Source organism: Peromyscus maniculatus, chromosome 19 (assembly GCF_049852395.1).
Source record: "Peromyscus maniculatus bairdii isolate BWxNUB_F1_BW_parent chromosome 19, HU_Pman_BW_mat_3.1, whole genome shotgun sequence".
In the NCBI taxonomy this organism is placed as follows: domain Eukaryota; kingdom Metazoa; phylum Chordata; class Mammalia; order Rodentia; family Cricetidae; genus Peromyscus; species Peromyscus maniculatus.
This window is the reverse complement of record NC_134870.1, coordinates 49,522,025-49,644,107: the sequence shown is the minus strand read 5'-3', so window position 1 is coordinate 49,644,107 and position 122,083 is coordinate 49,522,025. Positions and strand designations below refer to the sequence as shown.

The following is a 122,083-nucleotide window of genomic DNA, read 5'->3' as shown; positions in this document are numbered from 1 at the left end:
GTATGGTGGGAGGTATTGCTTGGTCATTAATGCTGAGTCATGGGGATGGGGTTTTCCAAGTCTGTGGGCTAAGGGTCAGGCCAGGGGAAGGGCAGACTTTTGTAGGGTCTTTGGATCATGCTCAGTGAGCTATTGGAAAAAGCACAGTATGGTGGGAGGTATTGCTTGGTCATTAATGCTGAGTCATGGGGATGGGGTTTTCCAAGTCTGAGGGCTAAGGGTCAGGCCAGGGGCAAGGTGTTTTTCCCTTGGCCTGTTACTCTACACATTTCTCCTGCATTAAGTAACCACCTCTCACCCATACTATCGTAAGTAACCCCAATAAAACTCATTGGTTCACGAAGTTGGATTTGAATGGTATCTGTACTTTGGTCTACTTATCTGTGTGTTGCTTCTCTCTAGGAACACAACATCATTGGCACCCAAACAGGGACACCACAAAACCAAAGATGAGTTGGAGAGTGGTGAGTGCATAGTCCTTGCTTTGGGTAGCAAGGCATGCAACTGTGGCTGAAAAGTCTGAAGGGAGAGCATCTGTGGCGAACACTCTGGTACAGTTGTCTTTTCCTGTATGGCATGTGTTTTATGTGCCTTTGTGCTATGACAGCAGTTGCATGTTTCTTGCTAAAGATAGTGAGGCATGCAACTAAGGATGAGCCATCAAGATTAGGAGGGTCTGTGGGAGGAATCCCAGCGAGGCAGTCTTGATCTATGTGGTAGGGAGTAGCATGTCTGTTTGATGGGTGGAGGTGCATGATGTGAATAAGGAGCTTAAAAAAAACAGTTAAAGGTTTAGAGGAAATTTTGCAGGATCAAACTTGTCAGCAAGCAGCAGCAGAGGTTGCCTGGCCTCAGTTGTGTGTACTTAGAAATGCATCTGAGGCTGAGATGATGGCCAGGCAGGAACTTGTTTGTGTAAAGGGGCAACTGGAACAAGAAAGGGAAATTTGCTAGCATCCTCCACGTTAGCCTCGGATTTGACACGTTAGATAAATGAGAGGACTGAAGAGAGGTGGTAAAAGCGGTAGAGCTAGCCCTCAAGTCAGACCTGTATTAGAAAAAGAGGAAAATTCTGTGATCCCAAGGACAGATGAGGAACTTGACAGTGGTCCAGTACAAAACACCAGGGTGATCAGGAAATACTCAGCCCCTGAACTTCTGAAATCAGGGAAGACTTTTAAGCAAGAAATGAAAGAGCCTGTCACAGCCAGGCTTGTGAGGCAGGCAGTGGAATATGGGAGCAGATGGGATCGGTCTGCTACGGATACAGGAAAACTGGGTGATGCTTAATGCAAAATAAATAAATAAATAAATAAATAAATAAATAAATAAATAAATAAATAAATAAATAAATAACAAACTACCTAAAGGCAAAGGCTGCATAACCTATGATAATATGAGGGAAGTCAGTTCCTGATGGACTACCTTATTAGTGCCATTAGGGACACTCATTTATTTCCATTTGAAGTCCCTAAAAATGCCTGTGAATGGAAGATCATAGAAAATTAAAGACACTATTAAGGAAACTAGGAATGAAAGAAGCAGTGCTTGAACCACAGTCCACTGGGTCAAATAAAACTATGTTCACAGAGGATTTTGAAGCCCGCTACATAGATGTGACAATTATATAGCTGGTCTACTTGTGGGATTCCTAGCAGTGGGAGTGGGGCCTGTCCCTGACACAAAGGCAGGCTTTGGGGGAACCTATTCCTTGTACTGGGTTGCCTTACCAAGCCTTAATATGAGGGGAGGAGCTTAGTCCTACCTCAACTGATATGCCATGCCTTGTTGACACCCATGGGAGGCCCGCCTCTTTCTGAACAGAAACAGAGGAGTGGGCTGGGGGAGGGGCAGAGGAGAGGTAGTGGGAAGGAATGGGAGGAAAGGAGAAGGGAAAATTGTGGTCAGGATGTAAAATAAATGAATAAAATCAGTTGAAAAAAACATGATTGAGCAGGGATCTGGAGACAGTTACGGAAGGTACTTCACTGACTTTGCTGAGCCCTTTGGTGGGCCAAGGCCTCTGTAAAGTAGGGAAGGCTTTGACAGATCTCAGTAACTGAGACAGCTTGTAAATATTATCCATAAATTGAGAGAACAACCTAGAGGGGATAAAAAAAAAGATAAAACATAAAGGGATCTGTCTGGGTTACTTAAAGAAAAATGTGGTAAGACTTGAGTTGAGCTGAAAGAAGATCAAAGTCAAACTATGTGCTAAGGAGCTCCTAGAAGGCTTAAAGCCTGAGGGCAGTTTACTAAAGACATCCATGATAAAACGACACAGGTTAAGACAATCATGCCTGTCACCGTTGTGGTAATTATCTCCCCAGACTAAGGAGGGTACATTTCCTTCCAGCAGAAGGTTATGCTAGGAAATGGTTTGCCTATCCAGGGAACGGTGAGCAGAGAGGCAACAGCTATGGTTACCGCCATGGTCCCAACTTAGGGTCACTCTGACTCAGGGAGCCAGCAGGGACAAGCAGGGAAGAGAGCAGGGCTAAGCTAACCTTTGGCCCTGAATAGCTTTGAGCAGATTAAGTCAGGCCCACTGAGTTTATCAGGGGTGGAGAAATGTAGGGAGGCTCCAAAAAGAGCCAAGATATAAAAATGTAATGGCTCAGAAAAAGCGACTGAGGGTGACAGGCAGTTAATTGAGTTAGTGCCTCCTATCCATGCTTTGTAGCCAACCTTGACCTGTGAGAAACCAATTAATACAAATAAATGGAACCTTTCCAAGCTGTTTTGGACTTTGCTTGTGTCTAACTTCAGTATCCTTTTAGTTGTGAATCACTGGAGTCACCTGACGCTTGCTGAGGATAGATAGATTTTCAGAGTACCTCACCAAGATTAGCTTTGTAACCCCACTGCTTGTTATGGGATCATGATTGGGATGTTGCTTTGTCCTGATCATCCTCTAAGAAAGGCTTTTTGTATAGATAAGATGATGCTAACTTCGGAGTGTTTTACAAATTTAAAAAGGCTGGCCGGGCGGTGCTGGCGCACAACTTTAATCCCAGTACTTGAGAGGCAGAGCCAGGCAGATCTCTGTGAGTTTGAGGCCAGTCTGGTCTACAGAGCAAGATCCAGCACAGGTACCAAAACAACACAGAGAAACCCTGTCTCAAAAACAGCAACAACAACAACAACAACAACAAATTTTTAAAAAGCCATTGGAGGAAAAAACAGGTGCAATGGTACTTCCCCCTACCTTATAACCCTACTGGGGTGGGTTAATTAAAAAATATTCCCAAAGGTGTCCTACATGGGTGAAAAAGGACACTCCTAAAGGCCATAAGGTTATTAAATAAAAACCTCGTGCTAGTGGTGGGCTACATTCCTGTAAGCTGTTGGTAGGAAAGTCCCTGAAGACCTGCAAACCATAAAGGCTACTGATACTGCTGTTGGTTGCACACACAACTAGAAGATAGGGCTCTGTCGCTAAAGACATTACATGCACATGCCGTAACTACATGGCATGCAGACATTAAGTTGCGACTGAACTGGAAACACCCACCATGCTGGCTGGCTTGCTTTCAGAATGCCAGAAGGGGCTAAGGAGACGACTACTGGTGGGCAACGGCCACCAACACTCTTGCTTGGCTATGGACCCTATATGCTAAAGTATCAACCTGCCAGGCAGGATGTGCCTGCTTGCACATTAGTGACTCAGTTATCTTACCATGGGCAAAACCACCACCTTTCTGCATGGACTTAAGGCCCACTCCATAAGAAGGAGTTCGCATCTGGTACTGTGAGCCAGGGCAAAAACCTGTGGATGAAAAGCTCATAGGTCCCAATGGAAAAACACCTTCTATTGTTTTTACTAGATGGATGCGATGTGCCTGTCAAATGCTTCCTAAACATAATGTGTTTACCCTCCTAGGTCACCCACCTTTTTTGTGAGCCTCAACTCATAACCATTGGTAATGCTCTGGAGAACAAGTGACTGATTGTGACTACACTGTGATGCTGTACTCACCCCCTCCAAGGCTCGGGATCATTACAAAAGAGGGACAATTATATATATGCATGCTAGAAAAAGAGGTGGAATGGTGTGTAACAGTTTCCTTCAAGACTGAAACATATCCAGCAGGGAAGTTCCTTAAACATGATGGTAAACAACTCAAATAGCTTTAGAAAGTCCCTAAAACAGATCAGATTCACCAGGCCCCTCCCTGCCAGAGTAAACAATCAAAGCTAGAGAAAAAAAAAAGACTCTCAGGCAAGTTAAGCTGGCAAGAAAACTCTGAGGCCAGACCAGCTGCCTGGAAGAAGCAGAAACCAGCTGCCAGGAAGGGGTTTAGACAAAACTCACTTGGAAAAGACACTTTCCAACCTGTTGAGTGGCCTTCAGGCTGTGCGGTGGGCTCCACATTCTCAGCTTTGTGAGCTGTCACCCATGCTGGGTAAGCTTTGGTGATGCAGCTGTCTTTGGGTCATTTATTCTATAAGTCGTCCCTCACCCTTACTCCTGTAACCCCAATAAAACTTATTGATTCACCAAGTTGGGTTTGGTGGTATTGGTACTTTGGTCTGTTATGGGTTCCCTGTGTGTATGTATGTGTGTGTGTATGTGTGTGTATGTGTATGTGTGTGTGAGCTTGTGTGTGTGTGTATGTGTATATGTGTGTGTATGTGTGTGTGTGTATGTGTATGTGTGTGTGAGTATGTGTATGTGTGTATGTGTGTGTGTGTGTATGTGTGTGTGTGTGTGTGTGTGTGTGGTGTGTGTTGGGTCTCCTCAGGAAAAGTTTTGTCACACAAAACTGCTGGATCAGTAAAGCTTCCAGAGGCTCAGTAGATCAGTTTTAGGAATTCCCAGGGCATCTACTCCAAAATAATCCCTTTTTGCTTTGTCCATACACATTTTCTAGTAGTCCTTATGCTACATTTAGGTCACTCCCCTCCCTATGCTAACACACATGGAAAACAATAAGCAGGCATTGTATTTCTGCATCTGATTTACTTGTTTGACATGGTGACTTCTAGTTCCATCCTATTACATGAATATGACATGATTTCATTCCCCTAGGACTTTAAAAAGAAATGCAGTCCATACCCATGAATATTGTTTTGGTTCATTTTTCAAGTAATGCAAAAGCTCTCTGGCTTTGTGGGGGATCTAGATCAAAAGTATGAGCTATCTAGAGTGTTTTGTGGTCTCCACTACACCTTTGTACCCGAAGTTTTGTTTTCATAATATGTGTGGGAGATATTTCCAAAATTAGTACACAGAAAGCCACTAAACTTTAATAGCACTTTAAATGTATTATAATTTATTGAAATAGCCCTCTTAGTATCTAGCAATACTGTTGTATTATGTAAACTCCTAAATTAATGGCCTGTTAAATATTTCTGCCAATAGAAGTCTAGGTAAATTTGTTGAATAAAGTCCCAGAAATGAGATTGCTGGTTGAACGATATGTTTTCTTACAGTGTTGATTATGGTGGTGTGCTGGCTAGTTTTATGTCAACTTGGCACAAGCTACAGTCACCTGAGAGGAGAAAAATGACTCCATAAGATCTGGCTGGAGGGCATTTGATGTGGGAGTGCTCAGCCCATTGTGGGTGGTGGCGCCATCACTTAGCTGGTGTTCCTGGATGGACTATAAGAAAGTATAGAACCTGGTGGTTCTATAAGAAAGTAGGCTGAGGAAGCCATGAGAGCAAGCCAGTAAGCAGCACCTCTCCATGGCCTCTGCATCAGCTCCTGCCCTGTTTGAGTTTCTGTCCTGACTTCCTTCAATGATAAACAGTGTTGTGGAAGGCTAAGCCAAACTAATACTTTCCTCCCAGAGTTACTTCAGTCACGGTCTTCCATCACAGCCATAGAAACCCTGACTAGGACAAGTGGTTTGAAAGAGAAATGCACTCCACAGGCTCTGTACATTTGTTTCCCAGATGGCGGAGATGCCTGGGAGGTTTAGGCGATGAAACCTTGCTGGGGGAATTACATCACTGGGTCTGTCTGCCACTTCGGTTTGCCCTCTGTCCTCTGCCTGCCTTTGAAGATGTGACCTCTCAGTCTCCTGATCCTCCCACCACGCCTGCCTCTTGCTGTTGTGCCTTCCTGCCATGATAGACTCTCTTGGACTATAAGCGAAAGTGATTTTTTTCTTCCTAAAGTTGGCTTAGTCATGGTGACTTATCACAGCAACACCAAAGTAACCAATACAATAGGCATAGCTAAACTGACTTCCATTTGATTATAAAGTTATGAACTATGGGCAATGCACAAAAAAACAAAACAAAACAAAAAAACCCCTCAATTTCTCCATTTCCTTGCCGACTGTTGAATTCTTTTTTCCAATCTGGTAAGAGTTGAAGCAAAAAGTATTTCATGAGTTCCTGTAACTATGAAAAGCTCAATGTTTTTTATACATTTAAGGAATTATTTTCTTTCAATTTTATGTGTTTATGTCTTGTGTCCATTTTCTTTTATGTTTTTGACACTTTGTTTAATAAAATGCAAAAGCCACTTTTTTAAAAAGTTACCCGAGATGTGGAGAGATATGTCTGTAATTCTAGCACGTTGAAGACTGAGGCTAAGAAATTTCCAGGAATACAAGGTCAGCCTAGGTCACATACTGAGAACCAGTATGTGCTCATATCACCCAGGATATTATATACTTTACTATCCTTACGAATATATATATATATATATATATATATATATATATACATACATACATACATATATACTGTACTAGTAACATCCTGCTTTAACAGCTTGCATTTGGACACTATACTTTCACTTCTCTCCCACATGATATACTTTCAACGTTACAAGTATACCTACTTAAATTGTGTCTCTGTTACAACAGCTTAATGACAGCTATTTTTTAATGCTTGTGTCTTTTAAAGTCTATACTGGAAGTGAAAGTAACTTGTCTATCACCATTTTATAATGTCATCTTATAGAGTTATGTTTCCCCCTGAATTCTGTGCTGTTGTGTGTTCTCGAGGCATCCCTTAACTGGAAGAACTTCTCTTAGAAGACGGGTCTAACAGGGATGAAATTCCTTAGATACTGTTTGACTAAGAAAGTATTCCACTTTCGCTGCTGCTGCTGCCGAGGGACACATTTGCCCAGTAGGGTGCTCTTGTTGGAAACTTTTCTGTCAGCCTTTTCAATACACCATCCCCCTTCCTTTCGGCCTGCAGTTTCTGCTAAATCGTAAGTCTGCTCACAGTCTTCAATAGTAGTGTCCTGACTTAACTTGACAAGACACACGTATTGAAACTAGCTGTCATTGAGCTGTATTTAAGTAGGTATACACTGGAGCATTGAAAGCATATCATGGAGAGAGAAATGGAAGTGTAGGGTGTCTGAACGCAAACAGTTAAAGCAGGGCGCCATGGCTTCAGATAGTTCCCTTGTAAGTCACTTTACCCCCGATGCTTCCAAAATTCTTTGTCTGACCTTTGACAATTTAATGGGCACATGATCCAGCGCATCTCTTTTATGTCCTTGGGGCTTCCTGGCTCTGGATGCTGATTTCTTTCAGTGTTTGGCTGGCTTTCAGACATCATTTACTTAACTGAACTTTCTATCTCCTTTCCCTTCTTACAGAGCTCCCATAGCACAGATGGTTGGCTTTGCAGGAGCTTCACTCATTGGTCTTTGGATGATGGTTTAATCACTCGACTTTGAGTTCCCAAAACCTTTCTTCTGGCTGATTTAGTTTGCTGCTGAAACTGCTGAGTGTTAAACACATTTAACTGTTACTTTGTTCTCTGGCATTCCAATTGGACCTTCCCCCTCCAAAAAAACAAAACAAAACAAAAAACCAAACAAACTATAGACCCTTCCTGCTGTCAGAAACAGGTAAATTACAAGCCAGTGCCCCAGACTGCAGCTAGCAAACATAAACAGCTAAATCGGTGGCCATGCATGTCTACCCAAGAAGAAGCTGTAGGCCTGCTCTTCTCCTTGCGCCAAGCCAGAAAGTTTGAGAGGTAGGTAAAAATGTGGTTTAGAGTAAAGAAGCAGGATACAATACAAGACTAAGCACAATTGAGAATTCTAGAGCTATTGTCACAAAGAAATATTTACAAGACACTGAGCACTGGATTCCACAAATCTGGTAAAGCCCAGAAGCACACATTTTAAAAATTGCAAAAATGGTTTGTTCCACCCTCTAGTTTTGAGAAACATCTGGTATTTGTTGAAGGCAGGGCCTGAAGATGATAAAGATTTCAGTTGTTCTTGAAATTACAAGAAGGAAGCGCTATTGCTCTTCACCAGGTCAGATGTGCTACTGAAGTCACTCAAGACTTCAGCCATGTCACCGCATGGCTAAAGTGTGAGATGGTGTCGTTAGCAGCTGCACAGTTGGGCCTGACCTCTAAAAGAGTTAGAGTCCCACAGTTTACAGAGGGAGGTGGCGGTTTCTCTAAACCAAGAAGCGTGTGTTCTGAGTAAGGAAAGCTTTGCAAGTTCATAACATAAACTCCACAGACAGTTTTAAGACTACATTTTAATGCTGCTCTTTAATCTGCCAGTGATGATATTTGCCAGGGCTGCTTAGCAAGGAGGCTGGAGTCATGGCACTACAACTCCTCACTGGTGAAATAGTCGCACTTGTGACAAGCTTTCAAAGAAGCAGTGTGTGTGCACGCGCACGCGTGCATGCTCCATGTGTCTGTGAATGTGTGGGTGGGTGCACGCATGCGCATATGTGATCACATGTCAATTTGTGGATATTAAAGGGTGTTTATGTATATACAAGTCAGTGGAGGCCTAAAGACAACTTTGGGTGTTGCAACTTAGGAGATGTTATGTGTTATAGCTCTGAGGGGTCCCCACTGGAGAGTTACAGCTCTGGGGGGGAAGCGGGGAGTGGAGGTTTCCCCAGTGAAAGTGTTACAGCTCTAAAGGAAAAGGTACTTTGGCAAGGTATCTTTGGGATCCAAGGAATACCACCAAGTCACAATGCACAATAAACCTCACACAAGAGATTTATTGAGAAAGACACACGAGAGGGTGGTTGCCTCTGGTCAGGTAAGAAGCAACATGAAACTGAGCAGGGCAGCAGAATACAGGCGTAGATAGGGTTTCTTGGTGGAGTTGTTTTCCAAGGTGGAGATTTCCAGGGTTGGGATTGGTAAGATTTCAAGCCGAGCTCAGAGATTGGTGGGATTTCATGCTCGGAATTGGTGGGTTTTGGTAAGTTTCCAAACGTGGAAGTGAGCTCAGACCTCTTGCCCTACATTCCACTCTGTATTTTTTTTATTTTTTTATTTTTATTTTGGATACATTGCTTTCTCTGTAGGCCTAGGCTGTCCTGGAACTCACTCTGTAGACCAGGCTAGCCTTGAATTCAAATAAATCTGCCTGCAAGCCGGGAGGTGGCGGCGCATGCCTTTAATCCCAGCACTCGGGAGGCAGAGCCAGGAGGATTGCTTTGAGTTCGAGGCCAGCCTGGGCTACCAAGTGAGCTCCAGGAAAGGCGCAAAACTACGCAGAGAAACCCTGTCTTGAAAAACCAAAAAAAAAAAAAAAAGAAAGAAAGAAAGAAAAAAAAAAAGAAATCTGCCTGCTTCTTCCTCCTGAGTATTGTTACTAAAGGTGTTCCATACCACCCCAGGCTCCACTCTTGATGTTTGAAGTAGGGTCTCTCATTGGCATAGAGGCTCTAGGCTGGCTAGCCTGCCCTCCACCTCTCCAGTGCTGGGACTGCAAACACTGTCACCACCCCTGGCTTGTTCACATGAGTTCTGGGAATTGGGCCCATCCTTCCTGCTGAGAGGCAGGCAGGCACTTCCCTGACTAAGCAATCTCACCCGCCCAGAAGCAGCGTCTTGAATGTTTAAATTACATTAAATTACATTAAAAATTTGATTTAAAATTTTAGTTAAAATTGAGGAGAATTAAATGAGAAGGGTGCCTTTCTTCAAGTTGATGCTGATAGTTACTACTCATTTAAAAATCATATCTTAAAAACTCATCCCATTGGTGTTCTTAATTCTTGAATATGTCAAAATCTGATGAATCTATGGGTAAGTAAAATACATTGAGAAAATTAATGACAAACTAAAAGTAATGTCTTAAAATTATTTCCTATAATGTCACTTACTCAACTTCTTGTATTTTCCCTAAGGAAACTGATGCCCTTTGATAATGGTATTGAAGACATAATGTGCACCTTAAACAGTTATAAAATTCAAACAGTACAAAAGGCTTAAAGTAAGAGAGTAAAATTTCTCCTCTCAAATCAAATATAATTATATATAATATATATGTAAAAATATTCATCACTAAAAGTATAAGATCAATTTAATGTAAAGCAACACAGCTTCCTTTCTTAATTCCTATTCTAACTGTATAGAAGTTCAAGATGTGTAGACTTTGGGTCTGGTTAATTTTAGTGTGTGATATTTTTATTTATTTGCAAGGATTTTTTAAATAATAAAGTTTATAAAATAAAAACTCTTCTCTTCTCAACTAATATTATACTAGCTTTTCATTTAACTAATATTTTTGAAATTTTCTTTCCAAATGTTTGCATTGTCAATGTATTTTTTAAAAAATTGTACCTCAGTAGGCATTTGTGCCAATCAGCTTTCACTACTATAACAAAATACCTGGGACAAATCAACTTAAAGGAGCAAAATTTTATTTTGGGCTTATTGTTCCTGGGGGTTTAGTTTACTAGAACAGTGGTCAACTGACTCTTGCTTTTGGGCCTGTTGCTAGGCAGAAGCCCATGGCAGGGAGTATGCCCTAGAGTAAATGTTTTTTTTTTTTTTTTTTTTTTTTTTTTTTTTTTTTTTGGTTTTTCGAGACAGGGTTTCTCTGTGTAGCTTTGCGCCTTTCCTGGAGCTCACTTGGTAGCCCAGGCTGGCCTCGAACTCACAGAGATCCGCCTGCCTCTGCCTCCCGAGTGCTGGGATTAAAGGCGTGCGCCACCACCGCCCGGCCGAGTAAATGTTTTTATGTCCTAGCAGCTGAGAAGCAAAGAAAGAGATGAAGAGGCAAGAGTCTAACTTAAGACTCCAAAAGCCTAACCCCAAAGACCCAACTTCCTTCTGTTTCAACCACCTTCTAGAGGTTTCACAGTTTTTCACTACAAGCTTCAGGTTGCACCATGAACATATGAACCTTTGAGGGATAATTAATATCTAAACCTAACAATATCACTCAATGCCATGTTAGCCTATTAATTGTTCTTTATAACTCCATGAAGCCCAAGTAAGTATGAATTCTATCAATATTTGTACAATTGTATCCCATTTGAGGTTATCTACAATATTCAAAGTTATTAATAATGCCATCCCAAACTAAAGGGACTGAGACAATAATTCTGACCCATTACCATTTTCTTTTAGCCTTAGAAATAAAATTTCTGAGTCAGTGTTTCACATGCATTGAAAGGTCCATAGACGTTAACCTTGAGAAGGTGGCAGCCATTTTGGCTCCCACTCACGGTGCCTGTAAAGCCGTGCTTTTCAATTTGTAGTAATGGGAATACAGTTCATTCTTATTTTACATTCTTTGAAATTGTTGACAGTTTTCAGATATATTCTCCAATGTGTTATCTGCATCTGTATTCATCAGATTTCTCATTCTTATGCTAGTTGACAGTTCGTTCCATGTACATTAATGGTAAACTGACAAACCATTATAAATTTTGTTTTAGATAGTTATAGGCCAATTTTAAATTGAGAGAAATGAAAATTTTCTTTACAGCTACCTCAATATGTGCCTTTCCAAAAACTTCATTTCTTACTTACTGAAGAGAGGAGTTTCCTTTTAGCATATTTTACATTTGCCTAAAACAAACAAACAAACAAACAAACAAACAAACAAACAAACCCACGTTAGCATTTTCTACAGGCAAAGCTTCCTGGCCGTTTCTAAGGTTCCATAGCTAAGACACACTCCACTTTCATTTCAAGAACACTTTTACTGGGTGTAGAGTTCTGGTTTGATGTTTAGAGAGTTTAAAATACAATGCTTTTCCATCTTCGTCTGGGCTTCTTTATTTTGATAAATCAGACATATTTTGACTATTATTATTTCATGTGGCCAGTATAATTAATTTGTTGAGATATTTTCATGTTGCCTAGCATCCAGTAATTTGGTAACTAGTAGAGAGTTGAAATCACTAGATACTAGATTCCTCTCCTCCTCCCCCTCTACCCTCTCTCATAAAAATATCCATCTATATCTATATAGTAAGACTTGTATTTACATTCACAACCCATCTCTATATATTAAGACATATTTACATTCACAATCCATCTCTATATATTAAGGCTTATATTTACATTCACAATGGCAGTCTTCTGAGACACTTTTCTGAAAGTATGTGTTTATGCAGTATAACTGTGAATAATGTCAATGAAATTATCTACTCATACACTATAAAGATGGGTTCTATTTATTTTCTCCTAGTGCTTAGCTCTTTAAAAATGTTAGCCCTTCTTGGGTCTTGCTTTTGTCCATTCATGTAGTGTTGGTTCCCATTGCCTTCCTCAATCAGGAATGAGATTGTCTGCTCATGGCCGTTTCCCACCAGCAGAGGGAATGCAGAAGCGTCTGATGTAACTTTCATCATTTACTGTCCTGATTCCACCCAGCTCCACCTCGGTTTCCACGTGTGATTACTGCATAATTGGCTTCTCTTGTCTTTGAAGTATTTCAACCGTGTAAGGCCATTTCCTTTTTCCCCACTGTTTCTTTGAGCACACAATCTCATCTGCTGTGTTTTCCAGCAGCTTCGTACAAAGCTCTACCCACTTGTGACACTTTCTATCCCTACCCCCATTTCTAGAATGCATTGTTCTCTTCCAAATATTTGCCCGTAACATCTACGGATGTGGCAAATTTCAGTAACAGTACAGAGTGCTATAAAAATGCATTGTTTACTGTCTCGGTTCAGTCTCCCTGGCTTTTAAGGAGTTAGAAATTAGCAGAAACATGCTAACATATTTCTAATTCTTAAAGGACAAGTACAAACTGCAAAGCACATATCCCAAGCAAAATCTTAATAGTAAATATAATACTGTTGTGAACATTAATAGAGGCTTATACATTCATTTAACATTTTTTTGGGGGGGGGGTTCAAAACAGGGTTTCTCAGTATAGTTTTGGTGCCTTTCCTGGATGTCACTCTGTAGACCAGGCTGGCCTCGAATTCACAGAGTGCTGGGATTAAAGGCATGTACCACCACCACCCAGCTCACTTAACATTTTTAATAAAGGAAATGCATCCATTTTCTTTTATTATCACTATACAGGATTTCTTAGATGACATAAATAGGCAAATTTTCTTTTGGAGAGCTAGGTTAACAGGTTCAGGGCCATCTATCTAGTTGGACCCTATTCTACTTCTTAGTCTTGTTTTATAAGACCTTATAACTTAATGGGTTTTCTGTTGTTACTACAAAATGCCTGAAGTTGGGTGGGTACTTACACAAAAAAGGTATTTATTTGGCTGACAGTTTGAGAGGCTGAAAGTTATAGATCACATGGATGTATCTGTTTGGCTTCTAGTGAGGACCCCTTAGGCTGTAGCCTACTATGAAGAAGCAGTGACAACAGAAAGAGGCGTGTTCAGGAGAAGCCAAGCACAGCTACTCACTCTCTCAAGAATGACCTGGAGTCTGAGGGAACTATAAATTCTTACTAATCCTTTCCAAGGGTGGCCACCACAGTAACTGAAATCTTTTCCACCAGACCCTGCCTCTGAAACATTGTCACCTCAACATTGTACCCTGGAAGCCAAGTGTCTAGCACAGGCAGCTTGGAGGATAAGGCCACACTCAAGCCTCAACCAGTCCTTGCCACTTCCCTATGGATGATACTTCACCTCACCGATATGGTGATATTTTATTTGTATTCAAATGTTATTTGTATGTTAATAAATAAAGTTGCCCGGGGGTCAGAGCTATTAGCAAGCCATAGGAAAGCAGGGCAGTGGTGACATATGTTTGTAATCCCAGCACTTGGTAGGCAGAGTTAGGTAAGTCTCTGTGTGTTCAGGGCTACAGCCAGTATTGGATACACATGCCTTTAATCTCAATACCAATCATAGAAAACCTGGAGGTCTATACAGACCGGCCATGATGAGGCAGTCATGTGGTTGGGTTTACAACCAATGAGAAGGCAGAACAGAAACACTATAAAAAGACAGACACACAGGAAGTGGTTCTGATTCGGAGAGGTAGGACCACTGCAGGAGGAAGGGTAAGGTTTTAGCTCTTAGCTCTGACCTCTTGGCTTTCTTCTTTGCATTGGTTCTGTGTTTCTTATTTAATAAGACGGTTGGTTACATCTACACACTGAGGGACATTTTGTGGTTCTAGGTTAAAGGCAACACTGTCTCGGAATGCTCCCCCGCTTGCAGCCAACTCACTGTTCCCCACACTGTCCATGGCACCCCGTGTTTCAGGTAACTCCTCACATTCCTGTTCAGACTGGCTGCTCTGTCTCTGATCTTGGTGGCAATTCCAGGGTTCTGCTCTAGCCCAGCTCTTCTGTGTATCACTCTTGTTGTGTTCCCTATGGATCTTTGAAAATGTATTGCTAGTCTTCTTCCATTTCTACAGCTGACCAACAGTTCTAAGGATGTGGGCTCACCTGTTTCCCTGTTCTGTCCTTTTACATCTCCACATTTGTTTGTCTCTTTAGTGTGTGTTTAGGAGAAAGGAGATATGAGTACATGTATTGTCAGGTTCCTTTTGTTGGAGTTTAAAATTAAAATCAACACAACAAAGACCCAAATTAATGTACTAGAGAGATGGCCCTGTGGATAAGAGCACAGCCTGTTCTTCCAAAAGACTGGGATTCTAGCACCCACATGGCATCTCACAACTCTGGGAAATCTGATGTCCTCTTCTAGGCTCTGTGGGCAGCAGGCACAAACATGGTACACAGATATACATGCAGTCAAAACACCCTCAAACATACAATTAAAATAAAAAAAAATTGAAACACCCAAATCACATATTATTAAAGGTGGTTTTATTGAGTAACAAGTTAGAACACATAAAAATAAACTGATTAAAAGTTTTACTATCCATTTAAAATTAGATTCTTTACATATTAGAAAGTATTTTAAGTGATTGTTAACTACTTACATATTATTTAAAATCTTCAATATTAAGGCAAGTATTTAGTTATGTACTGAGTCTTCTAATTTAAAAAAATGAGCTGAAATTTATATGAGATGAAGCCAATTGAAACCTTATTAAACTCAAGGAACTTTTGTCTGTGAAGGGAATGTGGTACAAACTGAACTCTACTTCCCCATCTCTGCTTCAGAGTAAAACACCACATTGCCTGCAGTCCAAGAGTCGTGTGGTAACACTATGGCCTGTTTGGTTTTACTTCCCAAATGTATCCAGAAACACTGTACTTTGAATTGTGACCATACGCTATGCTGTAGGCTGCTTTCTGGGGATCCTGGACAGGGGCTGTGAGCAGCACCCCCCCATCAGTCACATGACCATAGGATGAACATCTCATCTCTCATGGCTCACTGTGCTGGGATATATGGATCTTGAGAGCTTAGGTATATCAAATTCATTCTTTGTGTATAATATTTCCAACTCATGATTGATTTATGAAAGGAACTCTCCCTTTCATAAATAAAAAATAAAAAAGTTTTTTTTTTCATAAAAAAACTCTGGTGGTCAATCAAAGATCATGTGTCTTCCTTCATCTTTCCCAGGAAGGCATTGAAGTCCCATAAAAATAGTCTTAAAGTTTAAGCTCCTCTAAGATTATCTGATTATAAATTTCTTTGGTCAGTGGAACATAAGCTTTTTTCAAGGTATCCATAAAGTAAAGCGGGTCAGAAATCTTCAGTGGATGAAATCCTTCTTCCACCAATTGTACCTTCTGCAGCTTGAAAGTCCCTGTTGTCTCCATTTTATCCTAGGAAACAGTTACAGATGTGAGTGGGACAAGTTATTAGTATTCATGGTAGCTACGATGTATGATTACAATGTTTAACAACGTAAGCCATATCTCCTTATCATGTGTTATATCCAATTAACTTCTTTATAGTTAGTATTGATGTAACACTGGCAATGAAACACTTTCATTCATCTGTGAACTTTATTGAAATATTAGTTTATTGAATATATAATTATTAATATAATCAATAAACTAAGCATGTTTGAAATACATATCCTACCTCATATCAAGACCAAAGCAAGATTATGAATGTATAATGTTGTAATAAGAGAGTTCTAAAAGACAAAATTTATGATACAAGTTTTCTCAGAAGGTTCTGGTAATTTGTGTCTCTGGAGTGGAAGGAAAGGAAAAAGTTAGTTTTAGTTTAGCCACATTGAGTCCTGTCACATTTAAAAATGTTTATTATGAGCAAAACTACCATGTTAGGAATGTGACTTAGATTTTTCACAAAGCACTTGTTTAATTCATGTGGTCAGAAGTAAGTTTTAGTTCTGTATTTTCTCAGATTACTTATTACTATAATTAATTTGTTACATATTTCTGTGAGACAGGGTCTCGCTATGTAGTCCTTCCTAGCCTTAAGCTCACTGTGGAGACCAGGTTGGCTTCAAACTCAAAGAGAGCCGCCTGCGTCTGTCTCTGCCCCTCGAGCGCTAGGATTAAAGGTGTGTGCCACCAAGTCCTGCTGCATACAGTTTTGAGATCTGAGCATGATGCTTTAAATGATAGGCTTTTTGTTAGTTGTAGCAAATGAAATATTAATCATAACTGTAATCGCCAATGTTCTGTTTGGAAAATTAATGATATTAAAAGATTTTTCTAAATGCTTGTGATGCTGACCTAGTTACTAGAATAATGCAATGCTAAAATATGGCTTCTGCTTCTGTGAGTAAATTATAAATTAAAATAGGATTAAAAGCTTAAAATGCTACTTTCTAAATCTGTGTTCTATTCTGTGCAGATATATTTCTCGTGGGATAACAGAAGGAAGGATGAGGAGATTGGGAGTGGCCATGAAAGGACAAGGTAGCTGGGTAGAACTGTTGGCTGCTTCCCTCCCTTGGAAGCTTCCATAGAACCCTCTAGTACCATAACAGCTAATCCTCAGAGAGGAGCCTTTCAGGCCAGATACAGATCAGATTCTCTGGCTCCTGTGTCTGCAATATACAGTGTCTTAAGTCATAAGGAGTTACCTACAACCTCTGAGAGGCAAAAGCAGTTGCCTACAATGTTTTAAAACTTTTGGGTTCCCTGACCAACAACTAGTAAGGGGTCTATAAACTAAAACAAGGACCAGCATGGCACAATAACCCTAAGAGTGCCATAAGGGCACTCATATCTTAGTGTTAACCAAGGGCTCTCTAACTGGACTGAAGACATGCTCACTAAGAAGAAAACCATGCCTTCTACTAGAAATGTATCCAGCACCCTAGAGAGTCCAACTTGCTAGTGAGGTCATGAGTCTTGGAGGACACCCTACAACCACTGCCTTACTTAATCAGCATCATTCCTAACTGCATTCTAAATATTTAGTTATACCCACAGACAAGTGCTCCTCTTGCCCTTCAACAAAGAAACTACTTTTTGTCAGAGATGAAAAGCATTACAGAAAGCTATGACTTGATTGTGTGGTACTAAGCTTCAGCAGACCCATCTACAACACAGCTCCTGCACCTGAGGCTCAAGGAACACTTTCAAAGGAGGGGGCAGAAAGGTTGTAAAAGCCAGGGGAACAGAATGTCTGCTGTGAGATCACATCTCCTAGAAATGTCAGGGAAGTTACACTTACAGCTGTCTAAACAAGACCTGAACATGGATGATACCAACAGACATGCTAACAAAGAAGGAGGAAATCTCACAGTGTCCTAAAGCTAGACTAAGAACCATAGGCAACTAAGAAATGCTGAGATTGGGATGAAATAGTCTTCCCCAAGGAAGAGTCCCCTAATTGGTTAACCAACACCAAGTGGTCAGCCCTGAAATAATGTATATACAAGTGAGCAGGTTGTATTTATATGCCTAGGAATATATATCTATATACATCCATCCATCCATCTATCTATCTATCTATCTATCTATCTATCTATCTATCTATCTATCTATCTATCTATCTATCTATAAACAAATAAAAGGAGGCTATATAGAAGCTATACAAAAGATGGTGTATAAGGAAACATGTGCACATGACATGTCAGTACACAAGTAATATGTGCAAATTGGTAGTAAACTTGGATTGTGCTATCCTGGTTGGGTCAGATGTGCCTGTGTTAAGGTGGGAAAAAGAAATGTTGGATGTCTGTATGTGTTAATACTTGCAACTAAATGCTAATCATCAACAAAAGTTTCAACTAACATATAAGTTACTTCTTTTTCATATTTATTTGCCTTTATAATTTCAGAGATTTTTTCTGAAAATTATCTGAAACAGTATACATAAAATATGCAAATGAAACAAATAAATTTGGACGATGTGCACCTTGGAAAAGAAGTGGCTTGGCTGTGAGCATTGATTTACAAATGTCTTAAAAATGGATGTGATATTATGTTTGTTCCACTCATTACTTAATAGTAATATAGCAAATATATTCTGAAAAAGTCTGTGTGTTATGACGTTAAAATGGAAAACTACTGAGTTTGGGAAACTGTATTTGAGCCACAGTATTAAATAACCAAGCAACTGAGTAACTGAGCTGGTAAAGTTACCCAGTAGTTGAGTGATTTATTTTCAAACCATTCTTTACTAGCAATCCAAAACAAGAAAGAGCCTTTAACCCCAAATAAATGTGCTCAGAGGGTCCACTCCCTCTTGTATTGTGGGAAAACCTGAGCACATTTATTTGGGGTTAAAGGCTCTTTCTTGTTTTGGATTGCTTAAAGACACATTGCTCCAGGCTCTGTGTACACCCTGCAAACACTTTGAGGTTGACTCGGTAAAACTTAATTTTAGGCAAATAGCTCCAACTGTCTTCAGGAGATATGTGCAAGATACAGGTTTGGCTTGCCACCCTCACTGAGAGCATCACTTTGTTCCGAGGTCCTAGCTGAAGAGGAAAAGGGCAACTCCATAGTCAGGACAGAGACAAACCGAGGACCTCATCATGCTTCCTTGACACGCAGCTTCAAAAATAGCATCAATTCTACATCTCTCTGCTTTTTATTCTTAAAATTTACTAATATCAATAACATTCACACATGTCTAAAGGAGACAACAGTATTTTGCTGCTGACCCACCTCTTGGTTCTGGCTCTTACATTTGACAATAAATTTTGAAGGTATAAAATTACCTGAATTCTTAAAAACCGTGGGCAGGCATAAGCTGGTAGAGATGTTACAACTTGGTCGTACATTTTGTCTAAGTCTAAAGACTTGTTTGGTTTTAGAATAATAGAAATCATCCCTGCTTTCCCTTCATAACCTGGGGAAAAGATTGAAATAAAGTCAATGTATTTTAGGTGAATTTCTAAAATCAGTCAGTCCGGTCACATTCTCATTGATACAGAGACACTCAGTCTCCTGCAGAGATAACAATGTAGCAGTAGCATTAAATTGAGTCTGTGTCTTTCCCTGACATATGATGTAATTACTAGAAGTAACTGAACAATAGGGAAGACCAAACTTGATTGTCTGTACTAAAGAAATGAAACCAGTGGGATGGAAACACAATGAATTATGTATAACTTGCATCCCATCAACACAAATATTAAGAAAGAAAGTATTTATTTAGAGGTAACTAGAGCCTAGCAAAAATGTACATTTTAATCACTAGTGGAAAAAAAAAATAAGGGGAATATTTGAAGCTAAGAAAACTGAGTGTTTTGACTCAGGCCACACTGCGTACTGCTGTCATGACTTCTGCAGACCTCAGATAACTGATGCATTTCTCCAGTCCTCGGGGACAGTTTCAGAATTTGTCCCCTCCTTCCTTTGCTGCAAAGCAGACACTTCGTCCCTGGTCACCCTTCCACCCACAGCATTAACAGAGAACACTGCCATTTGCACAAAAGGACACACTTCAATCACAAGTGGTATTATTATTTAACATTTAAAATAGAACATGTTCCTGTTTAGTGAAATGCCCCAACACATGTTATAACAAGAAAACTGGACAGCGGTGGCACATGCCTTTAATCCCAGCACTCGGGAGGCAAAGCCAGGAGGATCTCTGTGAGTTCAAGGCCAACCTGGTCTACAGAGTGAGATCCAGGACAGGCACTAAAACTACACAGAGAAACCCTGTCTCAAAAACAAAAACAAAACAAAAAACAAAAACAAAAACAAAAAAACAAGAAAGAAAAGGTCAGCTTCAGCTACTTTCAAGCAGTAAGTCTCTGGCCAGATTTTATAGCTCCTGACTAAAAACATACAAAAACAGAAAATTTATCTGTACCTTTCCTTTAATGTGTCCATAAAATTTCTTAGCTTATTTGAGGGCATTGCTTGCCAAGGCAAGATGAAAACATTTAAAAATATTAATTTTAACATGCAGACTTTTACATATTAATTAAGAAAGTAATATAATCGGAAGAGGACATGCTCATTCTCTTTCATAATTCTCAAAATCATTGATACCCACATACCTGGCACAGGCACCCCATACACATTTGCTTCCTGTATGAAGTCCAACCTCCCGATCACATCGGCTACCTCTGTGGTTGCAACATTTTCTCCTTTCCACCTAAAAGACAGACAGATCTGAGGGAGAGAACACAAGTATCTGAAGAGCCAGCTCCCCCTTGTTGTCTTAGTGACTTGCATTTGGCTCTGTGAAGCACCTAGCAGCCCAAAATAACTAGTTTCTAAGCAAAAGCCATTTTGTTCAGAGTTCAGTAAAATCAGCAGCTGTGGTTAGGTTAAAATAACTTAGAGTTTTATTGGTATAAATTGTTCACTTTTAAGTATTTTTTAAATGAGCCATAAAAATAAATGACGATAAGGAGGATATATCAGTACAAAATCACTACTTTGTGCAGTAATAACAATTAAGTTTAAAACTTTATCTTTGGTAGTGGGAATTGAAAGAAATACTATAGTTACCTCAGTATCTTAACCCACTTTAATCTCTAGCTATTGAATCCTTCACTTCTGTTATTTTAATGAACACAATACTATAAAATGAGAATTGGACATTCTACTGACTTACTTCCTATTTATCCATTCATTCAAGCCTTTGCTAGATAATTACTCTATGCTCTTGACTAGTCTATAGTCATTGAATAACAAAGTAAAATAAGGCTAAGACAAGCTTGAGAAATTAGAAAATAAAATGTAAAAATGGGGAGAGGGGCAGTCTCAGTTTGAAAATCTTTTCCTTATATCAAGAATCATCTCAGGACCAGTGAGACAGCTCAGGGAGTGGAGGCACTTGTGGGGATTCATTCTGCCAATAACCCTGGGGTATCTGGCCTGATAGAAGTGTGTGTGTGTGTGTGTGTGTGTGTGTGTGTGTGTGTGTGTTTAACATGACTGCTTAAAGGACTTATAGGACTTAAATGACTGAGGAGGAGGCACTTGTTCTCTCTCTCAGGGTGGTCAGAAACCGGACTGCTAGTTCCATTGACACCCCCATCACATGGCAGAATGGAGGATGGCAACAGCTGGCGTATTTCCCCCCATTTTATATCTTAATAAATCCTTGATACCCTTTAACAGACTCTAGTGGATTTGCCTAACAGGCACTTGCCACCAAGCCAGAGTTCAATTCCTGGAACAGACATTGTGGGAGGAGAGAACCAACTCCCCAAAGTCACTCGCATGTGTAGCATGTATTCTCCCCACAACACTAAATAGAGAAATATGAGATAATGAATGAATGAATGAATGACCCAATGACTTTTCTGTTTAATCGCAGCTTCATACAGTACTTCTTATTTACCCTAACACTACCTTCACATGTTGCTTCTGCTTTTATACCCTAGTGCTATGGTATAGACTGATCAATTTTTAAAAATAATTATGGAGTTTGACATCAGGACTCAACTCAGTTCATTCTAGAAACAGATGTTGAGTGAATCATTGGGCAGGGAATCATTGTGGTGATGAAAGGACCCTGTGTGCTCTGAAATAACAGAAGCAGGGTCTCAGCACTTTTCAAGAAGAGGGATTCACAGGCACAGAACCAGCTGGGCATCCAGTGTTATTCCTACCTGAAAGTGTCTCCAATACGGTCCCAAAAATAAAGGAAGTTCTCGTGATCCAGGACCATTAGGTCTCCTGTATTGAAGTAAACATCTCCCTTCTTAAAAACATCAAAGAGCAGCTTGCTTTTCGTGTGCCGGTAAGAGCCAGCATAGCCAAAGAAAGGATTCTTCGTATTCACATGAGAAATGAGAAGCCCCGGTTCTCCTGCAAGAGAAAAGACCATTTTTGCAGCCATCTGATCTAACAATTATCATCACAGACACTGTACAGGTATCTAAGTTACATAAGACAAGCCTAGCTATTATAGGTTCTCATTTTCCTTTGTGTTTGTTCCCAACCTACTTAATGGCGTTTATTCTTGGTGGCTACATCTAGAATATCCTTTCAAAAATGACTTTGCAAATATCAATGACAAAAGAATTGTATGCAAAGGAAATGTGAATTTTATTTCTTTTATACTCTGGGTTGACAGACTAAGGGTAATGTCTCCTGGAATTGCACAGATTTTAACCCAGGGAATAGCACACATATTTAACCCAGAACAAATAACTCAATAATTTTAATAAGCTAATAATAGCAGTATGAATTAGTGACCATGTCTACTCTGCAATTATGATTGTATTTAATTGGATTAGTAATTGTTTGAAACTTGTATTACAATTCTTATTTCATTGTAAAAAAAGAACTAATGCCGAGAAGGAGGAAGTCACTTGTCAAAATCAGAAAAAGAAATAGATTGTAGAACTCAAGATGAAGCCTTTATAATTTTGGATCAAAGAATCTGTGAAATAGGCTGACCCAATTAACACAGTAGCAGAATAGTTTAGGCCTCTAGGATGTTATTCTAGAAACACTTGACAGGGAAAGGGAGGGCATTAAAAAGATCTCCCATCTCATGACACTTATTAATGCCACTCACACTTAGACACTCATCTGAAATCACTATTCCAGTCAAACCTATTTAATCAGAGTTGTGCTTGACAATCCAAAAGACAAGATTCCGTTTAAAATAAAGGAAAGCAACTTTCACGAAAGCAACCGTCCAGGACATTGTTTACCTCCTTCTGGATTAGCCACAGAGATGGGATGACATTTTCATAGGGATCTTAGCAAGGGCTACCCTTTACCTCTCTAGATAAAGATGCATGCTCTGCTCCCACAAAGCCCCACTGGTTCTCTTTACCATTATTTCTGTCCTCACTTGCACCCCTACCCCTACTGGTATTGTTAACCACAGTCATACTTCACATTTTATCGTAGTATCACTGGTCTTAGAGCATTGCCCATCTGTCCATCCCATTCTCATCAGAAACCCCTAAGAAAGGTCTTGGTTACGTTTTCATTTTACCAATGCAGAAAGGGAGGCAGATAAAGTAATTTGCCCAATGTCATATGGCCATAGGAGTTATATACACACAGAAGTTAGAGCATGCATTTTAGGACCAAGTCCAGATTTCTCCAAAGCCTCACATACATTGTGTAGTCTGCCAGGCTACATTTAAATTTGGAATAAGATTTTTTTAAAAAAAAAAAACCTTTTATCTTCCTCATAATTTATACTGTTTTTTTTTCTACTTCTCAGGATGTAAATAATAGTTTTTTTTTCCTCTGCAAATTATTGTAAATGCTTACATAGGTTATGGTGTATTCATGTTTTTCCTGATGAGGCATAGTTTACACAATGATACAATGTTAGAGTATAAAATAAAATGCAATAGCTCATCATGAGGGTTCTAAAACGGAGTCAGTCAGTCAGCATTTTTAGAAATGCTTAAATTACGTAAGCACAATCCCAAGATTCAAGTTCCAGTTTCAGATCTCAAGTTAATTATGAACACACATGCTACAAAAGACCTCAAGTTCTCCAAATCTTCCCAAATTAACCTTTTTCTCTTGGACTGTGTCTGTGGAATTGAATGAAAAAACATTTGAAAGTGTTTATTTTATTATTTCTTATTAAGTGTGTGTGTGTGTGTGTGTGTGTGTGTGTGTGTGTGTGTGTGTGTGTGTGTGTGTGTACCAGTGCAATTGAGTACAGGTGCCCTCATAGGTCCGAGGCTCAGATCTCCTGGAGCTGAAATTACAGGCAGTTAATTACTGAAATTACTGCCTGACACGGAAGCTGGGAATTGAACTCAGGTCCTTTGCAAGAACAATACCTCTGTTTGTGTCATCTCTGCAGCCACCAAGACACTGATTTGATATGGAGAGGCTTGGGAGATTATTTTTTAAATGAATAATACTTCCTTTTGCAATCTCTCCAGTACCAATAAGAGAAAAATAACAACAAGAACAACAATGAAGCAGGTTTACAACTTGTATTATCACATTGAAGTAAAGATCTAGGAAGTCACCTCTGGTATTGCCTAATACTGGAATTTGGGTCCCAATGACACAGAATCTGTAAACATTTCTAAGGGTGCACCTATACATTCTATTTTCAATGACGATATGGAGTTAATGGAGACCTTTCTTTCATCAAAATTTCTAAACTGAAACTTTTAGATAGTCTACCTGGAGAGAGGAATAATTAAGAGAAGAAAGCAAGAAGCCACAATGTACACATTGTACACACCATTTAATTGTCAACCTGAGCCTCATGAAATAAATAATCTCACCTCTGATTTATATAAGAAAGAGATGAGTCTCAGATTGGCTAATGTATCCACAGTTTCTAAGTGTCAAAACTCAAATTTCTCCTTGTAACTAGGTTGGCAAATTAATTTAATAGTATTGATAATATGTGATGTAGACATTTGCTGTGATTACCGTTGGGGGATATTGATCAACTGTGAACGCCAATGTTTGCATTTGTGTTGATTAAATAAAATTAACTTTGGATCAGGAGGCTGAGTTAGCAACTAGTTGACAGAAAGTAATTACAGAGCCTCAGAGGGCATCTGGGAGAGATAGAGAGACACAGGAAGTAGTAGGTTGGGGTTTGGAGTGGCACAGGTTTTTCTGTTTTAGCAAAGCAGAAGCACAGGTCTTTCAGGGACACCAGCAAGGAGACAGGGTTAGTTAGTTGCTACCCAGCCTCTCTGAGCTCACAGGTTTTCACCGCAGCCTTGGAATCTCAAGTCTTATTTAATAAACAGCATGACAGAGATTTAGTTAAAGCTACCTTTAGTGGCAGTGACAGGGTTGGTGCCTGTGAGAGCAGAATTCCCACCAGGCTGTGGCCTGAGTGGCCCAGCTGCTGCTAGAGATGCAGGACCATAACTACAGAGTTGCAACTGCTGGCTGAAATAGCATTTGGTTAAGGCACAGCCACTGTGCCAAAATTAAAACCACAGATTACAAACTTAGAGGTGTACATAAAGATAAATACAAGCCAAAGAGATACCGCTTAACCATGTAACAATTTGGCACTTAACCTAATTAGGGCCCAACAGCCAGCAGTTAAGCCAGTCCACCTGATTACCATTCAAGGTAAATCACATTCCGAACAGTCCTCTCCTCCCTGAACTCAGCACCAGTTACATTGGATTCAGGTTCTTTGCTTAAGACGACGTCTTCATAATTCCTCTTACCTTTTCTCACACGGTGACACCAGCCTTGTTCGTTCCTCACTGGTTCGTCTTTCTGGAAGTCATACTCTATCAACTCAAAAGCAAAAATAAGCTGCAAACCCAAACAGAAGCAAAAACACATGAACATTTGGCTGTTTGTGTAGCAACAGGAAGTGCTAGTGGATTCCATGCTCAGGTTAAACAATGAAATCGAACAGACCAAAAACCGAACAAAGATTTGAAAATTGAAAAGGAAGGCATTGGTGAGCAGGTCTCCTTGCTTGGCATTCATTTTCGTTTCCTTTAGGCTCTGTTTTTGCCTCAGTGCTGCTCGGTTTTCCCCACAAGGGAATGGAATCAAGCTGCAGAAGCTACCCAGCACTGATTTCCTCTTTCTTCTAACCATGGGCAGAGGACCTGTCTCTAAGTCTTTGAAAACATCTTCTCCAAAGAGACATTTTCAATAAAACTATGATCTGAGCTTTGAATTATCAGGATTTTTGTTGGTGCTGGAGTTTTCCTCAAAGCCTGCAGAAAAGTGGCCAACTTCCTGAAAGCTAGAATAACTTGGCAACTGTTCAGCTTTCCTCTGGGCCTTTCAAGTTAACTCCTCCAGATTAACATATAGAAGTTTGCCTATCATTGTGGCATGAGAAGATGTGTTTGGTAGAATGTCCTGCTCACTCAAAAACCAGGCTAACTGGATGTCCATCTCCCTCATCTTCAGTGGGTCCCAGCTGTCCTACCTATGATGGTCACACCACAGTGTCATGCTGACACACCCATTCTATCAAGTCTGACCTGATAGTGAACTAAAAATTGTTCAGTCCAATTCCCTCATTTTATCTATAAAAAAGGGAGGTTTTACTGGCCGTTTAAACATGTAACCTTATTAGATGGAATTAGGAAACATATTTAACATGGAGGTGATGAAACAGAGTAAGATAAAAACAACAAAAGCAGGTAAATGAGGAGGGTGAGAGGGGAGTGAGGATAAAAATGCACAATAAGAACAAATAAATTAAAAAATACATAGAGTCGCTAAGATAAATATGATATCTAAGTATAAGTAAAACCTATCTAGTGTTCAGTCTTAGAAAAAACAGCATGTAATCAGATCTACAATTCACCATCCAATAGTTTTTTTTTAATTATATTTAGTTATTTACTGTGAGTGTGTGTGTTTGTATATGTGTATGGGCATATGTGTGCCATCGTGAGGGATGTGTGTGTGTGTGTGTGTGTGTGTGTGTGTGTGTGTGTGTGTAGGTCAGAGGACAATTTTTGGGAGTTGGATTTTACCCTCTGCTGTGTGGTGCCCAGAATAGACACTTTTATCCAATGATTTTGCCCACCACCCCACAATTCATCATTTTAATTCAGTTTAAGTGACAACATCTAAGATCAATTAAGCACTTAGTCTAAGGCAAATACAGTGCTAAGATCGGAGAACTCTAAAGAGCTCTCTGTAAGTGTTGGAACACTGTGTGAGGGGTTGACTAATGTCATCCCATTTGAAGACTAGGGACAATCCAGGAGGCTGCAAGGAAAATATATTATTCTTCATTACATAAATAGTAACATACATTTATATCACGCTGGTATTTGTCACTTTGATAACATGATATTGTTATACTTGCCTAATGGCTGGTGGCAAGATTCCAGACACTCAGTCTAGCCTCTATTACATTTTTGCAACAGGAAAAGAGAGAGCCCTTCCCATCACTCATCCTTTTCTGTCTTATTTTGTATTTTGAACCACTTTCCCCACAACTTCAGATATCAGTTTTGGTGTTACTTCTTTTCAATTAATTTGGTAACAGTGTACACCGGTGAGAGTCACTGCAGAATGAATTGCTATAAGTGAGTCTATTATGAGATGAATAGGAATTGGTGGCAGATCTTTGAAAAGCAGGCTGGATCAAAGTATAAATGTTCAGCTAGAAGCATCTCTCTTCTCCTTCCTGTCTTTAAGAGGCTCCCATGAGATTTCAGCAATGGCTTTGCTATCGTAATGCAAATGAGAATAGTCACCACACTTTAAAATCCCAAGTTAAATCATATGCACGTGTCTCTGTGTACTTGTCCAGAGCACAGCTGTACGAGGTGCTGTTCACAACAATATTGCTAAGTGTTTTTCTCCAAATGGATCTATCTACAGTTACATGATTGAGCAATGGATCCAGGAGTCCCCACTATACCTACATGCCTTTTTATATTCAGATATATATGTTGTGAAGGAACCAAAAACACCATTTCCTCAATTAATACATGAGAAACCTTTAACCTGGAGAAAAGCATCCAGGTTATGAAGTCCAATAGCAGCAGAGCTGACACTGGAACTGGGCCATGTGTCTGCAAATTTTGCCTTGAAAATGATGCCAGGCCCCACCCTCAACTTCTTATTCATTGTCGCTAAGAGCTTGCAGTGCTGTTCTTGTGAGGAATTCGTTCATTTGCTCATGTTTAGGCCAACTAGATAGTAACAAGGGGAATTTTAAATGGGGTCTCCAAGCCATGCCCACAATGGCATGGCTGGGCTTTGGGTCGCACAGTTGCTGCATCCCTAGAGCAGGAGGAAATGGAGGTTAGCTGTCCCAGCTGCAGAGCTGTTCTGATTCTAGAAGAGAAGACACATAGCCCTGCCCTTGATACTCTGCTGGGTTCTGCCCGTGAGCTGTTCCCTTGGCTGGATTTAGACTGTCCTTTCGCTGTGATAAGCTGTAACCTTGAATGTAACAGCCTCCAGCGAGCTGATTCCTTGTTTGCTTCAATCCCAAGGGTGATCTAGGAGGCTCCTGGAATTGCAAGTGATGCCAGAAATGAAGGTAGAATTGTAGTGAATGTGCTCTGACTTTGCCTTTGGTGAACTTTGCTCATGGTGGAGAGATGATTATAGATTACATTGAAGATGCTTAAACAGCTTGTAAAAACGTTAGGAAATAAGCTTTTTAACAATCCCACATTTTATCTTCCTGGTATATTCTTGGATTTACTGCTATGGAAGCAATACCACCTATAATTCTCTGCTATCTCCTGTATGTATTGGTAAGACATACATTTTATATCTTCAGATTTTGTTTCCATTCCATTTAGAGGCATAATGTGGATCTATTTAATCTTCTGTATTTAAATGGAATTAATGCTGGCCATCAAACTTTTTAAATTGAAAGTGACTTCTTCTAAGTTTTGTTTTATTTTTAGACTAACCTGATATTTTCATTCAATGTATTTTTTTTTTCAGAGAAGTACAACATTTTATTACATATCTATCATATTCTTTTTTTTGGGGGGGGCGGTTTGAGACAGGGTTTCTCTGTGTATCTTTGGAGCCTTTCCTGGAATTCACTCTGTAGCCCAGGCTGGCCTCGAACTCACAGAGATCCACTTGCCTTTGCCTCCTGAGTGCTGGGTTTAAAGGCGTGCGCCACTACTGCTGGGCTATTCTCCATGTGTAAAAGTTTTAGGAACTTCCTTTGTTGCCCTTATACAGGAAGAACAATTTAGCCTTTACTAAAATCCCTAGGTGAAGGATGAAGATATTTATTTTCATTTTATTTTTTCTTTCTTTTTCTTTTTTTTTCTTCTTTTTTTGGTCTGGACTTTGGCATTCTGTTTGCATTTTTGAGAGATTCCTGCACCATGCCCCATCATCAACCAAGCTATGCTTTGTATAACCCATACTTTTTTTTGGCCTAAGTTCTTTATTCATTTCACTAATGTATATGCTCCTAGTTGTTATTCTGCACCATACTTCATTTCCTGGAACATATCATGCTCTTTTCTTCTAGTATAGCTAAGAGAATTATTTTTCTCTATGAACAGTTCTTTTCTGCAAGAACAACTAAGCACATGCCAAGAACTGTCTGTATTTAAGAACTATCTTTTAATTATGTGCATATTTTTTTCAAGATTTATTTATTTATTATGTATATAAGGTTCCTCCTTCATGTATGCCTGCAGGCCAGAAGAAGGCACCAGATCTCATTACAGATGGTTGTGAGCCAACATGTGATTGCTGGGAATTGAACTTAAAACCTCAGGAAGAGCAGCCAACGCTCTTAACCTCTGAGCCACCTCACCAGCCCTGTGCACACAACTCTTTAATCTTATTCATCTTCTCACCAGCAATGTTTACAATCTGTTTTGTTTTTACACTTTTTATGTGATATTCATTTCTATTATATGTTCATTTTTCTTCATTTATTTCTTTGAGATGAACATGTTCAGTTTCTAACTCCTTTGCTGATCTGTATTGTCCTTGAAACCTCCTCTTATCTGAGCTCTCGTTTTTTAAGAGAAGCCTGTTATGATCTTTTCCTGAGTTTATGGGAAAAATGTTTTGTAAGCATTTCTTGGTCACTTTGAAGCAAGTGATGTGATTTGTATTTCATTAGCTGCCCTTTCTCTATACTTAGAGATTCCTTTGTTTCCATTTCACATTTAGATTTCACATTTAGACTGTACAAATTATTTCCCCAGATTAGCATCGGAAAGGTGAGGGCTGCTTATAACTTTGAGTCTGTTTCACACATATATTGTTTCCAGACTTCTATTTTGCTCACATTAGGAATGTTTATCGGATGCCATCTCTTTAAAGAGCATGGCTCGCAGCTGTAAGCATATTGGGGTTATAGGAAGGAAACATTGCTGTGTGCCTCTGCCTTCACTTGTAACATTATCTCTCTCATTGGAAGCTGATCCTCTCTAGTAAACTTTCACAGTTTTGTTTGTTTGTTTGTTTTTGAGAGAGGGTCTCTCTACAGGAACCAGACTGTGATGGAACTCCCTATGTAGATCAGGCTGGCCTCAAACTTACAGAGACCTGCCTGCCTCTGCCCCCAAATGCTCGGATTAAACGCTTGCACCACCATGCCTGGCAAGGTTTCAAGTTTTAAGAGAAATACTTAAAAGTCTCCTTGCCTAATTATGTAATAATCATTGAATTTTTTTATTACTTGCACTATAAGCAGACAGCATGTAGCTGAAATAATAAAAAGGCAAACTAGAATCCAAACAGTATCAGGTACAACTTTTTTTAAAAAAAAAATTCATACTATGAACAACTGAACTAAAATGAATTGAAAATCAGTATTTTTCCAAAAAAATGGGGTCAATGTGATGTTTTGTATTACTGACATTACAGTGGTCTCTCAGGAGGAAACTATAATGAACTCAAGCCAGCAACATAAAGCACACGTCATCTTCATTATACTCTTGAGGTCTTCATATGAATGCAAAATTTAATTTCCTAAGTGGTCCAGTAATTTCTTTTAATGTTTCCCAAGTGCTTGAAAAGAAAGAGTATTATACATTTAATAGATACAGGACCCACATACATCACTTAGTTTTATGTAGCTCGTTTATTGTATTATTCAAATATCCTACATTATTGCAGTTTTATTTATTTCTCCTTGAAGTGTTTTTTGAACAAATTTCTCTTCACAAGTTTTGAGGTTGTTTTAACAAAAATTTCACCTTTCTTAAGAATGCTTTTTATCTTTATTTATGTGTATGTGTACATGAGCTTGTGAGTGAATGTCCTGGGTGTGTAGAGCCTGAAGGGGCCAGAAGAGGGCATTTGATCTCACGGAGCTGGAGTTAGAGGTAGCTGTGAGCAGCTGTGTGAAGGTGCTCAGGTTCTCTACCCTCTAACTGTTGTGGTAGCTTTCCAGACCTTGAATTTACTTTTATTATCTTTGTTTTTGTTTTTTCGAGACAGGGTTTCTCCATGCAGTTTTGGTTCCTGTCCTGGATCTCGATCTGTAGCAAGAATTATTATTGCTGTGGAGTAGGAGCTTTTATAACTTATATGGTATAAACGCTAAGAGATAAGAAATAGTGGGAGAAAAACACTAAAGGAGAATGAAAAAAGAATTGCTCAGGACTTGGGCATGCTTTACTTTTACACATTAAACTTGAAACCTCAACAGAAGTAAATGGTTATCCTCACGCTACCGAGGGAGCTCATGGCAGAGGACTGGAGTCTTTGCAGAACCCACAGCATCACACTTCTCTCACAGCCACTGTTAACCTTTGCAGATGATCTCAGCTTCAAAAACATGATAAAATTTTTCACAATGTAGACGTTTAAGCTCCAGACAAGAGTTTGTAGACCTCAATGTATTTCCTCTAGAGAAAGTGCTATATTTACCTTGTAAAAGAAGTTCGTTCTCCCAACGGATCCAATCTTCCCCGTGTGGTTCATGAAACATATGTTTCCTTCAGTGGCACCATAAAATTCGCACATTTTAATATTTCCAAATCTGTCTAAAAACTGTCTCCACACATCACTTCGCATACCGTTTCCAACTGCCAAACGCACCTGATGGTCCCTTTCCCCTTCTCTCTGTTAGAAGAAAAGATTTCACATGTAAATAACTCCAGTTTGCGCCTCTCCCCCTTTTTTTTACTGTTATTTATACAACTGATCTAAAAGTAAATGGGGCATGCGCAATATCAGAAGAGACACAAACACAAGAAAACAACAGAGTTCTGCTGGAGATTCACCCTGCACTAATTGCAATTCTGTGACACCGTAGTTATGGACAAGAGCAGTTAACTCTTGAGTTATCTGATAAATCACTTATGAGTACATATCAACTTTTGGAAGTGCCTCAATAAAATGGCTTGATCTCTCCTTAGAATCTGAACCTTCGGGTGCCAAGTACCATACATCTGTAGTTAGATTTTAATGCCTTTCTGAAATATTATTAAAGCATCGATTTTTAAAGGATGGGGCCTGTGAAAGGACAGCTAAGAATGTGTGGGCTGCCATAAAACTGTCGCAGAGAAAAATGAATATACCTGCAGGACAGTTAAAAAAAAAACCTGAAAAAATAATAAATTTACAGAAATTTCTAAAAGGGATGGGAGACTATCGAGCTATGTACTCAAGGTCACAAAATTTAAAAATAATAAATATCAGGATGGTGCTTGAACGTTTTCTGGTAAAGTAAGTGGAAAGAGACAGAAAGAGAATGGGAAAGAGAGAAAGGGGAGAGAGAGAGAGAGAAAGAGAGAGAGAGAGAGACAGAGAGACAGAGAGACAGAGAGACAGAGAGACACAGAGAGAACATTCTTAAAGAGGCAGTGGAAAATTTTTTGGCTATTTTATATCCTAAGAATGTATTGTTTAAAACTTTAAAAATGAAATTTGTCTTCAGAAAACCAAAAACTACACATGAGCTGGAGCTGGAGAGATGGCTCAGTGGTTAAGAGCATCTGCTGCTCTCGTAGGGCACCCAAGTTCAGCAGCAGAGGAACTGAGTTCAGGTCGCAGTACCTATTCCAGGCTCACAATGCCTTGTGACTTCAGCTCCAGGGGTTCTGAAGACACCTACACACATGAAGCATACTCACACAGAAACATACACATGCACATCAATAAGACAATGTTTATAAAGCTATGTAAACCTAAACATGTATCTTTAGTAGAGTGGTACTAGATGAAACACAAAGGATGCTCCCAACATAAAAAAAAAAAATAGTATCATAGATAGAGCAACAAGGAAACAAACAGCAGAAAAGGAATGAAAGGGTCTAGAAAATGGAGTATGTACATGTATGAGTGAGTGAGTACTTACTCTTGAATGTTGGTAATGCTTATCGTGTATTCCGTGAGCACAGTCAGAGCAGATTACTAGAGCATTCAAGGTATCGACTGAATTAAAGTTTGATAAAATCAGTGCACTGTCAATTAAGTGGGAAAATACTATCTTATGACAGCATGTGACAAATTCAGGATGAATATTGTACTGTTAAAAGTGCTTAAATTTCTCATAAGTGTGTGTACGTGTGTGTGTGTGTGTGTGTGTGTGTGCATGTGCACTTCTAAATGATTCTCAATGATAATTGAGAATCTAAACATCCAAACATATCCACTTCTGAGAGCAACATACGGCAAAATTATTTTCCTGAGTAATATAATGTTATTATTGCACAGGCCCTTGAGATACTGGAAGTTACCAGGGTCGTTATTCACAATTTAGCTTCCTTTATTCAAATCGCTAACACAGAATTATGTCTACATCGAGCTTTGACAAGCTACAGCCTTCAAGGAGCACAAGTGGCCACCTGTGTGTTTCTGATGAAGCACAGTCGTGACTGATTACTGGGAGATCATCTATGGTAGATGTAGATGAGATTGTGAATGTAGATTGTCTATCTAGAAAAGCAATACGAGTTCTTTTGTAATCTTTTCTATGGTATTTTCTCTGACATTTATGTACTTCTTTCATTTATGATCGTTTGTGGACACACTTGGCAAAGTCTCAAAAGTCCATGCTTCATTTTATTAAGACTAGCCTGGTGGTTTCGGTAATGAAAGGCTACAAAACATGAGCTTCTGATGCAGTTTTTCTCTTAAGATTTCTGAAAAAAAAAAGTATACAGAATCCTTTGCAACTTTACTGCTGGCTATTTACACACACACACACACACACACACACACACAGAGAGAGAGAGAGAGAGAGAGAGAGAGAGAGAGAGAGAGAGAGAAAGAATGAGAGGCAGAGATAAATAAATGGTGGATGGGTAGATAGATGACAGATAGATGGATAGATGGATGGATGGACGGATAGATAGATAATAGGTAGATACGTAGATATATAGATACATAGATAAGCCATTATCTAAACCATAGAAAATACTTGTTTACTCTTCGGCCATTTAAAGTGCCTTATACCAGTTAAACGGATTTCTGACACAGTCAGAACTTCTATCACAGATGTCCCATGGGCTTAGTTCTCAGTAGGTATGTCCATCTGGGTCTTGGTACAAAGAACCCCACTGGTGTGATGACATCCATGAAGGAGGGAGTCACACCAATATTGAAGTTCTGGCTTTTTTAAAAAACCTCTTTGTCTGTCTGGTGTGGCAGGAACTGAAAGGAAGTTACCTGCTACTGGATCATCAATTCCTTCCCAGAAATAGTCTCCTTCTTCCAGAACACAGACTCCATCCAACTTTGTGAAACCGTAACACAACTGGGCCAAAGACCCTCTTTTGATGCCTGCAGAAACTGAAACTCCACAGTTTCTCTTTAAGTGCAGAAAACTCTATGCAAATTTAAGTTTTAAGGAAATGAGAATGTTTGTTGCTACACATAGAGGCAGAAGGGAGATACTGAAAGCAAAACCAAATGACTACTCCACACACCACAGCATGGCAAGCTGTTTACTGCAGAAAGCAGGGTTCATCCTGAAATGATCATCTAGGGCTCAAACAGCAGATGGTAGTTGTTTTGGTTCTTCCACTCTGATTCTACGTAAGACCTCTTGGTTCTAAAGCCTATTGATAATCATGCATGCATGCATATGGTGCCACACACCTATGCCTCTTTAAGAACAATCATGTATTCTGACAGTTGACTTTCCTTTCAAGCACTACAATAATACCTTGAAATAGTATAGCACAGGTGTCAAGTTAGTTAGGTTTACAGAATGGGGGCAAAACTGAGTATCCCACAGACCATGGTTTGCAACCTCGTGTACATAGTTGTATTTAAAAGATAAGAAGAAGAGAGGATAATGAAACTGTAGTGGGTAGCCATTCCAACCTTGATCTGGAAGTTCCAACCCCCATTGAGGCTTCGATAACTGTCACGCCTACAAGGCAGGGCCAAGAGAGGACCTTGAAGACCTGAGATCCGGATGTGTCATCTCTTTTGTTTCCTGGACCCTGGATGCTGGAGGTAGACTGAGCAGAGTTCTCCAGAGAACACCGCCGGACCGCACTGCATCTTTCTCAGACCCTGCAACCTACCTACCCTTCATTTGTAAGTCACGCCACTAAATAAACCTTCCTTTTAACTACGTGGAGTGGCCTTAATAATTTCACCAATATGAAACCACATGTTCTTTAAATAAATCCAGATTTGCTGATAAAGGTATACAGATGGCTTCTAACAAGAGGAGGAGGTTGGGTAGACAGGAAATCCTTTGATAAACTCCAAACTCATGAACAAAAGCATCTTGTAGATCAGGCTATCCAAGTTCACATTCTTTTCGGTGTTCATCTGTCCCGTGCAATCCCACATTCTTAATAAAGTTTTATTTGGGGTTCCCGTCTCATCTCACTGGGATTGGAGATAATTAGTGGAAGAAGAAGTAGTGTTAATATTTTAACCAGGAAAGAGATGTCCCAGTCCACCATCCTTGGCAGATATACTGAGTGAGGGAATGCAGGTCAGGAGGTGTAGTTCTGAGGGATGGCTCCACTGGCCCTCCTCAGGAAGGGTAGCATGCTCCATAACATTTCTAGAAAGGGGTTCATGTTGATTTGATTAAAGGAAAAAAATCATGTCTTTGCTGTCAAGAATATTTAGGAAGTCAGAAAGTTTTTTCCTTCTTTTTTTAGATATTTCAAAAGATAAATGACACCGGAACAAAGACAGGGACAGAAAAAGCAAATAAGTCACAGAGACACACACCAGGCTCTGACAAATCTCTGCGCTTACCTATTTCTCATGCAGTGGCAACTGATCAAAAGGTTGTCAGATCCACTGCCTTTGGGGTTGGGATGATGAATACAAATTAAGTTTCCTTTCAATGCTAAAAACATTTACAGGAATATACCTAATATTATCATTGATTCAAAAGAAAAATAGAAAATTATAATTGGTGTCATTTTGAAAGCCCATCGCTTTAAAGCATTGCCTACTTTAAATTTGGAGTTATTTTTCTCTTAGCATCACATGTATCTAATTTTATAATAAAATTTCATAATTGAATTAGCCTGAACTTGAAGTGCACGGATCTGTCCTATCCTGCTACAGAACAAAGCACATGATTAACTCTTTACCGGGTAGTCTGTCTCATTTTCTTGAACTTTTATATAAATTTCATCTTGTATACTGTAAGCACCTCTGTGTCATTGACAGATCATGTTCTGAAGGACTGTGGAGTGAAAACAAAGAAAGCAAAATTGCCCTCCCCCACCCTCCCCTACCCAGCATGTATTCTATCTGAAATCTTTAGCATCTCCAGTACTGGCCTCTCTTACCTGAGGCTGTTTGCATAGATAACGGCAGAGTTCTCCAATGTACTGAAACACAGTCACATTGTACTTCTTGCAATCATTCCAAAATTGGCTTGCAGAGAATTTCTTCTTTAATACACATGTAGCACCTATGAGAAGAGGTAAAAGTAGGCACTAACTACCATGAAACACAAATGATACTGCTGTCTTAACAGGTTCACTCACTTCCAGGGCTTTCACACCTCACCCTCAGTCATGGATAGCAAGTTTATTTGGAAATATTACCTCTACAGTCCAATAACCTTTCAGTGTAGTCATGTGGTAACTATGAGTTTTGACCGAAAATGTGCTTTTTACAATTTGTGAAATGGAAGCACCTTCAAAATCAGTAGGAATTATATAGATACTACCATTAGCATTGGAATTACATGTAGACTACCACAAGCATGGAATTACATGTAGACTACCACAAGCATGGAATTGCCTGTAGACTACCCCAAGCATGGAATTACCTATAGACTACTACAAGCATGGAATTACCTATAGACTACTACAAGCATGGAATTACCTATAGACTACCACAAACATTGGAAGTTTATGTATACTACCACAAGTGTTGGTGGAAGTACATGTATACTACCACAAGTACTGGGAGAGCCATCCATCCTTCTCAGAGATGAATTATATTGACTCATTTTATCCTTGCACAAAAGTGTGCAGTTTGTTCTAAAGATGTTAAAGCAGATTTATCATACCCTGAAGTCAAGATTTAAAAAGCTATGCTAAAATTCCACCAGCAAAAGTTCATCAATGCATATAGTATCTAGTTTTAATGATATATTTTAACATGGTGTCCTATTTTTACTTGGGGTATAATTTATGTACCAAATAATTCACAATTTAATGCTTACAAGCCAGTGTGTTTTCATATAGTCACAAAGGTGACATCACTGTCATCACCTAATTCTAGGACATTGGTTTTTATTACCCCAAAGGAAACTTACCACCTTAGCAGTCATTCCAATTTCCAACACCCCCTACCCTTAACAGTCATTTGTGTACATCTATCTCAAAAGTTGTTTACTATGGACTATTGTGACATATTATGTGTGACTCATTTACTATAAAATGTGATTTGGGTTTGTTTATCTTGTACCATGTATCAATACTTCATCCTCTTTATGTTTGAATATATCAGTGGATATGTAATATTTTATTTGTAATTCATCATGAATATGTACTTGGGTTGCTTCTGTTTTGGCCATCAGCAGGCACACTCATGATCAAGTGTGACTACATGTTTTCAGTTCCCTTGGACATGTATCCATGAGTAAAATCATTTGATCACATGACTACCCCATGTTTTGTTGGCTCTGAAATCTAACACATGCACCCTCACAGTGGCTGGAGTCTTGCCCCAAAATCTGCCCCTGGTTCTTCAAGAAGTAGTGCTAGGGGCAGTTAGTAAACCAGCCTAAGGCATTTGCAGAGTTTAGTGCCTAAGAGAATTGGTGTGGCAGTGGGGTCCCTGGGGCTCTGGCTGGCAGTGGATTCCACCATGGAGGGTCTGGTACTGGGCTTCAGGAACAGACCTAGGTCAAATACCTCTTCCACAAAGGATCTCTCTCTCTCTCTCTCTCTCTCTCTCTCTCTCTCTCTCTCTCTCTCTCTCTCTCTCTCTCTCTCTCTCGTGTGTGTGTGTGTGTGTGTGTGTGTGTGTGTGTGTGTGTGTGTGTGTGTCTCCCTCTCTCTGCCTCTCCGTCTTCTCCTCTCTACTCCTTCCTTCTAATAAGTTGCTTAAAATAACTTAAGGGGCAACATGGAGACGGCTCCTTCCCTTGTGGCTTGTTCAGTACGCCCTTTCTTTTTGTTTTATGAAAATCAGGTACTCTGGTCCAACACCAAGTTTCCTCAGTTCAGTTCCCACAAAGGTGATCTTTACATGTATGGATGAATGGTCACCTTGCTGTGTCTGTGGAAAAGTGACTATGATCTAACAATCCAGTTTTGACAGGAATGTATGTCTCCGTACAGATTCTTACTGATAATTTTAATGACTGATACTTATTTCCTTATTTCACACTCTGTAAAGCTACAATCGTATTTCAAGCATACACAAGCGGTAATGAATGGACGCTATTATTTCAGAGCTAGTGAATGAAACATCATCTTGCATATCTACAAATGGATTCCATAAGCCCTATCTGTATCATAAGCTCTATCACACAGTTCTTGGGTGTTTGAACAGATTGTTGGGGAGAAAAGAAACCGGCCTTAACAAGTCCTTCCCCTCACTTATCTGTGTAATTCCAACTTGTTCTTCTTGCCTGAAAGAGATGGAGTCCATTTTCCCACTGTTCATAACTAGATGCTTGTCTGAGCTTTGGCTTGTTTTGCTCATCCAAATGCTGCTGAAGTAAGCCTTGTGGTTTGGGGCTAAACAGTTATGCAGCTGACATATTTACTCCCCGTGACTGACTGCCTGGGGATCCTGGGGCTAGTCTCCTAGGGAATGAGCAACCATAAGGAAAAAGGAATCTATAAATGGCCCAAATCACATGAGCAAATGCCCAAGATTTTGACTTTTGTAGTTTAGAAATGTGCTATGTTATGAAAATGTGTCCTTGCTACAGATACTACATTGTAATTGTGAGATATGCGTGCAGTTCCTCGGAATTCTATGAATACTTCTAAGTTCTAATGAATATAAGCTCTGATTAAACATTTTGATGGCTTATCAAAAAGAAAAAAAAAACTTACCCAGCTCAATACAGCCACCAATTCCAAGGAGAGCCCCTGAACTGTGATACAGAGGGAGGGTTAAATAAACAATATCATCAGCTGTGCAGCCAAAAGCCCACAGCCCGAGAGATCCCTTCAACACCTGCAAGTGACTGATCACGGCTGCTTTGGGTAGACCTGAAAGAGAGGAAGAGAAGGAAAAATTCATCCACACAGGTTCTCTGAGGGACTCTGAGTTCTCCAAGGGACTCTCATCCATGTTAAAGATCATGCAATTGATGGTCACAAAGTACAGTATCATAATTATGGAAAGGTGGGATGTAGGTGGAGAGCCAAAATTATCATTGCATAGTTTTATATCCTTTAGAAAATGGCTATTTATGTTTACCATTGTATGTGAGCTAATTTTCTCATGACCATTGGGCAAGCTTTTTAAAACATGTTGTTAAGCTTAGCTTTTTAAAACATGTTGTTGTTAATTCTAGCCTCTACCAACCTATAGCTAAAAATGCTTTAAAGTAATATATGAAACATATTGAAAAAATTTCTCTACCTTGCTGTAGCCAGCTTATCTAATGGCCCTACTATATTCATTGAAAGAACTGATTTATAATTTCCCTTGTTCTGTGGCTACAGAAGTCCATGAAACCCATTCAATGGCAGAACATGGATTCCAGAGTAACTTGAATCTGTTATGCAGGGTCATGGTCACTGTTATATGTCAAATATGTGTGTGTGTGTGTGTGTGTGTGTGTGTGTGTGTGTGTGTGTGTGTGTGTATACATGTATATGTCCCATTACATATAGATCTATGAAAGAAAGATTATCCTGATACCAATAACACAAAGAATTGGGACAAAAATATATCAAATTATTTTAGATGCTTTGGAGGAGAACTGCAATGTGAATTGCTGTTGTAATGAAGTCTACAGTCTTTAATCTATGCAAAATAAGTTAAAATTACACAAAATCAAAGTAGAGAGTTTGCTAGAAACTAATGGAAGAAATGCTAACATCTGCAAAAATATGCCCCCAAATGAGAGGAAGCATAATAGAAATCTAAATTACATGTAAAGTAGAAGTTTTACAGAGAACAATTCCTTCAAGTAGAACTCTCACTGTGGACCATTCACTTCGTCAGGTTTAAACATGTCTTGTCATATGATCCTTTAAGAATGCAAAGTTCATAAAATATGTTGGAATGGTTCTGCTGTGGATATCGCTCTATATAAATAATACACTGATTGGCCAGTGGCCAGGCAGGAAGTATAGGTGGGACAAGGAGAGAGGAAAATTGGGGGAACAGGAAGAAGGAGGGGGAGACACTGCCAGCCACCGCCAGGACAAGCAGCATGTAAAGATGCCAGTAAGCCACGAGCCACATGGCAAGGTATAGACTTATAGAAATGGGTTAATTTAAGATATAAAAACAGTTAGCAAGAAGCCTGCCACGGCCATGCAGTTTATAAGTAACATAAGCGTCTGAGTGATTATTTTATATGTGGGTTGTGGGACTGCGGGGCTTGGTGGGACCGGGAGAGAAGCCCTCCATCAACATGGTTCCATGCATTTCATGAGCCAGTTTTCTTCTCTTTCTATCCTTCTTTCACACATAATTGTTTTCTTATGATAATATGCAGTTGTAAGTAATATATATAAAATGTTTGTATTTTGCATAGTGCCTTGGTACTGATGTTACAGGTATTTTCCTTATTGTTTTGGAATTTGCTAATGTTATAGAAAATTATAATGTCAGTGTAAGAAATTCAGCCTTTAAAAAAAAACCTGTGTTCATGGAACACAACTTGTCTTCCTGTTGATAAATATCATCACTTCAATTAATTAACTAGATTTGATCATATCCAATTCTTATTGGAGTTTAAAGAGTTTTGTTTTTCAAATGATTATCTGCACAGACCTCTATTTTGAATCTATCTCATTGTGGCTTGAAGTGTGGCTCAGTGGTAAGGGGTTTGCCCAGTCAGCATTAAAGAGCATGCAACCCTGAATTCAATCCCCAGAGTCACAAAGTTAACCAGTCTATCCCATTAACAAACTTGTTGGCATTATAAAATGCTAAGGGGATGAGGCCAAACAGGGTGTTTCCTGGATGCAGGCCTGAGAGACCTCAGGAGGCATCAAAGGAAGGGTCACAGTCCACAGAGAAATCCTACCAATCTCCATCCTGGAAAGCTCCACCCTGAAAAGTTCCACCCCTTGCCCAATAAGCTCTTTATAAGCCTTGAATCCTATTCAGTTTGTTGCTGTTTCTTCCTCTAGCAGAGGCAGCCCCCCTCCTGTTTTCTTTCCCTCCCAATAAATCTCATTGTGTGAGGTTTGTTGTGCAGTGTGACTTTGTAGTATTCCTTGGCTTCCAGCTGCTAGAAAACTTTCCATCTGAGCTGCAACGCTTACAGCTTGGCTCCTCAGAACCCAGAAAGGCTCATGAATAGGGAGTAGAAGATAAAGGTATGACCATAAATAGGCTACTGTGTGGGACGTTCTGTTTGTAAAACAATTTTAGTCATGAGCTACCCTGTCAACCCTGTAGACAGCTGAGGGTTCCCCCCCCCAAAAAAAGAGAGGTTGAAACAGGGAGATAAGAGGAAGTGTGCAAACATTCCTAACTCACCATGCCCCCTTTAACACTTGCTAGTTTTCTTTTGGAGATTCTTTTCTGAGGCATCTGTATAGCTCACCAACTACGACAAGCAGTCAGGGGTACCCCACTCCACACACTGGTCAAGATGGAGACAAAAGAGTACCCTCGTGTTGGGGATTTAGCTCAGTGGTAGTAGGCAAGCGCTAGGCCCTGGGTTCTGTCCTCAGCTCGGTGCGGGAGGGGGATGTACCCTGCTCCACACACACAAGATCAAGATAAATACAAGTGACACAAATACAAAACACACACACACACACACACACACACACACACACACACACACACACACTCACACACACATACACACACATACACAAAGTCTAGGCCATGAAACCAACTAGTAAATAAATCCCACCCAGGCATGCTGACCTCCTTTCTACTCATGAGGTAATTTGCTCTGGGTTTTATTACCTAAACTTTTAAGGATGAACTGGCAGTCAAAAGAAACCCAACATTTAAGGAAATTCTCTAACATAAAAGAAAGCAATACAAACCACAACATAAAAAAGATGGAAAAAACAAACTAGATAAAGACATTTGAAAGATACAAGACTGTTGTTGGTTGTTTTGCTCTTTTGGAGGGCCTGCCACCCAGCTCCCAAATAAATCACATCCAGAGTCTTATACTTAATTATAAATGTCTGGCCTTAGCTTGGCATGTTTCTAGCCAGCTTTTCTTAACTTTTCCTGTCTGCCTTTTGCCTCAGGGCTTTTCCCATTCTCTTACTTCTATAAATCTTACTCTTACTCCATGGCTTGCTATGTAGCTGGGTGTCTGGCCCCTGATGTCCTCCTCCTTCTCTGGTTACTTTTGTCCTCCCAGATTTCTCCTTCTATATATTCTTGCTGCCTGCCAGCCAGGCCTATCCTTTCTCCTGCCTCACTATTGGCCATTCAGTTCTATATTAGACCATCAGGTGTTTTACAGAGGTACAGTAACACAGCTTCACAGAGTTAAACAAATCCAACATAAACAAAAGCAACACACCTTAAAATAATATTCTACAACATGAGACAATAAATTATCAGGAGTGCAATAATAAGTTTCTAACAGAAGAACAGCCAAAGAACACAGGATGAGGAAATACATCTCTCAAAAAGTAAATCAAAAACTTAGAGAAGGAAAATAGAAAAATAGGAAATTAATAACTTAGTTTAAGAGGCTTAATCTTTAAAAATGGAAGGGCTCCAATGATGAACGAATGACCAAGTCACCTTCAGTGATAGGAAGAAACAATCAAAAAGGAGAGGGGTATTCTTTAATTTCAAAACCACATAGAACTGTAAAACATTAATTTCTAGATTGAAAATAGCTATTAGCTTCCCAGAAAATGACCCAAGGAGACAAATCCCCAGTGCATGTCATCAGAATGATGTGAAGTACTGGAGATTCAAAAGTAAGAAGCACAAAGACTTCTCATCATGGACATAGGAAATCCAAAGTCACAATCCTGAATAAAAAGAATTCCAAACATACATGCTGTGTATATAATTCTGTATAAATAAAACACTGATTGGCCAATGGCCAGGCAGGAAGTAGGTGGGACAAGGAGAGAGGAGAATTCTGGGAAGTGGAAGGCTGAGGGAGGGAGACACTGCCAGCCGCCGCCATAACAAGCAACATGTGAAGATGCCAGTAAGCCACGAGCCACGTGGCAAGGTATAGATTTATAGAAATAGGTTAATTTAAGATATAAGAACAGTTAGCAAGAAGCCTGACACGGCCATACAGTTTGTAAATAATATAAGTGTCTGTGTGTTTATTTTATAAGTGGGCTATCGGACTGCCATGGCTTGGCGGACCCGGAGAGAAAACTCTCCAACAACACATACAATTCTACAAGCAGTCTTCCTTCTGTAAGGACAGAAAAAGAGATGTTTGGGGATATATAAGAATTTATAAAAAGTGCTCCTTTCCTTATGTCTGTTATTAAGATGCTGCAGAGAACAGGCCAGAGAGCAAAGAGTGAAGGAGCTGAAGCTCTGCTGAGTAGGGGACCAAGAAAAGAAAATGCTGAAGGCATTTCCAAGATGAAAAACAAATATAGGACAAGACAGCTACTGGACAGGACTGAAGGAGAAGGGTGGAACAAAGGGTGTCCAAAAATTGACTTGAAGGAATGCATGGGGCTCCTTCACTTTCTATAGCAATGTTTCCTGGTTGAGGAAGAGGTGGCATCTCAAATTAGTTCAACATAATTGTTATTTCAGGATCCATGTTGTTGGAAACCCAGTTATCTCTTTCAGTTTCTAAGGACTATCACCACAAGACTGTGCTACAGCAACAAGCCTCTCATGTCATTGACCATACCCTCACAACCTATAGGTTTTGAGCATGATATACCTAATGAGCAACACCAGGGCTAGGTAAAATTCCCTCTTCATGAGTGTTTTCTTTATTCTAATCCATGCATGATCTCTTAGTGTAATCTAAGGAAGAGTGCCCCTGGGCTTCAATAAGCTTTCATCCCCTCTCCCACACAGCACTTCAGGTAGAGTTCCTTCCTGGCACTTGACCTCCCACTGGCATCCCTAACTCTCTAGAGCTGTGTACAATCCATTCCTTCTCTTTGCTGTCTTTTGTTCTCATCCTTTATCATGTCTCACCTGCCCCACAGAGCAATCCTCCCTCTAACCACCAGTCCCTTGCAGCTTCCCATCTTGGCCTCCTGACAATAAGAAAGGGCTTACAAGACCAAAATTATGAAAAAAAAAAAAAACACCAAAAGTTGGAAACTACAACACTAAATACAAAGCAGTTTTAGGTGACCAGCAAACCAGAAGAACAATTAATTCCAGATTGAGAGGAGTTTGACCTGAAAGAAAACAAACCATTATCTGGGTTCTACACAGCTTAGTTAGAAAGCGTCCACTGTTATGACACTGACCAGACAGCATTTAGTGGTTCTTAGGGTGATAGGAAGAGGAAGTGCCTGCAACATAAAGGAGTGTGTGGAGGGGTGGGGTGCAGGTAAACTAAGAATAATCAGTAGACAATGTTTGTGCATAGGTGCTAAGGGTCTGCTAAGTTACCTGTTCTCTCTAGACATAGAGAAGCATTTTTTTAAAGGACTGCACATACTTTCTGCCTTTGAAGCAGAATTAAACAATAAATGTAGAGCTTTTCTCTTACATATCTAAAACCTTTCCCCAATTCTGTGCTATAGAACTGTAATATAGTAAATATAAAATGTAAAATGAGTGGTGCTTTCTCTCTCAGCCAGCTTTGCCACAGCATAAAATGCCTCAGCTTTGATCTTGAAGAGGAAATAAATGTCTGTTAGAATCTGCTCCAGTCTGTTCTCATTGGAGCAGACATTTAGAGACTGCCTTTAAGTCACCCCTGACTTGTTAAAAGAACACAACCACCAAGACTAACTGTCTAAGTTCCTTCTGCTGGATATTAAGAAAACCCCATCCAAAAGTCATTCTCTTTCAAATCGCATTGTCCAACAAAATTTATGCTGACAAACTGATACATCCTGGCATTTTTGAGTTTATTTATTCTAATCATTCAAATGTAGTTTGTTTTCTTAAGGACTAAAAAAGATAAGATGTACCAAATGATTGGCTGGTAAGTTTGTTTTTTTTTTTTTTTTGAAGTTATTGTGTAATAGGAATTTTGCTTACAACGTGGCACACATAGGTAATAGCAACATTGAAACTTGGAAACAAAATCCCAACCATCAAACTGATCACAGAGCATCTTTGGCCTGTCGTTCACGGCTCAGTGCTTCCTGAAAGTCAGAGAATTCCTGTGAATCATCAAGGTGATTTATTATTTTCCTTTGGTCATCACCATTTAACCTTTTCTCCCACTAAAGAGAGCTGAGTTCCATGAGCCCGTGTTGTTTCTCTCTCTGGATTCATCAAGTCTTGGGGACTTTCCGTGAGTCATAAGACCCGGTTATTCTGGGAAAGTTAGGAGAGCTGCCACCTGCACCAAAAGTCAAGAATAGAGAGAACTGCTTTGGAGTCCATTACCAGGTTTATAAACACAGAAGGTGAATAAAAAAAAAAAAGAGAGAAAAAAAAGAGAGAACAGAAGAGGAAAGGGACATGATTGCTCCTAGGCATGATGAAGAAGAAAGTGTATTATAGATCAAAGCAAGAGCATAGGCAGGGACTGGAACATCTGGGAGATCCCAAAGTGGACATGACCAGGCAAAGCTTGGCCATGTCAGAAGAGGGGCAGGAAGAGAAGGGGAGGGAGAGGAACAAGTTGCAGCAGCTAAGAGGGCAAATGTACAAAAGGGTGGGTAACCAAAATGGCTGCATTATGTAGGGCAAATCCTCCAGGGGAAGGATAGAACAGGCCCTGGGCTGGAGAGTGTAGAGGGCAAGGTATTCCAGCCATACCCCATAGCAGGTGGAAACTGAGAGCTGTTGGGAGAACCTGGCAGCCAGGTCCACTTTGATATGTTAAATAGACACGTTAGTTAACCATTTGTCCTAAGTTTGAGACTTTACACATCAGACCTAAGATTTCATTATTTTTAATATTTGTATGTGTATGTCTGTTCAGTGCCTGCAACACCAGTATTGGTGACAAAAAGGTACACACACACACACACACACACACACACACACACACAAAGAGTGAGACAGAGACTGAGAGAACATACCTGTTGTTCCAGAGGTAAAAATATAGAGGCAGGTAGACTTGAGGCTTGAGGTGACATGATGCCTTGTTGGCACTGGCTCATCGGAGGCCAGGCTCAGCTTTTCTTGGAGTGAAACTACACCTTGTGGAACGGAGTCCTTCATTCCCCAAACAGTGATGTGCTTGGGGAGGCTGGGGAGGATTTCTTCTATGCTTCCAAGTAAATCTGAAAAGCAAGTGATTAGAAATAGGTAAAAAAAAAAAAAAAAAAAAAAAAAAAAAAACCTCTAATCTCAAATTTCATGTTGGGTTTCTTTCACGTGTTGGAACAGAGATAAAATGGAAGCAAAGTCTCCTCTCTTTCTGATTGAAAAGGCTATTTTATGCTTATGTTTGGTTTGGGAAATACTTCGTTTTGAGGCATGTCACCCTAAATACCCCTAGTCTGTCCTTGAATTTGCAATTTCCCACCTCAGTTTGCAAAATCCAGGGAATATAAGCATGAGCCACCATTCCAAGCCCTGTGTCTATTTCAACCTGAAACAACAATTCTGTCACCATCTGATTGAACAACACAAAGCAGGTTCACATTAAATGTTGATGATTTTGATAGCTTCCTGCTAAAAGACCACACTTCCCAGCTTCCTTTGTGTCCAGGCCAAGTCTTTCTTGAAGAGAGGCACTATGGGGCGGTAGTAATTTCTGCCCCTGTAAGGGGCCAGATTTTATCTTTGTAGGTATTTTGGCCATCCACACACTTGCCCCCTTGTTATGAACAAACATGGTCTTGGTCTCACCTGAGGTCAGATCAAGCCTCTCTTTCTTCCTACCTTCTCTTTACAGCTGTCTTAAATTATCTAATAGATTCTATTACAAAAAATTATTATATTTTCCCATCTTTTAAATAAAACTATTTCTTAGATTCTCTTCAAATTTAAATTTAGGATACTGCAGAAGGCATGTTCTTCTAAATATAACTTGGTAGTTAATTATTCCAGGAGAACATCTGAGTGCTAAATTGCTCAACCTTAATGAAACACATTTGAGGAAATCCCTTGGCTGCTCTGGAGTGGTTTCAAGACCATGCTGAAGCCAAAGGTTAATGAATTCAGGGAGAGGCCTGTTCACTCAGCACCATGATAAGTCAAGTTGCAAACCCCTGAAGCAGAGGGGGGAAAAAGAATGCCTTCCAGAAACAGAACAAGATCCTCTATGCAGGGGAGGATGTGACAGGGACAGCTGCCAGTGGAGTGATGAACAGAGCCTCCAGCAGTGGCCTGGAGACTCAAGGCCAAGGACAGAACCAAGGTCAAACAGAAAAAAGGAACAATAAATATTGAGAGATCCAGTCTCCAGGACTGAGAAACTTTGGAGCATCTTTAGTTCAAGGGTCTGAGTGTTAAGGAATGGAAAAGCAACCAGGATACTATTTTTCAGAAACTCTTTGCTTCCAGGATTAAGAACACAGAAAGGCAATAGCTGAGATGAGGTGAGACTAAGTTATTTGAGACTTTCATTTTTCCACTAATATAAGATAAGACGTCATACTCTAAAGGAGGTCATTGATGGAGGAGAAGGGAGATATGGCAGTGGTGAGCACCTCATGAGGAAGCATTAGATATTAAGGTACTCAGCACCCAACAGTACACAAAAGAAAAAAATCAATCCTGTCTGAAAACTCTTTTTCTAGAATTTAGGGAGAACTATGCTTGTTACATTTAACTGTAATTCTGCTTTATTTTAACATTGGTCTTTGACAGTAAAATGAAAGTTTTACATTTATAGTTGGTAGGTTTTTTTCTTTATTTCTATGATATTCCATTATTTCCAAGGTGTGAATTCTCCTCTCTCCTTGTCCCACCTACTTCCTGCCTGGCCACCTACTTCCTGCCTGATCACTGGCCATCAGTGTTTTATTTATATAGAATGATATCCACAGCAAGGGACTTCTGATTGCTGTGTTTCTTATTTTAACTTGACAACTGGACTAACATCTTTGGTGGTGCTGCATGATGATACCCACTAGCATTTTGCAATCAATACCAACAAAGCCAAGGATTGCTGGCAACCACTAGAGGCTAAGTAAAGGCAAAGAAAGAGTCCTTCTTACATTTAGAAAAATGTAAGTATGTGAGTATGAAGCTGGCAAATCCTTTGCTTTAGACTGTTAGCCTCCAGAACTAAGCAAAAAATACTTCCCTTATTATAAGCTCCCAGTGTATGGCATTTTATCACAGCATCTCTAAGAAGCTAATAAACAAAGTTCTCAAAATGATGCCTAGTGTAACTGGTAATCAAAGTGAAATTAGGTAATTCTATAACTATATATGCATCATAAAGAAACCAGTGACTAGGACTGGAGAGTTGGGGCTCAGAGGTTAAGAGTTATACTGCTCCTGCAGAGGACGAGTTCAGTGTCCAGCACTTACATCAGGCAGCTCACAATGGCCTGTAATCCAGCTCCTGTGGTCAGATGTCTCTTTTGGCATCTTTGGGCACCTGTACTCAAGTGCACATATCCCCACAAAGACACACGCAAATATACATACTTGAAGAATCTTTAAAAACACAGTGATTAGGAATAATAGATCTGGTTAGAATGCTCTAGACCAAAAAAAGAGAGTGTCTTAGTTAGGGTTTCTATTGCTGGGATGAAACACCATGACCAAAAAGCAAGTTGGGGAGGGAAGGGTCTATTCAGCTTACACTTCCATATCACTGTTCATCATTGAAGGAAGTCAGGACAGGAACTCAAACGGGGCAGGATCCTGGAGGCAGGAGCTGGGGCAGAGGCCATGGAGGGGTGCTGCTTACTGGCTTGCTCAGCCTGCTTTCTATAGAACCCAGGACCACCAGCCCAGGGATGGCACCACCCACCATGGCTTGGGCCCTCCCCTGTTGATCACTAATTGAGAAAATGCCTTACAGCTGGATCTCATGGAGGCATTTCCGCAACTGAGGCACTTTCTCAAGACTGTAGCTTGCATCAAGTTGACACACAAAACCAGGCAGGACACATAGTTTTAGAAAAGTGGCAGGATACAAAATTAACACACAAAAATTAGAAACTTGACTGTATACAAATGACAGAATGAGAAATAAATCATAGAAACAGTACCTTTCACAATGGCCTCAATAAAAAAATATATGCTGGGATAACGCTTATCAAGCAAATAAAGACTTGAATAGGAAAAATGTTAAGACATTGAAGAAAGAAATCAAAGAAGACACCAGAAGATGGAAAGATCTTCCATGTTTGTGTATCCATAGAATTAATATAATCAAAATGGTCATCCTACCAAAAGCAACCTACAGATTCAATGTAATTGCTAACAAAATTCCAACATAATTCTTCACAAATATTGAGAAAACAATCTCCAACTTCATATGAAAACACAAAAGACCCAGGACAGCTAAAACAATCCTGAATAATAAAAGGATGCCTGGAGGTATCACCATGCCAGATTTTGAGTTATACTACAGAGCTATATTAATTTAAAAAAAATGGTATTGGCATAAAACAGACAAAATGGTCAACTGAATTGAATTGAAAACTCAGACATAAGTCTACACACCTATGGACACCTGATTTTTGACAAAGAAGCCAAAAATACATTGGAGAGAAAACAGTATCTTCTACAAATGTTTCTGTTCAAACTGGATAATTGCATGTATAAGAAAGAAAATTGTTTCATATCTATCACCCTCCTGAAAATTCAACTCTAAATGGATTAAGAATGTCAACATAATTCTAGGTACCCTAAGTCTGATAGAAGAGAAAGTGAAAAGTAGGCTTGAACTCATTGGCACAGAAAGGACTTTCTCATCAGGAAACTGACAACACAGGACACTAATATCACAGTCACTAGCAATAAATGTGACCTCATAAAGCCAAGAAACTTCTTTATGGCAAAGGACACTATCATTCCATCAAATTGGCAGCCTACAGAATGGGAAAAGATCTTTATCAATTATACATATGATAGGAGGTTAATATCTAGAATATATAAATAACCAAAAGAAAAACTTGATCAAAAAAATAAACAATCCAGTTTAAAAATGGGATATAGAACTAAGCAGAGAGTTTTTAAAAGATAAAGCACAAATGGCTGAAAAACACTTAATGAAATGTTCAAGATCTTTAGCCATCAGGGAAATGCAAATTAAAACTCCTTTGAAATCTTATCTTACCTTAGTCAGAATGGCCAAGATCATATGCCATACAACAAATGGCAGCTCATACTGGTGAGAATATTGTATAAGGAGAACACTCATTCATGGTGGGAGTGCAAACTTGTACAGCCACTGTGGAAATCCATGTTATAGTTCCTTTGAAATCTGTGAATACATCTGCCTCAAACCCAGCTATACCACTCTTGGGTATATGCCCAAAGAACTCCATATTCTCTTAGAGAAACACTTGCTTAACCATGTTCATTGCTTACCTAATTGAAAACAGCCTAGATGTCCATCACCTGATGAATGGATAATGAAAATGTGGTACATTTACACAGTGGGATATTATTCAGCTGTTAGGAAAATCAAAGTTATGAAATTTCCACTTAAAAGGCTGGAACTAGGGCAAAAGCATCCTGAGTGAGGTAACCTGGGACCAGATGACAAATACTCTGTTTTCTCTTTTAGGTGTATGTTACTTTTAAGCTTTCAAAATGTGCACTTCAATCCAAATCACCACGGAGGTTAGTTATCTACTACGGGACCAGAGGGGAGGAAACGATCTCCCAAAGAAGGGAAAATCAAGTTCACATATGGAGAGACAAGGGGGAGCCAGAGTAGGAGGATTAAATAAGGAAGGGGATGGGAGGACAGGGTAAACAAAGGAATATGGGGAGGACAACTGACGCTAAAGGCCATTTGAAAAATTATATGGAAACCTACTACTGTAGAAGCTTCCTAAAACCATACATATATGAAATAAATCCAAGTGGAGTAACCAAATAATATGGGAGCCAATGCCCCAACTAGATATCTTATGCTATCATGTGAAACCTTCAGGGGCAGGAATTGGTTATATCTAGTTGAGTCATTGGGAAAGGGGCCCTATAGGAATCTCCAAATATCACAAGTTATTGCCAGTGTTATTGTTGGATCTCCACAGCCTATTGCTGTAGTGGTATTCTAATTGTACTGAAATGTGATTTTGATTGTATGTTAATAAATAAAGTTGCCCGGAGGTCAGAGCTATTGGAGCCATAGACAGAGTGTGGTGGTGGTGGTGGTGGTGGTGGTGGTGGTGGTGGTGGTGGTGGTGGCACACGCCTTTAATCCCATAGATCTCTGTGTGTTCAGGGATACAGCCAGCATTGGAGACATATGCCTTTAAGACCTGGGGGACTGTACATATAGACAGTGACAAGGCAGTCACGTGTTTGGGTTTACAACCAATGAGAAGGCAGAATGACTATGAAACGACTTACACACAGGGAAATAGCTCTTTTGGGAAGCTGGAACCACGGCAGGAGGAAGGGTGAGATTTTAGCTCTGAGCTCTGACCTCTTGGCTTTCTCTTTTACATTGGTTCTGTGTTTCTTATTTAATAAGATGGTTGGTTACATCTACATATTGCTAAAGACAGTACTTAGTTATATCATCAAACATGCAGATGTCAAACAGGTGCCTAACTAGAAGCGTCAGCCTTAGGGACTAGCATTCATGATGCTGGAAGATGCAGAAAAGAGAAAGATACACCAATATCACCCAACTACAAACCCTGTGACCAACAGCAGTGATCTGGCTGCAAGATATACTGGTTCAGTAGTGGCATAAAGAGGAGGAGGCAGAAAGATTCTAAAAGCCAGGGGTGATGGTTGACTCCAAGCAAAAAGTGTCTTCCGGGAACAACAGGACTGACTGTTGTACATATGAATTTACAGATGCTGTGACAGCCTGCACAGGACCTTTGTAGGTTTGGGTCAGAAGGAGGGAGACATAGGGTCCCATGCCTAACCAGGAAGCTCTCTCCAGCTGATGTCTGCTGGGAGATGGAAGGCCAGTTTTCTCCAATGATGTTTCATTGGATATGTCAACCAATACTCCAGGGCAGGCCCCAGGACCAGGAGTCATTGGCCAGCACAAACAAACTCAATAGTGTTTTCGTGGACTCTTTGTTTCATTTTGCTTTTTTTTGTCTTTTGATTGTTTTGATTTTCATTTGTGTGTGGGGAGGGCGTGTGTGTGTGTGTGTGTGTGTGTGTGTGTGTGTGTGTGTGTGTATGTGTGTGTGTATTTCTTGGTTTTGTTTTTGTCTCTTTGTTGCTGTTTGGGAGAGAGAAAACAAAGAACTTAGAGGTAGGTGGGTAGGCAGGTCAGGAGTATCTGAGGTAGGATAAAAACCATGATCAAAATATATTGTATTTTTCAAAAAAATTAATTAATACAAATAACCGAGTCAAATGGCACTAGGTAACTAACTCATAAATATAACCTGTAAGAAACTCAAAGCAAACACATAAATGAGGCATTATGCCAGGAAACTAGGGGTTAGGTCTTAAAATGTCTTATTAATCTTCATTTCTACCACAAATAAATTAAGCAAACTGTAAGAATCCAAGGAGAATTCTCAGTTCTGGTTAGTGTATGCAGTTATGTGGTATCCTGATTCTCAGTTCTGGTTAGTGTATGCCGTTATTCATTCAGTATCCTGCTGCACGCAGGCTGCTTTGACAAGGCATGAAAACCCACAGAGATGGCTGGTAGGAAAGACAACAGCACAAAGCACCTAGTCTTTCAAAAAAACAGTTCTAGATTTTGTTTAAATGACTCTTTCTGGTATATTGAACTTAACAATTCTTTCAACTACTTATCATAGTTATCGTGATTTCAAATTGGCCTCCTGGAATTATAAACCAATGGCTAAACTTCTAAATAAATTGGGATATAAGTACAAAGTTACAGCATGACTGTGTCTTGAATCTTTGTTGAAACTGCAGTCTAGGAAACAGTGAGGGTTTACAAAGAGTGGCAATGTTTACAAAAATGAAGGAAGTGAGCAAAAGTCAGAAGAAACATGATTTCATATCCTTAAAATTCAGCTGATTTAGCTGAGGCAGAATTCTCAAATAAAATCCTTTCAAAAGTGGTTAAAAATGATAATGGGTATTGTAGTGACAGTTCTGAACATTGATGTGAGGATAAAGAGGGACAGAAGAATGACTCGATAGTGACAGCATTTCCTGTCCTTCCAGAGAACCAGAATTCAGTTCCCAGTACCCACGTGGCACGTCCAGCTCCAAGAGGTCTGACACCCTCTTTCTGCCCTCTGAAGGCACTCACATACACATGGGATTCACCACCCCCAGCCTGAAATAAAAAGAAAATAAACCTTACAAAAAAGGATAAGGAATCACTACTTATTTATTACTATCAGTTTTAAAACATGAAAAAAACTTCCTTTACCTTGAAAAGAAATTCAGAATATTGATATGACTTAAAATAATATTGTTTAATATAGTTATTTGTGAGGGTGTTTTGTCTGCATGTATGTCTTCATACCATGCACATCCTTGGTGCTATGGAAGCCAAAAGACATCTTTTCAGATCGACTGGAATTAGTTACAGACAAGGCTGTGAGCCCTGTGTGTGCTGGAAATCAAACCTGGGTCCTCTGGAAGAGCAACCAAGGCTGTTAAATAATATTGTTCAAATATATTAATGAAACTCAACTCATTAAGACCCATTCCTCAAAGAAATGTACAAACCATTGATCTGCGCAGAACTGCAGACACCCCAACAGAATGACCAATGCCCCACTCTGTCTGCTGCTTACCACACCTGCCAGGCACACCACACGTTCTGGTTAGATTTCTGGTTAAAGGAGCTGGGATCTGTGCTGGGGAGACTACAATAGATGCAGATCTTGATAGTAAAGTGTGTGAGAACATGAGTTAGCTAGTTTTCCTATGATTTTTAATAAAGTCTCCATTACAGAAGAAGACTCAACACATTTGGTTTTGTTTGTTTGTTTGATTGGATTTTGATTTTTTGGGAACAAGTTCTTTCAAGAAACACGCAAAATTTTCTTCACATTTAAAGCAGGGCATTAGGTGAATCCAAATGGTAAAAATGAGTAGGTTATGATCCTGTGTGTGAGCACTCAGCACTCTTAGTACAAAATAATTTCTTCTTGCATCATCATTGCACCTCTTAGTCACATTCCTGAGACTACAAGATCAATAACAAAATTTTCACGTGTCCCTCTAACATGCCATTCAAATTGTGCTTTGCATCTTGCTTTGATAACTCTTTGTCATCCTGCTCTACATTTAACAGACCTAGAGTACTGAATGTGAGGGAAAGGAATCAATTGATTATAGCTCTCAGGATATTGGTAAGTGTTTTACCTTTAAATTTTTGTATGACTTAGGGTATAGGTCCATCGTAGCATGCCTGTCTGATATTTGTAGGATCCTTAGTTTGATTTCTAGCACCAAAAACATTAATAAATGCAATATGAAAATCAGCTCCAAATAGGTGACCTGGCCTCTCTGTAGTGCAAAACAATGTTCACAAAGAAGTCAGGGTGAAATTATAGATTTTATCAAGTATTTGTAACCAACTCTCTCCTGCGTAGGACAGCTCAATAGCCCTGCAGAGAGGCATGACTAGACTCTGTCTTTTCCTCCAGAATGTTGGGATTAAAGATGTGTGCCACCACTAGTCAGCTATACTATACTTTTAAATTAATAAAACCAATTATTTTCCTTTGTAGCGATGTAACTCTCTTGACCCTGCTAAATCTAAGAAAATGTGATACAGCCATTCTAATAAATACAAGAAAAAATTAGCAATGTCCTAAAAAAATAGGCATGGATCCCATGTAAGCGTACCACAGGACACAAGATAGGTGATCAAGTTCACAGGAACCCTTTGTTTTCTGTACCTCCATACATATCACTTTCAATAAGATTTAAAAAGGATTTTATTTGTCCTGTCTGTTGAGCATTAAGAAGCAGTTTCTTTTATGGCTAAAGGACATTTGCAGGATTGCAAAGGCTCAGTTGTTAACCTGAACACTTTCTTTGCACAGTCAGAGGGCAATTGCTCATAAAAATAGGGCTGGGCTGCACAGCTTAGCATGTCTACTGCGAACAGCAGTAGTTACCTCTGAAGAGAAATCTAAAGTCTTTTAGAATGAATTCATACACAGAGTGCTATCCCATTTAGAGTAGAGGAGATTAGGGTAACCTGAGATTGTTTAAAGTTATCTGTTCATAGTGATTTAATATATTGTGCACAGAGAAAGTAAAATATGCATGTTACACACATTTGAGTAAGAGGGAACCCTGTGGGCACCTGGTCAACCCAAGGCACTTCTTATCTGTTATGAGCAGTGTTTCCTGTTCCCTAATGAAAGCTTTCTTCAGCAACAGATTCTGCCGGCTTTGTGGAGAATTTCCAGGCTGTCACCTGTCCTGCCTGAGATTTACCCTGCCATTTCATTTTAATTCTTTGACAAAGAACATGAGCCTGATCTGGACCCCTAGATCGTAACATAGATAGGAGACTCCTTTGCAAGCACACGTGAGTCTTCAGGCTTTCTTCGAGGGAATAATATCATACACATTTTTCTAAATAGCAAGTATTAAAAGTCTGATACCTTGAGAGTGGCATATTGGAATGCTTTCTTATAATATAACCAGAACACACACTTTTTTATAACTATACTGAAGTGTAACCAGCAGTCCTTACACAACGGGATTATGATTAGATCAGAATCCCACAGCAGAAGCCAGAATTTGAATACTAGTTCTTCAATCTACTAAAATGAGTAACTTAAGCTAAGCTCCCCGATTTCTTTGGATAACCTCACTGCATCTGCCTCTCAGAGCCCCTGGGGATGCTTTACAGGCGTCAACCTTGAGAAGCGATAACAGCTGGCATCATTGTTACTGATAATAATAATAATAATGTTTGATGGTGGTTTAATTGATATCTTTCTTTGGCTTCCTCCCAAATATGGTTACCAGATAAGTAAGCCAAAGGTGGAAATTGTACCTATCAGCAAGGACATTATCAAATCTGACCCATAAAACTTGTTCAAAATTATGTATTACTTCTGGGACTACAGAAATATTTCAGTTGATAAAGTGCTTACCTTATGAGCACAGAGTCTGAGTTTGATCCCCAAGCACCCATCTTCAAATAAGTTATTATGATGCACACTTCTGATCCTAGCACCAAGGAGACCGAGAGAAGGCAGAAACCTGGTACTTAGTGGCTGGCCAGGCTAGTCTACTTGATGATTTCCAGGCCAGTGAGAGATACTCTGTCTCAAAAGGAAAATGGATGGCAACTGAAGAACTGCCATAAAAGTTGTCCTGTGGCTTCCACATGCACAAACATGCATGAGCACTCACACACGCACACATACTAATTTGTATATACACACACAGACACATACACACACAAAAAAAAAACTGTACATAACTTATAAGGAGTATAATTTTTTTCTAAAACATCATTTTTTTTTTCCTTTTTGGAGCTGAGGATTGAACCCAGAGCCTTGCGCCTGTTAGGCAAGTACTCTACCACTGAGCTAAATCCTCAACTCCCTAAAGCATCATTTCAAGCAAACTGTGTGCTATTCTGTTGGGTATAGGATGTTCTCATAGACACGGCATGAATTCTGTTCAGTCACTAAGCACTGAGCTACCCTGTAGCAGGCACTTGGCCACGTCACGAAAGCCATATCATGTCCTCCTCAGAATGTCTATGAAGTAGACAGCATTGTCACCATCTTGTAGCTTAATAAAGTGACACTCACAGAGATTTTCCAGCAGCTACTAAGTGGCTAACTACACATGAACTAGGTCTGCCTGGCTGCTCGGTATAAACCATTTCTCCACTTCTGTACACTCTCCTTAGGATTGTAAGGATCCCCATTAGGAACAGCTGGTCAGAATCTGTGGAGTCTGAAGTTTAAAAAAATCTAATCATTAGGAGTATGTTGTTCACCAATGCAGTTTAAAATGCCAAGAATAAGTATTTCAGGATAAGAACTTTAAATACACACAATTTACTAAGTTCTATACTGGTCTTAACAAGATAACCTATTCGTTAATTAAAATATAATTATCATATCTTTAAAATTCGTGTAATTTGCATTTTAAGATATGTTAAGATGAATGATTAATGTAACTTAAGCTTAATTTCTCCAGTTAACTATTTTACTGAAAAAACTCTACTAAATAGAATTGACTTAAAACTCCAGTAACCCAAAGTAGTAGTCTGTGTAGTGTGTGTGTGTGTGTGTGTGTGTGTGTGTGTGTGTGTGTGTGTGTGTGAATACATATGTGTGTTCAGGAATGAGAAGTGTGTGTGTGTGTGTGAATACATATGTGTGTGCAGGAATGAGAAGTGTGTGTGTGTGTGTGTGTGTGAAAGTACATGTATATGGCTTGTGTGGAGGTCAGGGGTCAGCGTTATGTATTCCTCCATTGAGCGACACCTTATCAATTTTTGAGATAGAGTCTCTCATTGGCCTGGAGCTCAGCAAGTAACTAGATTAAATGGCCAGTGAGCACTAGGGCTCCACCTACCTCTGCCTCTCAGCTCTGAGATTACCACACAGAGTTTTTTTTTTTTTTTTTTTAATTTAGGTTATGAGGATCAAACTTAGGTATTTATGTTTGGATTGTACTTTACTGGACTTAGCTATGTTCCCAGTCTCCATAGCTTTACGTGCTAAAAAGGGAGTAGGGGATGCTGGGATGTTGGCATTGAAACAGAGAAACACTGCAATTAGTTGCTGGAGAGCAAAGTCAAAGCTAGAACAAGTCGACTGTAACACTAATTGAACATAATTAAGCAACTCCTCACGCTACAGCCAAGTTTGTGTAAGGACTTGAGATGTACCCAGCACTGTGCCCCTTGGGAAGACTCGCTAGTAATTTGCTCTGGGAAACTTCTCAGATTGACCTCAGCATCGTGACCACAAAGTTCTTTTCAGGGACACTGTAGCTCTCTTAGTTTGCTCTTCTGAAGGGAGGTAATATTTTCTAGCACAATTTGGAGTTTATATTTGCTACATGATATGCAGTGGTGTAAGCCATGGGATAAGATGTGAGAGTACACCCATAGATAATAAATAAACAGTTTATTTTTCTGCTGCATTCACTGTAGGAATTGATACTGTTTCTCCACACTGTCAGAATTCTATATGACTCATTGATTCTACTTATCACCATAGGTCACTGAGAATGGAAGAGAGGACTGAGAGAACCACCAGACAGTACCCAAGGGACACATTTTAGCTTCTCCACTCCTACGGCCCTAAACTAGCTGAAACCAGTGCTTGACAATAAACACTTCATGACATGGTTGGACCTGTACAAGATAAACTGGAAGGACAGAACGAAGATGTAGGAAGAGTTACAGTGTTGACAGGTAGCTCTTCTTATGTCCACAGCCTAACTCACTTTTGTCATGCATAACGGCTATCAATGAAGCAGAAACTAGATTTTATTCCCTAGTCTTCCAGGATTCTGAAATCCTATACAAAGAACCAGTCTGTATCATTTAATCTAAAATACCTGTTTTTTTTTTTTTTTTTTTTTTTTTTTTTTTACCAAGATCTTTACTTTGGACACCCTTATGACTTTTTAGCTACATACAAGAAGCAATTGTCTAAACCCTTTAGGTTGTGCCAAATAAGTGCCAGGCTTCCTGTTTTAGTTTATTGAATTACCCCATTTCCTAACTTCTTCATTAATTACTCATTAAACCCAAGATTTATCTTCATCAGTCATGGTATATATATATAATCATAGCTGTCTTAACTCACATCAGGGAAGGAAGAAGGTAAATGACAGAAAATGATGGAGGGAAGCAGACCAAGGGAGAGGACTATTGTCTGCCAAGAGCTTGTCCCTGCCTCAGAAGGGTAGCTCAGCCTTGCGCTGTCAAATCCTAGCTCGCAGAGCACAAAGTAAGCACGGGGTGAAGCTAAGAATGTGTGAATTCCACGTTTAAAATTTCAGTTATCCAAATGTACTCATTCTTGATAAAGTTACTAATTGGTAGCTTTCTTACTCATGAAACACTTTGTCAGGGCTGATAAAATAGCTAATCCAACCCTACATCTCTTGAGTTCTCTCGGGGACTGAAGGTACTTGTTGCCCTTCCCCAAATGGAAGGAAACAGAGATTTCATAAAAATATTCTTTCATTGTATTGCTGTTTACTAATCTACAAGAAAGTAAGTGGATGAAGAGGTGTGTGGGAGGAGCTAAGCCGCTGGCTGAGGGATGGAAGAGCGATCTTATAGGCATACCTTACACACCTTACCACCCGCCTCAGAGTATTAGACAGGAAACATGGCTAGCAGAGGGGGAGCGGGGAGACAGGTTGGCTCGCTTTGCGCGTAGCAGACCACAGCTCATACTCTACCTCCGCCCACCACCACGGCCGCGGGCTCACAGGTGCAGATGCAGTGGAGGAGGGAATTGCAGCGGATGTTGGAGTTGAGGAAGGCCACCACGCAGCCCAGCTTAGCCAGGCCGAACCACACATGAACGAAGTCTGGCTCATTGCTCATCAGCAAAGCCACGACATCCCCCCTCTTCAGCGAGGAGTGGGTTAGGAAGGCGTGGGCCACTCGGTTGCTCCTCTTGTCTACGTCCTCATAGGTGTAGACGTCCCCCTCATAAATGATGAAGGCTTTCTGTGGTTGCCTCCTGGCGTGGCTCAGGAACTTATCGAGCACGGTGACCAGCTCCCCTCTCAGTTTGTATATCTCTATCTGAATTCCATAGCGCACCACCTTGAGCAGGAACCACAAATCGTCCCAGAAGTAGGGGAACAGAAGTTTCTGCACGAAGTGCAGGAAGAGCAGTCCAGCCCCAAATCCTGTGAGCCAAGGCAGAAGCATGAGCGCCCTGGCCACCAGCTGACCCAATGGGTCCTGTCAATGTCTTTCTTTTCCAAAGGCTTCACCTCCTTTGCCCGGAGACCCCTGTCCTGAAAGCTCAGGGCTGGCACTTGTAGTTCTGGCTCAGGCTTTCTGTCTGTATCCTCTGAAAGAAATCCAAGTTTTTCACCCAGAAGACTGCTGATGACGAGTCTTGGGACACTGGATGCTGCAGCTGTGGAGTAGAACCCCGAGTCTTCTTTAAAAAAAAAAAAAAAGCGCTTGCACACACAGCACCCAAGGGGCTGAATATGAGTCCAGCACAGCCTAGTGTTCCAACCCTCCGCTGCTGCCAGAGCCGGTTGGTTGGTTGCAGTAAACTCTGGGCTTCAGGTTGCGAAGGTCTTTGTCACCTCTTGCTCTCTGAAAGAACTGTACTATGCTCTGATGTACCTTTTGACTGCCAGGATCAGGAGGCTGAAATGGTGCTGAGAAGTCAGAGAAAGGCAGCAGTTTCCTGCTGGCTCCCTCCAGCACTCACGCAGAGGCTCAGCCACGCCTCCCAGTCCCCAGGCAGACACTGCAGCCAGCCAGCGCCACCCCTGTCCAGTCACTGTCGCCCCGCCCAGGGCAAGGATCTTCCTTCCCTCCTACACAAGCTCAGTCTGTGGGCCACCGTGTCTGCTGGAAGGAGGTGCTGGGCACAGACGCTAGAGATCTTCTCTCCAGTGTCCTTGGAGCTGGGAGAGTCACCCTCCTACCTCCTACCTCCCCCAGCCCTGAGCCAGGGTGGCAGTGACTTCCTGGACTCTCTGTCAGGCGTCTTGCTGAGCAAATGACCTTCCTCTTCCTTGTGGGAGTGCGGTGACCAGCTCATGCCTTGAACCAGGTCTCAGGCCATCCCACAATCCCACATAGGGTAACAAAGACACTGGAAAGCACCTTGTGGGGTGTCTGGGGGCAGGGGCCGCTACTGGCATCCAGTCAGGGGTGATGAGAGCCCTCCAGAGTGACTGATGAGGTGAAAGAACACCCCCCAGGGGGTCGTTGGTGGACATAACAAACTATTGATGGGATGAAAGGTAGAGGTTCCAAATACACAAAGCAAAACCAGCTGAAAGGGAAAGGGACAGGAGTGTGCATTTATGAATTAGTTAGGTCCCAAAGGATTATTTCCTGAGAAAAGGTGGAATGCTTGAACCCATTCATGAAAGCTCACGTTTTCTTCTTTTACAATAGGCAAATTTTAAAGTGTGTGGTTTAAGTTAGTGTGGCCTGTCCATTGCAACACTATCCTTAGAGTGCCAATCTCAAAAAAAGAAAGAAAGAAAGAAGGAAAAGAAAAGAAAAAATGACTTACTATCTGAAGTCATAACTGTATTTTTTTTAAGTATGAAATGATGCCTATTCCTGTATTTTTGGAAAAGGGACTTGCAGGGATGTAGTGTGTAACAAGGATGGGAGACAAGAGCAGGTGAGAGATGCAGTAATCAGAATGCATTAAATGCACGTCTGAAATTGTCTAAGAACGAATTAAAGAACTTATTTTAAAACAAGTTTTTATTCTTTTTTTCAGTTAGGCTGTTTAAAGAATTGTCAAAGTTCAAAGAATTTCACAGGTTATACTTGGAGTGGAAAGGAAGCAGCTTTATCAGTGGTTCTCAACCTTCCTAATGCTGTGACCCTTTAATACAGTTCCTTCATATTAAGATCTATAAGCTCAGGTTACTAAAGCTTCTACAGACTTACACCAACTTTCTGTATGAAATCTCCCCATGGAAGATGGACCCTGTGAACATCTTGAAGCACTGGAGAGGCTTGTGTATTCCTGTATCAGCATGTGAATTGGTTATTAATGCAAGAAACCCACAGAGTCCATTTAATGAGCGAAGGAACTTATTTGGGGGTTAACTCACTACCATGGGAGATGTATCATAGGGTCCAGGAAAGCTGAGCTATGTCACATGCTGATTTACCTGGTCTAAGATCCCAGCATCCAATACCACGAGGAGGCGAAGGGAGTCGCTTACGTGCATCCCAGTTGTTAAGGGTCCCAAGCATGTACTTCAAGGTTATAGGCAGGTGTAACAGTGACCTGTTACTTCACTCGGGGTGGTGCTTCAAGGTCATAGCTAAAACAGCTACCCGATACAGGTTATCTCATCCCTAAGTTTTGTGTCCACTTTCAATATTGCCAAAGACAGCTATCAAAGATGAATAAAACTTCAGTCACAATACCAAGTTATTGTACAATGGCTAGCAGATAGCAATAGCTACAGGATCTATGACTTAAGTAAAATAAAGTGAAACAAGAACACGGAAATCATCTAGACACCTGTTCTGAGACTGATTTTGATCAGGGACAGTGCAATACTGCCCAAGTTCCCCTGGGGACATACATCAATGTTACGATGCTCTCTAATGGTCTTTGAAACTAAAAAAACAATGGGACTAAATACAAGTCAGTACAGGAAGAGAAGGGTCTTCCCAGTCTACATACATTCTTCTCAACCTCTTTCTGAATTCTGATTTGATATTCCTCTCTAACCTTTTTTCCGGTCCTCTCTGCATTCTCAGTTCTGCTGAGGATGAACTGTAGCAAGTGATGAATGTCACACGTAACAAACAGCATCATAGAACAGGCACTGACTCACTTCCCCAGGACAGTAATTGGCACAGTAATCTCCACTTGCCTCCCATGCTTTCTGGTGCAGCAATGCAGCCATCAGCGTAAGGACTATGGGAGGTTAAGATGAGAATGAAGACTGAGAATGATTTCATAGGATGCAAGCTTCAAGAGGCTGGCTACTTCATACTGCCAGGGCTTGGCAAAGGGGAGAGATGGCATCATGTGTGTATTAAGGATTTGCGTGCCTCTAAAAATGAAGGGCTGTCCCTTCTCAGCTTTTCCTCTAGAAAACAGTCCTGCAGAAGTGGGTCTCTGTGGACCATGCATGGAGAAGAGAACATGATGGAATGGAGCCATGACAATGCTCTACTCAGCTCATCTAGTTCTTATCTCTAATGTAGGCTGACAATTTTCACAGCTAGCTTTCACCCATGGCCACATTTCCTGCAGGCCTCCCACGTTGAGTCTGGCAAGAGTACTATGGCAGGCCCATTTGGAGGAAGGCAGAGGAAAAAGGCCACTTATCTTGGCTAATTGGTCTCACCCAAAAGACAAGTAAAATATCGCCCGACTTCACAGCAGGAGGCAGTTTGCCACTTGGAGGAAGGTGCTCATAGAGAGTTTAGCTCCTACCCCTCCACGGAAGCAAGGACACACAGTTGCTATCTTCCTTCATGATAACATTCCAAAGGGGAGAAGAAGAGAGTTGAAAATACTGCCTCCAGAGCTCACTCACGTTGTAATTCCACTCAAGAGCAGTAGTAGCGTTTTGCAAATTTTAACGACTGCATTTAGATTGTAATGCCAACTTCGGTTTTGGTGGAGCCTTACAGGTCTTGTAATCCAATATTTATTTTTATTAATGAGTAATTATTGCCCAGAATATTTCCCCCCACAAAGGCTCGTGAAAAAAACAACATTAAAGTCAAGGAGTGATGTCAGAGAGTTGGGGACTATTATCATTGCTACATGTCTTAGACACATCAAACACATCTTAAAATATAAAAAAATTTATAGTACCAAATAAACAGTCCCATAATGATAGTTCTGGGAACAACTTCCAAACAAATTAAATATTTTTTTTTTAAAGTTTTATTTATTTATTTTATATGTATTGGTGTTTTGCCTGCAGGAGTCTGTGCTCCACATGCTTGAGTTACAGAGTTGTGAGCCTCCATGTGGGTGCTGGGAATTGAACCTGCGTCCTCTGGAAGAGCAATCAGTGCTCTTAAACACTGAGCCATCTCTCCAGCCCCCACAAATTAAATATTTAACTATCATTTTACCACTAATTGAAAATGTACCTAGAAATTTATGCATATCAACGTCCTAACAAGATACTTTACACATTTATTTTATTCGTGGTATTTTTTAGATTCAGACACTTCCATGAAACTTTTCCCTTCCTCACTATTGATGAAACTGACTTCCTGGAAAAGATATTTCTGTAAAGTTTTATTTATTGGCTGAGAACTCATGGAAGCTTCACTTTTAGTTTATAAGCCACCTATGTAGATGTAGGTCATTTGATCATTACTGAAATAATGAAAGAGCCTCTCTGGCCACTTCTACAAGAGGACACGGTAAAGACTTTGGAAGAAGCTGTTTTATTTATAGGTAATCAAATTCAAAATATCAAGTTAGATTAACTGCCTCTTGTCATTCACAATTTAAATGGATTTGTGTCACTCCACTTACATATGATGCTTCTTAGATAATCTAGGCACAGCTTAGGTCCCACATGCATGGCCTACGGAACACTTCTAACTAGCTGTAAACATGCAATCTTTGCATCAAGAAATTATAGCCATTAATTCAGCTCAGTTGTAATCCACCTTGGCTTCTGAGGTAACACGTAGATATTTACAATGCCTCACTCTTTTTTTCAGGACAGAGCTTTTGATCTATTATCATCAATGTGGGAATAAACTTGGGAGTTGTGCTTGTTTTGATTCTCATCCTTCCAGTCATCTTTTTAAAACAAAAAAAAGGGGGGGGGGATGGCCCAGCCATATCTGAATGGAATGGCAGATGTCATAAAACTAGCACAGCTGCTTGACAAAGCAGCTGCCATGTCACCTTTGGTTTTCATCTCCACCTGTTGCATACTTGGGGCACTTTTAATATTTGTACAATTTGTGGATATTGGATTGATGGAAAATTCCTTATGAATCATTTATGCCTTCTCCCAGGAATGCTGCTTCTGAGCTTCCCCAGGACAGTCCTGAACATATTATTGGCCCTGCTTTTAGGGAGATATCCTTATCTACTTGAAGGTCTTCCTTATGCCTTGGAGGTTGTGACACATAAAGAAGCCAGAGGTCTCTTTGTGAAGCTATGAGACATTCTTGAAACATGTGTCCCTGTACTTACACAGGAAAAAGATATTCAAAACAGAGTAAACTTAAAAATCAGCAAGATTTGGTGTGCTAGAGGAATTGTCCGCAGTTCAGATTACAAGCCTCTTCCCACTGTATACTCAGACAATTATGTGGCATATATTTCTGCCTTACACAGAGACGTATTGATGAGCAAAATATGGAGTGGAAAGATGATAAAAGAATGAGATGTCAGGACTTCCTTTGTTTATAAATGTTAGCTCATGCAGAGCCACTATGGTGACCTATGACCAGGGAACAACAGAATGCCAAGATTAGACATATAGACAAATTATATAAAGATATAAAATATAAACATTGTATTATGCCAGAATTTGAATAAAACTGCAGCAGCTTTAGTCTGAGGATTTTTCCTGGGCACTCTGACCACTAAGAGTTAATAATATGCTGCCTGGGACATGGCAAAATGCCCAGGGTGGCTTGAAGATTTTGTTTTGATCTAGTGCCCTTGAAGCAACCAAAGCTACTAGCCTGAGAACAGGCTGTATTATGCCTCTAGATTCTTAAAAACTGGGTTATGGGGTTAATGAGTAAGAATGATAACTCGTTATTAATGATGTCAAAACTTGAGGGAAAATGATTGAAAACGATAACTCTGTTCTGTCATAGTTCATTAACGATGACTAAAAGATGAGCAAAAGGAAGTAAAACACATGTCCAAAAACAAACAAAAAAAAAGTTATGATCTATGTTTTAGAACATCATGGATGTATCCCTGCTTACTAAATTCTGTATAAATAAAGAAGTACTCTGGCTGCTAGTCAGTCAGGCTACCAGATTCTTGTGACCACCATGGCCTGGCTCATTTCCTTCCCTCAACAACTCTTTACATCCTCTGCTAGGACCTGTCCTACCAGGGATGGCTCCTGCCAGGGTAGGACAAGCCATACCGAGATGTGCTTCCTCTCTATCTATCTCTCCTAAGGCAGAACTAAGAAGTGTCCCGTGTCTGATTCCTCTCTTGCCACTCTTGCATCCACCCATCTTCAGACCCTGCCCTCATCCAGAGCCAGACTCTGGCAATGCTCAATTTGTTTCATCTACCCTTTTTGTATGCCAGTAAGTTTTGGGGGGCAACTTATTGTCAATAAATTATATATTAACTCAATAATCACAACTTTAAAAAACACATTTTCTTAAGTGATAAAGATGAAGTAGAGATTTTTTTTCCATTTTTAAATTGAAAATAGATTTTTTTCATACAATACATTCTGGATATGGTTTAGCCTTCGCTAACTCCTCCCTGATGCTTTCAACCTTCCACCCACCCAAATCCATATTTCTTCTCTTTCATTAGAAAACAAATATTAAGATTTAAAAAAAACACACAGAAACCAGAATAGGGCAAAACAAACAGAAAAAATAGCCAAAGAAAAAGCACAAGAAACACATACAGATGCAGACACACATACATTTGCACGCATAGAAATCCCATAAAAATACAAAGTCAAAAACTATAATATTTATGCAAAGACTTGTAAGGTTAAAAATAGATAAAACACCATGAGACAAAAAAAAAAAACACAACAAAAATAAAACAACACCCTACAAAAAAAATACCACTGAGTTTGTTTTGTATTGGCCATCTACTGCTGGGCATGGGGCCTGCTCTTAAGAGTGGTTTTTATACCCAGTGAGAGTCCATTGGCAAAATCTGCTATTCCCTTTGTAAATAGTTGCTAATCAGAGATAGTTACTGGGTTAGGGATGGAGGCTCATGTCAACTTCTCCTCTCAGCATTGGGACCCCATTTGGCTTAGAACTGTGCAGGCCCTGTGCATGCTGCCACAGTCTCTGTTTCATGTGTGCATTAGCCCTGTCGTGCCTAGAAGACCTTGTTTCCTCAATGAGTTCTATCCCCATTGACTCTTAGACTCTTTCTGTCTCCTCCTGCAGAATTCTCTAAGCCCCAAGGGGAGGGATTTGATGGAGGTATCTTCCAACATCTCTCCTTCTGCATATTGTTCAGTTTTGAGTCTCTGTTTTTGTTTCCACCTTCTGCAAGATGAAGATTCTCTGATGATGGCTGAGGAAAGCACTGAATTTGAGTATATTGTCAGCATAAGCAGAATGTTGTGAGGAATATTTTTTTTTGTTGTTGTTGTTTTGTTTTGTCTGCTATGTTCCATTATATAGTTTTCCCCTAGGTCCATGGCCTATCTAGTCTCAGGCCCTTGGCCACTCAAGCAGGGTAAAGAGGATTATTAAAGGTTAGCCTGGGCTACAATGTGAAACTTGTCTTAAAATCAAGCAGATACAAAAGGAGAGAGAGAGAGAGAGAGAGAGAGAGAGAGAGAGAGAGAGAGAGAGAAATTGCAAACATCCTATTCATTAAATTCTTCCACTGACAATAATAATCACATCCAGTAAAAAAAAATTCAAAAATTAGTGCTTCGTCTGTACTATATGTAATTCCTCTGAAAACATAGTTCAGGGCTTTTTTTTTTTTTTTTAGAAATCAAAATCAACCCAAGCTTGGGGAAAAAAATAAACTTTGTAGTTCCTGTCACAACCTCTTTCATCTTTTCCCAAGATTTATTTTTTAAAAAAACAGGCTAAGATTTTCTCCCATTTTGCAGACTGTCTATTGAATCTTCTGATAATTTCCTTTACTCTGCAGAAGATTTTTAAATTTAATTTAGTCCACTTTGTTATTTCTTGGAGACATCCCTGTGCTGTTGGAATGTTGTTCAGAAAGTTCTTGCCTATCCACATCTTGATATATATTTCCATGTTTTCTTCTAGTAGTTCCATCATTTCAGCTTTTAAGTTAAAGTCTTTGATCCACTTTGAATTGATTAAGTAGCATAAGAAACTAGAATATAAGTGACTGTGAAAATCAAATGCCATTAAAAACACTGCCAATCAATAAATGAGCCAATAAATTGAAAAGAAAGCCCTCAAAGGAAAATGTACAAATCGCTGATAAGGATTTTTTTATTAAGAAATGTTTTATTCATTTTACATACCAATCACAGAAACTCCTCTTCTCTGCTCCCACCTCTCCAGCCTTCCCCCGCAACCCACACCCCCATTCCCTCCTATGAAAAAGTAAGGCCTCCCATGGGGAGTCAGCAGAGCCTGGTACATTCAGTAGAGGCAGGTCTAAGCCCCTCCTAAAGCCTCCAGGCTGTGTGAGGTGTCCCACCACAGGAAGTGGGCTCCAAAAATCCAGCTCATGCACCAGGGATGGATCCTGATCTACTGTAGGAGGCCCCTTAAGCAGATCAAGCTACACAACTCTCTTGATTATGCAGAGGGCCTAGTCCAGTTTAGTGGAATTTCCACAGATGTGGATCTAAATTTCATGAGTTCCCATTAGTTTGGTTTGGTTGTATCTGTAGGTTTCCCCATCATAATCTTGATGTCCCTTGCTCATAGAATCCCTCTTCTCTCTCTTCAACTAGACTCCTGTTTGCCTGTGGATCTCTGCATCTTCTTTCTTCAGTTACTGGAGAAAGGATCTATGATGACAGTTAGAGTATTCCCTGATCTGATTACTGGGGTAGGCCAGTTCAGGCACCCTTTCCACTATTGTTAGTAGTCTAACCTAGGGTCATCCTTGTGAATATCTGGGAACTTTCCTAGCACTGAGTTTCTCCCAATCCTCATAATGTGTCCCTCTGTCATGGTATCTCTTTCATTACTCTCCCACTCTATCCCTGTACCAGTTCCACCATCCCATTCCCTTATGTTCTCATTCCCCATCCCCTACCCTCCATTGCTCCCCCTTATCCCCAGTTTACTCATGGAGATCTCATCTAATTCCACTTTCCAGGGAGATCCATGTGTCCCTCTTTGGGTCCTTCTTCTTAGTTAGCTTCTCTGGAGATGTGAGTTGTAGTCTGGTTATCCTTTGCTTTGCATCTAGAATCCACTTATGAGTGAGTACATAGCATGTTTGTCCTTCTGAGTCTGGATTACTTCACTCAGAATGGTATTTTCTAGTTCCATCCATTTGCCTGCAAATTTCATGATGTCATTGTTTTTTACTGCTGAGTAGTACTCCATTGTGTTTATGTACCACATTTTTTTTTATCCATTCTTCAGTTGAGGGGCATCTTGGTTGTTTTCAGGTTCTGGCTATTACAAATAATGCTGCTATGAACATAGTTGAGCATGTGTCCTTGTGGTATGATTGAGCATTCCTTGGATATATGCCCAAGAGTGGTATACCTGGGTCTTGAGGAAGTTTGACTCCCAGTTTCCTGAGAAACTGTCATACTGATTTTCAGAGTGGCTGTACAAGTTTGCACTCCCACCAACAGTGGAGGAGTGTTCCCTTTGCTCCACATCCTCTCCGTCATAAGCTGTCATCACTGTTTTCTATCTTAGCCATTCTGACAGGTGTAAGATGGTATCTCAGAGCCATTTTGATTTGCATTTCCTTGATGACTAAGGATGTTGAAGAATTCCTTAAATGTCTTTAGGCTATTTGAGATTCTTCTGTTGAGAATTCTCTGTTTAGCTCTGTAGCTTGTTTTTTAATTGGATTGTTTGGTATCTTGATGCCTAGTTTCTTGAGTTCTTTGTATATTTTGGAGATCATCCCTCTGTCAGATGTGGGGTTGGTGAAGATCCTTTTCCATTATGTAGGCTGTTGTTTTGTCTTATATACCATGCCCTTTGCCTTACATAAGCTTCTCAGTTTTCACATCTGATGAGATCTCCATAAGTAAACTTGGGGTCAGGAGGGGCAATGGAGAGTAGGGGATGGAGGATGAGGACATATGGGAATGGGATGGTCGAGCTGGAACAGGGATGGAGTGGGAGAGTAATGAAAGAGATATAATGATAGAAGGAGACATTGTGGGGATAGAGAGAAACCAGATGCTAGGAAGTTCCCAGGTATCCACAAAAATGAGCCCAGCTTAGAGTACTAGCAATAGCAGAGAGGGTGCCTGAACTGGCCTAACCTAGTAATACGATCATACCTAACTGTTATCAGAGATCCTTTCTTCAGTAACTGATGGAAGCAGATGCAGAGATCCACAAACTCCTGGAGTCTAGTTGAAGAGAGAGAAGAGGGATTCTATGAGCAAGTGCATCAACATCATGATAGGGAAACCTGCAGAGACAACCAACCAAAGTAGTGAGAACTCATGAAATTTAGATCCACATCTGTGGAGCTTCCACGGAACTGGACTAGGCCCTCTGCATAATCAAGACAGTTGTGTAGCTTGATTTGCTTAAGGGGCCCCATACAATAGGATCAGGATCCATCCCTGGTGCATGAGCTGGATTTTGAAGCCCACTGCCTATGGTAGGACACCTCACACAGCCTTGAGTCAGGGGGAAGGGCTTAGACCTGCCTCTACTGAATGTACTAGTCTTTGCTGACTCCCCATGGAAGGCTTTACCTTCTTGTAGCAGGGGATGGGGGTGGGTTGGAGGTGAGGGAAAGCTGGAGGGGTGGGACAAGGGAAGGGGGGTTTCTGTGATTTGGTATATAAAAATGAATAAGAATTTTCTCAATAAAAAATTACATACATTCATGCAATGTCATTTGACCATATGCATCCCCACTAACTTCCCCCAAACTTTACCAGTGCTCCCCACCAATAAGTCTCTCTCCCACATCATGTCCTCTTTTTTAAAACAATAATAATCCACTGAGTCAAATTAGTGATGTCCGCATGTACATGGACAGATATGAGGCCACCCTCTGAGTTATGGGCACCCTACCAGCTGCCATACCCCAAAGATAAGTGATTCTCCCTTTGTTAGAATTCATCAACTGACAGTAGGGTTGAGGTCTCTGGAACCTCTTCTCAATCCAGGCTGGAGTTTTGAATGCTTAACTGCCATTGTATCAAGAAGTCAATTTTTCATAACTGTCCTTCCTATCATCTACCTCTTGCAGTATTTCAGGGACTCCCCTTCTGCAATGTTTCCAAAGTCTTGGTTTGTAGGAAGTTGTTGTCGATGATCCTTTTATGGCTGAAGATGGAGAGTCATTTGTTTTCAGCACATTAGCCACTTATCAATCTGTGTATTAACCACTATCAACTGTGAAAAATATCTTCTCTGAAAACAAGTTTGAAAACAGCACAAATCTAAGTCTATAAACACAAATATTTAGAACACAGTTTGACAACGTGACCACTTAGCTAAACAACACCAGTAGGTTCTCCCTAGGGCCTGGAAGCTCCCCAGACAGGGACATTTGATCAGGTTTATAGTACCAGGTAAAAAAATTCTTCTTGTGGAACAGGCCTCAGAATCAATCTGAAAGTGATCATTTACCCCCATAAACATCATGCCACTATTGCAGTGAGCACGTCTTGTCTAGGCGGTGCTATTATGGAATGCAATGTCCAGCACTGAGAGAGACCACTGATGTCTTTACTCCCCCATAACACTCTGCATTTCACTTCCAAGCACCAGGAAAGCTAACCAGTAGGCAGAGAGTTTCTTGTTGATTTCGAGATTGAGTCTCCTATGTCATGCACCCTGAATGGGTGGTGTCTTCAACAAACGGTCTTACTATCTAGTTATGGTGGGCAACCAGAAGCAATAGCAATAGCCTATATTGTCTGCGGGGAACTCTGAGACCTCCAATAACTCACAGAGAGAAATCTTAGCCTTGACACTGAGATTTTCACTAATAACTGGGACGAGCATAGTTCAACCTCCCTGATTTCAAATGGGATTGCAATAGTAGATTTTCATATGACTTTTTCACACATCCTTCATTTGGTTAATCACTCCCCTGTTATCATTTTTTTCCACCTCTCACCCCACTCTATGCATGAACCTCTCTACTCCCAGTAGCCACCATTTCTACTTTCATTTTATGCACATTTTACTATCTCACACACCTTAATTCATCCATCCCTAATGGTGTGTTCCTGTCTTCCTGGATTCTCCATATACTTCAAGTTAAACACACAAAACAAAAGATTCAAAGCTGAGATCTACATATGAGACAGAGCCACAACATTTGTCTTTTTGGACCTGGGTGATGTCACTCAGTATAGTTTTTTTTTTTTTTTTCAGTTTCATCCTTTAACCTGCAAAATGAATGATTTATTTTTTGTACAGCAGTGTAATATTCCATTTTACGTATGTACCACAATTTCCTTATCCGTTCATCAGTTGGTAGACATCTAGGTGGATTCCATTTCCTACCTATCATAAAGAGAAAGAGAACGGCAATGTGCAGGGAAAGTGCCTCTGAAGTCCTTTTGGCATATGGCTAGGAGTTGGAGAGCTAAGTCATCTGGCAGTTCATTTTCAAGTTATGTTGAGAAACCCTAACCTGTATATTACATTTAAAATAGTTAAGTTATTCAGTCTGAAAATTAGAAGACTGTAAGAAGAGGGGCTCAGAAATTTTGGCCTTAATTTTACCTCTTCCACTTATTACACTTAACAGTTGTCCATGTTTTTAGTTAATGTTTTCAGTACTTCTTTAAGCAAATAGAAGAATATTTTCTAGCATATTCCATTTGATAGAGTTTTACAGGCTATTTTATGGACTTTCAAGTCTTATTGTTTAAGAATTACATCTTGTAAGGTCTTAGGCAGTGGTTCATTTGATAGGTCTGGGACAAGTAAGTTGAAAACCTTTAGGGTGAAATTCCCCATCACAAGTCCCATTCAGAGCATCTATGATTCCTTAGAGTTAAAAATCTCAACAGTAAAAGGGGTTTTGACAAAAATGATTCAACCATCATGGAAAGCTTTGAGAGTTCCAGACTTTGTTTCAAAAAGTTACTCTGCTTGTGGTCCAATGACATCAGCAAAGCCGGGATTAGTGTGGAATGTGAAGCCATGACTGACAATAACAACTTCTGTGGATGGAGAGTTCTTCTTGTGAATGTACACACAAAAAGTTGTTTTGATTAAATCTGTCCCAGCAGACATATTGGAGATGCTGTGCAGACGACAAGAGCCACGTTATTGTATAAACTTAGTTGAGGGTGTTTCAGAATCTAAGGGGACTGACTCCATTTGACGGCAATGCTGTTAATAGCTTGGATGTGACGACAAAGTTCTCCATGAAAGGAAACATTAATGATGCTGTTATTTTTGTTGCCATTTCATATTAAACAAATTTCCAAAACATCCTCTATCTTTGTCTACCACAGCCATCATGATCAGCAATTAAAGTAAACATCCATCAGCCACACTTCAGCATTTGATAGGAATCAATTATTTTTAATTAAGGAATGTTCATTCTCTGCTAAAATTTTCACACAGTTGCCAATAGTATAATGAAATCATAAGGGGTTTTTGTTTTATTTTGTTTTATGTTTGCTTGTTTTAATTTTTCAAGGAAAGGTTTCTCTGTGTAACAGCTTTGGCTGTCCTGGAACTCCCTTTGTAGATCAGCTGGTCAGAGATCTCTCATACTTGCAGAGATCTGCCTGCTTCTGCCTCCCAAGTGCTGCGATTAATGGTGTGCACCATCACCTGGCAATCTTAAGTGTTATATTATTGGGAAACCACAAAATATCATGTTAGTCACTTCACAAAATTATTGCATTTATTACAGTGTCCTGAACCCAAATCCATCATATCTCCCAGATATATGTCTAGTCAAGTTAATTCTATATATTATATGTGCATTATACTATATATATTACATATGCATATATATATACACACACATATATAAACCAAAACTATACACACACATATATGTATATACATACACATATATATATATATAAACCAAGTGTTTGGTTCTGTGTTCTAACAATATTATTAAAGTGCTTTCTACTACAGAATAAAAATTTTAGCTGACATGAAATTACATAATTCAAAATCCATATGTTTTATCCTTTTCACAGTACTAAATTTCCTACATGTATTTCTACACTAAATTAAGGACAAATTTAAAACAAGAACTAAACTAAACAAACAAGTCTTCCAGAGATGAGAGATATGGCAGAAATATGGCCTAAAAAATCTAGGCCACACACTTCAAAGAGCTATTGTTCTTTGAACTATTATAAGAATAAGTGTGTGTCCTGATCTGCTACAGGAGGTGCATAGAAAGTTTGGCTCAATAAATCAGTGATGCACATGAGCAGTGTAGTGTAACACTAAATTAAAATCTAGAGTTATAACAGATGTCTGATGTTTGATACCAGGGCAAAACTGTTGGTTCCAGCGTTACTTCTGAACTCAGAGAGTCTCCCAAAAGTCTTACTATAAACTTTTTTCAATGTAGCAATGTCATGAATAGATTAAAAATTTGACATTGAATTCTTGTGCCAACAAAAGATATAATAAAAAAACTGATAGAAAAGGCAGGCTTACTGTTCCTTCACAGCTGTGGGTCTCCAAGAAACAGAGTCAAGACTAGATGCTCTGGCGCTGTTGCAGAAAAGACCCAGAAGGAAGAAGGGACAGAGTACAAGCTCATGCTTCTGGCATTTATATCCGCAAGCTGGTGGACTTAACTAAGCACAGGCAAGACCTGTCACTAGGTCAGAGTTAGATACAGGAAGTATTTATGAAACCGGAACTATTTTTTAAAAGTCTCCAAAGGGAATGTTAACTAAGCATCATTTTGCCACAGAGAATTGTGTCTTCCCTATACCTGGCATAATCCTGGTGAGCCACTACCATCAAGCCTACAGAATAAGAGCTTCATGGTCACCTACGGTGCTCACAGGACATAAGAAGCCATTGTTCGTCTGGAAGGGATGGATAGGAGTTTTTTATGCTGGCTCCTGACTACCAAACACCGGGGGTTTAGTCTCAGTGGACCTAAGTGTCCATATTCACACTCAGAATAGGCAGGATGACTCAATCACACCCTGCTATGGATAATTTTCAGTTCTGTGTTGCTCTTCCCATTCTGGCTTCCAAGATCACATGACGTAAGACCCCAAAGCTCAAGTAATATTCCTTTCTTGATGGATTTTTTTTTTTTTTTTGGTTTTTTTGAAACAGGGTCTCTCTGTGTAGCTTTGCTCCTTTCCTGGATCTCACTCTGTACACCAGGCTGGCCTCGAACTCACAGAGATCCGCCTGGCTCTACCTCCCAAGTGCTCAGATTAAAGGCGTGTGCCACCGCCGCCTGGCTTGATGGATTTTTTTTTTAATTTAAGTAAATACACAGTACTACATAATACTTAGGTCTTAGCTAATAGCCACCCCACAGAGCACTACAAACTGTAGAGTGCCTCCAGCACTGTATCATTTAACATACCACAAGCTCCCTTGAGATAAAGATTCTCCAGACAGTGAATCAACACATATGTTTCTTCTTATCAGCTGTGACTCTGCCTGCAGCAGGTTGTGACCAGGGTATATAGATGCTGCATGACAGCTGAACAGGAAGTTATATCAGAGCTAAAACTGTGGCCAATTGTCATACAGACTTCACATCCATACATAGCAAGGGTCCTGGGCAGAAATGAACTATAGCTCTTGTCTCTCAGTAATCATTCCACTTGGGCCTTGTACTCAATAATAAACAGTTCCCCCGGCTCATGCTTGGGGTCCAAGCTAATCCACCGGGAAAGCCCAGTCCTGTAATGCCTTTAGACTTCTCCCAAGGTTTAGCTTCATCGTTCTTTCCTATGACTATCCCATCAAACCCTGTCTCATTGTGTCTTTTCCCTCCTGAGCCTCAGTTCTAAGAGCAGAGGGCCAGAATGTGTAACCTGATAACCCTGTTCTCACATAATGACAGCGGCCAGCGGTGGGGTGCCGAGGAAGCCCTACGGGAGTGAACCACTGGGTAAATGAGTATTGTTGACATGGGCACAGCCATGGCAAGCACCCATTGGACGGAAGGAAGCAGGGAACCTGCCAAGCAACCAGAAGGGCAGACTCCTGCCAGCTACAAGTTTAACTATCAGCCAGCTATAAGACGATAAAGCCAGGCGAGGAGCAGAGGGTGGCACAGCCTGGAGCAAAACAAACTCCAAAATAGCTCTTGGTCCAGCTCTGTTTGCTCACATGGAGTTGGAAGGGTGGCATGGCTGGCAGCTGAGTGAAATTCCTTACGGAGCATGAGAAAGGGATTGAGCGGCCTCCATAGAGACTTCCTTCAAACTTCTTACCTACTTCGTAATGTATTGTGGGACTAGAAGACAGGTTCAATAGGTTCTGGAAGATAGGTTATAAAGGTCTGAAAATGCAAATGACTTCCTTGAGTTTCATCGCTCTGGTTTTGGGTTTTGTTTGCCTTTAAAACATTAAGCATTTTATAGCCACATGTCCCACTCCTTGCTTCAGTGGTTTTTCTCCTTTGGCGATCCTGGATGATTTCCTTCTATGTTCTCACAACTTGTCTGAGTTCCATGAAGATTTAGACTAAGGAAGATTTTGCAGCAAGTTCATGCTTGATAGCAACAACCGAGAAAAAGACTCTTCTAGATGTAGCACCTCTGTAATCCTAGTACTTGAAAAGCTAAGGCAAGGAGGTCATGAGTTTGAGGTCTGCCTAGGCTACATAGGAAGTCCAAGGCCAGTCTGTGCTATAAAGTGAGATGTACCTGGGGGGGTTAAATCAATGTTCATAAACAGAAAGATTTAAGGAATTCACAACCCTAATGGAACAGACCTCAAGATCCCTTCCAAGTTGGACTCTTAATTCTATATTAATCAGACTAAGAGCCCAAAACAGGGAGCGCTAATTGGATCTAATTTGTTCTTTCATTCCAGGGTTTTCTTTGAAGAGGAACTCCAGCTGCTTGACTTTCTGGTTTGAAACTGCTTTAGCTGTATTTTGTATGTTGTGAAATTGTATCTTTGAAATTCATTATAATGCAAAATACTTTAAAGCCCCCTGTTGATTGCATCTTTGACCCCTGGTCTATTGATAAAGGTGTTGTTAGTTCTCACAAATGTACAGAGTTATCTTCCGTGTTATCTTATTAATATCTAACTGAATTCTACTGTGGTCAAAATACACATTTGATAACTGGAATGGTTTAAAAGTTGTCAAGATTCCTTTGTAACCCACACCATGCTCCACAAATGTCTCAAGGGCATTTGAACTCAGTAGGTCGTCTTCTCTGAGTGAGTAGGGAAGGGTGTTACAGAAATCCCAATTAAGTCATTATGGCTGATAGTGTCATTAAAGCCTTATGCAGCATTTCAGTCCAATTATCCTACAAAATATTATATAATAATATGTAATTTTATGGAGGGAGGGATGCTGGAATCTTGAACTGCAGCTGAACATTTTCATTTATCATTCTATCACTTTCTGCTTCATGTATTTTAAAACTTTAGGTTCCTAAGTATTAATAACTGCTAATATCCCCCTTGATGAATAGATACCTTTACTACTATTAAATAGCCTTCATATTATTTCCTGTTATGTCTACTACCTTGTCTGATAGTAACATAGACAGTAGCCTATGTTTTTGTTTATACTCAAGATGCCCTTTTTTTCTTAAACACATGGAACACATGTATATCTTTGCTAGCTTTGTTAATGCCTTCATGGATAGTGTCTGTAAAAATCTCAATTGGCTGATTTGTCTTCTTTTCATGTTAACCTACTTTAAAACATTTGTTTTCTTTTCATGTTAATCTGCTTTCTGGTGTGCAATGAAAATAAAGAATATTTTCTTCCATTTGAGACTTTAAAAAGAGGTTTATTTTATTTTTTGAGTGTGTGTGTGTGTGTGTGCGCGCGCGCGTGCGCTTATGTGAATACTGGTGCATATGGAGTCTAAAAGAGAGTGTCAGATCTCCCAGAGCTAGAGCTCCAGGTGGTTGTGGGTTGCTGGATATTGGTGCTGTGAACATCCATGCTTTTAACCACTAACCCATTTCTCCAGCCCCACCACCTTGAGACTAACTTTTAAGCTTCAGTAGGGAAAACCCAAAATGCTGCTCAGTGTGGAATCTGTGGTACCGTAATACCTCTCTGATCATCCACACAATATCCTGTGAGTGCCGGGAGGTGGGGGAGGAGGTTTCCACTCTAAGTGCTAGGCTAGGACAGAAAGTATTTTAGTCTTGTGTGAATATGGGCTATGGCTCCCTCACATTTTAAAATTTAATTTATTTACTTTTATTTCATTTGCATTGGTATTTTGCCTGCATGTATGCCTGTGTGAGGATGTTAGAGACAGTTGTGAGCTGCCATGTGGGTGCTGGGAATTGAACCCAAGTCCTCAGGAAGAGCAGTCCGTGCTCTTAACTACTGAACAGTCTCTCCAGCCCAGCTCCCTTACATTCTTTGGGTTGACTGTTGCTTCTGCCTTTGGTCCCCTCTTGCAAGTACACTGGTCCGAATTCAGTTGTGATCTAAACAACACAGTAGATTTTGTCCTCTCTGGCCAGCTCTCACCTCACTGACACTGTGCCTAGCAGTGTCAAGCCATGTCTATTTCCCTAGATTCTGAGCTCCATCTCTCAGTTTAGGGAAGCTTCCAGATACGGTTACTTTTTTCCATGCACTGTTCTCCAAAACTCTCCTGTAAGCAAATAAAGGCAGCTGTATAGCCCGGCCTCCTTCCCTGCCCATGTCTTTGGGATTGCTATTCTTCATTGTCAGATATTCAGAGATATTCCGTTTATTTATTTGTTTGTTTGTTTTGAGACAGGGTTTCTCTGTGTAGCTCTGGCTGTCCTGGAACTCATTCTGTAGACCAGTCAGGCCTCAAACACACAGAATCAGACTGCCTCCGCCTCCCTGAGTGCTGGGATTAAAGGCCTGTGCCACTGCTGCCCGCCTGATATTCAGTTTTCTGAAAAGCACTTTTCATAAACTTGTGAAGATCTTAAGGAGTGTGAGACACAGGGTTTTAACAGATACATTTATTGCATCTTCAGCAGAAGCAGCAGCTTCAAGGGGATGATTTCCTTCTGAGAGTGAAGTAGATACAGCCATATCCTTCTGTGCCCAGCCACATAGACTGCTCTCACGATATACGTCCATTCTGCTCTCCAGCAATGACTGGAAACAAAACATAAGTGAGTAGCTAATAAAGCCTTGATTGAAATAAAGATTAACACTTGTATTATAGATGAATTCCAGATTCAGTGTGTTCTGCTTCCAGAACAAAGTAAACATCATTATTAGGGATTCTGCCTTGATGGAATCAAGGATTTAACAAGAAGGAAACAGTGAAAATCTTACTGAGTTTAAATAATATCATCTTTCTAATAGCCTACACTTAGCCCTGCTGCTTTTTTGCCATGCAATTGCTTAATGTTTACTGTAAATTTTATTTTTTTTTGTCACTTTCTTGAATTACCTACCAGTGAAAATTCTTTTATTGACGTTTTCATATTTTTAAATATTTAAAAAATATCAGCTAGCTACTTGTATTATCTATTGTGCCCCTATTGTTCAATGGAAAGTTTATATGTGATATAAATATGCAATGTAAACATATATTGCTGAGTTGCATAGGAAACTCAACAACCTTATTAGAGGAAGCAATGCTTGAAATGAGTTTCTTTGAGTTTTCCATTTCGTTTTCGATGAGTAGAAGTGATGTGGCCACAGGCATGGAACTATCACCTGATCTTGGTGTCCCACGGCAGAAGGAGGCAGCTTTTGCAATTTTTAACTCAGCCGCAACTATTGTTGACATTAAACAAGGTAACACATATGTAAAGAAAAATGCCTTGAGCTACATAATAAGTTGTTAGTACATATTATCTAGTCTTGCTTTTTTTTTCCCTACCAGATACCAGAATTTGTTCTGGCCAACTAGATATGAGGGGTGTGCCACTCACCTCAGGACTCAAAGATAAAGAAAAGCAAATGTAAAGAGGCTAGTTCAGTCACAGTTACACAGGTAATTAATTATCAGCAATAATTTAGGAAGTTTCTTTATAAATCTTCTTGAAACAGATTTCAATGTTCTTTCTTTAAAAGAAACCCCTAAACATACTTAGATCCTAGAGCTACTATTTCTAACTAAGGAAGCACTTGGAAAATTTTTGATTAAAGAAGAAAGACTTTTTTAACCTTCATGTTGTGTGTGCTAAACGTTCAATTTTGTTGATCTTGTCTGAAAAAGAGTATCACTGCATAGTCACAGTTAGCTTAGAACTCTTGCTCTCTCACATCTGGCTCCCAAATTCTGGGATTATAGGCATGTGCTACCATGCATGACATCAATTATTTTTTTCATTGCTTTGATCAAAGATTAAAAACTATCTCTTCTAAACTTAAAAAATATTTGTTTCTTCCTAGATCTGAACTTCTGGGTGCTAACTTTAGTACTTGACTCATGAGTAAGAACTGCTCTTTCCAAAACCCAAGATTTCATTGGTAAAGTAGTTAGCAAACCATGCTGTCTCTTCGCACTGTCCCTTCACAGTTCACAAGCAAGCATGGGTGATCTGGCTTTGCCGGATAGTTTTATGTCAACTTGACACAAGCTAGAGTCATTTTAGGATAGAGAACCTCAACTGAGAAAATGCCCCTATCAGATTGGCCTTTAGGAAAATCTGTCTTGCATTTTCTTGATTGATATTCACTGTGGAAAGGTCTAGCTCAATGTGGGTACTGCCACCTCTGAGCTGGTGACCTTGGGTGCTATAAGAAAGCAGACTGAGCAAGCCATAGGGAGCAAGCCAGTAAGCAGCACTCCTCCAGTGCCTCTGCATCAGCTCCTGCTTCCAGGTTCCTACCTTAAGTTCCTGCCCTGCCTTCCCTGGATGATGAAGTGCAAGCTGTAAGATGAAATAAATCCCCTCTCCCCAAGTTGCTTTTGGTCATGATGTTTTAGCACAGCAATAGAAACCCTAACTGAGACGTTAATCCTGATCCTATTCAAGTCTGAAACCACAGGCAATGCCTATTAATTCTTAACTGATATTATGTGAAATCCCCACTACATAAGAAACATAAGAACAATATCTGTGATCCATACCGGTTTCTTGTGATCACAATGAAGTTGAAAAAAAAAAAAGACATATGTCTTAGAGAAGTTTCTCAGGCCTGGAAAGCAGTATGGCTGCTCTGGATAAGATGACAGTGACAGAAGTTGGATACAATGACTACAGGGAAATGATCTGGGTTAAATCCCCAGAATGCACATGTTAGAAGGAGACAACTGACCCCTAGAAGCTATTCTCTGACTTAGATATGCATGTCAACACACAGACACACACACACGCTCACACTCACACTCACACAATTTTTAAAAGTTTCTAAATTTCTGTTTTTATTGTTTTCTATTTAATTTGTGGTGTGTGTGTGTGTGTGTGTGTGTGTGTGTGTGTGTGTGTGTGTGATATGTGCCTCTGTTTATTTGGGTATGCATGGCTGTGCATGTATATAGAAACTAAAGAAGGGTGTTGGCAGCCTATATTCATTCTCTTGACAAAGGGTCTCTCAATGAGCCTGAGGCCAGCTGACAGCCACCAAATCCCAAGGACTCTCCTGTGAGCCCACAGTTCTGGGTTACAGGTGTGTGTGATCCAGCTTATTATGAGACTCCTGGCATTCTAATGAAGGTCATTACAGCTGCACAAGAAACACTATTACCCATCAAATCATCCTCCTTGCCCAAGTCTTACTTATAAATGAAAATTTACAAGGTCAGTGTTGGTAAATACCACTTTTTCAAATATTTTTAAGATAGAAATTGATGTTTGGTTTTAAAATAAAATTTACATTAATTATATCTACATGTGTGCAACTTAAACTAAAATTGCTGAAGTATTTTTCTTATTCAATTGTGACTCATGTTTATTTCATTAAATGTTTCACAAGTGTTTATTTGCTGGAGACATTTGTCCTCACTTGGTTTCCTATTAAGCATAAGAAGTCACGACATTTACACATGTGTGTTAATTTAGTGCAGATTTGGTAAGCTGGTCATATTCTGAGTGAGAGCTAGTTGATAATATGCCTGCATTGAATTTGTATTTGATCTGAAATGTCCTGTGCAATGCCAATGCTTGAAATAGAAAAACATGAGATCACAAAGACAAAGGCAACATGCAGCTCAGAGCTGCATCTTTTGGTTTGAAATCCTCCTTGTTCTAACCTCATTCATCGTGAATGATGGAAGAACAATGGCATCCTCTAGGTAATTCAACCTGGAGAATTAGTATTATACACATATCTGTTGATTAGGAAGAATTAAACCAGATTTTGTTTTTCATTCTGCTGGAACATATGTTAACACACACCTTCTCAGTGGCCTTCCCAATACTGCATGTACTGCTCCTCCTATCAAAGTCACCCTGGGCTGGTGTTGAACATGAGAATTGGAACAAGGGTCATGATGCTGGTCTCCCTAAGGGTACACATCGTGTTTCATGTCTCTTTGTGTCTAAGGCTGCCTTCCCTTTCTCCTCATTCAGTCTTTCGTGTCTTCCAAAGTGAGTTTTTGATGATAGACGCTGAATTAATGAGGAAGTTAGTTTAAAAAGGGAAGGAAAGTGGGGAAAAAACCCAACATGGATTCTTCTGTCTTATCAGCAATCCACATTAGTCCTCCAATCCTTTCACCTTCCGAGCTCCCTTTTCTTCCTTTGAGGGGCCTTCAATACAGACATTGCAAAGAATCACCAAGATAGCCTTATTTAGTACAAACAGAGATACAACCTCTAATGTTTAGTAAAGCTTCAGGGAAAATAATTGCAATTGATTACAAAAAGAAAAACCCAATGCATACTGTACAGATGAAAAAGAAAAGATATATCACAAAGTTTGGAGAGTCAGACGCCGGCACAATGAGAACAGAAGAGGTTGGACAAAATGACTACAGTGAAATCCACAACACTAAAACCATTTGCCTGCAAGCACTACTGCCCTGCCTGCTAGATAGGGAACAACATCTGGAAATCAGGCACATCAGCATTGCGCAGTATACACTGGGCGTCTTTCTCAATACGGCCAGTTAATGACTTATGCTGCCAGAAAGAGTTGTTATTCCAGAACAAAGGCTTCAAGGGACTTGCTCTTTCTTCTCTTCTGGAGAACAGAGAAAGAGGGTGTGGACTGTGGAAACCATGGGTGGCTAAACAGCACATGCTTCTCCAAGTTTCATTTCTCATGGAAAGAACTTCAAAAGGCAAAGTATTCCCATGTTGAGAGGCAGATACCTGTAATCCCTGCACTTGGGAAGCTGAAGCAGGAGGATCACATATTTGAGGGACAACTGGGGTCAATTAGGTGTCTCAAAACAGAAAGAGCAAAAGAAAATACTTAAACATTCACTAAACTAAATGTTCAATAGGTGCCATCATTTTTATCATTTAAGGGATGACCTTTAAAATGTTTTACTTTACTTTTAAAATGTGTTTTACCACATTTGTTAATCATAAAAAGACCAAAATACTCTTTGGATATTTTTTAAAAAAGATTTATATTATTTATTTATTTGTTTGTTTGTTTATTTAGTGTGTGTGTGTGTGTGTGTGTGTGTGTGTGTGTGTGTGTGTGTGTGTGTGTATGCAGAGGCCAGAAAAAGGGGTCAAACTTCTTGGTGCTGGAGTTTCCAGTGGGTGTGAACTAGGCATGTGGATGCTGGGAATCAAATAATGGTTTTCACATGAGCAGCAAGTGCTCTTAATTACTGAGCCATCTCTTCAGTCCCAACAGAGCATAGATTTTTCCATAAACCATGGTTTATAGCCTATATAGCAATCATTAAATCAGTTTCATAGGCTGTGATTAATATATTTTTAATGAAATGGAGTAAAAAATATCAAAGTCCTATATGTACCTATCAGGTAGTTATTTCAGTATGTAAACGTGGAGGGAAATATTCATTAAGCTATGACGTCAAATGCTTTTATTGCTAATAATCACAGTAAAACAAACAATGAAAACTGTCATTCCAGACAACTACAGACTCAGCGTCTAGAGTACAGCTCTGGCACAGGGCGGTAGATGGGGAGAAGAAACAGCAGGACCACAAAAGAGCAGACTTTGGGTTAGAATTGGAACTATCTGAGCCCCTGTCAGAGCTCTGTGAGGAACGTAATGAGGATGTGACATCGAGTCCTGCTCTCTTCCTACTGTCATTTCTCATGGCCAGAGGCTGGAACTCTACTCAGTTACTAAGTTCTTACTAACACGGTAACTGCATAATAACAATATTCAGTTTAATTCCATACATGCACAGAGCGTGCATTCATTCCATACAACAGTCCTTCTGCTCTGCCCTCCCTATTCCTGATACCTTTACCAGTCACTAGTAATTAATATTGTAGTTTCAGGTCAACAGTTTTTTGTTTGTTTGTTTTTTAAGTCTTTCTGTGTCTGGCATATTTTACTAAAAATAAAATGATGTCATATAATTCAGCACATTTTGCTGCAGACAACAGGATTTTTTTCTTTATGATTCAATATTCCACTGTGTACATAAAACATTCCCTTTATCCACTTATGTGCAGAGGGGCTGATTTCACCTCCTAGCTTCCACCATTGTGTGTGGTATCACAATACGCAGGGAATGTAGCTACCTTTCTTAGATGTGGAGTTCATGTCTTTTGTATTGTGATAGTAGTTTTTTTTAATGTAGCTTTAATAATTTAATAGTAACATTTTCTACTTCTATTTGTACATTAAGTTTAATAAGCCAGGTGTGATTGTTCCTGCCTGTAGTCTCAACATTTTGGAAGCAGAGGCAAGAGTGTCAAGTTTCCCCTTGGATACACAGCCAGTTTGAAGACAACTTGGCCTACATGAGGACCCTATCCCAACAAAACAAAAATGTTTACTAGAAAGTTTTATTGTTTATTGAAGGAAAAAAACTGGTTTAAAAACAAATGTCAGACATTGGAAAGTGTTTTTAATTAGCTCATTGGGCACAATCCTAATTTCCCCAAAATAGCCACTATCAATATATTTCAAGTGCTATAAAAACTGATTAAGTTCATTAATCCCAAAAGAACTCCCAACTGCTGAAGGCTTTTTAAAAAAAAAATATGTATTATGTATACAGTGTCCTGCCTGCATGCATGCCTTCACACCAGAAGAGGGCCCAGATGGCATAGATGGTTGTGAGCTACCATGTGGTTGCTGGGATTGGAACTCAAAACCTCTGGAAGAACAGTCAGTGCTCTTAACCCCTGAGCCATCTCTCCAGCCCAAAGGCCTTCTTATAATGACTTCTCATAGAAGATAGAGACTGAGTAGAATCTCTCAATTAACTAAAACGACCTCAGTTCATCTTTTTAAAAAAATCTTTAAGACGGGCTGGGGCTGGGAAGATAGCTCAGTGGTTAGAACTCCTTGTTCTTGCAGAGGACCCAGGTTCAGTTCCCAGCATCCACGTGGTGGCTCTCAACTATTTGCCACTCTAGTTCCAGGGGATCCAATGCCCTCTTCTGACTTCCACAGGCATAGGCAGGCACTCATATTGATACACATAGAAACATGTAGGCAAAATGCTCATACACATAAAAATCTTTAAGATGAATGTTAGTCTCCAAATCAAAGACACAAGTAATAAAAACAGCAGTCAGAAATGAGTTTATTATAAGCATTAGCCCAGTTGTTTGGCACAGCATCTGATTGTGTAGTCCTTGGCTGGCCTAGAACTCAAGAAATCAGCCTGTTCTGTCTATAGTATTTGACTATGCCCAGCTCCCAGTCAGTTTTTAGTCAAAGTTCAGAATTATAGGATCATGTCCTGTAGCCTTCACAAATACAAGAAAGTCTTCAGGACTCAATCCCATGGTTGCAGCATTAGTCATTGGATGAAAGTATACTTTTTCATGCCCACCTTCCAGAAAAGCTGAATCCAAAACAACCTTAACATCTCCATCATCACAAAAGAGTGCCAAAGGTGTGGCACAGCCTTGACCAACTTTTAGTTTTGCTAACATGTCTGTTTCATCCGCAAACTGAAGATTTTCCACTTGGAACTAACTGCTTGCCAAGATCATTTAAATTAATTTGTCTGTCATGAAGAACTGTCACCAGCCAGTAGTTTTTCTTCTTTATGTCTTTAAGAAATAAGTTCTTACTATGTGCTCCTTTCAGATGTTGAATATGAGGCATCGTTTCTTCAACTATAAACACCTCGGGGCGCTCCACGACCTCCTTGCGGATGGCGAGGGCGCCGAGCCTCTGCTCTAACGCCGCCCGCAGTTCCGGCAACGCCATCCTCCCTCCACCCCCTGTGATAGTAGTTTTAATTGTCAACTCAACACAATGTAGATTCGCCCAGGAAGAGAATTTTGAGATATTATCTAGGTTAGGCTGGTCTGTGGGTGTGTCTGTGGGAGATTAATTATACAATGTGGGACCACTCCAACCACCATGAATGTGCCCAGCAGTCTTTGGGTTTGGGTGCTGGACTGGATTGGAGTAGAGAAGTTGATGTGGGCAGCAGAAACATGGGCACTTTCTGCACTTGTCTGTCAATGTGGTTAGCTGCTTCAAGCTCGTGCCTCGACTTTCCCACAATGATGGACTATAAACTGTAATTATAAGTTTAATAAACACTTCCTCCCCTACACTGCTTTTTTTTTTCAGGGAATTCAGTCACAGAAACAGACACAAAGGTAATACAGAATCCCTAGGGCGTGCATCCATTTTAATAAGTGGATAGCTATGTGCAGTAATATTACTTTTAGTTCTTTGAGGAACTCCCACGCTGTTGTCCATGATGATCTTACTGATGTACACTCCCACCAACAGTATGCATGAAAGTCTCCCCCCCCACACACACACATCCTTTATAGCATTTGATTGTTTGTTTTCCTGACTGATAGAGGTATTTGGAGATGACATGGTAGCTCACTGCAGTTTTCATTTTCATTCTCCTGATAGCGAGGCCAGGAGACACAGACTAATCTCCAGTGACCCAAGTGAGCATGTTGGTAAGTGGTAGAGTAGTGGGGTAGTGGGACATCATCTGAAATTGGACTTCTCCAGGGAGAAGTTCCATATAGCGCTACGGTCTACAGTCATTGAATGATATGCTCTGGAGCACTGTTAAGTAAGGCTGCACGTGTACCGAATTTCAAAACGACTGATTCACAATAACTTGGCAACTTCCTCAAGCAGTCCTAAGTAGAAGCTGGGGTGGAGAAAAACCACATGGCAATAGAGGAAGCATCTCGAGTATAAACACATGACTTAGCAGTGCGAGATTTTTCCCTAGAAATTGCTTCATCGTTTGTTTTCTAATACAAAAACAAAAATCTTTTTTAAGAGCTTCCAAAAGTGAATTCAGCTTTTTACAGATCACAGCAAAGATAGAAATCATTATGCAGTCACAGGTTATTTATTCCTAGGCCTCTCCAAAACTGAGTATCATTAACTTGAAGTTCTTGAGAGCCAGGCCGAGCCTTGGTTCACAGGGGTGAGCCTGTCTTATCAGCCACCTTCTGACATACCACACTAGGACTTTTCTCTGTGCCATTGAAGAACACACTAAATTTTATAATTTATCCATTGATTAAATATTGTTCTGTTGCTCAGAACCCACCCACCCCCCTCTGCAGTACGGTATGATTCACAGAACAAGGAAAAAATACCATAAAATCATCAACCACAATGAATAGGGACTTTGTCTTTCAGGATCATAAACTGTGGATTTCCTAAGGGTAAAGAACATGATTCATTTATAATTTTGTTCCTGAGCTGAACACAGAGCTTTTTAATAAACACTACTTGAATTGGAAGCTACTTTTCTCTTTGGCATTTACTGATTCTTTAATCTTCACAAAAATTCTGCACGATTTTCTTTAGTGTCTACATTTTGTAAACAGAGAGAAGATAGAGATTCATTTCTCACAGTTTGGAGGCAGCTTAGAAGTCACATTCGTGATCTAGCTGTACTACCTCTTACCTCTCTCTTCCTGGTAAATTGTTGTTGGATGGAATGTCACCACAGGTCCAGCAAAAATTGTCAGAATGTGAATAAAGGGAAGCTATACAATTGCTTGTATTATTAAGCCTCTTGTTGCTGAGACAATAAGCATACAGAGAGAAAAGTTCCATTTGTCTCTAAGATCACTCAGTCTTGGTACTCTGGGTCTGTGGGGAGGCATCACATCATAGAAAACTATGATGCAGGATGAAATTGGTCACCTCATGGCTGGGATATGAAAAGAAGAAAAGGGAGAGAATGGAGTCACATCCTTCCTTCAAGGATATGCCCCATGACCTGAAGATCTCCCAACATGCATTATGTCTTAAAGGTTCAGGCACTCCTATGTAGAGCAACTCTGAGGAACAAATCTATGACACATGAGCTATTAGGAGATGTTTAAGGTCCAATCTAATAGAACATTGTTCTCTCTCTAAAGAGCCTCCAGGGGGTTTTAGCATATGGACTATAATACAAAGTAACAAATGTTTACATAAATTAGGTTATTTTATTATGACATATGATATGAAATCCCCTTCCTTTGAATTACACAGCTGGATGCAGAGGACTCTGGTTGCAGGTTTTATTATCTATAGCATATTATGCTCTTTTCTTTCCCTTGAAAATTGATGCTCACATCCTTGAAGGAAGACAGTCTCAAACTTCTTTGGAATCTATATGATAACAAGAACAATCTTACACTAAATAAGTTTTAAATAAAAATATAAACTGAATATTCTTTTAAAACATTACTTAGTAAAATAGTGATAAAAGAAGTACATGCTAATATATGTTGGGATGAATTTTGAAATATCAAAAGTCTAAGTTACTCAATGAATTACAACTATTGGAAATCCAATGATGTTTGTTTGTTGTTTCTTTTGGTTTCCTTTATTTTTGAGAATTTTATACATGCATGCAATGAAATATGATCATACCTATTCAAAATTTCTCACTTCCAACTTCCTCCATATTCCTCTAAACATGGCCTCTCCAAATTTTATGCCTTTAAAAATTAACCCATTGGGTCTAATTAGAGCTGCCCATAAGTGCATGGGTACAGGGCCATTCATTGGAGCATGGCAAATCTACCTGCTTCAGTATCAATAAAGGGAGTCCTTCTCCTATTACTGTGAATAGTTCTTAGGGCCTTGTTGCATAGCAGTTTGCTCAGAATTGAAACATCCCCTCCAGTAAGGAGGAGAAGGCTCATTAGACCGCAGAGACAACCAAAATGTCACCTGTCTGAGAAAGTAAAAACTTGGAACATTTTAAAATTTTAATTTGTTTAAAATTTTTCATATAATATATTTTGATTATAATTTTCCCTTTTCCAACTCCTTCCCCCTCACTGCCCACCCAACTTCATATTCTTCTCTCTCTTAAAGTAATAATAATAATTAATAATAATAATAATAATAATAAACCCAGCCAAAAAAACAACAACACCATAAACAAAACATGTAGTCTGTTCTGTGTTAGCCAACTACTCAAGAATGTGAGACCTACCCTGGAGTGTGATCGACATACCAAGTGTCTACTCTGTTGAAGAAAACTGGCTTTTCTTCTCCCAACACTATCACAAATGGCTTTTAGGGGTGAGAGTTGGTGTCCAGCTCCCCTTCTCAGAGCTGGGATTGTGTATGGCTTGAATTTGTGTAGTTCTTATGCATGCTGTCACAGTCTCTGTGAGTTCATATCAGAAACATTGTTTCCTTGGAATCTTCCACCACCTCTGGCTCTTACAATCTTTCTACCTTTCTTCTTCATCATGGATGCCTGGGCCTTGAGAGAAGGGGTGTGATAAAGGCATTCCATTGAGGGCTGATGCTCCAAATTCTATTACTCTTTGCCTATTATCCAGTTGTGGGTATTTCTGATAACACAATACTGCAAGAAGCTTCTCTGATGAAGGTTGAGTGATGTGCTCATCTATGCATGTGCCATAGGAGTCATTTTATTGCTAGGTTTGTTTGACAGAATAGTAGTAGTAGGTTTTCCCCTTGGGACTTATGACAGATAGTCTTACATTCTCATTTACAGTGTCAGGTAGAGGTACATCTAATGGAGTAGGCCTCAAATCCAATAAAAAAGTGGTTGATTACTCCCATAACATATGCACCCCTATTGTATCAGAGGGCATATCTTGCAGGCAGGTTGCAGCTGTAGTTTGACTAATTTTTTAGCAAGGTAAGATTGGTGATTATTGTTTTTCCTTCTACAGTGTGCAGAATAACTTCCAGCACTATGGATGCTAGTTAGCAGGTGTAAACTTCTATCTCAGCACAACCACAATTTCTCTGTGTTCAATGATCTAAGTATGTGATGTCCTCAATGATAAAGCCTTATCATCAGGTAAGCATTGGCTGTAATGTTTGGAGGGTTTACTGAAAATCTTTGACCAATAACTCAAGAAGATGTAACCCATTCCTGACATTGGAGGGGGGCGTTATTTGGTAGCATATGATATCTAGTTGGAGCATTGTCTTTCCCATTACAAGGTAACATCATTTAAACTTCTTTTATAAGCAACCTCTGGGGGCATCACCCTCTCTGACCTCAAGCTCTACTACAGAGCTATAGTAGTAAAAACAGCTTGGTATTGGCATAAAAACCAACATGTGGACCAATGAAATTGAACTGAAGACCCTGACATTAACCCACATACCTATGAACACCTGATTTTTGACAAAGAAGCCAAAACTGTACAACGGATAAAAGAAAGCATCTTCAACAAATGGTGTTGGCATAACTGGATGTCAACATGTAGAAGATTGCTAAAAGATTCATATCTGTTGCCATGCACAAAACTCAAGTCCAAGTGGATCAAAGACCCAAACATAAATTCAGTTACACTGAACCTGATAGAAGTAGGAAGTAATCTTGAATGCATTGGCACAGGAGACCACTTCTTAAATATAGCATCAGTAGCACAGACAATTAATAAATGGGACCTCCTAAAACTGAGAAGCTTCTGTATAACAAAAGACACAGTAAATAAGATAAAATGACAGCCTACAGAATGGGAAAAGATCTTCACCAACCCCATATCTGACAGAGGGCTGATCTCCAAAATATATAAAGAATTCAAGAAACTAGACATCAAAATACTGAATAATCCAATTTAAAAAATGAGCTACAGAGCTAAACAAAGAATTCTCAACAGAAGAATCTCAAATAGCCCAAAGACATTTAAAGAATTGCTTAATATCCTTAGTCATCAAGGAAGTACAAATCAAAATGACTCTGAGATATCATCTTACACCTGACAGAATGGCTTAGATCCAAAACACTGATGACAGCTTATGTTGGAGAGGATGTGGAGCAAGGGAACACTCCTCCACTGTTGGTAGGAGTGAAAACTTGTACAGCCACTCTGAAAATCAGTATGATGGTTTCTCAGAAAATTGGGAATCAATCTTCCTCAAGACCCAGCTATACCACTCAGGCATATACCCAAGGAATGCTCAATCATATCACAAGAACACATGCTTAACTATGTTCATAGCAGCACTACTCATAATAGTCAGAACCTGGAAACAACCTAGATGCCCCTCAACTGAACAATGGATAAAGAATATATGGTACATACAATGGAATACTACTCAGCAGTTAAAAAACAATGACATCATGAAATTTGCATGCAAATGGATGGAACTAGAAAATATCATCCTGAGTGAGGTAACTCAGACTCAAAAGGACAAACATGGCACATACTCACTCATAAGTGGATATTAGATGTAAAGCAAAAAATAACCAGACTACAACCCACAGCTCCAGAGAAGCTAGCTAACAAGGAGGACCCTAAAAGGGACACATGGATCCTCCTGGGAAGGGAAAATAGATGAGATCTCTATGAGCAAACTGGGGGTGAGGTGGAGCAATGGAGGTTAGGGGATGGGGGATGAGACCATAAGGGAATGGGACTGTCAAGCTGGAACAGGGACAGAGTAGGAGAGCAAGGAAAGAGATACCATGACAGAGGGAAACACCATGGGGATAGGGAGAAACCAAGTGCTAGGGAAGTTGCTAGGATTCCAGAAGGATGACCACCTTAGACTACTAACAATAGTGGAAAGGGTGCCTGAACTGGCCTTCTTAGGTAATCAGATTAGAGACTACCCTAACTGTCATCATAGATCCTTTCTCCAGTACCTGATGGAAGCAGATGCAGAGATCCACAGCCAAGCACCAGGCCGAGCTCCAGGAGTCCAGTCAAAGAGAGAAAAGAGGGATTTTATGAGTAAGGGCATCAATATCATGATGGGGAAACATACAGAGACAACCAAACCAAACTAGTGGGAACTCATGAACTATGGATCAATAGCTGTGGAGGTTCCATAGGACTGGACTAGGCCTGATTAAGGGGGCCCTTGGCAGTTGAATCAGGATCCATCCCTGGTGCATGAGTAAGCTTTTTGGAGTCCAATGCCTATGGTGGGACACCTTACACAGTCTTGATGCAGGGAGGAGGGGCCTGGACCTGCCTCAACTGAATGTACCAGGTTCTGCTGACTGCTCATGGGAGGCTTTGCCTTTAAGAAGGTGGGAATGTGGGGTGGGTTGGGGGGAAGGCTGGGGGGCAGGAGGAGGGAGGAGAGGAGGATCTGTGGTTGGTATGTAAAATGATGAAAAATTTTCTTTTTTAGCTCATATATTAATTTATTTCAGGATCTCATTTCAGGTTCTTGGAGGTATAGGAGATTACACTTTGCCTGAATCTTTTAAAAGGATATTCTTTTTTTTGATTTTAATTTATTTTACAATACTATTCAGTTCTACATAACAGCCACAGATTCCCTTGTTCTCTCTCTTTCTGCCCCCCTCCCCTTCCCCCCAGCTCACCCCCCATTCCTACGTCCTCCAGATCAAGGCCTCCCCCAAGGACTGAGATCGACCTGATAGACTCAGTCCAGGCAGGTCCAGTCTCCTCCTCCCAGATTGAGCCAAGCGTTCCTGCATAAGTCCCAGGTTTCAAACAGTTAACTCATGCAATGAGCCCAGGACCTGGTACCACTGCCTAGATGCCTCCCAAACTGAGGGAAAGAGAGCGGGAGATCCCAGCTGGATCAAGAAAAGAGAAGGAGAACAGGAATAGGAGACCATGGTAAATGAAGACCACATGAGAAAAGGAAGAAACAAAGTGCTAAAGAGGCCCACAGAAATCCACAAAGGTACCCCCACAAAAGACTGCTGGCAATGGTCGAGAGACAGCCGAGACTGACCTACTCTGGTGATGGGATGGCCAAACACCCTAATAGTTGTGCCAGAAACCCCATCCAAGGACTGAGGAATCTGGATGCAGACATCCACGGCTAGGCCCCGGGTGGAGCGCTGGGAGTCTAATTAGTGAGAAAGAGGTGGGTTTATATGAGCGAGAATTGTTGAGACCAAGGTTGGATAAAGCTCAGGGACAAATAGCCAAATAAATGGAAACACATGAACTATGAACCAAAGGCTGAGGAGCCCCCAACTGGATCAGGCCCTCTGAATAGGTGAGACACTTGAAAAATTTTCTTAACAATAAAAAAATGGTAAAAGAAAAAAGAGAAAGAGAAACAGTCTGGTCTGGAAACACAGACTAAACTGTGAAGAGTGTGAGTAAACCTTATCAGAGGGATGGCAAAAACAAACTTAGGGTGATGAGTGTATGAAGTCACATTAAAATACCACCGTGTCTTACGCATGAAATGAATATATTTTGTGATACACATAACATATCTCATATAAAGTTGCTAAAATGAAAAAAATAAACTCCTTTTATATAGGCATGCATTTTAGGAAGTTTCTACAGTAGTAGGATTCCACATGACTTTTAAAAGGTCCTTTTTTGTTAGTTCTCCTTCCTACGTTCTCTACTATACCCTGCCCCATTTATCTCCCCAACTAATCCTCCTATTCCAATTTCCCATGCACTCATTTATAACACTCTATTCTACTTCCCTTTCCTTGGAAGATTTTCTTTTCCCACCCCTCAGTTCTTTGATAACTACCTAATCACTGTGGATATTCTGAATGAAACACATATACCTAAAACTTGAAAGCTAATATCTACCTAAAAGAGAAATCATACAATGTTTCTCTTTCTGGGTCTGGGTTCCCTCACTCTGGGTGATTGTTTCAAGTTCCATCTGTTTATCTACAAATTTCATAATTTTATTTTCTTAGCAACGGAATAATATTTCACCGGGTGAATGTACCACATTTTCATTGTTCATTTATCAGTTGTTGGACATCGAGACTGTTTTCAATCTCTGGCGATTGTGAATAGATTTGCAATTTCATAAATGAATAAGTATTCCTGTGATGAGATACAGAGTCCTTTGCATATATGCTCAAGAGTGGCATAGTTGGAGCTTGTGGTAGATCTTTTCTCAGCTTCATGAAGAACCTTTACACTGATTTCCATAGTAGATGAAGCAGTTTAGCACTCCCACCCAGACATGCATAATGTTACCCCTTTTTTTCCATCCTTGTGAGTATATGCTTTTGTTTATTGATCTTGGCTATTCTGACTTTGGTAAAATAAAATCATGAAGTAGTTTTTATTTGTGTTTTCCCAATGGTTAAGGATGTTGAACATTTTTAAGTGTTTCTCGGTAGTTTGTGTGCCATATGTGTGTTCAGCTTTCTAAGTTCTTTGTATATCCAAATACTAACCATCTGTCAGAGATGTAATTGGTGAAATTTTGTTTCCCATTCCAAGGGATGCCTCTTTGAAATGTGGAAGATTCTTGAGGGATCTCCAGCTTTAGAGGAGTAAACAGATACTTAAGGTGAGGTTCTGGCCAAAGCCTGAAGACTCTTACACCTGTCAAGCTACCTTCAGAAGGTTCCATGGTTGAAGCCTTCAGGAGTTAACACCCTTGCTGAAATGTGGTTCCAGGTGATATAGTTGCCTGATTTATTCCTGCTCCTCCATGTAGCCTCTCACTCACACTCCTGCTAGTAATCCCAATAAATTTCATTGGCTCACCAAACTGAACTTAAGTACTATCATTGGTACAATCATTACTTTGGTCTTTCATGGATTCCCTTTCGGGGCAATTATCCTATTGATCTTTGGGGCCCATACAGTGGTCTTACCGTGCTATTTTTGTTCAGTACATATATACATAAAGTATATTCTTATACATAAGCCACATTGTACTGAACAACAACAACAACAAAAATAGCATGCTAAGACTGCTAGATAGCTCTACAGCACAATAGGACAATTTGATTCATTATCAAATATAGGATAAATTGTGAATTTTTTTCCCCTGTCTTTCTACCTTATCCACAGCTCCGAGTCAGCCATACTTGCTCATCTCTGTAAGTGCCCATAACATCAACTCTTGAAATGGAAAGCAGAAACCATATTAACTGACCATTATTTCACCTCATTTTTTTCTTTTCACTCAACAACTCAATTCTAGCAGCTATGAAAGCCAAGTTGTGCATTATTTATAAGTTATGAACCTTTTAAGAATATTTGCAGTTAAAATTTTACTACTTTATATTAAGTAGATTTATGTCTGCTAATTTCAAGAAGACAAAATAAAATGATAATGGATTTAATTATTGGTGCATCCTCAAGAGATACGTAAAACGTTCTCTAGGAATTAAAGAGGCTCTTTAGCCAGCTAGAGTATAAGGTGATGATTGAAATGAATGGAATACTCTGAAGATATCAGCCAGCCATTTCTGCAAAATAGGTTAAATCAATCATAATATTCACCACTTCTCACTCTCCTCTGACTTCTCTTGGAACATAACTCATACTGACTCCTGCCAAACTAAATCACTCACTACTTTCAGCATGCATCAGGGTGCTATGCTGTCCATGGCCTGAGCAAGAGCTTTCCTCCTTAAAACACAGCTCAAATACACCTCTTTGATGTATCTCCTCTACCCTAAACCAGAGCAATATTTGCCTTAGCACTGGCTGTAGCACATCTTATTTTATTTTATTATTATCCCCTAGAATCCTGTTTGTTTTCTAATGAGAGACAGAAGGGAGTGGATCTAGATCCAATGGGAGGTGGCAAGGAGCTGGGACATGTAGAGGGAGGGGAAACTATAATCTGGATATATTACATGGGAAAAATCTGTTTTCAATAAAAGGAAAAAATAAAATAAAAATAACTCATGCTGACTCCTGCCAAGTTTCAAAGAAATAATTATAGTTTATGTGATTCAGCACTTAGACACCTTCTCACTTCTAACTACCAAGCTACAGATTCAGGCAAGATAATGCTCTCTGTGGAGCTCAAAACAATGTTTTCATACAAGTCCCATAGTTGAGTTGGACTTAAAGGTACTTTAAATGTTCCATAAAAGATCAAAATATATCTGCTGTATGGAACAAGTCGTAGAAGTTGCTGGTGAATGCTTAGTGTTCAATGATCACAGCATGACCCAGATCATCCCAGACATGGTTTTCTTCCTCTTTTCCTTAAAACTGGGAGAGATGAGGTACAATATTCTAAGAGCTCTCCCTTTTCAAACAAGCAAGTTCATAATGGAGGTGATATGGGCTGAGATAATTATAGATTAGTTTATACTTATAGTTTGATATTAAATCAAGCAAGCAAGAAAACTGTAAGAGCATTGGAATATTGTATATTAAAATGTGATTCTGGACCAATGAGATGGCTCAGTGGGAATAGGCATTCTGTGCCAGGCCTAACCACCAGAGCTCTGTCCCTGGGATCCACGGTGTAGAAGGGGAGCATCAGCCCTTAAAAGTTGTCATGTGACCTGAACACATGCACTGTAGGAACATACAGACACACAAAAATAAATACATGTAGTGAAAGAAATTAATGTCATTCAAATAATTCTTAATTCATTAAGAATCTACCATATGCATGATATCTGAAGCAACTCAAATAAAACAAAGCCAACTTGGTTCCTGTTTTTTGTGGAAAATCACCTAAATATTGATGGTAGTAGTGTTATGGGATACCTGAAGAAAAAAAATCAATAGACCTGAGTAAGTCAAGTTAAATGGAGCCTTTGTTCACCACCAGCAAGGCTTTCCCAAGTAGAGTGGCAGGAAGTAGCCATGACCCCCAATTTATTCAAGTTTCAAAAGGCAAAAAAAAAAACAAAAAAAAACAAAAACTGCAATTGTGGTATATACAGAAAGGCAGCCCTGGACATCTGTGGCCAGCAAGTGTTGTTTAGAGAGGCAGACAGACAACAGTGAAATAGTCAGGCAGTGCTCATAACCTGGAGGTCAGGGACACATTGTAGAGCAATTGATGTCTGGTCTCTGTGACCAGTGAATTTACGGCTGATCTATGTGTCTAGAGGCCAGTTTACACAAGACAGTTTTAGCACTTAAAGTACCCTTAAGAATACTTTCACAAGATGGCATAACTATAGTTCAGTGGCCCACTGTAGTAGAAGGGAGATGTGGTGGGAAAAAGAATCATTTCTACAGAAGTGAGAGGGTGTTGGTAGGTAAAAAAATAACCTAAACACGCTATTTACATGTATAAGAGTGTCAAAGAATAAAAACAATGTAAAGAAATATTGTGGAAAAAAATGATACCGAATGGATGATACTGAACCAAAGTCAATGGTTTTTGAATATGTTATTTTGTGTATCAAAAATTGGTTGGCATTAGTCAGAAAGAATCACAGTTAGACAATGAAAATAAATACCCACATATGTCCAACCTAATAAAAGTGCTAAAAGTCACTAAGAAGATGGATTTGAAACTTTTTTGCTCACTACAGAGAGTTCATACTTTTACCAAAATCTAAACGGTCTACACAGAAATCTAGTATGAAAGAAGTTTGCCCGGCCCTGTTAAAGTGAGTAAGCTGTTTCCTTTGCAATGTTTGCTCATCTATTTATTTTCATTCTGAGACATAGCAGGTTTAGTTAGGGTTGCTTGCATGAGCATGGGTCAGGGGCTACTTACTAGGATATAGGCAATTTACAAGTGTCTATGCCATTGGGTGGGGGATGAATCTTCCCCCTCCCATGATAATTTTGTACATGTAAATATGGAAGGTAATATTTTTGTAAAAACACTAAGCACCTCTTTTATTTACATCATAAATCACATCTTTACTTCTTTAGGAGACAAATGGAAACAAAGAGCCACTACACAGGCAAGGGGGAATGAAGCAGAAGGATTTGTAAAATCTGAGAACATTCCTAATAATGCATTCCAGCTAGAAACCACTCTATGGTACAAATGGGAATTGTCTGAGCCTGAGAGGAAAGAGCTTCTTCGGGTTCATTGCAAGCAGTTTGAAACTCAGTAACCCTTGTTCCACTACCACACAACCCGCCCCCTCTTCTGTGAAGACATTAGGCTGCAAAACTAAGGTCACACTGTGTTCTTATTTTAATCAGTTATCTAGAAGTTGTTACAATTGCTCTAAATGAAAGTGTTTGCAAAACTGTATTGGATAACGCCATTGTAATAGATTTGGTCTTGCCTTCTTGCCAACTATCAAAGAGGGAATTTGATCAATTACCCAACTAGGAGTGTCGAAGGATGACACATGCTATCCTGGGGCCAGTTGTCCTTGTCACTGAAAGTCTCATTACAAAGTCAGAAAGCGACTAACTTTAAGGCATGCAAAGCCCAAGTGTTGTGAGAACAATCTTAAATTCCCCTTCATGATCACAGTAAAGAGAGCTCGCCACAGGGAGGAAGCAGTAGGAGCCACACAGTCTCCATAGCCACACTCAGGAACCTCAAAAGTGAATACATACAGTTACCAGAAGGATAAAAATGACAAGGCAAGAGTGGGAAGTGCTAGCATCACGTCTGATGTTTCAGTCACCTGTCACTGCATACACCACAGTGCTCTCAGGAGACGATGTAGGGCTGAGAAGTGTCTGTCGCCTAGTGACATCATAGGTGTTACAACAGTGAAACACAACATGCATGTGTAGCATGAATCTTAAAAGGTCTTATCAATAAAAATTAACCCAGAGCCAGGTATTGGGGTGAACGCTGAAAGATCAGAGAAACAGAACCAGCCACAGCTAACCTCACCTCGCCAATTCCTCAGCTGATCTCGTTTCCTCAAACTGGAAGCCTCTGAGTCCTCATCCAAATGGATCTCAGCTCAACGGCTGCTCAAAAGCCTAAAAGCTTAACCAGACCCTAGTTTCTGGTCTTTATATACCTTTCTGCTTCCTGCCATCACTTCCTGGGATTAAAGGCGTGTGTCACTATTCCTGGCGGTTCCCAGTGTGGCTTTGAACTCACAGAGATCCAGATGGATCTCTGCCTTTGGAATGCTAGGATTAAAGGTGTGTGTGCCACCATTTTCTGGCCTCTATATCTAATGGCTGTTCTGTTTTCTGATCCCAGATAAGTTATTAGTGTTTACAATATTTTGGGAAACACAATATCACCACATGCATTTTTTTTGAAACTGATGTAAACAAACTTACAAGCTTGCCAAAGTATATCACATATGAATCATACTAGATAAGGACAATAAATGACTATCTGCCCAGTTTATATGTTTTAGTACAGTTGACCTTTGAGCAATAAAAGGGGTCAGACACATTGATACCATTTGTAATTGAAAATCCAGGCATGTTGGCCTTAGTTATACAATAATAGCAGGATGTTGTTCATTAGAGAATATCTCTTACCTTTAATTAGAGAATAGTTATTTGGTTTACTACAGAACAGACTGTCTCAGTGCCAGAAGCTACCCCAGACACCAGTGTTTACTGTATCTCGGAGTCACATCTGGGACCAGGTACAGCAATTAATCCAGATCAGTGATTAAAGTCTGTGATGTTCCTACAGAAATAATCATCTGCTGACATATTTCTCAGAATTGGAATTTACTTGTTCTTCACATGCACAGTTTCATGCATTCAAAGTGACTTTTCTAAATTCACTTCTTTGGTATAAGCACATGTTCCTTAAAAGTCCCAGGCACTGGTACACAGCAACACTCTCACTTGAATAATAGTATATAAAAACTGACAAAAAGCTAAAATACAGACACATTAATATTGCTCTTTTTTGTTTTAGTTTATCTGATCATAAGGTGATAAATTATGAAATTCCTGTAGTGTGAAGGCTGAAGACATTTTTTCATGTACTTGGTAACTGCAAAAAGAAGTTTCAGGAGTGTAAAAGCCAAGCAATGAGTATAATTATTTTATCCATTCATCTAAGATACGAAAGGGCAGATGGAAATTATAATAAGACCTGAGCTGAGTGGGAAAAAGTTTTAGGTACATGATGTTGAAACATGAAGGGGAACAGCCCCTCCAGCGTTACACAGAAACTGAGCATCATTTAAACATTGTTAAAATCACGTTAATGACAAGGCACTGAGGCCTTGCTACAAGGCCTCCTTCTGATGTTCATTTCCTGTGTATAAGTGGAGATGGTGTGGGATGGAGCAATTAGCCTCCCTAATTAACAGCTGTTGGAATCTCCGTGCTGTCTTGGCTGCCTTGAAGCCAAAGGGGATCCATCGGGCCAACAGCCAGCCAGGCTGTTCTTATGCCGCCAGAGCCCACAGAAAGCTCTGCAACCATCCCAGCTGATGGCCTCAGCTCCCGAAGGCACAAATTCAGACAAGCCTGTTTCAAACAGTTTTTATTTTATCAGCTATGGGACCATCACAATTCTCACTGAACTCTAAATGACCCTGCAAACTTTTCTATCTAGGCCATAGGGGAGTGCGCTCATGTGGTGGCCTAGGAAAAAGCCTTCATTTGCAGGTGAGATATGCTCAGATTGGACCAAAATTCCTTCTCTGCCTACATAAGTGGGCAGTTGAGGATCGCTTAGTGAGTCCTTCAGGAGACACCTTCCTACAGCCTCCCTGTTTGGCAATATCAGGTCCTATAAAGGGCTTCTCTGGGCTTTTGTTTTGTTTTGTTGTTTTACTTTTTCTTTCTTTTGCGGTGAGGGAATGAAGAGGCAGCAGAGACAGGACATGTAGCAGAGGCTCAAGTGAGCTGACAGAGCTGTAGAAGAGTATAGGCTGCTGGCTGACTCACTCACCTTTGAGGGGAAAGCCGCTGAGTGGTTTGGGAGAGTAGCAGGAACAGCAGGGAACAGCAGAGAAAATAGAAAATTGAGCTAAGTGGGATAAAAGGCTGCAAAAAGCCAGAGAAATAAAACAGGTCTAACAGCCTGTCATGTCTATAAGAATGGGACAATATACTTCATTGGTTGACATTACTCTGTCACTGGGCACATTTTAGGAAAAATAAATTCATTAAAATCCTTGGCTGACTTCCATTCCCACTTTGATTTTGTATATAATTTGTTCTTGATGCTCACATCCATCAGTGGATAAAAGGATGGAATGGGTACCACATTCATCATTATTAATATCCATTCCTGTAGGTTGAACCCAAGGAAAAACACAAAGCCCTATTAACTTTGTGAAAGATTATCTCCAAGAAATGGTAATTTTTATCTCAGTAGTTCTTATTGGCAATGTATTTATGCTATAAACGAACTATAAACTAACAGTAACTACAGACTAACAGTAATTACAATGATAGCCAATCTTGATAAAAGTTTAGTACTTACCTCTAGAGTTTCAGGAAAGAAAAACTATTGTTTTAACTTTAAAGTCTTAATTTTAAGTTTAATTTTAATATTGATATGTATAATTGTCACAGGTGATTGTCACTGTTACAGTGATAAACAAAACACTTGGAAATACATATAATATGTCTGGATAAGCTTTATTATGGGAAACAAAGTGGACAGCATGGGTTAAAAAAAGAATTCTTGACTGAATTGAAATGATTTGGTTTTATTTCCCACCCAGAGAACTAGAAATGTATATCAATCTGGCTGATTTTCTCAAAGGCTGTGTATCAGCATTGGGGGAGAGGGGATTAATGATGAGCCATATTAATTGCTTATTAAATACACATTAGCTTGAACTTAGTTACTATATGTAATTAACAGCATTTGACCTTTTGAGAACTCATTATCAGACACATTCTCTATAAAATGTGTACATTTCAAAGGGAGTGTTACTGTATACAATTATAATTTTGATTATAATTTTGACTTTGCCTCTGTGGATTGCTAAAGCAAATTCATTAAAAAGAAAAAATAACCTCTCTGTGATGTTTTGGGGGAGGGAAGTGAGAAGTACTCTGTAATTTACCTGACTTTAAGATCAGCCACAAATAGTCAGCAATCTTCAAAAGGAGTCTCCAGGCAGATGTCACCTGAATTCTGCAGGGTTGTCTCCTCTGTTGATGTTAGCAAGGAGAGGCCTCAGTCCTCCCAACATCTTATGACTGTTTAGAATAATAATATTCATTAAAAGATAATTCATGGTTGGGTTTTGGAAAAGGGTATTCACTAGGCACTTAGAGATCATTTGCATAATAAATTATATGATAAAAGATCAGTCCAATATTAAAACAGTAAAGATTTGAAAGTGCAAAAAAAATAAATCAAGATAAAAAAAAAGATCCCCTTAGGGCTGGAAATAGGGCTCAAAGGTAAGTATATGTTTATTGTGTCAGATGCCCTGGGTTCAATCCCTAGCATGCTTCCAAAAGGACTCTGCATTCTCTTATCCTTGCTAATATCATGATTATATTCTACAGTACTATGAATGCATGGATTTTCATATTGCCTCTTCAAGCTAAAATGTTTGCTGAGCATCACCTTCCAGTCACCATGGATTAAGAATTAATAAAACACTCTAGGAAGCTCACATCTAGTCAGAAGGCCCCCACCCCACACATATATTATTTTATAGTTAAATGATATAAATGCAACTGTACACAGGACTTCCTAGTATTTGATTTGTTATTATCCTTGACAGATCAGTATCACACTTTTTCTTGACCATAGTGTTGTTTAAAATAAGCTAGCAGTCACTGAAATAACTGCTGTATTACAGGAGGAAAAACTATCCATTATAGAGGGGGAAAAAAACTACCCAAGAAGAGAATGAGCTGCAAAGGTAAGGTATGACACAAAGCTACAAGAAAGCTGTACATAAGAGCAGACAGCAGCAGCATCCAACCTGCACCCTGCTCTTGAATATTCTTTCTTTTGATTCTACTACACATCCTTCATGCTGTGATTTTGTTAGACACATTTTAATATATGTAAATCCTTGTAGATGAGTGCATGAATATAAATGTGCATATTAGTTACATTTTTCATTGCTGAGATGAAATGCCTACATAAAACAATCTAGGGCAGGCAGGGTTCATCTTACAAACCCAGGGCATGCCTTGTATCATGGCAGGAAAACAATGCCAGGATCAGAAGGCAGGCTGTCAGCCAGTCATAAGGCATCAACAATGCAGAGGCTGGACAAGTCCCATACCCCAGTGACCTACTTTCTCCAGCAAGACTCAACTCCTAAAGGTTCCAGAACCTTCTCAAAGAATGTCATTAGCTGGGGGACCAAGTGTTCAAATACATGACGTTATGAGGGAAATTTCAAGCAACAAATAAACACACACACACACACACACACACACACACACACACACAAATTTCAAGTGTGAATTATATAATTAATTATAGTACATTTACATTCATTTCAAGTACATACTATATAATTAATTAAATGTGTTTGCTCCTAGGGATAGTGCTATTCAAATTGTAAAATAGCTTAAATACATAAGTTGTGGGGCAAAGGCAACCTCAGTTGAGTCTCAGTGACATGATAATGACTGAATCTGAGTCTTAACCTTCTAATACAGTTTCCATATTTTTTAAAAGATAGGAAAAGTAACACTTTGCCATTTTGGATTTTAGGTTCTCCTAAGGCAGTGGTTTTCCACCTTCCTAACGATGCAGAAACCTTGTAATACTCATGTTGTGGTGACTTCCAACCATAGTTATTTTCATTGCCACTTGACAACTGTAATTTTGCTACTGTTATGAATCACAATGTAAATATCTGATATGCAGGATGTCTAATATGTGACCCCTGTGAAAGAGTTGTTTGATCTCCCTCAAGGGGTCACGACCCACAGGTTGAGAACCACTAGGGAATGGAAGAAGACTGAGAATACAGCTTGGTGGTAGAGCGCTTGCTTAGCACATGTGAGGCCGTTTGTTCAGCTCCTAGCACTGCACACTGCCTCGCACCAAGAAAAAGAAATGGAAGAAAGTGAATAAAACTACCAAGCAAAATATACACAGCATTAGATGCCCGTAACATGAATTAGAGAGAGAAGGAACAGGAAATGGGGACAGCAACGGTGGGAGGTAGCAGCTATTTCCAATAATGTAGTCAGAGAGCACTCTGTGGAAAAATGGGGCTTGGGTATCCATCTCGGGAAGATGAGGATTTAGACTAAGCAAGTATGTAGAGCAAGAATATTCCAGGAAAGTATGAAAACCTTTGTGGAGAAGCCTGATTGGTAGCTAAGCTTAAGGAGCAGCAAGGAGACTGGCCTGTGAAAAAGAATAAATATGGAAGAGGGCAGGAGATGATGCCCAGTACAGTGGAGTAGAGTGAGCAGCGTGCATCTAAAAGAAGATCAGAGAAAGGAAGAGCAGATGTATGTAACATAGGAGACTGAAGCCATTTTCAGGTTTGTTACTTATTTTTTTTTTTTCTGTTTGTCTACTGAGTAAGAAGAGATTAGTTTGTTAGATTCAGGAAGCCAAAAAGTGATATGGTTATGCGTTTTTTTTTTTTTTACAAAATCACCCTGATGCTGTGGAACAATCTTTGTACACTGTAAATATGTATCACTCTCATTGGTTAATAAAGAGCTGACTAGCCTATAGCTGGGCAGGAAGAGATTGGGCTGGAGAGCCAGACTAGGAGGATGCTGGGAAGAAGGATGAAGTCTGGAGAGTAGCTAGTGAGACACAGAGGAAGCAGCAGATGAGCATGCCATACTGAGATAAGGTACTACCATGTGGCAGATGGTAGAACATAGGTAAAACATGGGTTAGTTTAAGATGTAAAAGCTAGTTAGTAACAAGCATAAGCTATTGACCAAGCATTTATAATTAACAAGTCTCTTTGTAATTATTTGGTAATGGTTGGCGGGACAGAGTTGTTGGTGGTCCCAACAAAAACTCTGCCTACACCCAGGCTGTTGGATTTAAAACCTACTAGCAGGCAAGAACAAAACCACAAGATGAGTTAGGAAACACAACAATGATCTACTCCAGGATTAAGTGTGTCTTGGACCCAGAGGGCAGTAGTGAAGATGAAGAAAATTGGTCAGCATTTGCTTCAGCAACATTTCTAAGACAGAAGACAAGGACAACCCCAACATTTTGTGCTTAAATATCAGGAAAAAAAACAGGGTTATTTGTGGGTCTCTATGTTAATTTCCGTCTACTGGATTCATTTGAGATCATCAAAGGTAGGATGTCAGGAATGGTGTACTACATCTTTCTCCACCTACTGAAAAGCTCTCTTCTGATTCTGTCAGAATTCTTTTCATTTTGCCTGTCAGCAGAAATGCAAGTTTGACCTGTCCAATCATGCCACATCTCCAGTAAATTTCTGTCTGAAATTTTATGAATTAAGTACCTCATGTTCAGACAGGGTCTCTCTTGTTTATGCCTTTGCACTTATCCTCCAGGCTAGCCAGCTGACAGGGCTTCCAGGGGATTCTTCTGTGTGCCTATTTCACCGTAGGAGCACAGATACTGTGGATGCATGCTACCATAGCTGTCTTTTTACTGCAGTTCTGGGAATTTAACTCAGATGCCCCCTTCTGAGCCATCTGCCTGCCTGGCCTCTCTTTTGCAGATTTCTTGATCCAGTGGCATGGTACATTTACTAGCAGTTCCTGAGCAAAATTTCGTTATTAATGTTGTCTCGGACACTTTACAACCCATTGTGGATTTATTAAGATAACTGATTGAATTTGTTTTTTTTGTCTAACATCATCTCCATATCATAAAATAAATATGAAATTCACATTCCAATAATGCAAAACATAACCATATTTATTAAAAATGTGTTCCAATATCAAATGGCAGATTTCAACAATACCAAAAGCCACAATTACTGTTGCATCGACCTAATAGTTAATTTTATTATAGCTCCACCCTTCCCAAATGAAAGGACTCAGGAAACGAAGCTCTGTCAGGTTTGTCTTTGAATTTTGGAAGAGCACATAGTGGAATAGCACATAGTGGAATAGCACATAGTGGGCATTCACTGACCATGTGCTGGCTGTATTGATGTAGATGCTGGCATGAATAGCCACGGTGAGATGGCGAAGTGTTTAAGCAGGGCAAGTGGTAAGATGGAAGGGCAGCGAGGGTGACAGCCAACTCCTGAAAGCTGTCCTTTGGCCTCCACACAAGCACAGGCACGGTGGCAATTGAACATCTACATCACACCCGCAGAAACACAAAATAAATAAATCTTTCAACTAAAAATTCAAACGGAAGAAGTTTTGTGAAGAAGGCAAGAACCTTGAGGATGAGGAAGAAGTCGGCTGTTGGAAATTGACAGTAACCAATGAAAAACCGCTGCAGAAGCAGATTCTCTTACCTCTGCATGAGAACTCACTAAAGAATTCATCGTGGACCTTTCAACAGTCATCTGAGTGTAAAGGTGAGAAAACTAAGTCAGAGCCTTGTGAAATGACTAATGTTTTTAAATCATCATTTTGAACTGGCATATTATCCTATTCTATGCATCAAGGACAGACCATTTCTCGGTGAGACTGTGATTTGAACAAGAAGAGGACTATAGATGACAGCTTAGTCACTGGATGGGAGAAGATGCTCCAACACACTTCCTAAAGCCAAACTGGTACAAAAAAAGATGTCATGGTCACTTTTTGGTGCTCAATCTAAACCACCATGGCTTTGAATTCCAAAAACACTATTATATCTGAGAGGCATGCCCTGCAAACTGACAAGCTCTGCCAGAAACCGCACTGTCTGCAGCTAGCATCAGTCAGCAGAAAGGGCCCCGTTCACCATGACAACAATGCCCATCCATACATCTCATCACCAAACTTCAGAATTCAGTAGACTGAGCAATGGGGCTTTACACCACCTCTGGGAAAGGAGTACCAGCTCTCCAAGCATTTTCCTTTAATAGGGAGAACACTTCTGAGCCCTGCAGGATGCTGCAAACAGTTCTGAGAGTGCACTGAATCCCGCAGCATGGAGTTTTATGCTACAGGATAAATCAAATTCATATAGTGGATCGGCGCCTGAATATTGCTATTAATAAGCCAAAATATGAGAGATGTGAATATAGTTATTATTTCCTTCTCGGCACAGGAATCTCAGAGACCCATCAGAATGCCGACATCCAATATTGAATCCAAGTGAAGATTTAAGATACAATAGCAATTTCATATGACTGTTTTTAGTTTATATGTCGGCATCTAACAGAAGCTACATGAGATTTATATGAAACTATTTTCTCTGATCTAAAAAGGAGCAGAGTTTTTTTTAACCAGATAGCTTAATTTGTGAAAGAATAAACTTGATGTTATGGAGTGAAAAATGTGTTTACTTTTGAACTTAGGAACAATTACTAACCTGTTACATGCTAGAAACGGAAGTTTAACCTTGGAATCACACAAGTTTGATGTTTCAAATCCAAAGGATCTGCTACCCCATCAATAAGCATGCTTGTGTGTGCTGCCACCTCGTGGCGGATCCGAAAATTGTTATGAAGTAGTAATGCCTGCTCCCTTGGTTGAACAAATGCGTTTGTCCAATGACAGAAAAGAACACTTCACAATGAACTGAACATTGCAATGAATGTCTTTAATTGCAATTGTTATTGTATAAAGCCAATTAAAGGTGAAATTTATAAAAATCAAGACTTTCATATCACCATGACTAAAAATTACTTTATAATATGTAAGAGTATTTTGCACAAGGCATCATGTTTGATTTTAAGGCTAAACTCCTTGTTCTACATAGCCAGGTCTTGCCTGTCAGTCCTTGAGGAGCTACTTCCCACATTTGTTACTGTGTATGAAGGTCATTTTATTTCTTCTACAGTCTACACCATTGGTGCATTTTAGTTGTAAATAACTTGAACAGACAGGCTGCCTAAGGGATTAGGAATACTCCACTTAGAGGAAGAATATTCCTGTGTGGAAGCTGCTTGAAGGGGAGAACCAATCTTTTCTCAAAAGTAATGTCCCTGTCACTCAGAGAGTTAAAAACATAGCTTCCACCAGAATAAGATTATTTTGACTTATTTTCTTGAGAACATGTGTGACAGATGATGCTACTTTGACACCAAAGGGTTAATCGTTTTGCCTTCTGAAAGAGGGAGGCCTATAAGAATGAAACCATGTGAAAGTCCATGGTCTCATCAGTATACTAAAGAGGCAGGTCTTCCAACTCTCACAGTTTGCCTTTGTGCAACAGAGAAAACACCCCCTTACACACACACACACACACACACACACACACACACACACACACACACACAGGCAGAGTCACCTCCTCTTGCACCAGATCAGGATCCAGCATATCTACCTGGTTTCCCCCTATTTTAGATATTTCTATATTGTTAGAATGCATTCTGTTTCCTTCTGGCTCTAAACAGCAACTTCTTCAGTAGCAGATCATCGATGCTGTGTTTTCATGGGTTCACTGTATGTGGCAGAGATGTCTAGTGGCCCTGCTATATCCACTGAGAGAAAGAAATCCTCATTAATTATTTGTCAGCCAGAATGAAGAGTTACTGCCCCAGCCTTTATGATGTAGTCAGTGACAAAATTCTAACCCACAAAATTAAGCAGAATGATGAGATAGTCCTTGCAGAGATGATTTTGAAAAGACAGTGAGTACCCTGTACATTATTGTTTAGTATTCAATTTCAATGGGCAGTGTACATATTGAGGGACTCCAGATGTATCTATAAAGTAAGACACAAAGCTTTGAAAGGTCAAGGGTATGCCACATCAATGATGAATTTTGGAGTCTAATGTTATGAGTATGTCAAGATATCTCCTTTAAAATTAAAGAAAACAACTGCTCTGTCACCCTGTCAGATAACTCTAAATGGCCATATGGATACCCATAGATTTACCCGAGGTTCTGCTACAACGCCCTGCCCCCCCATCACCATCACTGCTCCTGGGCTCAGCCCTGCTTTCCACACTTTCTTAAAGCGGAAAGAGAATGCACAAATCCACTCCTCTCACCACCCACCCTGCACCCATGGAACTCCTGCACATGTACTTCTCTTTCTAGGTGTTTTGTTCAGGGACCCTGCGGGCTGTCCAGTGAACACCTCATCTCCATTCCATTCATCTGATTTGTCAGTCTTCTGGGGCATACGAGAACGGATGTCAAGCATGCTTAATGTCACGCTCCAACTCCCTCCTCTCCAATTAATGTGGTGCACAGTTTGCACATCCCACGTGGCTGTGCACATATGTGCAGACGTTTTAAAATAGGGAAAATATTCACAAATGTTTGCAGAATTGCCTCGAGATTGAGATCTTTTATCACTTTCTAGTTTTTGATCATTTTTGAAAGGAAAATTATTACTCTTAAAATAATAGAAACAATGTTAAACAAAGCAAATAAAACTGCCATGTCTAAATAATAATGATACCATTAACTACCAATCACAAATACCAAATCTGCAGTGTACATCAGATGGATTTGTAAGACAAACACCATTGAAGGAACCTATAAACACATAAATTCTCCTAAGGCATTCCAAGCAGACTAGTAGGATAAATTGTGGAATTGTTGACATGGAAAGAGGGAAGGAAGGAGGAGATATATAGATGATAGATAGATAGATAGATGATAGATAGATAGATAGATAGATAGATAGATAGATAGATAGATGATAGATAACAAACTGAGCTTTTTCTGCAAAATCTGTCAAGTGTATTTGTATTCCACTCTGTTTTGCATCAAATGAAAGAAAAACCATCATCACAGATCATCAAAATGTAGAGTGAAAATCAGGTTGTAGCATTGTCTCGAAGTTCTGTTTAAGTTATTCAGCATGGATGGTAACCTTTGGGGAATTAACATGAGGGGACTTCTCATGGCATAGTTGTTACCCCAAGTACCAGATGAACTACCAGTTCATATTTTGCTGACTTAGATCCTGAATCCAAACTGCAGCATTCCTATGGTTCATTTAACAGTGTATCTCTTCTTTTGCACCCAAGATTTGGTATATGTTGGCTTTCATTTTCTGTTGCATTTCTTAGGCAATGAAAGAAACCTCAGTTCTTTGCAGATTTGAGCTAAGCCTCCTTTAGAAATCATATGTGTTTTTCTCTGGGACTGTCAGCCACATAGAGTCAGGCCAGTGGTTTCTCACTACAGATAACACTGGCTTTTTCTACCACTCACTTTTGAAATCTGTTGTTTTTTTCAATGTAGGGATAATCATAATCCAAAATCATATTGGGAACAGTCTTCTCCATTGTGTGTGCAGAAGAGAAAATCCTCTCAGCCTACATGTGACTAGGACACAAGTGATTTTATCTCAAAGCAATACATTATTTCTTTAGATCTGCACATCTCCCCCCATTGATGCTAGAGATTACAGCTAACTTCCCCTTTTAATACTACACAATAATAATTTTGAGATATATTTTTTAAACAAACACAATGCCAAGTACTAAATAATATCACCATTGATTTATGCTTTGCAATATCAACAGTGAGTTACATAAAATGGTAAATGTATGTACTGATATATTGGTTGTAGTATTAAGGCAACTCCACATAGTTAAAAGGGAGGTTTATTTTGTGGAGTAACTTACAAGTGAAGGGATAGGTAACAGGGTCTGGGAAAGGTGTAGAACAGTCCAGTGGTGTTCTCTGGAGAACTCTGCTCAATCTACCTCCAGCGTCCAGGATCCAGGAACCAAGCGAACTGGCATATCCGGATCTCGGGTCTTAAGGGCTCCTGTCTCGGCCCCACCTTGTAGGCGTGACAGTTACCAGAGCCTCAATGGGGGTAGTACTTCCAGGTCAAAGCTGGAACAGCTACTCACTACACTGATAAGTATGTATTGGCCTTGCATGATTTTAGTCAACAGTGATGTTGGGATCATAGAAGCTTGGAAGATTAAAAATGTTGAGAGCAGTGCAGATGATGGAGGTCTGGCTTGTGAAGTTCAGAGGGAAGTAAAGACTCTACTGGGTCATTTGTGCGAAGGATCTGTGGTGTCTGGTCAGGTGGAGCTAAAAAATTGGCTGTGATTACCAAGAGACCAGAACCACTTAGTAAAACATTTGATTTGCTAGGTTAATGGATGCTGGCCAGTTGGTGCTACAGAATCTCATATGATTAAGAAGAAACCAGCATCATTGATGTGGAGTCTTGTAGGGAGTGGTTCCTGAGGGTTAGCACATAGAAGATATGCTCTAAAGAGGGGTAGGCTGTACCTTGCTTACTTCTCTAGCACCTGGAGAAGATTCTTGTCCATGGTAGAAATGTAATAAATATTTGGGTGAAGTAATAATCAAAGCAACACAGTGTTTCCTTATGTATCTACCAGTAAAAGCCAGATATTTTCTTCTTGTAGCAACACCACAAAACTTTATGAAACTGAATTTGAAGAGAACTCATTAATGACATTTATTTGCCACATCAAAATTTAGACTCTGGATGCAAAAGCGCAGAATTTGAAAATTTTGATTTAGTGTAGGTTCATCAGTTGACTTCTCCGCATGATCAGAAACCAAACTTGATCCGTTTCAGGGTGGTTCCCAAGCTCAGCACACCACTTTCTTCTTCTAGGTAGATCAAAAGCTGTTGAGTAGATACACTCATTCTAGACAGGGTTACTGAGCTTCAGATCCAAACAGCTCCCTCCCACACACATTCCCTCTTCATGGGCCCTCCAACCCAGAATATCCAACACCAAATGTCATTTTTCTTCACATAGCATCCTTCTAGAATCCTATCTTAACCACCCTATTCCACAACTGTTATTGATAGATCCTTAAGTCCTAATATAAAACATATCATTAGATATTATTTTACTCTAAAATAACTTTCAAAGTCCTGTGTATTTCATCTCCCTCATGACTGTCTTAATCCCATCAATGTCCTCATTCCAACTTACTGTTACTTTATTATCCTTGATTGCTGCCGTTGTTTGCTTCCTTGCAATGTATTCATCTCTGTTTCTCTTCAGCCTATTTTACACAGCACAGACAGCATCGTTTTCATTAAAGCATTGACCGACACAACTTTATCAGCTTCTCTTTCCACATAAGGTAGAGGACTGGAGTTGTCTTCTGCTCACTTCTTCTCTCTCGTCTCGAACTGCTGTCTTCCCTTCTCTGCAGAAGCCACTCAGATTTGCCCTCACCTCTTCGAAGCTAACCTGCTCACTTCTTCCTTTTTGATCCTGTCCTCTCTCTGCAAACATGTCTGCCCTCCCCTTCTCATCTAGGACTGTCACTAAACATCTGCCAGATCACAGGTAAATTCTTTATTTCTCAGATACACTGGCCTTCTCCAGCTTGCCTATCTACACGTCCCATGTGTAGGTCATATCACACGTGTCTCCTCCTATGAATCATGTTCCCTTTTCTTCACGGCAGTTGTTCGACCCCAGTTAAATGCCACTCAATCACACAATCATAAAAAACAAATATTGTCTCCAGCTGTGTACCACTGGTGAGCCTATGAAGCTCGGATGGTTAGTTTCAAAGTCAGGATCACACTGAGAGCCTTTGCTAAAAACTCCATGGGACACCAAAAGAAATGAAAGCCAGTAAGTGTGGGAAAGAGCTTTGTAAAGAAGAAATGGGGCGGCTAGGGTCAGAGGAAAATCAGAGAAAGTGTGGGGAGAGTAACCAGAACAGGATATAAATAAATAAATATGTGTGTGTATGTGAAACTGGCAAAGAAAAGTTATTAATGAAAAGGTAAAGTAACAACGCTAATGTGTAAAGGATTGCAGATTTAGTGGAGATACAATCTAAATAATATTCTTTTAAGCTCTATATGGCCAAGACCATTGCTGCTTTCTTCATGTTTTGTTTGTTTGTTTGTTTGTTTGTTTGTTTTTTGCAATTACATGTTTAACGAACTACTTAAATAAGCATATTGTTTAGCTCAGTATCGAGTAAGTGGGTACCCAGTGTTATAGGGTTCTTTTCCTTTTGGCCTCCCTATTTTTTCTTTTATTTAAAATAGATTTTTTTCAAACAATATATTCTGATTATGGCTTCTCCTCCCCCAATCCCTCTGAGATCTTCCCTACCTCTGCTGAGTCCATATCTTTTTGTTCCTCAAATTAACTGACATCCAAAGAATAATAATAAAATAAAAATAAAAACTGGAATAGGACAAAAACAACACAAACAATCAGAAGAAAAAGATATCCATGTTTTTGGGGGGTTCCTATGTGTGTAAACTAGTAGGTCTCTGTTTCTCTTTCCTTCTCTTTGCTTGCCTTGTCCATTCCAATGAGTGAGGAATTTTTTTTTTTAAATCATATTATATTACTATTGTTTAGAAGTTTGTTTGTTTTCTGAGACAGAAAGGGGTGGTTCCAGATTTGAGGGGAAGTGAGGAGATATTGGGAGGGGCAAAGGGAGGGAAATCATAATCAGGATATATATGTGAAGGGAAAAATCTATTTTCAATAAAAGGAAAATTTCTTAAAAATAAAAAGAAAGAAAGAAAGAAAGAAAGAAAGAAAGAAAGAAAGAAAGAAAGAAAGAAAGAGCACAAGAAACATACAGATGCCAAGACACATGAGTTCATACACACAAGAATACCACAAAAACAAAAAACCAGAGGCCATAATATAAGTATATATGCAAAGTTACAAAGGACTATAAGGGATTTTAAAAATGCCCAGCCAAAATATTAGGAAACAAAGAACCTTCAAAGATTCCATTGAGTTCATTTTTTTTGTTGGCCATTTACTGCTGGTCATGGGGCTCTTAAGAGGGGTTGTATCTCCAGTGAGACTCCATTTGAGAAAACTATATTTTCATTTGTGAGTGGCTGTCAACTGGAGATGGCTTCCGGTTAGGGATGGGAGTTTGTGTCCATGTCTCCTCTCAGTGCCGAGACTCCACTTGATCCAGACCCATGCAGGCCCAGTTCATGCTGCCATGCTCTCTGTGAGTTCATATTTGTGTCAGTCTTGTGTCTTGAAAGCCTTTTTTCCTTGGTGTCTTTCATGCCCACTGACTCTTACAAACTTTCTGCCTCTTCTTCCACAGAGTTCCGAGCCCTGATGGGAGGGATTTGATGGATACATCACATATAGGACTGAGTATTCCAAGGTCTCTCACTCTCTGCATACCATCTGGCTGTGGGTCTCTGTATTTGCCCGCTTTGTTTTGGAAAGAGTGAGTGCCTGGTGTTATGGGGCTCTCTTCTTTTTGTACCAGTTTCACTTACATTGATCTCTCTCCTCCCCAACCCCCCACAGTGAAAGCTTCTGACAGGAAACATGATCATAACAAAACAAAGTGTTCTCAACCACATACTACAGAACCTGCAATAATAATGTAACTATCAGGCAACTATGTGGGCTACCATCTACAAAGAAGGTTGGATATGCCATAGCTTGTTGCTCCGCATATTGTTTTTGTTTTTTTCAGTCACCATACTTTTGTAAATAAATCTATGCAAGGGTATGTGTGTACAGAGAAATATAAGTATGTATTGAAGGAGTATATATTTATGCCCTAGAAGATCATTAATTATCAGAAATGTAGTCAAATTATTGAACTCTTTTTTTTTAGTGTCCCTACCTCAGTTCCATGAGAACTGAGAAATCATCAGCTTTTAAATGTATGTTTTTTCTTCCTCCTTTCTAACCACCATCTTCCTATTAGTGTTGTGTGCCCATGACTGTTATTGCTTAAGCCCCCATGTGTTTCTAGATATTCAGTATGTCTCCCTCCTTCCTTTCTGTTGTTAGTTTCTTTTCCCTCCTTCCCTGTTATTATGAAACAAAGAATAGATTAGGTCATTTGTAAATATCACAAATCATTATCCATTCGGAGAAAAAAAAATCCCTAACAACAGAATTCATTTGTATAAAACAAACTGGTCAACGGTAATGCTTAGAACATACATGTGTTTTTTATTCCAAATGTGTAGGATCTTGTATCAACAGCAGAATTCTTTCCCAAAGCTGCTGTTCTTAGCAAGTGTTTAAAAATATCAACCAGAGCAGCATCAGGAAAAGAAGTGTCTTTTCAAGCTGTTTGAAAAGCCCCACCCCTAAAACTAAACATCACATTACTGCTATAGGCTTTCGTTAAGACTTTGGAGACACCCCAACTATTTTCATATGGCACTAACTTGTGCTCTCCACCCCCATGATTGATGTGGTTTGAACGCTAGAGTTACAGTTCCCTTGTCATGCAGAGTGATTTCCCAAGATGATCTGTTTCCTCTCAAACCTCAGACATTTTCACTCACACTGTAACAACAGCCAAGGCAGCTCTATGGAGATCAAGTTAAGTTACCGTCAAGGGTATGTGAAAAGAATGTTCTTTTTGCTTGATTCTAGGCAATGTTCCTGGATGTTCTGGATATGACTGAGGATCTTAGACATATCTTAACCATGGTCACTAGGAAAACAAATTCTCTGTGTTTAAAGTTAAAAGACGTTGATTTTTTAACAGCCCGTTTGCTCTATGGAGTCATTTGAACTGCATTCTGACTTCAAGCATCAAACAAAGGAAGGATTTGAGGATATTACCCAAACCACAGAAAATGTCTTCCACTGGTTGAATCTTTTATTATCGAAATATTTCAGGTAAAGAGGCTGAGCCTGGGCTGTGCCTCACTGTGAGTGTTTCCTCATCCACGGCTGTAGGTGAGTCTCAGGCAGCAACTATGAATGTGTCTAGGTTCTTCTTGACAGGGTTTACTTAAATGCAATGTTAAGGAGTGAGCCCTGAGTGAAAACAACCAGAAAGGAAGAAAGATCTAGAAAGTATAAGTCTTACAAAAAAAACACAGAAATTTGTAGAATTGTTAGCAATGTTGGCCTCTGCCACCTTCCATCATTACCTCTTAAGCATGTCGGCCAAGCACATACCTCCATTTCAAGGCTCCTCATTGCTTGAAGCATATGCCAGGACAAATAATGGACTCCAATGTCTTATTCTATATCCATCATCAGCAACAGTCTCTGGACTTTATCTCTTCTACTATTTATAGAAGTCATCCATTTCTTATCATTCCTATTAGCTATGCTTTGGTTGGAAGCCCTGTCAACTGTTGTTAGATGGTTGAAGCATCACTAACCTCTCTGACTACATCTTTAATAGTTGTAATTCATATTGCCCTCAGACCTTACCATTCAATAAACACACACACACACACACACACACACACACACACACACACACACACACACATCATGATTACTTTAACTCTTGGGATTTGTGCATCTTGTTTCTTCTGTTTGATCTATTCTACCCTGTCCATTCTCACTCATTGCTTTCTACACACCCTTCATGGCTGGGCTTGGTAATTAGCCTCCTTTTCTACTACCAAAGACCTGACAGGTGCCCCTCCTCTGAGTATGTTTAGCTGACATAAATTTTAAAATGAAACACTATTGTTGTAAAACGGTACACACACACACACACACACACACACACACACACACACACACACACACACACAGAGCAGCCTTGGCAGGTTTGAGCCAAGATGCTCCACAGCAGGTGACAGACATGCCATGCAAACACGGTGGGCAGTGGTGTGACAAGGTAAAAAGTTACTCAACCACGCAGACACAGACACGGCATCCATGTGGCAAGTTTTATTATTAAAGGGGGAGGGGAAAGGGAAGAGAGGGAAAGAGAAAAAGAAGGAAGGAGAGAAAGCAGAGGTGCATGCAGCCTCATGTAAGGGAAGAAAGGGAGAGAGGAAGGAAGAGAGAAAGAAGGGGGAGGGGTTTTTTCTTTAAAGGGGACTTTATGTAAAAGGACATGATCAGGATGCTGGGCGAGTCCCCAAGGGGCAGATCTGCATGCTAACATTCCCTAACAGCAATCAAATGTAGATGCTCAGACATCATAGTTTTATGACATTGATTTGGTACTTTTGTTCCTGACGCCAGAGGTACTGGGATGAACTCAGAGCAGTGATGGAGTTTTTGCAGTGTGCAATGATGCACCACACAGGCTGGCAGACAGATCTTAGGGCCGGCTTTCATTGCTCTTTAAATCCTTTTATTGCAGGCCTATTTATAAGAATCACATCTCTGTAATTTGGTGTCTTTTCCTTCTGAACTTTACAGTTCATAAACCGTTTGGACAGTTGAACTTGTTGGAATTTAAGCACCCAGGCCTTCTTGTAACAACTAACCTCTGCTATTGCTTTTCTCTTACCCAGAAAGATGCTTGCTCTCTAGTGTAGCAATGACAGCTTCAGTGTGTATGGATTACTGCAAAACATTATTTTTTTGTTGTAGGTTTTCTATCATTATCCCAATGCTGTGGTTTGAAAGAAAAGGGCCCCCAAAAGAAGTGGCACTATTAGGAGATGTGGCCTTGTTGGAGAAGGTGTGATCTTGTTGCAGGAAATTTTAGTGGTTTTCAGTCTTGCTTTGGTCCAGTATTTCCTCACTATGCTCCTTTAACTACATTTTGGAATGGTAATGTATATCCTGTGCCATTATATGTTGGAAGTATATGATCTGTTTTTGTTTTATTTTGTTTTTACATTACAGTTAAGAGATTGCATGGATCTCAGAAGAGACTGTGAACTTCAGACTTTTAAACCTTGTTGAGACTGTGGGGACTTTTGAAGTTGAATTAAATGCATTTTTGCATTATGATATGACTTTAAGCCTTTGGGGGCCAGGGAGTGGAATGTGGAGGTTTGAAAGAAAATGGCCCTTAAAGGGAGTGGCACGATTAGGAGGTATGGCCTTGTTGGAGTAGGTGTGGTCTTGTTGGAGGAAGTGTGTCACTGTGGAGGCGGGCTTTGAGATCTCATATTTGCTCAAGATATCAATCACCCAGTGTGTCAGTTCAGTTCCTTTCGCCTGTAAGGTGTAGGACACTTGGCTACTTCTCTAGCACCATGTCTGTGTGCATGCCATCATGTTGCACCATGATGATAATGGACTGAAACTCTGAAAATGTAAGCCACCCCAATTAAATGTTTTTCCTTTATAAGAGTTGCCATGGTCAACTTTTAAGGATTGTGTTTTCTTTTTAGTGTCTTCTCTTTGCTTGATTTCTGACACTGACCCTGGTACCTGAGAGGTAAGTGGCAAGTCCTCATAACCACGGTTTTATAATTTATCTTGTCCACAAGTCAAATAACCTAAGGTGGCTGACATCAGTATAGACCATGCAGTGGTTTTGGAAGGCTGAGTATGATGCTTAGTAAACAAATCTACTCTAAAAAACAAAGTTGTCATGGTCATGGTGTCTCTTCACAGCAATAGAAACCCTAACTAAGACACCCAGATTGTAATTATTCAAAAGTATTGTGAACTAAAACAGGAGCAAATGAATTTAGAAATCAGAATTATTTCCCCCGAAGAAAGCATGTTTTCAAAAGCCCTTGGCTATATAGGCTATAAATAAGGCCTAGTGGTAGTCAGCATGGAATCTCGTGTTCCCACACTCTGCCATCTTTGTGTCTCCAACACCCAGGATCTGTTTCTCAATTCCCTTTGCCCAGTCTTAGGGAAAATATAACACAAATGCATCCAAACTCAACTAAAGCAGTGGTTCTCAACCTTCCTAATGCTGCAACTCTTTAATGCAATTCCTCATGCTGTGGTGACCACCAACCATAAAACTATTGTTGTTGCTACTTCATAATTGTAATTTTGCCATTGTGAACTGTAAAGTAAATATATGTGTTTTCTGGTGGTCTTGGACAATCCCTGTGAAAGGGTCCTTCAACACTCCCCAAAGGGTTGTGACCCAGGTTGAGAACCACTGATGTGAAGGATTAACCCAACTTTATTCAGAATATCTCTTGCATTTGCGTTTGTGAAATGAGATACAGCAATCAAAAGTAATAACCCTTATGAGTACATTCAAGAGAAGGAAGGCCTTCATCTCCATCTTCAGTGTGTACATTGAAGGCATGTGCTGTCCTGAGTGGTCAAAGGACTAGTTTAGAAACTGTCTAAACACTATCATATGACATGAATTAACATCCAACATTAACCAAATATTTAAATCATTAAAGTGGATATAAGGTAATCAGGTAGAATTTAATTGTGTAATATATACAAATATTAACTCACCACTGAATATTTTAATCTTTCAATGATTTTGTTTTTTAATAAATGGATAAAATGTTTTATTGTAACCCCTAGAAATGGCCATCTGGCCTAGGACTCCAGTAATAGTTTGGCATAGATTTGGGGGTAGGAAGAAGACCATCAGTAGTAATTGGCTTCAAGAGTTGAATTTTATTGAGACTTCAAAAAGAAATTATAGTTAAAGAAGCAATAAAAATGTAGTCTCAATAGATAGAAATTGTAAAAAGAAGAAAATGGAAATTCTGAATTAAAGAAATACAATAACGAGAATCCAGTGAAATAAAAGTCTTTGCAAGGCTTGTTAGTGCGGTGTCACCCTGTTCTCCCCTCAGGTCCCTGATCCTTGCAGTCTCTATCAAATGAGATCAGAACGGAGACATGGAGAGGAAGGTCTAGAAGGCAGAGTAGAGTTAATTACAGAGTAATGAGAACCTCTGTCAAGGGTAAGAGGAGACACTGTGTGCACCATTGTGGTAAAGACTCAGGGGGTGGGAGCAGACCACTGCGTCACTCTGCACATGTAGGCTTGCTCTTATTTTTCTAAATTCTCTGAAATGGATGGCTCTCCTGATAGATGCTCTCCTCGACACTGTCATTTGGAGTTAAATTCTGCTCTTATTTCCCCATCAGCCATTTGCAAGCCCCAACTGAACAGTGACTTGAACCGAAGCAGTCTCTCAAGTCTTGTTACAAGACTGGGCGTGTCTCAAAAAATTTGTTGGAAAACAGACATTTAAATAGCATACAAATCTAGTATCTGTTTCTCCTGAGCCCACCATAGGTTTTGCTATTGTTGGCTTGTTTAGCAGCTGTCTGGACAAGTTTAGTGACGTCTACCCTCCATATCTAAGGTGCTGGTAAAGAGAAGAGTTGGAATGCTCACAGTCACCCTGGAATGACCGTGGTTTGGGAAGGGTCCTCTTCGACTTTCTTTTCCTTTTCTTTGATTATTTTGTTGATCTCCCTAATGCCCTGGGACACACAGCTGCTCAGAAACCCATGTAATTAAGCTTAGTAGGTTTCATAGGCATAGTTTTTAGGTAAGTATTTAGATGGTCTGATCCCTAAATTAATTAACTAACTACTTTATAATACAAGGGACTAAACCTAGGGCTTCATGCAAGCTAGGTAAGTGCTTTACCACTGAGATAGACTATAGCCTGCCCTAACGTTTCCTTTCTTATTTCTTTCCTTTTCTTTTTTCCCCCTTTCATACTTTTATCTACTTATTGTGAGACAGGCTCACTGATTTGCCAAATTTGCCTCGGAACTCATGGTTTTTCTGCCTGGGCCCAGTGAACCAGTGTACCTCTACCTGATTAACTTTTGCTCTGATGCACTTTGTGCTGAAAGTGTCCTTTGGTTTGAACTTCCTTGCCTTCCTTTGCAAATGAAGTCAATTCCTTCAGGAAGAGTTTTCATTGTTCTGCTTTATGACCTGTCTCCCTTGGAAGCTCAAGTTAGGGAAATCTACATGCTTCTCTCTGAGTGATAATTGCACTAGATGATGTGAACACTAGGCAAATATATATATGGGAGTGGAGGGTCAATCTCAGCTTGTCATTCTGTGCTTAGAACTGTGCTTCACACTCTAAGGTGGAACTGATGGGGCTCTAGTATTTGCCACGACTATGACAAATAATCTACTCTGGAGTGAGGCTGGTAAAATGCCTCTTCATCCCATTGACCTATAACTAAGCCTTTGCAACTTGTAGCCGGAACAGGATGAGAATTGCTTCCACTGCCTATTGAAAAGATGCACTGGCCTCTAACAAGAAGCTAGTGGATCCTTGGAAGCATCAATCTGGGGTGCAACATTATGATGCCAAATTGGGATGGGAAGAGAGAGCAGCTTCTTGTTTAGATGCTACTCTCAAGGTTCTCATCAAGCTTCAGCAGGCTTATTTGTACAAAGTTTATTTCATTGTTAAATACTTTTAGGACCATTTCCAGAGAATTCAAATAATTGAGGGGTTAAAGAAAATTCCCACTAACTTTACTACACAGAACTCCCCACTTAGCCAAGCAAAAACAGAATTTCCTGTGTGTTCCTTTTTAGTAAATAAGCATATGTAGCCCAGATTATTGTACTCAGATCAGAATTTTGGAATTAGGAAGCCAAGAATCTGCAACAGTTAAAAGGAAAGGCAGATGCCAAAACACATGAAGAATTTTCATGAGGTGTAGGACTTAGTATCTTCTAGTGAGTTCTAACAAAATGTAGTGAGTCATAGCATAAAAAAAAAAAAGACAGCTGGATACTTTTCAAGAGCATGCTATACCAGAATCCTAAATGGAAATGTGTGTGTCAGACTGTATTGAGTAATAATCAATTCACAAGCTATGTCAATGACATTGGCTGTAATTTACCAAGTCATCCCAATTTACCTGGATAGCTATCCAAAAACATGTTTGTTTGTTTGTTTTTAATTCAACGTTAAATACTAATATTAGCTCTCAGGGCACAAGTCCATCCATATCTACATGTGTATACTTGTAAGTTGCTAAATTCTCTTAAAGTGTTAAAGAAGCTCTACCAAAATACAAAGCCCTCCAAAGAGGACTTGAAACAGCAGAGGCAGGGAACACACACAGACTCAAAGACCATCTCTGTGTGAATGAAATAGAGAACTCTACGGGAGGTCTCCTAGGAGAGTTGCCATGGAGACAATCTGCAGGGTCGGAGTTGAGCTCAGCCTCAGGGGTGAGCAGAGTTTCTGGGT

At 39.8% G+C, this 122,083-nt stretch overlaps 1 protein-coding gene and 1 pseudogene across 2 annotated transcripts; both read right to left on the bottom strand.

Annotated features, from left to right (window-relative positions):
- Positions 1 to 14,956: 14,956 nt before the first annotated feature.
- Positions 14,957 to 61,166, bottom strand: Slc27a6 (solute carrier family 27 member 6). 2 transcript variants are annotated; one of them, XM_042264125.2, is made up of 10 exons: positions 59,975 to 61,166; positions 46,591 to 46,794; positions 39,322 to 39,480; positions 36,586 to 36,710; positions 31,736 to 31,930; positions 25,603 to 25,693; positions 22,075 to 22,273; positions 20,509 to 20,606; positions 19,216 to 19,346; positions 14,957 to 15,886 (listed from the first exon to the last, which is right to left on the bottom strand). In XM_042264125.2, the coding sequence occupies exons 1-10, from the start codon at positions 60,453 to 60,455 to the stop codon at positions 15,710 to 15,712; spliced, it is 1,860 nt and encodes a 619-aa protein (XP_042120059.2). In that variant the 5' UTR covers positions 60,456 to 61,166; the 3' UTR covers positions 14,957 to 15,709. The 2 variants fall into 2 exon arrangements, with proteins under 2 accessions (XP_042120059.2, XP_076411406.1); XM_076555291.1 differs by lacking the exon at positions 19,216 to 19,346 and having other exon boundaries at positions 15,755 to 15,886.
- A 24,795-nt stretch (positions 61,167 to 85,961) lies between these two features.
- Positions 85,962 to 86,475, bottom strand: LOC102920947 (prolyl-tRNA synthetase associated domain-containing protein 1 pseudogene; annotated as a pseudogene).
- Positions 86,476 to 122,083: the final 35,608 nt, after the last annotated feature.

What these genes read in the sequence shown, in the direction of transcription:
- Slc27a6 (XM_042264125.2), bottom strand. Translation starts at nt 60,455, where the DNA reads ATGCTTCTGCCTTGGCTCACAGGATTTGGGGCTGGACTGCTCTTCCTG. An exon ending in GGCCGTGGTGGTGGGCGGAG is followed by an intron (nt 46,795 to 59,974) that starts GTAGAGTATGAG and finishes CTTGCTTTTCAG; the next exon opens with ATTTACTTGGAAGCATAGAA. An exon ending in GTGTCACCGTGTGAGAAAAG is followed by an intron (nt 22,274 to 25,602) that starts GTAAGAGGAATT and finishes TTTCTCTTGCAG; the next exon opens with GAGAACCGGGGCTTCTCATT.